The 144,179-nt window shown below is 35.8% G+C and overlaps 3 protein-coding genes across 3 annotated transcripts; all 3 read right to left on the minus strand.

Annotated features, from left to right (window-relative positions):
- Window positions 1–19,718: 19,718 nt before the first annotated feature.
- On the minus strand, window positions 19,719–21,156 carry LOC129241335 (pancreatic lipase-related protein 2-like). Its single transcript, XM_054877594.1, has 2 exons — window positions 20,904–21,156; window positions 19,719–20,786 (listed from the first exon to the last, which is right to left on the minus strand). The coding sequence occupies exons 1-2, from the start codon at window positions 21,097–21,099 to the stop codon at window positions 19,843–19,845; spliced, it is 1,140 nt and encodes a 379-aa protein (XP_054733569.1). The 5' UTR covers window positions 21,100–21,156; the 3' UTR covers window positions 19,719–19,842.
- Window positions 21,157–32,419: 11,263 nt separating this feature from the next.
- Window positions 32,420–45,414, minus strand: LOC129241838 (L-lactate dehydrogenase). The gene is made up of 3 exons (XM_054878363.1): window positions 45,230–45,414; window positions 33,046–33,884; window positions 32,420–32,969 (listed from the first exon to the last, which is right to left on the minus strand). Exons 2-3 carry the CDS (start codon window positions 33,877–33,879, stop codon window positions 32,805–32,807), a joined length of 999 nt encoding a protein of 332 aa, XP_054734338.1. The 5' UTR covers window positions 33,880–33,884; window positions 45,230–45,414; the 3' UTR covers window positions 32,420–32,804.
- A 21,837-nt stretch (window positions 45,415–67,251) lies between these two features.
- On the minus strand, window positions 67,252–91,578 carry LOC129241965 (L-lactate dehydrogenase-like). Its single transcript, XM_054878513.1, has 4 exons — window positions 91,381–91,578; window positions 87,194–87,306; window positions 67,660–68,503; window positions 67,252–67,595 (listed from the first exon to the last, which is right to left on the minus strand). The coding sequence occupies exons 1-4, from the start codon at window positions 91,576–91,578 to the stop codon at window positions 67,404–67,406; spliced, it is 1,347 nt and encodes a 448-aa protein (XP_054734488.1). The 3' UTR covers window positions 67,252–67,403.
- Between the last annotated feature and the right edge of the window lie 52,601 nt (window positions 91,579–144,179).

Raw genomic sequence — 144,179 nt, forward strand, 5'->3', positions numbered from 1 at the left:
GGCCACCGTAGCCCAATGGCTTGGTGCGTGACTACCATTCGGAATTCACAGAGAGAACGTAGGTTAGAACCTCAGTGAAAACACCAAAATGAAGAAAAACATTTTTCTAATAGCAGTCGCCCCTCGGCAGGCAATGGCAAACCTCCGAGTGTATTTCTGCCATGAAAAAGCTCCTCTTAACAAATATCTGTCGTTCGGAGTCGGCTTGAAACTGTAGGTCCCTCCATTTGTGGAACAACATCAACACGCACACCACAAATACAGGGTGGCTGATGAAAGCCGCTACCAAAAAAAAAATTGAATAACTTTTTTTCTTTTTAATTTATCTGTTCCATTTTTGTTTTAATTTGCAGATTGATCTTTAAAATTTATTAAAATGGGTAACTGGGACACGCAAACAAGAATTTGGATAGTCCGCCGCTATCACGCACTGGAGTCCGTAGTTTTGGTACAGAGAGAGTACAGGCGGATGTTTGGCGGCGATCCCCCGAGCAGATGGACCATAATGAGACTGGTGAATAATTTTGCTGAGCAAGGAACAGTCGCAAGAAGGCCTTATCATCGAAACCCACCAGTTCGGACGGAGGAAACGATCGCTGCTGTAGCTGCAGCTATACAAAGCAATCCAAGGGTTTCAACAAGAAGCTTATCTGCTCAACTTGGTGTCAGCCGACAGTCTTTGCAAACAATAATACACAAAGATTTAGACTTATTTCCCTACAAAATTCAAATGGTTAACAAACTGAATGCAGCAGACTTGCCGATTCGCTTGGAATTTTGCCAGAAGATCCTGCAAATGGTGGAAGAAGACCAAAACATATTAAACTGCCTTTTCATGTCTGATGAGGCCCATTTCGATTTAAACGGCAATATGAACAAACAAAATTGTCGAATATGGAGTACTTCTAACCCACAGATACTCCACGAGACGGAGTTGCATCCTCTTCGCGTGACAGTGTGGTGTGCGGTTTCTTCACGCTGTATTGTCGGGCCTTATTTTTTTGAAGAAAATGGTCACACTGTTACGGTTACTGGAGACCGTTATTTGAAAATGCTGAAAGAATTTTTCTATCCAGAACTACGCCGAAAGAGAATTCCTTTCAACTCTGTGTGGTTTCAACAAGATGGGGCAACGTCTCACATAGCCCAGACTGTTATGACAGAGTTGCGACGAAAATTTCCCAATAAACTGATTTCAAGAAACTCCGAATTTCGTTGGCCCCCCCAGGTCGCCTGACCTTACTGCACCTGACTTTTTCTTGTGGGGTTTATGTAAACAAGAAGTTTATAAAACAAAGCCAACAAATTTGGATGAACTAAAACAATCCATTCGGGCAACAATTGCGGCTATTCCTGTCGCAACTCTCAAAGCAGCAATGAACAACTTTTTACTAAGATGCCGCACTTGTGTCAACGAGCATGGGGGGCATTTAAATTCAATTATTTTTAAAACTAGTTAAGCTACATTTAATAAAATAATAAAATTTAATGACCTTCAACTTGAAAAAAAAAATAAATGAATTCCATACACTAAAAAAAAGTTATTTGAGTTTCTTAATGTATCAAAATTCATCAGCCACCCTGTAGGAGGACCAAACACCCAAAAAGGGTGTACGCTCCTCATATAATATAAATTATATTATATAACACATATATCATACAGACCAAAAGACACATTTGATGGCGTTCTGATTCGCCATAGTACTGGCAATAAACAAACTCTAATTCGAAATTTCGACTTATATATTTCCACACTCATGGGAGGAGGTGAATGTGAATCGATCATTTGAATATAAGGGAAATGATGTGTATATTTTACTATAGTCTCGAACTAGTTAAATTGAGAGAGTTTTCTCCTTTTTATTGCAGGGTAATAAGCTCCGCACATGCGTAAAATGCATGAAAAAATATCCTTTTGACTGTAAGTACCTAACAGTTGGATAAAAGACAAGTTCGATTGACAAGCCCTGCCAGTCAACTACTTTACTGTGCTTATAAAGCATTTGTTTGTGTGCATGTATATTCGTATACTTAAGTACCTATATGCTTTTGACATATGAACAACTAAAGCTTTTTGTTCGAGTTTCGTCTCATTCTTTAACGTGCCTTCTTTTAACGCGGATGCATAGACCTAAAATATTTAAACTTGTTTCTGGCAAACTCGTATGTGTTGAGTATCCAACCAGTTTGTTTTTTTTTTTGCTTGCTTTAAGTAATTAAACTCGAACGACGCGGATAGACAAACGTTTGTTGTTGTATGCCCTCAAGAGAATTACCTTTTCTTTTTTTGTGGGGACAGACTAGCAAATACAGCACTCAGAGTGGTCCACCGTCTCATCGTCCTCTTCACAAACTGGACAGAGTGCACTGTTTGAGATGCCTACCTTTTCCATGCGCTTCGCTCATAGAAAGTGGCCCGTCAACAGTCCAATCAGCCTCCTATAGACCCCTCTGCTTAGTGACGGGAGGAACTGCAACAGTCGGTCGGACATGACAGATAACATCAGTTTTGTCCATCTGTAGCCTCCCTTAGCCTGCCAAGCTCGCTTGTGGGTTAGAGTAACCCGTTTGCTAACCGTAGTTTTGATGGCTGCAGAAGGGAGTGGCAGGATGGGCTCCGGGCCAAGAAAGTTGACCTCAGAGCCAATTCTGACTAAAGAGTCAGAGATCTCACTCACGTGTCCCGGGACAAAAGTTAGCATCAGGCTATTATGTCTACCGACAGAAGAGGATTAGCTGGTATTACCCTAATGTATTCAGCTGTACGGAGTTATCCTACTTATTATTATACTAAATGAAACATTATTATTATTATCACTAATTTATCTTTATTGGTATTTTTATACTCTATTTTACACTTATTCTTAATTCTATTACAATTTTAATTGAAATATTTTTATTTCGTACAGATTGGACTGTGTAATTTACAAGTTTTTAATAAGGCCTACGGAAGTTCTTCTGAATATACTCGTATTTATATAAAGGTGCCATAGTTTCAGTGCCGGAGTTATCATGGCCTCTTTCAGTGAATTTGGAAGCACACCTCTCGTAATTGACTTATTTACCATGACCAACAGTGTGTGGCCTATTTTGTTCCTGTTATCTGTTAACATACTTTTGCTTATTCCTAAAAAATTTGGTTTATTTTTCACGAATTTGCATATACTATGGAGCTCTCCTAATGTAATCTCTCTAAATTTAAATACGCCTTTTATCTCTCAAATGTAGTTTGCATATTGGACATACTTAATTGTCATATTCATTTCTTGTACGCTTTGTATAAAATGTTAATTAAATTTATTTGCGGAAACACTGTGCGAAACAAACCAACTCATTTTATTATACAGCAAACATTTAATGTGCACCAATGTGTAATGTGTAACCAATTAAAAAGGCCATAAATTTAGTTTGGAAAATTACTTTTACCCAATTCAAAGTAAAACATGTGTAAAAATAATACAAAATTAAAAATCAATTTACTTTTGCTCTATATGACCACACTTTGCCTTGACTATGGCCTTGAAACGGCCCAGAAGCGAATCGCAAGCCCAAAGAGAATAATCCATCGGATTCGCGTCTAATGAATTTAAAACGTCCATAGTCTGCCACCGAAATGTTTGTCTGTCCACGGCTTCAAAGCAACCTCCAGAATGCTTTCCCGATAATATTTCGCATTTACCTTGACGCCAGGCTCGATGAAAACGATTGGAGAGCGCCCATCTACGGCCCAAACCATTACCTGTGGCGGATGCTGTCAATGACTGCTGGTGGCCAATCGTATGAATGGTCGGTCAAATAAACCCTATCGTTTTGAGAGTTTACGAATTGCTCAATTTGAAAAATTTTCTCGTCAGAAAATACAATGTTCGAAAATTGAATACTTTTGGCCAAGCGAAGCAACTCCTTCGCTCTCAAGTCTGACTTGTTGCTGCTTTTGTGTGAGATCATGCGATTTTTGGATCTTGTAAGGCTTGACTATGAGATCATATTTCAGTATGTAACGGATACTACGGTCAGTTCTACTATATTTTCAGTTCTTTCGCTATTTGATTGGCACTTCGTCGTGGATGTCGCTCAAGTTGCTTCTTCACTTTTTAAACCATTTCACGTGATATTGAAGTCTTGTGATGACCACCTCCACCACCGCTACCAGTATCATTGTAACGAGTATTGGTGCGATGAACAAAAACTTTATTTACTTTAAGGTGCTCGAGCTCACGACCAATCGCTGGTCGTTATTTTCCAGCCAAATATAATGCAATCACACTATTACGTTTGAAATCTATTACTGATTTTCTTTTTTCATGTTTACTCTCGGCAAAATGCTTCCGCGCGCTTGTAAACAATACTCTGGACTGTCATTTAGCCAACTAACAGACAGCTGATGTCCGTGCATCAGCTGCGCGAGCGGTCTGAAGTTGTTTACACTTCGAGTGCCGAAACCTCTGTAAAGAGTACTAAACGTTTTTGATTAAATTATTGGGAAATAAGACGGGAATGTTGAGATCATCTCAACATTCTATCAATTTCTATTTGTTTCTTACTGAAATGTAACTCGCCCGTTAAGCAACTGTCGCTGCTAACGAATCTTTATTCATTTTAGGTAAAGCCTGTATTAATGCAGCATACTCAGTTTTTCATTTTCTTATCAATTAAATTTTTTATAGGATTTTAAACCGAACTTATCCATTACTTTATTTCATAAGAGAAAAGTTCAATTTTTCGTATAGCAAAGAACGAAATAGCAAAAAGAACGAAGTTGTATTACTACCTTTGCGATATAAATTCAAAATTCTTACTGCATGTAACGTTTTCTTTCCATACTGATGTCATGACTTTTGTGTTTTAACTTACCTATATTATTTTATATGTATTCGTAGCAAATATTATATTTTTTTTATTGACGTTTGTGCCAATACCAGTCAGGTTTCTATGTAATGAAATTATATTTGAGCAGCTACAAACATTGATAAGTAGATTGAATAGATTCCGGGAAAACCATAATTCCGAAACAGTATGTGTAGCGGCCCTTTGTTTCAACAATAGTATTCGTTTTGCCATTTTCATGGCAAGCGAAACGCAAATATGCAGAAGATTCGGAAAATCTAGCTTGCATATCTATGGAATTTATTATTATTGGTATTAATTGCTAATGTCTATAGATCCATTTATGTACTACAGTGAATATTATTCAGCTTATTTTTTCACTTTTAAAGGTAAATAAAGACTGGAAACCTCAATAAGTTTTTTTTTAAATACCAGCCATTTTGACTGGGTTTCGGAGAAATAGGTATGTATATTTAAAAAGCTGGTAAATCAAAAAAAATTTATTAGCTGGATATATCCTCTTTAATAGTAGAAAGTAGAAGCATATAAAATCATATTTTGAAAACGTTGTGCTTTGAAACTTTAAAGAACATTAAAAACTAAATTCATGAGAAATGAAAACTGAGTATACAGCATTACTGTACAAAATCTATAGATTGTACATGTGCAATTTTTCCTGGATAATTTTTACGATCGCATGGTGTAATTCATAAGGACATACATTTTTTTATAAGGCCGTTAACGTCCATTTTGTTTCTAAAGTAAAAATATCTATTTTAAAGTTCGTAACATAAGTGGGGCACTTAAAACCACAAAACGTGAAGACATAACCTGAGCTTCAGATCCTGAGAGCATTTTTAACAATGAAAGATCTGAACAAAATCTATCCTACATATTCCACATACATCACTTATTTCAACCTTGTCGGCAGACCGGTGTCTTTTTACAAAGTCCATCCCTCAGCCTTTGCTTCGGTTATTAACCAGCATATAGGCTACGGATTGGCTCGAAACCGAACGATTTCGCAAAGAAATGGCTAAAAAACAAGAAACTACACACTATACGAAAACTGCAAAGTGCGACCAAACAGATTCGGCCGGGAATATGTCGCATTACTTTTACGCAAGTAGAGTTGAAATATTTAACCGAAGCTGAGCAGTTTGCCTTATTTTACAAAACAATTCAGACCAAATAGGAGGTCCACATATGAACTTGAAAAAGAGGGAACATATCTACATAGGTACTCGAATGAAGGTATGCAGAAAGGTAAGGTCGAAAACATGGCGAAACATGTTTCAGAAGTTGTCTAAATGGTGAGGGGTAAGAATCAATTTCTCATACCTCTGCAGTTGTGACGTGCTGCGCAAAAGCAAGCTTTGCCATGTAGGAGCACCATCTTTAGCCCCTGTAATCATGGCATCCATAATTTTTTAGTTTTCTATTACTGGAGGACTTCCGATTTTTCTACACGAAAACTGTTTCAATTGCATTTAATATAGAAAATTTCAGAAAGGTTTGACATTCATTAACTGAAAAACTAAGCGGCATATAGAAAATATATGTTAATATTGACGTATACATATACATATGTACATATATGTATGTGCATATATTATATCTATACTAATATTATAAAGAGGAAAACTTTGTTTGTTTGTAATGAATAGGCTCAAAAACTACTGGACCGATTTTAAAAATTCTTTCACCATTCGAAAGCTACATCATCCACGAGTAACATGGATTATATTTTATTTTGAAAATAAGGTTCGAGATATAGGTCAAAACGTGGACCCGGGTAACCTTCGGATGTGTATGTACAATATGGGTGTCAAATGGAAGCTGTTGGTGAATGCTTTAGTCCAGAGTATTTTTCATGCCGCTCCGTGACTAGGGTCTCGAGATAGAGACCAAAACGTGGACCCTAGAATGTGTTTGTACAATATGGATATCAAATTAAAGCTGTTGGTGAATGCCTTAGTACAGAGTATTTTTCATGCCGCTCCGTGACTGGGGTCTCGAGATATAGGTCAAAACGTGGACCCGGGTAACCTTTGGTTGTGTATGTACAATATGGGTATCAAATGAAAGCTGTTGATAAGTGCTTTAATACGGGGTAATTTTCATACCTATTGATGACTAGGGTCTCGAAATATATGCCAAAACGTGGACCCGCCGTGTCTTTGCACCGAATTAAACCAAACTTATGCACATTGTTAAGTAAGTATTGAAAATGGGTTTCGTAAAGTTTGGTTGTAATTCGGAGCACTGGCAACGGGTACAGCGTTCTTTTGAACCAGCCATAATGTCGCTTACTTTTTTAACGCTTGGGGCGGAGTTGAACTGTCAAATTGACAGTGTGAGTTACAATGTGTCAATATTTCTTTCTGATTTGGATGCCATAAGGAAAAAACGTAAGTGCAACATGTAAAAATTGTTTGTGAATTTTTTTGGAGTGGATTTTGGAACAGTGAATAATTTCTTACGAAATTTGAGAATTTAATGTGAAATCCGAATGAAATTATGTGTTCGTGGAAAAAAAATTTTTTTTCGTTTTTTTTTTGAAAAATATAAATGGATAATGGTTAAAAAAGCTCCAATGCTTAATAAAACATATAAATTGAAACGAAAAATTCATGGATGATCAGGAAAAAAGACGATTGTTTCTTAGTTATTCATATGCGTTGATTTGAAATTTAAAAACAATCTTCTTTTTTCCTGATTTTCAATTTATATTTTATATTTACTCAAAAACAAATAGAAAAACAAAAAATATTGTTTATGCCAAAGCGCTTGAATACAGAATAAAGAAATAAATAATATGAAAATTTATATATTTTCTGTTCTAAACCATATCTATTCCATTTTAGTGTGCCCAGCGAAGGGGGCCGGGTTTGCTAGTATATATATATAAGAGTTCATCATAAAAGAGTAGTACATACAAACGTGAACTATCTTTGGCTGAAGTTTAACATCAGAGCGATCTCACCTGTTACAGCGCTTATCGAATTGCTCTCGGATGAGAAGTTGATTAGACGCCTGTTTTCAATACGCAATGTTCAAATACACAGAATAAAAAATATATCTCTGATATAATAAACTTGCATTCACGCGCACACTCTCGTCTGCATATAAGTTCTCACATACCCTGCAAGACATTACTGAGCATTTTAGACACAGAGGCGTTTGTGATGCCAACAAAGAGTAGAGTTTTTTTATCAGCAGTGACTACATTTCAAGCATTAAAAACCATGAGTTGTTTTCAGGTGTGCAACAATAATTTTTTTTTCTCTCATATACTTAAATATAAAATACGTAAATATTTATAGGGTTTCTCACAATTATTTGGGGGGAAACTCAAAAATAGAAATACGGACTTCATATTCAAAATTATGTTATTCCAAAGATTTCATTCCATGTGAACTCTATAAAAATATTTTTCTAAGTCATCACTATAGCGAGACAAATAATGTAAATGCATTCAAAAATGTTGCCGCTGAAATTGCGAATGTTGAATATGGTGCCGATACTGTAATAGCTAATTTGTGCAATCTTGGTTTCGTCGATTCCGTTCAGGAGTTTTTGATGTTCAAAAAAATGTCGATAATATAGAAAATGCCAATGAAATCACGGAAATTATCGAAGTTGACCGGCATCTTATTAGTTGTAGCGTCGCGCAGGAGCTAAAGATTGACCATAAAACATTTTTAAGCCATTTGCGCAAAAATAATGGATTTCTGGAAGCACTAAGGATAGACTTTGAAAGCTGCTTTAGAAGTGAAGATTAAATACAGGTTGATTCAGTAAATGTTGGTGCTGTGTCTAAAAAATTGTGTCTAGTTTTTCTGAAAACTAAAAGGTTCATATAGAGAACACCATGCGAAAACACACAAAAAGGACATTATTGTTTTAGTTAATAATGTCGTTGTTGTGTGTTTTTGCATGGTGTTCTCTATAGGAACCTTTTAGTTTTCAGCACGTCATCGTTTAAGTATGCACCACATACTGAACTCTGTGGATACCGAACGCACATTTTCTATGGCATTTTTTTTAATATTTTATACATCGCAATAATAACATAAATTGAATTTAGATGTGCGTTATGTTATTATATCGAGTGTTTGTTATATGTGTTTGATTGGTATGAACCCCAAAACCCGCGAAAATACTCAGTTTTACCCCGAGGCTAGAACAAAAATGAGTAGTTTGCTAAGCACTTTTTAAGTAATGATAATGGTAAATTAAGCTGTCTTGCAAGGTATGTACATTTACAATATTTGTTGCATTTAAATCACTCTAAAGGTATTTTGGTACTCATACATATGTACATACCTGAATGCAGTTAAATGTGTGGTGTATGCATGTATGCATGTAAGTATGAATTTGTATCATTCAGCTCTTTGCTACTTCATTATTCCGATGATTTTTGAACAATACCAAAGCACATAAAAAAGGCAAGCATATGTGCCAACATACTGAGATCGCTTACATTCAAAGCTTTTCAAGCGTGTAATATACAATACTCAAAAGTATTAAAAGTATTGGCAAGAGCGCAGAAAAACAATACAATGTTTAACAAACAGAGAGTACGCAGAGTTGATAAATATTTAGAAATGTGGCTTAAACCTGTGTATGCACCCATACATGAATATAGATACTTGAATATCTTGCACACAATCCCATATGTATGTGGTAAATAGCCTGTCGGAAAAACTAACTGAAGAAAAGATTAGCTGGTCAATAACTGATGTGTTGCGCCGCCAAAGGATTTGGAATGCAGACTAATAAGCATGTCTATTTCTAAAAGCCAAAAATTTCAAGCTGTCAAAATTAAAAAGAGTTTAAATGTAGGGTTTTTTAATAAGAGGTGTTATTTTGATATTCAAAGAAAAATGCTATTTTTTAATATAGGTGATAGGATGTTTATTTCATTATAAAGAGGAATGTGTGCTGTTAATAATGGAAAATAACTCAGGCAAATGACCACCACGACCACTCTTTCAAGACAATATCCTTTTCATGAAGTTTTCCATAACCGAATTGCAAAGTGGCTGCCCTATGTCCTCGATAGCCTCACGAATTCCATCTTTGAGGTCTTGAATCGACACTGGACTATTGGTGTTGACCTTCTCTTTCTGGCCGCAAAGAAAAAAGTCACAATTGTGATCACCTCTTCTTTTTTTTGTTTTTTTTTATCGTTCTAAAGTATAGACTTTTAAAAATATATTGTCAAATTGTTTGAAAGTTATTCCCAGTATTTTCGATTCTACAGCCGTTTTAGCAAGTAGAGTCAGATTCGTCACGGGACCACTCTCAAAACTTTAAACTCAATTATCTCAAAACTACTTTTTCAGCCTGGTGTTGTCAAAAAAAAATATATACACTCAACGAAGTCTTCCGAAATTTGAATATGTTGGCTAGAACCATATTATTATTTCAATTATTTCGTATTTTTTTGATTAAAAAACTAAAAAAAAATCTCGATTTTTAGTGTCAAATTCAAAACCGCGCCATTTTGTCAATTTTTTTTTTATTCTAGTACGGACATAGCTACAGTCATACTGATAAATATATATATATAATTCTTTTGGTTTTTGTGTTTCAGATAAATAGAAGAACCAAAATAGACAACATCGTCCAGGTCCAATTTTTCGCGAGGTCAACTTCAGCGCCATTTTTTAAATTATTAAAATTAAAAAAAAAATTTTGTTCTCAATTTTTATGTGTAAAAGAAGTTGAATAAAAAGCTTAAAAAATGTAAATATCGTTTTTCATTTTTTTTATTAAAAAAAAAATAATCTGAAAATACCCTAAATTTTCTCGCTTTAGACCACCGGGACCCCTTAAGATATGGTAGCCAAGAGTAATAACACACGAGGAGCTCTGGAGAATTACACGACAAAAAAGCATCAACAAAGAAATTAAGAACTGAAAATATTAATGCAATCTGCGAAAGTCTTGCCATAAAATACCGCATGCCGCCTTGACTTGGAACCTGCAAAGAACGAGAAGAGGCAGGCCAATGACGACTTGGCAAATGACTACTCGCAATAATACTGGAATATCTTTAATGAACTGAGGCCTATGCCCAGAAATAGAAATGTTTGGAAAACGTTTGTTGAATCCTTAAGCGCCTAAAGGAGTACGGAATAAATAATAATAATAATTTACTAAAGGCAAAGAGTCAACAAAATATTCCTTAAACTAGTTAAGTATGTAGTATTGTCTTTCCATTATTTTCTGTCTATAAGATAGCACGACATAAGATATTTAAATTAAAAATTTTATTTGCTAGAGCTTTTCCGATTACATCCCAATACTGCTTGTAGCAGTGTACCAACTCATATTCAAGACGTAATCCACCTAAGGCTATAAAATGATACTATTACCAAGAGAATAGCGTAAAAACTCCTTCTTGCTAGTTTCTCGACTACCTCGTTTTATCTCTCAATGATGGGGTAACCAACATAGAATTACTATGTTTTTTCTCACCAGAAGTTCTGATAGCTTCTCTACTAGCCTGGGTGTGAAAATCCGATTACATTAAGCCCTGATCGATGCTTGGCTATTAAAAAAGTTTACAATAAATGTGTCTTTCGAACCTTTTGCACCGTATACAGAGCTTGGTAACAGATCCATAATACCTGCGCCCATAATTTACACCATTTTCAATTGATCTATGTACCAATGAACATATCTATTGTACATTCTCTATTTCTCGAACCTTTTCAGATTGGAATTTTTTAACAAAGCAAACTTTTTATTCATTAAATCAAAAATATGTCACATTTCTTTCCGTGTAGGGATTATCCCCATTTCGCTTTAGATAATACGAATTTTCCATATATCGTTTCAATATTTTGTTTACTACGCGTGGTTCACGGGGTTGTTGCCCCATGTCACTAAATTCAAAAATCAGGTTTCAACGAGTTTGAATGGGAGAAGTAAGGATGTTTAAGATTGTGGTAAGATTTCATTCATCATCAGAAAGTTTGATATATAAAACTGAATATTTGCCTCCGATAAAGCGCGCGCCCGCGAATGTTCAAGAGCTTCTTTGAACCCGTGTAATTTCTCTGGAATCAATATATTTAAAAACAAGCCCTGTCTTTGGCGCTATTTAGTTCAAGGGCCATTAAACAGTCAGTGGAGCAGTAGTCCAAAAACAATAAGAGCAATGTACACAAGGCCGGGTCGATTTGTGGGAAGGCAAAAAAATCGCCCATTGCTCTGTGAAAATCATATTCTAGGGATCAAAATAAGAAACTTTGCCGAAGGAACCATACCTCTAAAACGAATTCTGATGTCCCCCAATTTGGGTCGAACTTTTTAGTTTCTTTTCTCATGTAAAGGCCAAAAAATGGTGATATTCTGAAATGATTGTATGGGGAACCCCCCAGGGGAGTTGCAGGGGGTGTGCCACTGGCATGGGTGGATCGGCCATCCAAAGTTAGTGGGGAGCACTCTAAATGGGTAAAAGTGGGATTTTTCGTTCGACCCAAATCGGGGGACATCAGAATTCGTTTTAGAGGTATGGTTCCTTGGGCAAAGTTTCTTATTTCGATCCATAGAATACGATTTTCACAGAGCAATGAGCGATTTTTAAATCGACCCGCCCTAATGTACACCCATAGTCAAAAGTATTTACACAAAATTATTCACAATGTTTACTTTGTTTGTTTTGTTAAACACAACTGTATTTAAAAAGGTTGTTCTCGTTGAAATATTTAGAGTATGCAAAGATAGCTAGTGCAAATTCAAAGACAACAACGGTACATTTCACATTAAAGCAAGCACTCGAGTTAATGCGAAATTTCAGCTTTGTGTAAATACTTTTGACTGTGGCTGTATTTTGTTTTGTCTTCGGTCCATATAATGTCAAAATCTATCAAAAAGATTGACAATTCAGCGTAACTTAAATAAAATTTGACAATTTAGAGACCAAATAAATAGAAAAAAATTCAAATTGCAACCCAACTGCTGGCGGTTTGATGCCCCTTGGATTTGGTTTGTATTCAGAATATATCTGTGGCTTTTTACAAAGAAAAATAAAAGCGTATTACGCATTAGAATATTTTTTTTTCTTTAATTGCATGCCTTGAAGTTTTAAGGTATTTCAAGAAATATCTTTGAGATTAGCTTGCTGAAACTTCGTGAAAGCAATTCAAAAGCATTTTTGTGATATTATGTGGAATTGGAAAACATCTGCTAATTAAATTAAATTATCCAAATTATATAAAAATTAAACAATCGTTATTAATAGAAATCTGATTCACTTATTCAGATTTTTCCAGTAGGGTACCTACATACCAGATGTATACGGTTGGCAAGTGCTGGTTGCTCTCCAAGCAACGATAGTTGGTCAGTGCGTAACATAGGAGATGGTGTAATGCAAGAAATGTTATAGCCGTCGAAACAATTTTTGTTCATGTGCACGATTTTTTTTTGTTTTTTTTTTTTGTTACTTGCGACATTAACTCATATGCAAGTATTATATTATGTATGTATGTATGTATATGTACGAACTTGAATATTCCACTGAAGAATGCTCTACGCGCTACTTTATAAAACCTCTTATTTTTTTGAATTTTCAAGCAAGCTATGCAGTTTTTGTTAAAATTACTATTATATTATAATATAAATTCATAAGTTTATTAGTTATTCAACTAAACTATTTGTTGCGATTGTTGTCAAAACACACACATATACATACGTAGCATGCAATTTGCAATGGCGTAAAAATTTTCGCGAAAAATAACTGTTTCACGACAGCAGCTGTAACAAAATACGTTTCTTTGCATACCAATTTCAGGTTTTTGTTTTCGTTGAACCAATTTCTAAAGCAAAAGCAGACATTTGTGCACTGAATATTTAGAACTTGCTTTATTCTTATGATCACATCAATTTTTCACTTAACATTTCATTCCAGTTTTACTCTTTACTTCTTTTACTCCTATATTTGAATTTCTTTTTTTTTTTTAATTTTATTATTTTATTTATATGTATTTACATATATACACATACATGTGCATGTATACGTTTTTTAACGCGCGTTTTATGCTTGCGTACGCGAAAGTTTCACTATTCGCCACAACTCGATCGCTTGCCAGCCGCGCTAAAACTGCGCTCCAACTTGCCGAGAGAAGCACTCTTAACATCCAAGTATTGTACTCGCATAAAAACTTCGCTTACCACCTGCCAGCAATGCTTTAAAAAAAATTAAATCTACTCACTGAGCTACCTATCTTGGCTTACAATACGACTACGAATGTGCCCAACGACCCAAGAGAACAAAATCCCATTTGGTGAGTGAATGCATTCGGCCAAACTGTGTGTGCTAGCCAACTGGTTATTCACCGACTGCATACGTGTACATAAATGTGTGCGCCGATTCTATGTGTGCGTGTGCGATCAGCTGTGCTAGCCAACGATTATAAATTTCGTATAGCGTAGCCTAATTTCAGGCGTACACCTTACAAACAGTGAAACCTGTTTAATGTTTCTATAGTCAAATTTTAATTCGCAGACAAACATGACAAGGGAAGTAATTTCCTCAAATGGTTTTAGTGTTCAGTGTGAACATCCGAAAGTTAATTTGCGAGAAAGTACTTTAAAATTTCGGAAAGTAAACTGGCTGAAATGATCAAAAAGGCAATTGCTAATTTCGATCCGTACAGAACTTTATATACATATACACATATACGAATTACAATTACGTAGAATATATATATTTTTATCTGATACAGGTAACTGAATTAGAAAAGGATACATATTTTATTTCTAATCTCAATTATTTTTTATAGTCTCCATATAATCACCATTAACTTCAATACATTTGGTATCAAAATTGCGTTCCTGCAGCTCCTTAAGTTCAGTATTAACCTATTTATCATCTCTTCATTGCCACCGAGATCATAATTTTTGTTGCTTGCAGGTGGCCTTGCTCTTTTCGGGCTCCATACCATGGATTTCTGTTTGGTTTCCGGGTAATACTTAAAAATCCAAGCTTCGTCACCTGCAACTATCCTACTAAAGTTGTTAGACTCTACATTTTCGAATTTTCTTAAAAAATATTGAGGAAAGCTAGAGAGCAATTGAGAAGCTAGGGCTTTTTGACTCTCTTTTAAAATTCGGATTTCTCAGATTTCTTTCTGTATTGCAAATCATTGTGCAAAATCGCGATAATGCAATAACACTGAAGCCCAAATTACTGCATATGATTTCCTGTTTCATTTATGAATCTTTGCCAATTTTTGCATCACCAGAGCCACATTTATCTCGTCAGTCGACGATTTTGGCCGTCCTTCTCAAGGCTCGTTCTCTACAGAAAAATGTCCAGACTGGGATCTTTGGTACCATTTAAAAACAGTTTTAAGAGATGGAGTGTCCGTTTTATATGTAGTTTTGAACTCATTGAAAATTTCCACAGGCTTGAGTTGGCGTCGAAAGCCGTAAAGGTAATGAATTTTCTGCTGCGTCGCTGGCGGAATTTCTATTGACATTGCATCAATTATTTTACCTTTTCTCGTATCCATTTTAACCGATTTTTCTGAAATTTTCAACCCATTTGTACATTTATATATATATATATATATAAATATCAACTATGCCTCTTCGCCAACGGACACGGTTTTGAGTTATATATACCAGTTCGTCCCATGTAACCCCAAGATACATACTATAGTTCATTTCAGCTGCTTTTGAGTGTCTGAAGGTGGCAACTGGCCTACCCCTCTTCGGCCAGCTTTTTGGAACGGGTTCTAATGCAGGGCCTACCTAGATATTGACCCATTTACTTGAGTTCTTTGAAATCTTTGATTTATAAACGACTTAAATCAGTCATTTCCTTCAATGCCATCTGTGCATACTAATTATATATATGTGTGTAAAAGGTGATCGATTTCGAGATATCAGATTTTTAATTGAAATAAAACAACGACAATTCAAATTGATTAGGCAATCTTTATCATTTTAATGTAGAACCATTCATGACATTTATTTTTTAAAGATAATCTGTTTGAAATGTTGGCCGGAACTGCGCCGTTATTCGGACACCGTAAATACCAATTGTGAATGGCTCGGTGGAGGACTTCGGACATACGAATAACGTAAGTAATGTTGTCTTCTAAGGCCTCAATCGAAGTTTGTTTATCCACAAAGCATTTAGACTTTATATACTTTTTCTTCAAAATCACGAGTGATGTTTAGAGCAAAAACTAATGTTTTCCATATACATAATTCTGTAGCTGTCCTTTTACTACACTTTCTAGCAGTTTTTTGTCAATTTTAATCCATTTATCGCTTTGAAATCCTCTTATTTTATTGCATTTTGTATTTTTTTCCGACCGGTGTTTTTTTCAATTGATGATTTTAACGATGTTGAAAATTTGTCAGATAGAATTATTCGCAAGAGCGAATTATTAATTATGTTTGTGATTGCATAACCCAGTAAGTGCTAATATATATTTGGACTTATTTTACCACAGACGGCTTTATTTTTTAATTATATGCTAACACATACGGATGAAAGATGCTTCTGAAATAGGTATACAAATATACGAGCTATAGTGAGCAAGAAATTGGTTCGTTTAAATGCCGTGGAGGTCATGAGCAGTGTGGCTCAGTCACATGCACCCAATTCGATTAAGAATCTTTGCGTAGATGTCAAAGGCGCTGGAGGCAAAGAAAAGCGTGAAAGGTTATTATCAGCGAAAAGTTTTGATGTTTGACGTACTGAATGCATCGTAGGTGCGTAGTGGTACTCACCAATAAGGACCATTCAACAAAATATTAGTACATATTTTTGTGCTATACAAGGTGGCGCATGAATCACCCTAACGAAAGATTTGCAAATGGCATCGTACGTCTATCATATTTGAAACTTTATTTTTGAGGTTTGGAGTCCGGCACTCGATGTGTAAACAATTAAAAAGGCCATAAATTTAGTTTGGAAAATTATTGTTACTCAATTCAAAGTAATGAATTTCTGAAAACACTACAAACTTAAGAATCAATTTACTTTTGCTCGATTGACTAACTTATGCCTTGACTATGACCTTGAGATGGTCCAGAAACGAATCGAAATCCGCCCGAAAGTGACTTGCAGGTATTTTGGCGCACTCGCGGACAATAGCTTTTTTCAGCGCTTTGAGACTGATGAATCTTTTAGTTCCGACTTTGCTCTACAAAATGACTCAAAGAGAATAATCCATCGGATTCGCATCTAGTTCATTTGAGAGCCATTGTGTGGACGTTATGGAGTTCGGAACGTTTTTTTTAGGCATTCCTGGTCCACTCGAGCTTTTGTGAGACGGTGCCGAGTTCTGTTGAAACGTCCATAGTCTACCACTGAAATGTTTGTCTGCCCACGGCTTCGAAGCAACCTCCAGAATATTTTCTCGACAATATTTCGCATTTACCTTGACGCCAGGCTCGATGAAAACGATTGGAGAGCGCCCATTTGTGGTTACAGCGACTCAAACCATTACCTGTGAAGGATGCTGCCAATGACTGCTGGTGGCCAATCGATGACTCAAATTCTCGTATGCATGGTCGGTCAAATAAACCCTATCGTTTTGGGAGTTTACGAATTCCTCAATTTGAAAATTTTTCTCGTCAAAAAATACAATGTTCGAAAATTGAATACTTTCGGCCAAGCGAAGCAACTCCTTCGCTCTCAAGTCTGACTTGTTGCTGCTTCTGTGTGAGATCATGCGATTTTTGGATCTTGTAAAGCTTGACTATGAGATCATATTTCAGTATACGGCGGATGCTACGGTCAAATATTTTCAGTTCTTTCGCTATTTGATTGGCACTTCGTCGTGGATGTCGCTCAAGTTGCTTCTTCACTTTTTGAACCATTTCAGGTGACGTTGCAGTCTTTTGATGACCACCTCCATGACGTTTCGCGATGCTACTAGTATAATTGTAAGGGGTAATGGTGCGATAAACAAAAACTTTATTTACTTTAAGATGCTCGAGCTCAAGAACAATCGCTGGTCGTTATTTCCCAGCCAAATATAATGCAATCACACTATTACGTTTGAAATCTATTACTGATTTTCTTTTTTCGCGTTTACTCTCGGAAAAGTGCTTCCGCATGCGTGTAAACAATACTCTGGACTATCATTTAGCCAACTAGCAGACAGCCGATACTCGTGCATCAGCTGCGATAGGGGTCTGAAGTTGATTACACTTCGAGTGCAGGACCCTGTTGCTGCTGCCATTTTTAATCAAAATCAAAATATTTCTTTGCACACTTGTTTACTTTGATACAAAATGGACTACTGTATTTTTCGTTGGTAACTGTGTTAGTTATAAACTTTATATGACTTTGCTATTTTCTCAAACCGCGACTTTCCAAATCCATGATCACGATTACTCAAAAACTAGTCAAGGAACCTTTTTGTAAATCGGTATGTATCGGTATCTGCAACACGTAAAAGTCTAGTCTAAAGTATTCAATCCTTGACATTTTTTTTTTAATTTTCTTTTAACCCAAAACGGCTGTTTTATTTACTGAAAGTTAAAATCTTTGATTTCGACTAGCTGCCAGTTTATTAGAAAAGGTTTACCACTTTTAAATCCCTCGAGTAAAGCCAAGATTATGTTCTAATGCAACCGGATCTGTTTGATTCTTGCGATTCAAAAGACTCGGCTCAGCGCAAATTCTTCTATAAAACAATACTTTAGATATGCTTATTTAAAAAAAAAAAAATTCATAAAATTATATATTCAGTCTACGTACTTTTAGACAATACCAATATTTATATGTAATTACTGGGTTGCCCATATTCGACGGACCCATGTGTTTTTTTTAAATCAAAGAAAAAAAAATTTTTTTTTATGCTGACGATAATAATCGTTTTATTTGGTTCAAGCAGATTTGTTGACATCACTTTTTGAATATGATATCTCTCAAATGGCCGCATTGAGCCTGTACGGCGTATTGTGCCCGTTTTGCAGCATTTTCCATAGTTTTAGCTAACATGTTGTCACGGATGTTGTTCTTGAGCTCTTCTATGGTCTTTGGCTTATTAATATAAACCTTTGATTTTAAATATCCCCAGAAGAAGAAGTTAGGTGGCGTTAAATCGGACGAACGAGGTGGCCGGTCAAAATCGCCATTTTTCGACATCAAACGACGAGAAAACAATTTCTTCAAAAAATCGATTGTGGTGCGAGCTGTGTGTGGTGGAGCGCCGTCTAGTGGAAACCAGAACTGCCTTATACGCTTTCGACGAATAAGTAGTTATCATATCGCGATAACGCCTTTCTTCTTCTTCTGACTTCTTTTGTTGAATGTAAATTTCAACCATTTGGGAGCGCTCGCGTGGCGTGTACTGTTCCATGGTAAAAATCTGCTTGGACTGATGCTTCCAACGCGGTATGTCATTAAGCGACCTGACGTCTCTGTCAAAAGATACAGGATTGCCAGATGGTCCGTCGAATATGGGCAACCCTGTATATATTATATGAACAAATGGACGGAACGTCACTTTTGGGCGGCCTTCGAATGGCAAATGATTTTATGGTTTATGAGGAGCTTTTTTAGGATAGAAATGCACTCGAAGGTTTTCATTGTATGCCGAAGGACGACCTCTATTCGAAAAAACTTTTTTTATCGTTTTATGCTTAGTTCCCGCGGTTTCGGGTAAGAGTCATGCACGAACATATTTGTGGTTTTGATAAACAAAAAGTTCTAAAACAGGGTATATGTTATCGCGCCACAATTAGACTTAACATAACGACCCTCAAGGACATAAAAACGCACAAGTGCTAACAGGTTAAAAAAGTATAGCATCAGTTAAATCTTCCATAAGCTCCTATTCAGTGGACACACATACAGAAACATTATTAAAAAAATAGAAATAAGATATAACATAACCAGCGAATTTCGTTTGCCATTGTTTTTTAATTACTTAGGAACAATTTACTTAAGCTCTAACTTTTACTTATTCTAAAGTCTTATGTTCTCACTTATGTAATAATTTATGGTCCTCATCACCAAGGCATATGCTACACTAAATTTGTTGCGCTTCTGGAGACCATGCTTCGCTCATACTTTACGCCATATTCCATGAATGTGAAAGGTGGATTTGCTTGTGTTAAACAAAAGTACACACCACTGGCCTTAGCAGGGTACTTCAAACCAATCGCCACTGAATCACTGAAATCGCATTGCCGCCTACGGAAATTTGACCAACTATCGCACTTCACTGCCGGTATCATAACACCCTCGATCAGCGCCTCCATAAATAATACAAACGCGTACATATGACTGCAAGTCTTCGTGCTACAGCCTGGTTGTAATTTACGACGCGAAAAGAAACCAATGCCATTCGGATAGATATCGATGGTACCGCGTCGTTCGCGCACGCCAAACACATCACCCTCGCCGTGTATGACTACGACGCGAGTACTGACATTGGCATGCACGTAAATGTCCGACGGTCGACACATCAGCGCCGGATCAATGGCTACTAATTGTCCCATACGCGTTGTCGCTTGGCTAGCGTAGATGCGCGCCGCCAATGCTGCAATGTTAGCGCCCACTGAATGACCCGCCAAGGTGATGTCCTCTGAGGCGATGCCGTGCTGGGTCAGCACGTTGAGTATTTTCGCCACAAAATGAGCCTGCACAACAACGTGATGCCGTACCGTATTATACAGTTGTAGCACGTCTTTGGCGAAATCCACAAGCACAATATTCAGATCGCGACGTGTCGCCTGCAGTAGCTTTAGGTGCGCTTGCACGCTGAAATAGCTATCGAGCGTGTAGAAAGCATTCACGTAGATGAGCGTTTTACGCTTGGGATTGATATCGAAATCGCTTATTTCAGAAATTGCTTTGATGGGCAGTCGAATGCTTTGATTAGTCAGCGTCATCACGTGTATACTGGCATCGCAGGGATTTATGCCACTGTGAAGGAACATAACAGACTCGTCAACGGGTGCTTCACCTAAGTACAGAGTTTGGAAAAACAATGAGAAATATCTGTATATACATATGTGCACGCAAGTACGCACGAATACATCTATTCAAATACTTATACAAAGGCAATTCTTGCACTACTCACAGAATGACTTCCAGCCCAGCTCCAGCGTTTCCTGAAGCAATTGAAGATTTTGCTGTTGTATCGATTCAATACTTGGGTATTGCTGCACTCTATTGGTTTCCTGGAGCACACCATCATCGCTCAAGTTAGCGTGCGTGAAATACAAAAATTCGCTAAGTAACCATAAACAAAGCACATAAATTGGTTTTTGTTGCATTTTATTAAAATTTAATTTTAAAAATTCTACGTCTCAGCAAATCAACCGTCGCCCACCTGTCTGCGTTGTATAGTAAATATGGTCCACACTTTTATGCTATTTATGCGAAATGCATTGAAATGAGCGCAGAGCTTACCAGTAGCTCTAATCGCGGTTTTTCATCGCACCGTTGCTGTTGATTTTCTGGTCGTAGCACGTTTTGGACGTTGTGCGATCGGAAGTGTAGATGCGAACGGTTTAGTGTACAAAGCTGCTGAGTGGAGTAGTTGATTACACTGGTTTACAGACAAAAAAAACCAAGAAGCAAACAATCCGCTACTATGTAAAATCGGGCGCTGAGCCTGAAAATCCCCACAACTCTTTCTTTCCATCATGCAGTTTTTGAGTTATCGCCAAATAACGGTTTGGGATAAATAAAAGCAGATAGGTCATAAAAATGTCTAGTATCTGGAAAAACTGTCAAGCGATTAAAACATATACTTGTATTGCTTTGTATATCAAATTGAAGGTAATGAAATTTGCTATCACTCGTTTTTGCTTTATTTTTCATTAAAGTTAAAGATATTTACAAATATTAAAAAATAAAAAATATTTTGGCAAAAATATGAAAATTCTTGATTAATATTTTTAGAAATTATGCAGTTGTGTCTGGATATAGTGAGCCCCTGATATAGTGAACACTGGATTTTTTTATATGGAGTACTCTAAATAATGCACAAAATTTTAAAAGCAATAAAAAAATATGCAAAATAGTCTGCAATGAGTGCGAATATTCCATGAATTGTACTTTAGCTGCTATTATTTCACGTTACCGTTTTGTCCTGTGCAAACCATTCGGGCTGAAAGTGTGCAGTTTTGCGTACATTTAAAGGTTTCTAAATGCTGATTAATTGATAGTGTCATCATGGCTTCGAAGAAATTTCTTTCCTTAAAAGAAAAACCTGAAATCGTTGAAAAAATCGGAAAAGTGTTAGTGTTTCACCTTGGGTAAAAATATAATATTTGGGATAGCTAAACCAACAATTTGGGAAGAAAACAAAAAAAGTCGTAAGAGTTGTCTCTCATCACATAATTTTTGCATCCAAGAGGAAGATTCTTCGAAAATGCAAGTACTTGTCTAGTGAACAAATAAAACAAGTTTTTGAACAAAGTATTTTCGCCCTGATATAATGAACAAGCTGAGTACTGTGAACAAGCCTTGCAATAATTTGCTAATTATATCCAGACTCGGCTGTATAAGAAAGCGATTTTCGGCAAATTAATCGGCAAGGATATGGGGATGAGGGAATGAAGAGCGAATATTGTTGGTTTCTCATGAGAGAAAGAGAAAGAAGCAAAAAAAATTAATAAATAACCGATTTTCGATTTAAAAGCTTACATTCACTTTTATTTTTGATCAGTGCTTTAATAACAAAGAAAATAAGTGTAACTAATTTTGATATTCCTTCAATGAAAAGCTACTTCTGAAAAGAACTTAATCCGATAATTCAGCAAAGAAAACTCTTTCCAACATACCGCAAACATCACCCCACTATATGTGTACAAATTCGCTAGAGAAGCACTCAAAAAAAGGAATACTCTACTGCAGGCTTTTCAGATATTACGCAAGCCTTTGATAAGGTATGGCACGAAGGCGTGCTATACAAGCTTAAAATGAGCCTGCCGCATAATTCTATATGCTTCTAAAATCGTGTCTGAATAGTAGACATTTAAACGATGAAACTATCAATCCCCACGAAATTACATTATATAATTATTGGTCGACACACCCAGTTTTAGAAACTCCAGTTTTCGGTACTGCCATGAGTAGAGATCGGTTTTTATGAATTTGTACTTTCCTACATTTATCCAATAACTCAACTGCTTATTCAACGGAAGACAGGTTAATAAAAGTGCAAGAAATTATAGATTATTTTAGCAAGCAATTTAAAAGTGTATACAAACCAGGACAGAATTTATCACTCGATGAAGGGAGGGGAAGATTTCGATTCCGCACTTGCAATCCAGATAAAATTGTAAAATATGGCATTCTCAATAGACTGATTTGCAAATCGAAAACCGGTTATATTTGCAGTTTTATTTTATATTGTGGAAAGAGCGTTAGTTTGGAAAACGCCATTTTGGAACTTTTGAATCCATACTTGAACAAATGGCATCATATATACACAGATAATTTCTACAACAGTGTTAAGTTAGCTTCTACATTATTATTACATAAGGTAAGAGTTTTTGGGACAATAAGATCAAATCGGGGAGTATCGAATGTTTTAAGAAATATAAAATTGCGACATGGAGAGGCACGTTACAAGCGAAGAGGTGAAATTATGATACAAGTATGAAACAGTAAAACAAGCGCAATATTCAAATCATCTCTACTATTCATAATGCTGACATGATCGATTCTAATAAAATCGACCGAAATACGCAACTTTTTATCAAGAAACCACACTAAATCATTGATTACAATCAATGGTGTCGATCTTGCCGATCAATATCTTGCCTATAATCCCATCTTCAGAAAAACTCTCAAATGGACTAAAAAGGGGTTTTTCTATCTTCTTCACTGCGCCTTATTTAATTCATTCCGTATTTATCAAATACTGAATTCGCAATCAAAAATTAGATTTCACGATTTCATGCTGAGTTTAGCGGAAATTTAGATAGAAGAAAGCCCTGGTATATCACATTCTTATACAAAAGAAGCAACCAATGCGCCCTAAACTTCTACACGAACGCCCCGTTTTGACTCAACAAAAAGGTTATCAGGAAATATAAATATAAGACTGTTGAAAAAAGACGTCGTGCATGTTATTCGCACACAATTCGTCGAGATACGTCATATCTGTGTAAGAGCTATAAAGTTTCCCTACATATTGAAAAATGTGGAGACATATGGCAAGGCTAGAGAATAGAAGATGGCTAGAGGGAGAGCAATCGAGGAAGCGATTGGTGAAGCAGCTTTCATTTTCTTTGTAACTGAATTTTCGATTATTTTAACAGATTAATTTAACCATAAATATATAAGAATAAATATTTAACAAGTTTGTATGTAATAAATGGGGTTAAAAAAAAATTTTCCTTCTTGAAATTTTCAAGCAAATTTTTAGTTCCACTGAAGTACGATCAATGCAAAAATTAAACATTTTATTCTCATGTGAATAACTTTTATATTTAATTGAGGGCTTTTTCATTTTTATTATTTTTGTTTTTATTTACATGTTTTTTTAAGATATGGTAGTTTTAAGCAATTAGTAAAAATAAAATTGTCCGAAAATCGTCTACTTATACATACACATTTGTATATTTCCTAAAACATAAATTGAAAATTTCATATTTTTGCAAAACCCAAAAAAAAACGACTTTAATTTTTTAACCTTGTAAATATCTTGAAAACTTTTATTTTATACGAAAAATTAGGATGAACGAAATATAAACACTTAAGTTACTTTTGTTTTGATATATAACTTATTTTCAGCGCATAACGTATTCTCGAGATTTTAGACATATTTGAGATCAAATTTTTTTTCGTTAATCAAAAACCCATATTTGGCGATATCTCGAAAGCTATCTCTGCCGAAAAAAATTAAGTGATTGTCGTACGGCGTGACTGACTTTACATACGTTTTATTCTTGGGTAAAATTTTTTTAAATTTGTAGACCGGTGTTATCTTTACATACATACATGTATGCCGATATTTATGATTTTCGTACGCAGCCCGTGTATGCGTGCATACGCTTTGCCACATTTGATACATCGTTGTTTGTTGTTTTTCATCAGCCGTTGTTTTGCATAAACGCTGTAGACACGTTTCTTTAAGTACCTGAAGGTATAGCATTTCTTAGTCAGTTGCCATCGAAATATCAGAAAGCATTTCAATTTTTTTGTTGTACCATTATAGGTAAAAATGCATTTCGTTCTAATAAAGTGACAAGGCCGTACGTGCCAACTTCATCAATTCAAGCCAGTTTCCATGCATCTCTGATGCATTCAAACGATATATACCTAAGTAATTTCCAACCTGACTACAATTGGTAAGAAATATGAAAGTATACTGGCCAAAGTTCGTATAAAGGCAAAAAAGTCCAATTCTGGTCTACTTGGCACACAAAACCTCAAAAGTTCCCCACATAAAAAAAAATTGTGTCCAATTAATTCCAGCAGGTTTTTCGTGCGGTGAAGCTTCCTATCCGAATTTTGCAAGAATTAAGTATCAGGCTTCCTGCTTCATGTCTTTAAGCATTCATCATTCATTGGTGGTTGGGTGTGCTTTATGCCATGGTATCATAATCGGAGTTTATTTCTTTCCTCATAAGGAAGAAGTTATCGTTGCAGTCAATGGTCTATGGCACAGAGCGGTATTACTAACTTTCTGCTGTTGGGCAGTACTCTCTGAGAGCAGGAGTGAGAGCCGAGTGGCGAATCTTCTGGCTGCCTGTTGTGAGTGCAGATTTTCGATGTTGAGCATTCTTTGTGTAGGTAGATGTACGTTTTTTGCTGCACAGAGGCGTGTGCGCAGTTTGGCTGCAACAAGGTAATGAACTGAGTCAATGTCGGGTCCTCGAATCGTACGTACATCTAAAATACTGGAAGCGAGTCTTCCATCTATCACAGCATGATCGATCTGGTTTCGCGTTTTCCAATCAGGAGACAGCCAGGTAGCTTGATGAATCTTTTTATGCTAGAATCTGGTGCTGCAGACTACCATGTTTCGGGTCCCGGCGAAGTCGATCAGCCTCTTTCCGTTACCGCATGTTTCGTTGTGCAGTGAATTGTGAATTTTCCGACTGTCGGACCCAAAATTTCCTCCTTGCCTATCGTGACGGGGGCAGCACTCATAGGTAAGATCCAAGCGCTCATTGAAGGAATCATTGGTCGCATCGTCCTTCTCTTCCGTCTGGGCGTGGGCGCAAATGAGCGAGATGTTAAAAAATCGCGCTTTAATGCGGATTATTGCGAGACGCTCGTCCACCGGAGTGAACGAGAGTACTTAGCGAGAAGCCTCTCCCCCACAACAAATCCGACACCGAATTTGCACTCCTTGACATGGCAGCTGTTGTAGACGTCGCAAGGTCCTATGGTTTTCTTGCCTTGCCCCGTCCATCGCATCTCTTTAATGGCTGTGATGTCAACCTCTGCTCTATTAGCAAAAACTGTTTCTTAATTTTGGTGTTTCACCGAGATTCGAACCTACCTGTTCTCCGAATTCTGAATCGTAATAATTCCCCTTATTAAAGTATTATAATTTCATATATATAACGGACTTAACTTGTAACAAAATTTATGGCAGGTACATACATATGTATATAAAATTGCATACTTAAATATAATTTAACTGCCGCTGTCACTCATCGTCTTAAACGGTCTGCCAACTACTCAACAACTACTCACGTTTTGCACCAATCAGAAAAAGTATCTCCCATAACCAAATACCTTCTACACTGTTAAGAACTACTTCCTCAGAAAATATATCAAATATATCACAAATAGCAATCAATCAAGATTGAAAAAATTGATTTGGTGTTTTCTTCTCTTACGTAGTTATTATATTTTTACCATAGTCCTAATTAATTCATTTTCCAGTCTCACTTTTACATGTAAGACCCCCCCCTTTTATTCCATACAAATATACTCGTATTCATACTTTCATCAGCAGAAGCTTTTAGTCATACAAAATTGGGCGAAAATAGAATTTGATAAAAGCTAACGGTCGCTGGTGTGTGTCTTTGCTGCCATAATTTGTGATACATTTTTGATGGAATAAAAAGTTTTGAATTTCGCGAGTAACGGTTAGATATGTAGGAATTTATGCTTTTTTACATATACAAAATTTTTACTAACCAAAAACCTTTGAAATTCGTATTTAATGCTTTCGGGCGTTTATTAACCTTTTATTAATAATTAAGTATTACTGAATGCAGGAAATTGTAAATTTAATTTCTCGCCATTTCTATTAAATAATTTAGTTTTCTGTAGTGTGCCCAATGGTTGGCATTTCGACCTAGAAGATAATTTGTGTCCCACTACATGTTTTAGAAGTAGTTAATACTAGTCTTCTTGATTAGCACTACTACCATTAAATGTATTACAACAGGTTCTTTTAACCCAGATGTTCCGTGCCTCAGGTTGGGAATTGCGGAGGAATTTTTTTGCAAGAGGATTATTCTTTATTTCATTCCGATCGACTTGATCTCGTTGAAAGATGTAGAGTTTTGTCTTTGCCGAGGCAATACAGTTGCCCAAGATATGCTCTATGGTTTCATCATCCTCCAGATAGAGTTGACACTTTTTCTCATTCCCAATTTGTGAGAGATGGTAATTTAAGTGATTGTGACATGCCAGGAAACCTACTATTTTCCTCATGTCTAATTTACGTATGTATGTACGTAGGCGATTGCCTATTTTAGGTGAAACGTATTATAAGCCTTTTCGCTTGACGAAGTTCTTTAGGGACTTCCCAATTCTTTGCGGTATCTCCCAACTGTTTTCTCTGCATTTCACGTTTGTCCAGTTGATGCCACAGTAGCGTTCTGGAACGTGAAAATCTGCTGCCAACCGTGCCCTAGCGAGTTCATCAGCAATTTCATTTCCCTTAATTCCCGAGTTAACCGTAACCCGTCAAAGTACAGTTTTATTAGTTTATTAAGGTTGCTACGGCAATCGTACCGTACTTTCAGTTCGACAGAATGTGAAGCTAGTGCTTTTAATGCATCAGTTTGCATTCAAAGTTATTTATGCAACAACACTTTTTGACTTTTTCGCATTTTTGGATTTTTATTTTAAACCATTGTAATTGGTGTTTTAATATATTTTTAGCCAAACAAGTATACTTACACAATTTTAAGTCATCAAAATATACAGTCAAATCGACTTAAGATACTGAAAATTATATTACAAAAAAAGTTTACCTTTCGCTAGTAACCTTCCGGCTGTTCTCCTAATTTGAACCAATTTGAAATAAGTCAAAATATTCAATATACAGGGTGGGCTAAATAAGACCTACTAATGTTAAACACAAATAACTTTTTTAATAATCATTTATTTTGGTTAATTGTTTTTATACATTGAATATATTTTATGGAAATTATGTATGAAATATTACATCAGACAAATGTCCACCATTTTTCTCGATACAAAAATTGGCTCTTTTTAACGCCTTTTCCATTACACCACACAATGTTTCTGGTTGAAGGTTCAGTATTTCGTCTCGAATATTTCGCTTCAGCTGTGTAATAGTCTCTGGTTTATTAAGATACACTTTTTCTTTTAAATATTCCCATAAAAAGAAGTCGGGCGCAGTCAAATCTGGCGAACGAGGTGACCAAGGGAAATCTGAATTTTTGCAAATCAGACGTTCGCCAAAAATTTCACGCAGCAGGTCCATAGTTTGCCTAGCAGTATGTTCTGTAAGAAGCTCCTGAAATCGATTCCGGCGTTTCATCCTCATTTTCGAAGAAATATGGACCGGTAACTCTAGTGGCCATAACACCGCACCAAACAGTTCATTTAGATGGGTGCAACTGATGTTGGTGTGTTGCCCTTGGATTTTCAGAGCCCCACAATCTACAGTTTTGTTTGTTGACATAACCATTTAAATGGAAATGCGCTTCATCCGACATCAAACATTATTTACGCTGCGTTAAAACAATTGATCGTTGACAAGAATAGAAAAACTCGATAATTTTAACGCGTTGTGTTGTACTGTAGGGTTCCATAATAAATTTCCAACAATTCAATTATAACCCATAAAAAGAGAAAAATAAATATGTCAAAAAATAAAAAAGTTATTTGTGCTTAACATTAGTAGGTCTTATTTGGCCCACCCTGTACTATTTCTACTTTACTTTTGAATATTCAAATACACGATTTTTGGTGTGACTGATGACCTTACACCCTTAAAATAATTTGCGTCTCGAACCTATTTGACATTTATTGCATGCGACTTGATGTACTTCTACAAATGAGGGGAGTTACAATAGACATTATGCAGAGAAAAAATTATCTCGTAATCTTTACATTTAAATTTGTATAAAGGGTGATCGCTTTAGCGCTATCGGGTTTTAAATTGAAATAAAACAACGAAAATTCAAATTGATTGTGGGCCGCAACTGCGTCGTAATTCGGTCATCCATAAACACCAATTTGGAATGACTCGCTGGAGGACTTCACTCGGTATGGCAATTTTGCCTAGTGACGTATCCAATAAACCAAAAATGGGCCTCATCACTGAACGGTTATGTATGCCGTAACACTTTTCACAGTGCGTCGATTTTCGTAATATATAATTTTCTTAAGTATTTCCATTAAAATGTCAATGAATACTGAAAAAGTTATATATTTAGTTTGATAGTAGTCACGCGAAAATATGTCAAAAAACTTTATTGGAATATGTACTTCCAATGGGACCACCCTTTATTTTCTTTCATTGGGATTAAGTACTACATATCTCTCGCATATAATCCTCAAATTAACCGGACGAGGAAGAAGAGTTCACTAGCCAAATGCAAAGCTTATTAATCCGAATTCTGGAGGAGCTGTAGAAATAAGAAAGGTACAGAATGCCATATTTTGAACTGAACAAATAATATATTAGAAAATTATGAGTAGCGTTTGATTAGTTCCCTAAAACATCTCAACAAAACCACAGATTGCAAGTCCTGAACTTATAAATAAACTAGCAAACCCGGCCCCCTTCGCTGGGCACACTAAAATAGAATAGATATGGTTTAGAACAGAAAATATATGATTTTCATATTATTAATTCTTTATTCTTTATTCAAGCGCTTTGGCATAAACAATATTTTTTGTTTTTCTATTTGTTTTTGAGTAAATATATCCAAATCAGAAAGAAATATTGACACATTGTAACTCACACTGTCAATTTGACAGTTCAGCTCCGCCCCAAGCGTTAAAAAAGTAAGCGACATTATGGCTGGTTCAAAAGAACGCTGTACCCGTTGCCAGTGCTCCGAATTACAACCAAACTTTACGAAACCCATTTTCAATACTTACTTAACAATGTGTGTAAGTTTGGTTTAATTCGGTGCAAAGACACGGCGGGTCCACGTTTTGGCATATATTTCGAGACCCTAGTCATCAATAGGTATGAAAATTACCCCGTATTAAAGCACTTATCAACAGCTTTCATTTGATATCCATATTGTACAAACACATTCTAGGGTCCACGTTTTGGTCTCTATCTCGAGACCCTAGTCACGGAGCGGATGGAAATACTCTGAACTAAAGCATTCACCAACAGCTTCCATTTGATATCCATATTGTACATAGACATCCGAAGGTTACCCGGGTCCACGTTTTGACCTACATCTCGAGACCCTATCTACCAATAGGTATCCAAACTATACGGGAACCATCTTCAATACCTCCTTAACTATGTGTGTAAGTTTGGTTTAATTCGGTTCAAAGACACGGCGGGTCCACGTTTTGGCATATATTTCGAGACCCTAGTCATCAATAGGTATGAAAATTACCCCGTATTAAAGCACTTATCAACAGCTTGCATTTGATATCCATATTGTACAAACACATTCTAGGGTCCACGTTTTGGTCTCTATCTCGAGACCCTAGTCACGGAGCGGATGGAAATACTCTGAACTAAAGCATTCACCAACAGCTTCCATTTGATATCCATATTGTACATAGACATCCGAAGGTTACCCGGGTCCACGTTTTGACCTACATCTCGAGACCCTATCTACCAATAGGTATCCAAACTATACGGGAACCATCTTCAATACCTCCTTAACTATGTGTGTAAGTTTGGTTTAATTCGGTGCAAAGACACGGCGGGTCCACGTTTTGGCATATATTTCTAGACATAGTCATCAATAGGTATGAAAATTACCCCGTATTAAAGCACTTATCAACAGTTTTCATTTGATACCCATATTGTACATACACAATCAAAGGTTACCCGGGTCCACGTTTTGACCTATATCTCGAGACCCCAGTCACGGAGTGGCATGAAAAATACTCTGTACTAAAGCATTCACCAACAGCTTCAATTTGATATCCATATTGTACAAACACATTCTAGGGTCCACGTTTTGGTCTCTATCTCGAGACCCTAGTCACGGAGCGGCATGAAAAATACTCTGGACTAAAGCATTCACCAACAGCTTCCATTTGATACCCATATTGTACATACACATCCGAAGGTTACCCGGGTCCATGTTTTGACCTCTATCCCGAGCCCTATTTCCAAAATAAAATCTAATCCATGTTACTCGTGGGTGATGTAGCTTTCGAATGGTGAAAGAATTTTTAAAATCGGTCCAGTAGTTTTTGAGCCTATTCATTACAACGAAACAAACAAAGTTTTCCTCTTTATAATATTAGTATAGATATGTCTAAGTGCAGTGCAGGCCCAACTGCGATGGTTTCCTCAAAAATAAAACCTACATAGGATAATCCCAGATGAGTGCAACTTTCAACACTCTTTATCAGTAAGTAAGTAACGAATATGGAGCTAAGGGTTCTAAGTCTCCTTCCGATGGAATGTCTTATCGGGGTTTGGAGATTTGGTAACGTATTGACGGCAAGCCCTTCACATCCGATTCAAGCCCCGCACTGACGGACGGTGTATAGAGGCTTTCGAGCTTCCGCCTCTCAAGAAAAAATACAAATGCAAAAAACAACAAAAGCAAGCACTAACATCAATAAAAACAAGTATTTACTGTATTTTCCTGAGTATTTGCTCCATATATTCTAATATCGTGCATTGGATAATGTATTACAGGGTGCAAATTTTGATAATATATATTTGTAAGTACATTTTTAACTAGTTTCATAATATTATGCCTATTTTTATTTTTCGGTTGAAAAAAGGTTAAAATTTTTACTACATTTTAGAAGGAATGGCAATGTATTTCGCTGATATCTTACTGCTGTGTGTTTTCGGCATTGAACATATTTTAAACCCTTTATTACCTAAACATTTAAATACTAGATATCAATTTTATTTTATTATTATTTTTTTTTTTCAAAAATTTTTACTAACAAGCGCAGTGTGCAAGCGATCATTTGCTTTTGCATATCATTGCCTGGCTTGACGGACGAGTGTCGCCACTGCTTCCGGTCTGCTGCTTTGCGCATTTGCGATGACCCTTTCCAAAAATTATGCTAATGAGGTAGCTGCGGTTGATTCATAGTATTCAATATTTTACAACGTCAACAATTGCAAATATTTTTTTGTACACATTAAATTTTTTTTTGTTCTTTGTATGTACTTAGGCTAAAAAAAGAATATTCAATCCTTTCTTAAAAAAAAATCAAGAACGGAAATGAAAAAACTCAGATCGATTTCAATTTGATTAAACTAAAAAGTACTATTTTATTTGTATGTTTTCGCATTTTGGGACAAGGAACATTGAAATAAAAACAATTAAAATTAAACACATAAATTAATGATGTACAAAGCGTATGTAGTATGTATGTATGTATGTATAAGTTAAAGCAATTCAGATTGAATTTGGCTAGAAATAAGTAATAGCCCCGAGATTTTCTTATTACACATTAATTAAATAAATACTTTTGTAAGTTCTTTCAGCGTAAAAGCTTAATTTACAAATATTCTACTCTGTCATTTCTTCTTCTTCTTGTTTTCCTCTTTCCCTTCTAACTCTCATATGTATGTATGTATGTATATCCACAGTTTGCTCTGAATTCTTCTTCTTGCAATAACGACTTAGAACTTAATGCCAGCCTGCACTTGATCCATAATATTGGCCGATTTCTGCAATTGCTCTATTTCCATAGGTGTGAGTATCTGCTTGACGATCGAGGTGATGCCGTTGGCATTCAAAACGCATGGCAACGACAAAAACACATCCTTGTCAATACCGTGTTGGCCCTGGTTTGAGAAAATAAAATTCGTTTTAATTTTAATAAACAAAAATATAAGGCAAATTTCCAATCGATCAACTCACCTGCACCGAAGTTGAGACAGCAACGACGTTACTTGAGTTGCCCAAAATAGCCGAAGCTAGCGCAGCTGAACTCAAGCCGATGGCCCATGAGGTGTAACCCTTCAACTTGATTACTTCGTAGGCCGAATCGACGACCTTCTTGTGTACTTCTTCCCAATTTTCCGGATCTTCGGTGGTGCCAATGGTGGGATTCAACTCACGCAAACGTACACCGGCAACATTCACACCTGACCATACAGGCACAGAGCTATCACCGTGCTCACCGATGATCCAGCCGTGGCAAGAGGTGGGCGCTACATTTAAACGTTGTGACATCAAAAAGCGGAAACGTGATGAATCCAAATTGGTGCCACTGCCAATGACACGATTCTTTGGTAGACCGGATAATTTCCAGGCAACATAAGTCATAATATCCACAGGATTGGATACCATCAACAAAATGGTGTCGGGTGAGTGTTTCACCAAATTGGGAATGATATGCTTCAGAATATCAGTGTTGCGTTGCACCAACGACAAACGTGATTCGCCTTCCTTTTGGCGTACACCGGCTGTCACAATGCATAGACGTGAGCCGGCAGTCGCTGAATATTCGGAGCTCGCAGTAATTTTCGGGTTATTGAGGAAATTCGAGCCATGCTGCAGGTCCATCAATTCACCTTGCAACTTGTCCTTGCACACATCGACAAGGCAAACTTCGTTGGAGATACCCTGAGCGAGAATACTGAATGCACAGGCCATGCCAACTTGGCCAATACCGACAACGGATACTTTGTTTCCTCCCGAGGGCAAAGTTTCGGCAACATGAGCCATGAGATTCTCTGAGATGCTGGCCATTTTCGCTGTAAGTAAGAGAAATTATAATCAAATTAATTAGTTTCCTAATATTTATTCATGGTAAGAGTTTCATGCAAATAAAAGCTTCTGAGCTCAAATAAATAAGACAAATAGAGGATTTTTATTCATTATGCGAATATTTGCTATAGCAGAAATGCGTTATTTTATCGACAGGTGACCGCTATTAGAAAAAAACTTTTTCTATTGTACAATTTGTATGAAATTTTAGATAAATGGTAAGCCGACCTACAAAGAGTGTGTGAAATTGGATAAATGAGGAAGAGCAACATTCCGTTCAGGGCCAAATGAGAATAACGGTCGACAAAATTTCATTTCATTTCGTTACAGAAAGCCTTTCAAACGAGTATTCGTACCACAATGGTATGGACCACGTCAATTGACGTCGGCTGACGATCTATTCGTCTAATTTTTTTATAGAAACACATTGTGACACCAAATCGACTATTCCAATCGACAACTTGATCGAGAATAGTTGCAAAAACGGGCTACTGGTATCTTAATCTAAAAGTGAGCTTAGATCATTGCCTCAAAATTAGATTAAGAATCTGTTCGCATGAGTGCAAAAAATCAAGTTTGTCCCCTATTGGTTAAAAAATCATGAAATAAAATAGTTTTGAATTTTCTTTTTATGGGAGCTGAGAGGGTGTTTTTAACCCGGCTTTATAAACAAGTATTCTTTCTTTTCTCTGTAGCGACGAGTAAAGTTTGGAAGCGATGAAAGAATGAAAATAGTGGCATACCCTCTTAGTATCGGTGCCAGCACCAATTTATATGCGGTGTAAAAAATTATCATTTAAACACTCCGGGTGGATTCGACAAGCACATTCGGCACATGCAAAAGACGTGTGATGCAATTTAATGTATCCACACACAATTGACTCTGACTAACTGCTCATGTGACTTGCGTGAATGACATTGTCGGATGGCGTCTGCTGTAGATTAGGGTTGCCAGATGTGTTTGATGCTAAAGTGACATTCTTTGGATTTATATTGTTGTAAATTTAGTTTATATTCCTTAAACTTTTATGATGTAGAGGAAAAACTGCGTCTCGCCTTGGTTTACCTAATTAATGAACCAAATTATGAGGTCACCTTCACACAAAATACTGCTGATTAGGTTAGGTTGTAATTGTTGCCCAGAAAGTGGGCCCACTTGGACGAATACCATAAGTTTATGGTAGTTCATTCTTTGTGATACCATTGCAGGGAGAAATGATGTGAAAAAAAAACCGATAGGACGAAAGGAGAGGGGGAATACTGCTGATTATTAAAGAAATAAACTGTATCGTACTTTAAAAGTTTGTAGATGCATTTTAAATAGTGATATTTTGCATTCTTTGCGTTTTTTTAAGTGGCTGCATTGTTTTCTCGATATACTTGTAAAATTCATGGCCTACCGGAAAAGAGAATAACTAAAAATAATTAATAGTGGGTGTTAAGTGTGATGCTATCATTCATAGTCTGAAAGTGAGGATGGGTTTGCAGTATTGCAAATATTTTTTCACTTGCATCTAGTTTTTGTATCAATGCATGCATTGTAAAACTTTTTAATTAGGCAATTAATGCATCGGCTTGTCGAAAGACTCAGAGAGTTTTTAAGATAAAATAAGAGAAAAATGGTTGTGTCTGCTGAAAAACCAATTCCCCACATAATAATAAAAAATGCTAATGAAAATCAAAATTCATATGAAATTGCAACTAAATACTTCCCATTTGAAATATAGCGGCATATTTTTATTAAAAGTATTTTTGTCACAATTAAATTTTATAACCTGAATTCGTTTCTTAGTTAGACCAGTACAATAGTATAAAACTGACACACGTGCCGACAAATGCGTCAAGTCTGGTAACTCCAATAGTGAGAAGGCATCCCACGCGCCACATGCACGTGCAAATCAGCAAAAACAAAAAAAACTGACCTACATATTTACCACAAAAATAGTTTTACTCTCCACATTTCAACATATACTTGTACAAATCTTCTTTCTAGAACATAGCAAGTTAGCCCCTAGGAGTATTGTTGTATGGTATGTTCAATTTATTTGTTTTTTCCTGTTCTTTTTTTTTGTTTTTTATTAAAACTTATTTAAAAATAACTAACGAACTATAAATCATCAAAAAAAAAAAAACCTATTAGGAAATATCTTATTAATTCTACATTTACTTATACTAAGCTATAGTATGTCATGCGCCACAACACTAACGCCCGTTTAAGTTAACCTTCATGAAGGTCAGTTTAATAATGCATGTGCACGCATTATTAGAGAAATCGCCAAAAATTTTCAGTATGTATGTATATAATACAGAAACACATTATGAAAACAACAATAGATGTTTAAGCAATTTTCTCCTCCATAAGCTCAACGAAGAGGAATTTTAATGATACGGCATTAATGATGAAGCGCTGGCGGGACGAAGATGAGTTCGAACAAGTGTGTTCTAACTAAAATAAAAGTACAATTGCTGCGCTGTCTAGTTTTAATTGGTGGATACTACTGCATGCATGCCACACATGAAGTATAAATTAATTTATAAAAAAATTTATAATTTCCAGATACATATGAAACGAATGTGCAAAATATCTAATTTACTTTCATATGGATTTTTTTTTCATTATATTAGAAAGTCACTAATATATGGCTGTGATAAAAATTGTTTAGAAAGTTACAAATTTTAGTAGCGATTCGCTTCATCAAACGTAACTCAGGTATAGAGTAATACAAATATTTAGTACTAAGAATGAATGTAAATGACGTTTACAGTGCGTTCTCTTCTTCTCTTCGTTTTGTGTCGTTACAGTGTCGTTACAGTACCTCATCCAAGTCCAGTTCCCTTAGTAGACCTAAGATATAGCCGGGTTCGGCGAAATTTCTACACCTTCTACTCCCTGTGGCATAACATTCGTGAAGAAGTTATGTTAGTTTTCGAGAATTGGGCGCTAAAACGACGGGAATCAGTGGACCATATCCCAAGTCTATTCAGACGGCTACGTAATCTGCAGTGACCTATGGGATGGCCAGTGAACATTCTTAGTACGTCCTTAGAGAGGGTTATGAGATAACTGAATCTCTCTTCTGATTATAACTTCTTCTTGCATCTTGTAGTCTTAGCTCATCGCTTCTAAGGTCAATCTTGATGGTGGTTTTTCCCCTAGCAAAGAAGGGTTCAGGTTCTAACGAGGCCACATCCTATCTAGCTAATGTATCCGCTACTTCGTTATACTCTTGTGTGCTGGGACCCTTATGAGCTGGATCTTATTGTGCATTTCTAGCAAATTCAATTTCTCGATGTACTCAAGAACTAATAAGGACTTAATCTCAAAGGATGACAACGCCTTGAGTGCCATCTAACTGTTGCTCAGAATCGTTATACGCTCATTCTGAGCGTTTTCGTCAAAGTTGATCACTGCACATTGATCTCTGCATTGTCTAAATGGCATACACTCCCGTTCATCGGTACAGGGTAATAGGTTTTAGGACCTTTACTATCTCTTAACCCATTTGCATTACCGCTCGAAATGCGCGATGTACTCAAAATACCTTGCGTCGGCAAGACTTTTACTGTTTATTCGAATGAAAAAAGAATGTTACAGGATTACCAAAATTATTTATTTTCATCAAACTTTTACAAAAAAAGTAATTTATTCTCCGTTCTTGATGATAAAACATAGTTTTTGTTCGTGGAATATTTTGTCGAAGGATGCAAAAGGGTTAAACACACACTCTGCCAAAGCGACAGTGAATGACTTATGCTCACGTCTATTATGGATACGAAATGCAGACAAGCTCAACAGAGTGCGGCATGGCTTTTCGAAAATGAGCAAAAATCCGAAATATTACATGAAAGTGACTTATATTGAAAGTGACTTTTCGATTGCCCTTATTGCAGAGCAATCCATTTTCCTTTCAGAGGTACAAGCAAGAGATTAGAAATACTACTTAGTTATGATCAGGGCAACGAAAAATATGTTGGAACTTGTATACATATATATATAGCCGAATGGGTCGGTCGCTCCTTGTCAGACATTTTTATCACCTCAGAGTGTATTTCTGCCATGAAAAAGCTCCTCATAAACCACAAAACTATCTTGAGTTCGGAGTTGGCTTAACACGTAGATCCCTCCATTTGTGGAGGGACCTCCATTTTTCGCACACCACAAATAGGAGATGGTATATATGAAAGCATATTTTAGGTTAACCTGGCTTTGGGCTTTTGGTGCGATTGTATATACTGTAAGAATTGTAAAGGAAATATTAATCGATTTTAGGTGGCAATAGTTTTTGTGAAATTAATTTAGCGAAATCTCATGGAATGTAATTGTCTAAGCAACGTATCCAACGGGTGTGACCCATTTTAGCTTTTCGATGTTTTTATAAATAAAATTTCTACCTCGGGTAAGGCATTTTGAGTCGATTGATGCTATATATATGCAAGATTTTGGAAACTGATGGCCGTACTTCAAACTGCCAAGTTTTTTGTTCAATCAATTTAAATTGAATGCTGCACTCTGTCCATCAAATGTGATATCTTATAAGTAATTCAAATTATCTCAGCTGTGAAAATTAGTTACAATCAGGTGATAGATAGCACATGACTTGTTTTGTGCACTGATACTTTGACATTCTGGAGCTGAAGGAGGCTATATACTCGTACAATATTAATTAATTCAAAGCACTTATGAAATATTATGAAGATAGGAAAAAATATTTTTTTGTTTTTTTAATTTTGAAAGTGATGTCGTTCATTTTGAAGAAAAATTTAAAGAAAAACTCCTTTCGTATGTAAATACAGATATAAGAGTCCTATAAAAATTTGATTACTCATGATTTGGAGAGCCTACAAATTTATCAAAGTTTAATCTCGACGTTTAAAAGCGCAGAGGACGGGCCGGTTTTAAAATATCTAGCGTCACTTCCTGCTCGCTCGCTATTTTGGAATTTAGAATTCACGTGTTTAAATTCCTGTAGCAATACACATTCTGGCAAGAGGAATGTTATGATAAGATTATTATTATTATTGTGGTAAATACATATGTATATACATGCAAATAAATGTACTCTCATATCTGCCGAGTATTACCAAATTATTAAATAAATTTGCTACTTATTCATTGTTTTAATCATAAATATGTATGGGAGTATGTGTTTTTATTAATTTTTGTTTAATTTTTTGTTTACTTTTCTGCTGCATTTCGCAAAGTTCCTTATCTTATCACTGATATTTGTGTACTTGAATAATCTAATCTTAGTATTTGTTATGTTAGTAGCAAAAAAAAGAGTATTAGAATCTATGATTAGTTGATACAAAGTTCGAGTGGACAGTTAAAGTGAGCGGTGAATGCAAAAAAATGCAAGCTGTTTTTTCTGGAACTCTTTGAAGTACGGTTTCAGCGCAAAGCTTATATATATATATATATAATTAGCGCGTACACCCTTTTTGGGTGTTTGGCCGAGCTGCTCCTCCTATTTGTGGTGTTCGTCTTGATGTTGTTCCACAAATGGAGGGACCTACAGTTTCAAGCCGACTTCGAACGGCAGATATTTTTATGAAGAGCTTTTTCATGGCAGAAATACAATCGGAGGCTTGCCATTGCCTGCCGAAGGGCGGCCGCTATTAGAAAAATGTTTTTCCTAATTTTGGTGTTTTACCGCCGCCAGCTGCTGCTGATTTTTGTTATACCCGCGCGATTTCAAGGGTATTATCTGCGAAAGATACAGATATACATACATACATGTAAATTTCTCAGAATCATGAGAGGAGGCGATTAAAGACATGTCTGTCTGTTCGTTCGCCTCTCCATCCTGTTCGTCCGACATTGCGCACGGTTACTCAAATGAAGCAAAATTACTCATAAAAATTACTCATAAAAATAACGAACCCAAAAACCTAAATATGATGCAAGTAAAATTTTAAAGAATATGGAGTGCCACGCCCACTTTTTGATAAAACATGCATCTCGAAAATTACTCAGTAAACCTTGCCCAAACTGGTAGATGTATTCCTTTCCACCTCGGAAAGGCTCATATTGTTAAATCTGTTTTAGATTAACAGATCCCCTCTCTATCAATTCGCTTTAATGGCACTTATTCAACTTAATTATATTTAATTGCAATATATAAATTTATTAGAATTATTATCGCTAATGGTAATGGTGAAATTTCCGCAATAAATTATTTGTTTTTGGAAAACATAACAACGAAATGCGCCCGGTAAATGGCCGCTACTATGGAACATTTTACGATCTTATTTACGTTTTATGCACTCAGTCATATGTATGTATGTGTGCATGTAACTAAAATATGAATATATGTATGCATATGTATATTTCACTTCTGCCTAAATACACTTACATACATACATACAAATATTTCTTGCATGTGTACCCCTAATAACTACCCATACAAAACATATTTATTTACAAACAGGAGACCAAGGCGTTGTAACCAAAAAAGTTATGTCCTTCAGTGGATATTTTCAAAGTCAAAAACAGACCGAATACACAACTGAAAACGGGCGCGCATAGAATAAATGGAAAAGAGGGAAGTATTTGTATTTTGCATCAGCTATATTAAGGCGCCATCAGACGTGGCAAAAAAGTGCTTTCAGCAAGTCTCGCAAATTGTAGAGTTTCGAAAAGTATATACTTGTAATTGCAGGAGCAATATAACTTACCGCCGTGACCGAATAGTTGGTGCGTGACTAACATTCGGAAATGCGTAGGATCGAATCTCGTTCACGAAACCCCAAAACGATAAAGTTTTTTCTAATAGCGTTTGCTCCTCGGCAGGAAATGGCAAACTCCGAGCGCTTTTCTGCGATGAAAAAGCTCCTCATAGAAAACTAATTGCGGTTTGGAGTTGGCTTAGAACTGTAGATCCCGCCATTTGCGGAACAACATCAAGACGCACGCCACAAATAGCAGGAGGAGCTCGGCCAATTATATATACATATATATATTAACTTACTGAATATTGATCTAGCTGTTGATCTCAATGAAGAAGATTGCGATACAATAAATAGGAAGAAATGTTTCGGTTGGTTTGAGTAGATCAACTTTGAATTTGGGAAAATGATTTTATATAGGCAAATGAAAAATTTGAGATACTTTAAAAATTGTCTGAAGTGTATTCTTATGGGCAAATGAATGTTTTTGTTTTGATAAGGTTCAAATGCGTTACACGCCCATTTTTCTTCGAGTATTTTATTAAATTTTATTATCTTGAAATAAATCTGGCCCATTATAGATATATTCAATCTAAAATTTGTATAAATCATATAAGAAATATACAATAAGTAAAGTAATTAAATATTTAATTACAGAAAAATAATAGTTTTCACACTTAATTCACCGAGGTGAACCCAAAATTTTTTATATGACTTCATTTCGCTAACAATGTCGCACAACAACAGCACTTTCCAGGGAAAAAAATACTTATCAGCTTAAAGTAAATAGTTTTTCAATTTGATTTATTTTCTTTATTTAAACAAGTTGCTTTTTTGAAATTAATGCCTTAAAGTTTAAAATAAACTTCTAACCTTTAGTTGCTCAGATGAGAAAGTAAACAGTTTTGATAGCGCAATGAATAAATGCAAAGCCTTTGCCTTGTCTGGGCGCACCTTTATTGTGCTGGAACATTCAGAATACATACACCACAGCTACTTGTGCTATTAGGGATGCACTTAATGCATAAGATAAGACAAATGCATAAAAGATTACTCACGTAATGATAATTTGGTAACAGGTAAGAAAAGTGAGTCAGATATATGTAAACAAATTTAAGTAGGATTAACATTTTATTTATTCTTGTATCAATTAATATATAAAAATAATATGGTTATCTCAAATAAACTAAGTATAATGCATTAAAAGTTAGTTACGGCTTTTTCTCATAAGAAATTAGTAGGAATATTATGAAATATATTTTCGACTAGTGAGCAAGAACATTTAAACATGATATAGTTTTTGCACTCGCTCATTTTCCGACTTGATGATTTTGACGAGCTTTTAGTTAATATTTTCTGCAGAGAATGAACGACCACATTCGATTTAGTCAACATTATTTATTAATATATTTTTGAAACTATTCAATACAAGTGTTTTAATGTTTAAATGTTTTTATTTTAGGTAGTATGACTTTAAGGTTTTTATGTATCGATATAAGTAGATGGTACCACTTTAAAATGTATGCCAAAATTTACATATATGTATTTAGATAAAAAGCTTTCATTTTACTTGTTTGCATAAGATATTGTAGGCCTGAGTCTGGCGTGATAAGTCAAAGATTGAAAGGTCGAAAGCAAAGGTGCCGAAGCCAATATGACGGCAAATATGATTGATAAACACGCTACAAAAAATAGCTTTCATCAATCTTATTACCCGTAATACGGAAACCAAAAAGCCACAAATAGTGAACACATATTTTATTTATACAAAAACAACATATTCAGCGTAATTTTACACACCGAGGAAGCTGAAAATATGCACCTTTAATGGTATACACCTTAAGGGCGCCCCTAATAGTGTATACCGATATGCACATACATATATAAAGTATAAGGTATATATGTATGTACATATGTAGCATGTCACAACCAAGTTAGCAGGAGGCCTACCATCTCATCTACTACACTTTGCTTTCGTTGCTCTCATCTACAATTAAATCAGCTGTTTGCTCTGCACACACGTCGGTGTTGGTGACAACCTTTCGTCTGCGCATGACTTCAATGAAAGTGCAAGTGAATTGGACGCTCAGGCCAAGGGATTTCGGTGAGAGTGCTAGGTAAATTTCAATGTACATGCATATGTATATACTTATGTAATTTGGCAGCAAATTGCAAACAAATAAAATAAAAGAAAGATTTGTAAAAAAATCTCAATGTGAATGTTGAATGCAGCGTCTAAAGGTGAATGCACTTTCGGGCAGATGCAACAACCGATATTTGCTTTTTGCTTTTGAGGGGAAGCCGAACTTGTAAATTGATGCTATCAGCTGCTGACAGTTCATTGACAGTATAGGATATGAAGAAATAATAAATAAAAACTGCTTTGATCTGTAAAACTGAAATGTGACTACAAGCCGTTATTATACGAGACTGGTCTTGTATCAATCTCAACAACTTTTTGCGTGTTCGAATATTAGGTGCTCCGGGATATTTGTGTTACAATAAACTACATGAATTCTTCAACGACATAAAATATTTGTTACCAAGCTGCAAGTTAATCGATTGCCTTTGAGTGTTTACAATATTTCAGAGGACAGTTGGGAAACTTTCGAGACTTTTTGCGGTCTTGCACAAGGCATTACGTTTATAGAAATTTTCGTAAATCCAATTAGATTTCAGCTCTTTTTAGTGCTTATGAAACGGACGTTAATCATCTAGAAGGACCTTTAAAACCTGAGATAAATGCCTAAAGAGAGAAAGCGGGCGTTTAACTTTTGTGATAAGCAACCAACGCAGAAAACATTAAGTATAATGTTCAATATATAACTTGTGTGCGATATAATTTGAAATGACTCAATGTAATTTTACTTTGACAGAAGAAACGCTACTCATCGTAAGGCAAAATGAAAACTAAGCGTTAGATACGTGACTAGTTACTACAGATCGCAAAACGGGTACTCTAGCATTGAAAACACCTGTTAATCTTAGATCCTCTTTTTACGGTAATAATCAAACCTCTATCCTCTTAGGTCTGAAGAGAATAAAAATGTCACACAATCTTCAGAATAGAATAAAACTCAAGCGACTGCTGTGAAATCATTCAAAGAAATCCATCCCACCCAGGGAATTGTTACTGTTACATCATCAAAAATATTCCGCACACATTTTTTGGTAACAGTCAGTGAACGGATAGAAATCCGTGTCATTCCAGTAACGTGAACTCGATTTCCACAACCTCTCTTTTAACAACATTAAACGTGTTTTTAGATCTTTCAACAATTGTTCTTTCATTATTGTTGTTGCAGCAGCTTAGTACATTTCACATATATTTTTGTGCGAATACTACTGAAGTGACAATTATTCTTGGTATGAGTGCAATATAAAAAACTGTAAAGGGGCGAGTTTGTAGATTCCCAATCTGATTCCGATCAAATGAAGTTTTTTCTGATAGTGATAGACAAATCTCGGAGTGTTTCGTTGCCACAAAAAGTATAGTAAAGTTATAAAAAATTAGTAAACGTTTTAAGGCGGCATAAAGCTTTAAGTCCCTGCATTTTTGGGGCAGCTTCAAAACGAATACAATAAATTGGAGGAGAAGCTCGGCTAATCGACCTAACAGAGGATACTAATTTTTTATATGTAGATATATTAATTTACTACATACCTACATTTGTGCATTTATTTATAAAATAGAATAACATTTGTGCCCTTTGTGAAAAACAAACCATCAGGAAAAATTCTAAACGCTAATTTTAGACATTCTTCATATTTTATATCGAAATGAATATTTAGGCCGTCAGACTCAATTTGTATCTGTATACATACTAATACTCATATTTATACTGGTATGCGTGGATATGATTTGAAAGGTGACATTGACAAATCCAAAATTCCCTTAGAACAGAAAGAAAGAATTTCCTCATATAAATATTACAAATAACTACATATAAATACTACATCAGGTATCTACTTGGAAAAGTATTTTGAAATAATGGAAAAAAATCGAATTTCCGGACACGCCAATGAATACGAATACATATCTATATATGAGTATATGTATGTACATGCATATGTGTATGTCTAAGAGTATATATTTAAATACATATGTATATGCAGTATGTATTACACCTTTAAATACTCTACAGTGTTTTTTCCTATTCATGATAAAAATGTTCAAATTCTTTATTTTAAAATATTGGACGTTTTCGCAAGTTTAAATGAAATCTAACTGATACTCTTAGCCAAATGGTGAAAAAATAAATTGCATACACATACATATGTATGTATGTACGTACATCTTTAAAATTACTCGATATCTAGCATTTGAACAAAATAATTGTATTTCATAAAATTTTGCATGTGTATGAGGTCACCACATTTTAGTAGGAATTACAAAAAAAAATCACGTTTTCTTTGAACCGATAGTGTAATCGAATTCACATGTCTGTATGTATGTATTCACGTATGCACATACCAAAAGAAATTTATAAATAAATAGATACAAAAGTGTAAACGTTGTCTATCCACCAGATACTAGGATTTCAGTACAATCATTAAACAATAAATTTCATTTATAATGTACGTTGAAACCGCACAATACTTTTTATTTTTATTTTTTTTTTTGTTCATTGAAAAAACTGCAGTTGAATTCATTTAATTTGCTTACTTTTTTGTTTACGTTGTTTTTTTATTTACTCAATGAAACTTTTGCAAATCAAATTGGCTCTTAGCAAGTAACGGTTTTAAACACTGACAAAATACACTTGGCGGGAAATAAAAGCGCGTTAAACGTCTGCTCACGACAACAGTGTCGTACTGTTTGACTTTGACTGGATTTCGCTTCCACACTGAACTGCTTGACGAACACAATATTCCGCTTATAAATCGCAGCGGCTTTTCCTCCTGCATTGCTATGACTCGATGGCGACCGGTATGTGATGGTGGTGACGCAAAGAGCCAACAGCAGCAGCGGCAGCAATAGCGACAGTAGTCGACTCACGCACGCTTTGTTAGTGGTTAGTAACTATTGCTGGCTTCGGGTATAGTATGTATAGGGACAGAGCGCTGCTGGGGGAGAGCATTCCATTAATGACGAAATTTTGGATAAAATGCATGAAAACACGTAGCGTCGGCCAAGTCGCCTCGCTTCGTTGTGGCAGCCTTTGCTTATTGCTTGCTGTTGGCGTTCGTTTCTGCATACATACATGCATACTATGTGTATGGCTTTTTCGGTTGGTGTGTCAGCAATGTTTATTTGTACTTGTTGTTATTTTTTGTATGCCGGCATACATACGCGTCAAGGTGACCTTTAGAGCGAGAAAAACGACGAAAGAGAGCCAGCGCTCATACTCCAGAGTTGGCAGGGGATTTTTGGTTTGTTTTTGCCATGTTTAATGTTTGTAGTTTTGTTGTTGTAATTTTTGCTTTTACATTTTCATACATTGCGTGCTTTGAAAATGCCGGGAGCAAAATTGTATACCGTATGTGGAACTTGACATGACAAAGAGCGGTGGCATACAATACGTCTAAATGAATTTATCATCACGCTTTGATTTCAAAAACCGTCTTTTACAGTGTTTTTTTCTTTTCTCGAAAAAAATGTCATCCGTTACATGTATGCATGTCGAGATGATGAAAATATTGCTATACGCTCTGTGGAAATGGTTTGTATTCATACAAGAATAGAACAAAACAAATTCAACACTTCCTCAATTCATATAAATGTTTAATATAACAAAATATACAGGATGCGTACGGTATTTTAAGACATGCATATATGCATGTGGTTATAAGTTCCAGAAACCTTTATTTTTCTCTTTGTTCTTTTTCAGCTAGGACCTGGAGGACTACAACTTAACTCAAAATATGAAGAGTCATGCAGTTATCGTCGCTATAAGTGCATACCGATTTATAAATCTCTAATTTTCTTAAGACGACGCAAAGTTGTATACAAAACGCAAAAAAAAACACGAAAAACATTCTGACACTATCCGATCTACAGGATTTATTCAACAAGTTCAAGCGCTCAGTGGCGAGAAGACTTCAAAATCAATGCGTGCCCTTGCGAAGGAACTTAATGTTTCTGAAGGTCTTATCCGTCGAGTTATTCATGAAGATCTCCGGTATAAATCCTACGTTAAGTATTTGATTCGGGCATGCTATTCACTTTTAGTAGAAGGCAGTAAATGCTGCACATTCGCCTGGTCAGAGTATATCAGTTTGAGAAAAGAAAACAACATTTTTCCGGCCTTGGTACAGGGCGGAATGAATGCCCATTATTGCGAGAAAAGAATGCGTTATTACTTATTACTAGTGGTTACTTCAGAAATCAAATGTGTGATAGTTTATTTATAAAACTGAATTATGAATATACTTGTAACCCTTGAATGGAGAATTGATACACTCCATCGTCGACAGTACGAAAAGGAGTTATCTGTATGCCGCGATGTCTGAATTTGGTATCACCGCAAAACTAATATGGCTATGCAAAATGACGTTGCTTAATACCAGCAGCGCCATCATGGTGGTCCCACTACTGAAACCTGGGAAACCCGCCAACCAAGAGAAATCTTATCGCCCGATAACTCTCCTTTCCCCAGTAGTGAAGACTCTTGAAGGCCTCCTACTCCCACTCTTTACGAAACCTCTAGCCCCAGCCCCACATCTGCATGGTTTCCGTCGAGTTAATAGCACCACCACCGCACTCACCGCCATAAACGCCCATGATAAACCGCGGGCTTAACCAAAACCGCCCCTGCGAGAGGACTGTCCCAGCAGCGTTCGACCTGAAGAAGGCTTTCGTCACAGTCAGCCATTCCACGCTCTTAAATGACACTTATCAGTCGACGCTGCCGCCAGGGCTGAAGAGGTAGTCCGGCAACTATCTGAGCGGTCGTCACTCGTCAGTGATTTTTCGTGACCATACATCTAAACAGAGAAATATTAAGCAAGCTGTTCCGCAGGGTGCTGTCCTTTCACTCTTGCTGTTCAATTTCTACATCTTGAAACTCCCCCAGCCACCAGAGGGAGTCTCCCTGGTCACATACACTGACGACTGCACGATAATGGCGTCGGGTAATGACATCGATGGCCTGTGCTCCAAAGTGAACAACTACCTCACCAACTTTTCTCGCTTTTTCACTGCGAGGAATCTCCAACTTTCCTCCACTAAGTCCACGGCGACCCTCTTTACCACCTGGACAAAGGAGATCAAACTGCCTGTCAAGATAAAAGTCGATGGCAAACCAATTCCGACGGTAAACAATCCCAAAATTTTGGGTGTAGCCCTCGACAGTTTGCTCTCCTTCTCTGCGCACACAACCGCAATTGCCACCAAAGTCGAAAATCGCAACAAGGTCCTCAAATCGCTTGCCGGCAACACTTCGGGCAAAGGGAAAGAATTGTTCCTATCGGCATTTAAGGCAATTGGTCGGCCGGTTCTAAACTTTGCTGCGCCTGACTGGTCGCCTGGAACTAGTGGCACGCAGTGGATAAAGTTCCAAATATGCCAAAACACTGTCATTCGGACAGCGGCCGCCTCACCCTTGCAGACACCTGCTTGAGCCAGAGCCGCCTCCAGGCACGTCAGGAGACACCTGCTTCACTACGCCGACGAGATCCAGGACAAAACAAACATATACCTACTGGACCAGACAGTGTTTAGACAGACATTAAACGACATTCACCGGGAGACTGCTACCACTTTCATAAGCTCTCGTCCAGTAAATGCCGTAATCGGAGCCCAGCCACCACCCATTTTAGATGAAGAGCTCCAGCTTTCCCGTGAGACCCGCACAACATTGACACAATTACTTTCTAGATATTGTAGCAGGTTAAACTCCTACTTATCCAGAATTGACGCCGACATACCAAACTCATGCCCGGCATGTGAAGGCACCCCGCACGATACTAACCACCTTTTCACATGCCCTTTAAAATCCATTCATCTAACACCCCTCTCCCTCTGGACCCAACCTGTCGAAACAGCCTGTTTCCTGGGCCTACCTTTAGATGAGCCTGACGAAGACGACCGATGATATACTCTACACTGACGAAGCTTCTCTTACTGCTACAACAACAACAACAACAACATAACAATATCCGATGAGGCGTCATTTGGAGTGTTCGAGTAAAAGATTCCTGTCGTCCGAATGGTAACAAACGCTCCGGCTCTATAAGTATTCGATGCGGTAGAGGAAGGCTTCCTCTGCGTTGGAAAGATGAGGTGGAGCAGGACTTGATTTCACTTGGTGTGTCCAACGCTATTTGTTAAACTCGGCCAAAATCGCGTGAGCGGTTATCGCGCCATTCAAGAAGAAGAATATTTGTGATCATTTTATCGTTTGTCAAATTATTCTTATCCATAAACAATAGCCAAAAGTATTTTTTTTATTAACTCTGATTATTGAAACAAAATAGGGTATTGCAGCAATCGTACAAAGTCCATTATTTAAAAAACATAAACATACTTGGTAGTAGCTCAAAAACATGCAATACAATAAGAATCAGTTAGAATATGTATTATTACTAATATATTATTGCCACGAACTTCCTTTTATAAATTTAAATTTGAGATAAAATTGTATATAGTCTTTTGAAGGTACGTAAGATTTTCCACTGATAACACACTGAGACGATTTATCTTGGAAGATTTAATTACTCGTATGTCCATTACTGAGAAGCGTCCTACGAGGAAGGATTGCCAAATTGCACGTAAATTCAGATAATTCACTGAACACTCTTGTGCCCAAGTGTTTTAATTTTATTCGATATAGATATATGTATGTTAGATACATATACGAAAATGCTCACATTGTCACAAAATGCTCATCAGAGAAGTCGATTTAGCCTGTGCGGACATCCACAAAAATTAATATATTTTAATGAAACTTGGTAGAAATAAAGGGTTTTTCAATAAGGGCGGGTAGATGTTGAAATGGAATAAAATGGCGTTTGCTGTGTGGCACGTAGCGCCGTCCTGCTGGAACCACATGTCGTCTAGGTCCATATGGTTCAATATGGGCCATAAGAAATTGGAAGGGCCACCACGTCTACCGAAAAATGGGCGCAATGCGCACAACGTTTGCATTAATGAACACTCATTTTGAAAATAAAGTTTTATCATTTGAACGTGCTGTTCAATCGTGTAACTTGCCATGATGATTTGGCATAAGCAACTGAATAATAAACAAAAGATTTGACAGATGGCTGCCACAGGGCGCCAAAATCGCCCCGCGCCAATTGAAAACCCCTTTAGTACTCCTTCGTCCAGGTAGTTTGGTATTAAAAATGTGTGAAATCTGTTAATAACCACGCACGCCTGCCATATAAATGTAATTAAAGAAAATTAAAAAAAAAAATGATATCTCTGTTACGAAGGTAGCAAAATTACTCTAATTTGGTAAAAATGATAAACCTACAAGGAGTTTCGCGAAAATAAAACAGTTTGAAAGTGGGGGTACATCGATAATGATTTAATAAAACTCACTCTAACTGCATGTATTGTTTTCCACTTCAGCTAAGTCAGACACAAATATTAACCTCACCCACTTTTTATATGCAAGACTAAATTTCCGCCCACCTCTCTCATGCTCCAAGCTGCAACTCTGTATGTCTACGAATTTATTTGATAGCAAAAACCAAGAACCCAATATTAGATCAAATTAAATTTTATTGGAAGTACGTGGGTATAAAAAATTCGGTTTGACCCTAATTTAGCTTTTTTTTTGTTTTTCGCTACTGTCTTTCGATGAAAATTATAGCGAAAACAATAAAACTTAAAGTAAATAAGGGACTATTTCGAATATCAGTTTTCAGAACCAAATCTCCAAACCTGATACGATGCGTTATACTTTCTAGAGCGAGAGAATATCGTTAATTTTTCCAGCTACTTGATTCTATATTTCCGCTTAATGATTGTTGCAGAAACTACAGTGGCGGGAAACATTGTGCAATAAATTGTATTGCTGATAACCAATTCAAAATCGATAAGAATAAGTGCATAAAAATGTATAATCGAATAAAATATCGTTTGTAAAGTTGAAATTTAATATACTGAGAAAACATGTATGCAAAAAAAGTACGGAAAAATAATTGGTTCAGTAGTTTTAACTTTCCACTTTCCATGGAATGCCCCACAAAACCATAACCCTTTATAAATGTAGCGAAAAGCTCTAACTATACCTGTTAATATAAATCATAATATTATATTTATTTCTTATCAGCGATAGTGGCACACTTATGGCCACACTTCGCTGTCTTCAGGGCAACTGTAGCTAGCTCACGATGATTTATTATTTAAAAGTATTGGTGCTTTAGTCTGATCGACGTGTTCATAGTTTTATAACCACCGGCGCTCAACTTTATACTTGTACATATTTAGTTACAAACATAATAAATTTATAATTATGCCCATATGTGTGTTCACAAATATGTATGTGTAGTTAAACGTGTGCGATCACTTACCTTTGAGCCACTCGGCTCTCGACAACTCACTGCCAATTCCGCGTATACTGTACGCGTAAATGGTGGTCAGTGAGTGACATCTTTGGAATCTTATGATTTTCAACATATTTGGTAACACTTTTGTTTTAACTTTTCTTTAGCTTCGTTTGTTTTATGTGTGATGTAGGAACTACTAATAATTCCTACTTATTCGTACTTTACCAACTATGACTGAGTTTGGCTACCGATTTTCTACGTCTACTTCAGCTGCTCACTTAGCGGCTGTCAAAAAGGTTCTGTCACCTACTTATTGCCTTTCCAAACAAATAAGTACATCATTTACTTGCATAATTTAATGTGAAGTATTTATAACCATATATAGTCTGTATGTATTTAAGTAGTTGAGTCTCTTTTATAAAAGGTTTGCAAATTTATCAATATAATTATCATCGGAAATCAATTTTCATTAGAATATGCGAATGTGTGTATATATTGATGGGCGCACCGTTAACAAATCATCTGAGGCAAGGCAGGCAATGGGTGGGGAAAATTACCAAAAATGAGTGGATTTTTCAATGGAGTACACGCTTTCAAATGATATATATATATATATATATAGTATGTGTATGTGTGTGTAGGTATATAGGTATATGCATGTGGATAGGTGACTGATTATATTGACTAATTGACCAGTGCGTGCGCGTCTCCTGATTTCAAGCTCAGTGCCGCATGAGCGAGTAGTTTTCAACGGGAAAAAGTGATCAGCATTGGTAAAAGCTTATTTCCACTTATAAACATAAACACTTACATATATGTAAATTTGAATGTTCATACACACCCAGTAAACACAATTTCAAACTTTTGAGATAATATGATTTATAATTTTGATATGATGATGATTCTGCTGAAAACGATTTTCAAATTACAAATTCTGCTTTTGAATTAATTTTTTTTTTAATAAAATTTGTAATATAAAATTAGTTTAAAAATATTGAATATAGAGTTACCTCTAGGTATGTAGATAGACAGATTCATTTAATATATTTTTCACAAAAAATCTTACAAATTCTATTTACAATATTATTTACTTCATTTAAATAAACATACGGCAATGCTTTTAAAAGTCGTCTGCCAGAAAAATTAGTTAGATATTTATTTACAAAACTATTAATCTATAAAAAAATTGTCTGTACTTTAAAGCACCAGAAATAAAATTGATTAATTTTTTCCATAGAAAATCACTTACACCATTTCGAACATGGACTATTTCGATATTACTAAGGACTTTATTTACAAAAAAAAATGCAGGAATCTTGTTTTAATATTGGCCATTTTCCAAGAAAATGTTGGATTGTTTCCTTCTAATTTAAGGGGGTATTTTAGTGTAGAGATTCGAAAAAATCGGTTTTTTTTATATTCTCAGCTTAACCTTTCAGGAATATGTCCTTAAAAGGATTTGTTAAAATTTTAATTATTTCCAGAGATGGAGCGATTTTAGTGTCGCGACTTCTAAACTGGCTCGGCTGGAATGCCACAGGGCGTTTATTGCACCCAAAACTTTCAACGCGTTTTTCTCGAAACTATATATTTCAAAATGTTTACCTTGATTTCTCAGGTTCTACTTAACCGATTTATGGATTATTATTGAGAGCCTTCTCAATATATATATCTATCGTACTTACTATTATTATAAACAAAATAAAATTTTCACTATTTTTCGAAAGTAACAAAAAGTAGTAAATAAATTTATCATTTTTTCGAGCAGCCGTAATTTGGCCAAAAAAAATTTTTTTTTGAACTTTTTTGTAGTAAGTACGATAGCAGCATTCATCAAGATTAACAATCTTTTTTATTTTTTTGTTTCAGATTATTACAACGCTTCCAATCGTGGTAGGTGCAGCGCGCTATTTTTTGTTAACCCCCCACTTCAAAAACTTATAACTTTTGGAGTTTTTCGTTTTTTAAGTTTTTACATTTTTTTGTGTTTTTAAAACATTAATAAATATCTTGTTAAAAAATGGATACTAAAAATATTTTTTATTTTTTATTTATAGCACCCGAAAAAACACCTCAAATTCATGCCTCTACACTAGAATACCCCCTTAAGTTACATAACATTAGAATCGCGACGGATCTGTACCTTTGAACCTAACCTTTGAGTACCAGGACGAATGAAGGATACGAGTAGGCAGACTTTTATGCCAAAAGAGGGGCCGAAAGTACCATTTATTGGACTAACCCCAATGTGATTTCCAATCTAAAATACTTGCATATAAGTTTATAAAAACCAACCCCATAATTACACTTTCTACTAAATGTGTCCCCAACTGCCAAATTTCTGTTTTGACTTTGTGCCGTTTTTGCATGCGGCACCATGTTGCCTTAACATTTCCTTTATAAAAATGACACCAAACAAATCGGATACAGCGGCATTCGCGCATTGAACGACACGGTAATATTACAATTTAGTTATCAAATCATGAAATAACAGTTGATGTTAAGGCAGTGTTGTAAAAAAATTCGGTAAGGCAGATATGTTTTAACAATAGAATTCGCGGCCATCACCTGACATTTCTTTTTTAACAGAGTTTTTTAACATAATTTATAGAAGGTGTATGTAGTTGTGGGGTTAATGCTTGTTGGACAATTCGATAATCATATATTTTACATATATTCTTTATATGTAGTATATAAATACATTAGACTTTAAAATTTGTCGGTATCGGCGGTAAGTCAAGCACAATTTTTCTGTTTTTTCGAAATTATGTTGATTCCGATAGACGGCCAGGAAATACATTTACATATCCATGCATAAATCAATCAAGATATGATATCAAATATTGGATATGCTGGCGTTTGCAGAGTGTCGGTCGCAATTTATAATATTCAGTAACTAATTTTTCAAATTACATACAAATAATACGAAAATATAGCTTTTTGCAAGCATACATATTGTCCAAAATTATTTGTTCGGATGTAAGATATATGAATTTGAGAAATGGAGAAATGCGAAGAGGGTTGAGTTGTGACTCATTTGTACTTGTATGTGAATCAAAGCTAAGATAACAAAACTTCGGAAAACACGTCTCTAAAACTAAAACTTCTTTATTGCTTAATGTAGCAGCAAAGGTAAATTAACGGTAATACATATATATATAATATTAAACTTACAGTCTATGTCAGAAAAAAGATGCGCGATTATTCATGAAGTATAAAAGATATATCTTTAAAATATTTTTTACATGAAAGTATGTACAAAACTATGAGTTGCAATTACCCAATAAGCCGTGTAGTCTTCATCGTTGTCGAGTATAGCCTGGCATCTTCTTCATGCTTTGAACAAGCTTTTCGGCGTTACTCGTCGACAAAGAGGACTGGCCTTCCGGCAAGATGCGTTTTCATAGTTCCCCACACATTTTCAATGGGGTTGGCGTCTAGGGACTGGGAAGGCCAATCCATTACTGTGACGCCATTTTCTTGTTATGTTGTTTCCCAATGTGTTTTTCTGACAGCAGTGGTTTTGATGATGTGGGACGGTAGGATATGTTCGCCTCCTGCAGTCGACGTTCGATGGTGTTGATACTCACCTGTATACCCTTTTCTGCAAGAATTGTGCGTGCTTGGCGTAGTCGCAAAGAAGGGCCCCGCTTATAAAGTTGGACGATTACTTTATCCTGCTTTTTTGTCGTCACTCGCTTCAAGCTGCGCTCGAAAAAGTCATCAACATTTTTGTACACCCAGCGGTATAATTCCACATCACAACAAACTTTTTTGATTTTTTAATCACTTTTGCAGCTGCGGCGTAAGATAATTTCGGCCCTTTCGAATGCTAACCCGAATTAGCACTGGCGGCGTAGCCCTTTAGTGAGACTCTTATGCAGCAAAAGCATAAGCATTTTTACCAAATTAAAAAAAAAGAAACAAATGATTTTGAGTGATGGAAATCTTTATTGTAAATCTTCAGATAGGGTGATAAATTTTGCTCGACTTTGTATATTGTGAAGCTGCAAAAATTTTCCGGTGAAACACATTTTAAAGAATATGCCTCTAAAATTAGTTGTATGTAAATTTAAAAAATTTCAAATTTCACCGAGATTTTTAACTTTTTAGTAAGCATTTTTAGAATAATGTTAGGTGTGCAGCTTTGTAGTCCATTAATTTTTTGTGCAATATTAAACCAGTTTAAAGAAGTTCAAAAGCCGCATTCATGTTTATTATTTTTTTTATTTCTCGGCAGTGTTATACTTTTTCCCCTATTTCATTCCTTTGACGCATTATCCGTGACGGAAGATGATGTTGAAGAAGTGATTGCAACTCTAAAACCCTCATCTATAACCTATGCTGATGGTGTAGCACCTGTTCTCCTTAAAAACTGCTTCTCGCTCACAAAGCCATAAATGTTAATTTTGAATAAATCGCTCACCGTTGGACTACTTCTGCAGGATTGGAAAAGAGCTCACATAACTCCAATCTTTAAAAATAGGTATAAGAATGATGTCACAAACTATAGACCTATTATGAAATTTACAATTCGCAATTTTTTCCGACTGTTGTAGGATAAAGCTGATTTTTGCTGTATCTAGTTTTACAAGCCCGAATCTGCATGGTTTTATGAGTGGAAGGTCTACGGTGTCTAGCCTTGCAATTTTTTTTTTTTTTGAGGACTGCACCGATACCTCTAAGGGCGGCTATAGCGGAGATGCTGTATACACCGACTTTTCGACGGCTTTTGATAGGGTCGCTCATAAAATTTTGCTAACTAAATTAGTTTATTTCGCATTTCATTCAACCTTCCTAACTTGGATAGCATCATATTTATCTGATAGGATTTGGTCAGTTGCACTGAAAAACACAACTTCTCGTCGTTTCCAGGTTTCCCCTGGGGTTCCTCAAGGTAGTATTCTGGGCCCACTTCTTTTTAAAATTTTTATTCATGATATAAGTTAATGTGATTACTTTTCGAAATTTCTCTTTTACGCTGATAATCTTATAATTTACTCCGCCATATCGAATGTTGAAGATTCAGTTTTGTTGAAATCTGACCTTGACAGAGTGTATGCTTGGTGTCAGAGAAAGCGTTTATATTTGAATACTGACAAATGGTTTCAAGTAGTTTTTTCAAGAAATGCTAATACTATATATTTTACTTTTCATATTTCGGGGACTAAACTGAAAACTGTAGATCAAATTACAGATCTTGGTGTATATTTCGACTCTAAACCCACATTCAGTAACGTTAAAGGCTACTTAACTTCGAATGCATACGCTTTATTAGCCTCTGTTCGGCGTAATTGTTTACATTTCTCATTTCTCTCTCAAAAAGTTGTATATAGCATAGGACCCGTTCAGAATATGCTGGTTTTATTTGGAGGCAGGACCTCCAGGTCACTCATATAAAAAGAATTGAGCGTATTCAAAAAGAATTCATAAAATTTGCTTTATAGTCGCTGTATTTTTAGAGGCATTGACTTCATACGATTCGCGATGTCAGCTTCAATTCAGTTATGATATGAATGCACAAATTGCAATTTCTGGTTCAAGTGAACTAAATATTATCAAAGATATCGACTTGGCCTTTACTGGAACGGCATTGAAAAACTTAGCCCTAAGTCATATTTAAACTCATAGATCCTATTTATTCTATTATTTAGTTAAATAAATTGAATAAATAAATAATGAAATATTTTTTTATGCGGGGAAAATGCACCAGATCAGCAGTAAAAAAAATTGTGACTTCCAACGTGATTCTTCAGCTATGTCAAATTTGAGGTTTATTATGGGGTTAGGGGTAGTCAGAATTTAAAAAAAAATTAGATTTTTCTTTTGCATTTTCTTAAAGTATAATATCTTAAAAATATTGTGTGAAAACTTGAAGTGAATCCGACAATATTCTTTCCGAGTTATCCAACAATTAGTAAAGGGCACTCGGGCTCTCCGGAGCGTTCGCAAAACTTTAGACGCAGTTTTCTCAGAACTATGTCTTTTGAACTGGTGATCACTGTAACTTAAAAACCGCTTGGCAGATTTCAATAAAATTTACTCTGCGTTTGAAAAACATAAAAACCTCAAGCCTGATCGAAGGATTTTTTTTTTCAAAAATTTAATTTTTTTTTAACAATTAATTGTCGTTTTTTTTCTCGAAAATCTGAAAAATATTTCCTGAGGCCGCCATATTGTTCATTTTGAAAAAAAGCTTCGATCAGGCACAAGATTATCTATTAATAAAACTTATTTCTCTTGATTTTATATAGATGATTCTGCAAGGACTTGTGATGATCACCGGAAGGTACTTCTGGCGAAACGCGCTCCACACATACAGCGAAAACTTTTACAATTACTATTATAATTTGTTTTGAAATTTTGCTAAAGTCAAGTCAAAACATCATGTTTTAATGTTGTGTTTTTATTTTTGTAAAATAAAGCAATTAACTAGAAAAAAATTATTGAGAATCGTCATTTTTTCTGGCGACTAAATCTTTACACCAAACTTCAATGGGCTATAAAACTGCGCACTCTATAAATACTGATTAAAAAGTTTGAAATCTCGATGAAAGTTTGTTGAATTTTTTTTAATTTTTTAGAAATAATTAAAATGAAGAATAAATGAATAGTCAACACTTAGCAGAATTTCGTGGTGCTATTAATGTTTTCGAATCTCGGTGAAACACCAACATGAAGAAAAAGTTTTTTCTAATAGCGGTCACCCGTCGGTAGGCAATGGAAAGTCTCAGAGTGTTCTTCTGCCATGAAAAAGCTCCTCATAAAAAATATCTGCCGTTCGGAGTCGGCTTCAAACTGTAGGTCCCTCCGTTTGTGGAACAAAATCAAGACGCATGCCACAAACAGGAGGAGGAGCTCGGCCAAACACCCAAATTGGTGTACGCGCCAATTATAGTACATACATATATATTAACATGGGTGCACGCGTGTATGTTAAACCGCTAAGCGTCGTAAAAAGATAGTCGATTGAAGCCAAAGAAAAATCACATGTGAATCCGAAACGGCTCCTATTTAGAATCAATTGGTCTGTAATTGAAGCTGTTATAAGCGGGCATTCAAAAGAAAGCAAATAATTGCATTGCGTACTCTTAAATGAGTTGATTATTAAGGTAAAAGCTGTTCGCTAAGATTCCAAATATTTCCTGAATTTGTACTTAAAATTTCTCGTTCATTTTTGAGTGAATGGAAATATAATTTGCGTAGCAACTTAAATCAACAATTAGATTTGCATGTATTTTTTGTTTTCCAATTTGGTGGTTTCAACGACAAAATTTCAATCAATGAATGTAAATAAACAAAGCAACAACAAAAAGCAGAGCATATGACATGCAAAGAACCAAATTGCACAAAAAATAAAACACGTCACAGCTGCTTTAGTAGCAACACTTTGTATGCATGGATTCTCCTTGGCCCGATTCATTTAATAAAAATTTACTTGACGTCTTGGAAGTGTTAGTGGATATTTACTGCAAACTTTTACCATAAACAACTTAAGTAAAGCTAAAACTTCTAATAGACAAATTTAGTTAGACAGACGGCTTTAAAAATACCAATTTGGAGGTCACAAATGTCTCCTGAGAAAAATGTTCCAAGCCCCAATATCGCCTTTCAATAAGTACCTATACATACAATCAAGATGCTGGAAAACGAGAACTTTTAAAAATATTGGGGGTCTCCAATAGGGACTAAAATTTTGTATTGAAATCAAATACAGCATAATTGTGATATCGGATCGTTCCAGGTTTGGTACGCATTTTAAATTTTAGTATGCAAATTGTTATTGTACAGATATATCTCTAGGTGTTTGAACATTCGGAGACAGTTTTTCACCACTCTTCCACACATATTTGTTGGAACGTTGGAAATTTCGCTGTTTAACGAAGTTTCGGAATAATAAATGACTAAATCGCTCTTGTACAAGTGTAAATTCCATTCGGCATTTGAATTTCATAAATCGACTAAAGATGTTTTGTCAAAAGTCCACACACTCATGTATGTATGCATGAAGATACTGTGAACTTGATGAGGCAAATATCATGTTCCGATAAATATCGTTATCAAATTTCATGCAATCAAGCACAAGTGCCACGCGTTGTTTTTTTTTTGCTAGCCGACTATGCGTAGTCATTGCCAGCAACCGCTGACGTCACAGCGGTGTTATCATGAGTAAGCGCAATGTACTATATACATATATATGTGTAAGTATGTATTGTTTTCATGACATTTACAATACTCATACTAGAACGGCTCAATGGTTTTATGTGATATTTCACCAAAGATGTTGCAATACGCAGTTCAATTATTGCAATTCTTACGTTGACTGCAGTAAAGTGCAATTGTACGCTCTCGCAAAGTTTTATATCTATTCTGAATTTCTATTGTGAAATTGATCATTTATATGATAGTTAGGCTCTGTACCATAAAATAGCCAACAACTTTTGTAAATGTAACTCTAACGGACTGGTAATGCTAAAACGAACTGAAATGCTGGTGTTGCACATTTTACGGAGCGTTATTGCCACTTTGAGGTACAATTTATTGAAAACGAGCTATGAATAAAATATGTATGAAATTTTATTTTTAGAATCTGTTATTGATACTGCAGTAATCATTTCGATTCTATATGTTTCATTTCTAAAATATTGTGAAATTAACAGCATTTTATGTAAAGAACCGAAAGGTTGCAGGAAGCGCACGATGGGCTGTAAAGATCAGCTTATTATATAGTAGACACTGCAAACACAGGAGTCGCTCTGAGAAGAAGGCGGAATTAAAGCGTCGCGTTTATTGACTACAAAAAAGCTTTTGATTTACAAAACTGGTTCTAAATGGAACTGTTTCAAAACAGATTTCAATCAAATGTGGTATATTCCAAGAGGATGCCTTAAGCCCCCTATGGTTTTGCATTGGTCTCAATCCACTTAGCAGGCTTCTCACACTTAAACAAAATGTGTTTATACTCACAACGGAAGTAAGAGAGCACACGTTCAATCATCTTCTGTTTGTTGACGACTTGAAACTGTACGCAGACAAAAAGTAAAAGCTTTATGAGCTGATAGATGCCACTCAAGCTTTTAGCGATGACGTGGGAATGGAATTTGGAACAGATAAGCACAAAATAATACACCTGATTAGAGGTCAGCTTGATGAATCCGAAGAAAACTACGCAGTAGACCAAAATATTATTACAGACAACTTGCATAGCAGCGAAGCTTATAAATATTTAGGATTTCTGCAACTTAAAGGAATGAGCCACAGTAAAGCAAAGCCTCATTAACAAATTTGAGGCACGTGTTAAAGCTGTATTAAAAACGAGTTTGAACAGTGGAAATAAATGCAAAGCAATTAATACCTAGGCCATACCTCTTTTGACTTATTCGTTTGGAGTAATAAAATGGTCTCAGAGAGACATCCTTCGGATTGAAACGCTGATACACACCACTTTTACTAAGTTCCAAAGCCATTACCCTCAAAGCGCTGTGTAAAGAATATCGCTTGCTCGAAACGCTAGTGGGAGAGGAATCATTAATATAGCGCGTCTACACTTTTCGCAAACTTTGAAGCTACGTACATATTTTGTAAGCAGCGAGTCCCATCTATTTAAAGCTCTCGCTATGGCAGATAATGGCTTTACCCCGCCCAGTTTGATGGAGCAGGATTTCCCAGTATCTGAGGGGATTAAATCCCCAGAAGAAATTATCGCAGCATGGAGGGCAAAAACAATTCACGGTGCCCATCCCCATGATCTTGTAATGGAATGGATAGGCGCACAATCATTCAATTTGTGGTTAAAAAGAGGAAAGCTATTTTCTGAAGCAGAAGGTTTCGCAATCGCTATCCAGGACCGAGTTATTCCAACAAGAAAGTTCCGAAGGTCGATACATGGCGAGGCAATAGAAGATAGGTGCCGAAGGTGCGGTATTTACGGTGAAACAATCGACCATGTAATTGCTGGATGTAGCGTACTTGCCCCCCGTGAATACATATGTCATGAAACATAACAATATAGCAAAGATCATCCACCAACAACTTGCGATAAGCACGGTCTCTTACAAGAAGAAGTCTTGTATTTTAAATATGAACCAAAGCCAATATTGGAAAATGCAAATTTTAAACTGTACTGGGGCAGATTTATTTCCACAGATCAAACCGCTGCTGCCAACAAACCTGACATCATCTTGTTCGACAAGACAAATAAACAATCGAAGTAATTGATATAGCGGTGCCCCTTAATCGCAACATCCAAAGCACATACTCCACTAAAATATCGAAGTATGCAGCTTTGACCATAGAACTTAAACGGATATAGAAAACGAGGGAAGTGAATATAATACCAATAATTACATCTTCCCCTGGATTAGTGCCTAAGCATCTAATCAAAAATTTGAAAAAGTATGACTGCCAACACCTTTTAGAAGACAAGCAGAGGTCGACCATACTGGACACATGTGCAATAATTCGTAGATTTTTAAATATTTAGACAATAGCAATCGCATGGGTCTAGAATTTGGACTATGCTCCGCCAGAGCACAATCCCTTGAAAATTTTATGCGGGATGTGTAATCTCCGGCAACAGCCTAGATGGATTAAGCTCAAATAAAATAAAAAAAAAATAATAAAAAAAATTCAAATAAAATAAAAGAAAGCAAATAGAAAAAATTAAAATTCCGAAACCTAACCTATAATAAAAATATATAAAGACAAAAAAATAGAAAATAAAGTGAAGTGAAATAGAGCAAAAAAAATTATAAAATGATGTAATTAAAAATGAATTGAAATAAAACCAAATAAAATAAGGGGAAATAAAACAAAACAAAATACTGTAAAATGAAGCAAAACAAAATAAAATGAAATAAAATAAATAATTAGTAAAATAAAACAACATAATTTACATAAAATAATGTAAAATGAAATAAAATAAAACACAATAAAAATAAATAATAATATATGAAAAACATATGAATCCAAATAAAATAAAATAAAATGAAAGAAAATAAAAAATTAAATAAAACGAGAAAGAGTAAAATAAAAATAAAAATTACCATAAAATAAAACAAAGTAAAATGAAACAAAATAATATAAAAATTCCTTAAATTATATTAATTAAAAAATAATACAAAATACAATACATTTTTGTAAGAGTGTCATAATTTAAAAATGTTTTTTTTTTATTTGGTAGTGCCCAGGTTCGTAATCATGGGCATGAAACACCAAATCACAGAAAAAGTTTTTTTTAATACAAGGATTGCCTTTTATATTTTGAAAACGAAAATTATTAGGTCCCAATGAGGACCATTAATAAGATGTTTTGAGGTCATTACACGTAGGGTTGCAAAAGGCGCAAAATGTAAAACGCATAAAAAATTATCTGCCGTTTGGCGGCAGCCTAAAATTTTATGTCCCTCTATTTATTGAAAAACATCAAAAAGCTCGCCAAAAACACTCAATAAAGGGTGTAAGCGCCAATTATATACAAAATACAGTATGTATTTATTTTAATTTTTTATGTTAATTTTCTTTTTATTTTACTCATTTTTATTTTATTTATTTTTTATTTTACTATTTTTTAATATAATTTTTTCATGAAAATTTTATTTTTATTAAAAAAAATCACTTCATTAAATTTTTGTATAATATTTTTTTGTATGGCTCCTTTTTATTTGCTTCTATTTTATTATTATTTTTTTTATTATATAATACTTTACTTTGTTTCACTTTATTTTATTCTACTTCTTATGTTAATTTTTTTATTTCATTCTTTTTAATTTTTTTTTTTGTTATTTTTTTGTTTATTTAACTCCTTTTTATTTAAATGAATTTGTTTTTTTTTTATTATATTTTATTTTGCTTCACTTTATTTAATTTTTTTATGTAAATTTTATTTTTATTAAAAAAATATTCATTTTATTTTATTTTTTTATGAACTGTTTTTTTCGCGGTTTACTCTTTTTTTTGGTTTTATTTTATTTCATCTTATACATATTTTTATTTTATTTCGTTTTATTGTATATTTTATGCAAACTTTTTCATTTTACTTCATTCTTTTTTATTTTATTTTGTTTCAATTTATTTTTTTTTTTTTATTTTATTTTGTTTTTTTTTTTTTAATTTTATTTTATTTGAGCTTAATCCATCTCGGCTATTGCCGGAGATTACACATCCCGGATAAAATTTGCAAGGGATTGTGCTCTGGTGGAGCGTAGTCCAAGTTCTACGCCCATGCGATTACTATTACTTAAATATTTAAAAATGTACGAACTATTGCACATGTGTCCAGTATGGTCGACTTCTGCATGTTTTGTAAAAGGTGTTGGCAGTCATACTTCTTCAAATTTTTGATTAGGTGCTTAGGCACTAATCCAGTGGAAGATATAATTATTGGTACTATATTAACTTTCCTCGCTTTGTACATCCGTTTAAGTTCTATGGCCAAAACTGCATACTTCGATATTTTAGTGGAGTATGTGCTTTGGATGTTGCGATTAAGGGGCACCGCTATATCGATTACTTCGATCGTTTTATTTGTCTTGTCGAACAAGATAATGTCAGGTTTGTTGGCAGCTGCTGTTTGATTTTTTTTTTTTTTTTTTTTTTTTTTTATTGCATCCCAATAAAGGAGTGATTTACATTAATTAGCGACAGCTTTGCTGCAAGCCAATAATTTATAACAGGTACAATTTTACAAACAAGAAAAACGTTTACTGTAAAAAGTTTGGGACTATATGACAAGAATTGAGTAAAGCTGCTTTCTGCATGTCGAAAATTAAATATTCTGGGAGTTGAAGAGTTTTCACGTTGTCTGCTAAGTTTTTATGCACTAGTCCGTGGGCTGAGATGATAATTGGTAGTATGTGCACCTTCCTTCCTGGCGTTTGACATCAATGCCTAAGTCAGAATATTTGGATATTTTTTCTGCATATGTTTTTTGCATGTTTCTGTTTAGAGGAACAGCAATATCAACTATATAACCAGTCGCTTGAGATTTATCAATGAGGAAAATATCTGGCCTATTGTGGCATTTGTTAAAATTGTTTGGTCGTAATATATAAGGTAGTTGGAGTCTTCTTGAACAGGTTCTTGGGTGTATCTAAAGTACGGTATTTTGCTTGGATTGAAGTTGTACATCCGCGTCAGTTTTAGATGGATTATTTTCGCGATGTCATTATGTCGCTTCAGGTACATAGAGTTTGCCAGTGTGGTGCATCCCGCTAGCACGTGGTCTAATGTCTCACTTCGACTATTGCATCTTCGACATCTGTCTGCAGCGACATTTGGATCTCGCATTATTTTATTTCATTTTGTTTTATTTCATTTTATTTTATTTTATTTTATTTTATTTTATTTTATTTTATTTTATTTTATTTTATTTTATTTTATTTTATTTTATTTTATTTTATTTTATTTTATTTTATTTTATTTTATTTTATTTTATTTTATTTTATTTTATTTTATTTTATTTTATTTTATTTTATTTTATTTTATTTTATTTCATTTTATTTTATTTTATTTTATTTTATTTTATTTTATTTTATTTTATTTTATTTTATTTTATTTTACTCTACGTTCTTTGCTTTTCTCAAGTTATTTTTCTAAATAAATTTTTTTTGCTACTTCACAAAGTGAATACCACCAATATTTATAATTTTATTTGCAGTAAGTGCATTGAAATTCACAGACACTCCGTTCAATATTGATTTAAAAATGTTTACATTTTTTCACTTCTTAATTGCAGGCACTTGTACGCATATATTATATATGCACATTCATATATACTACAAATGTAGGTATATAGAATCTACCTAAAAAGAGCATTTTACATATATTAAAATCAAACTGGTACGCTTGAATTTAAATTCTCATCTAATTATAAACAATGCCCTGTATCTGTTTGCTTTTATATAAGTAAAGTTGAATCTTTTGTGTGCAATGATGGTAATATGTTCCAATGTAAGTGTATTTGTATGCTTGCATCATCCATTTCTTGTATCTACAAATGTATTTACACTTGCTCATACATACTTATAAATATTTTACGCTTTCGCTTTTTTGTTAGTATTTTCTTACCACGCGATCGTAGTCACGTTTACATTTGCCGGTTTTGCACTACTATTCGTCTTTAAACATCTGACGCATTGCTTGCATACAGTAAAGCTCATTGAGCTGCACAGTAAAAATAATATTCAATACTTTTCACAAAATAATCGTTCGAAGTATTTAATGATTGATATCCTCCAATTCTAAATTATCTCGGAGAAAGTGAGTAATTTTACGCATTTGGGGGAAAAACATAAATCTCCTCCTCGACTCTTGAAGGTAAAATCAAATTAGCGAGCAAAATATTAATTCGCGTTTATTGCCCAATTAAGAGAACTTCAGTTCATAACCGATCTCATGATCACGCCTTTAGCTGAAAAATGCGGTCTTTCAGAGTGACGCCTAGATGCCAATTGTGAATAATTCGTATACGGTACCTTTTGTATGTCATCATTGGCATTTGTCAAGTATAAAGATATACAATTTTAAACGATACAACAACGCGTTGAAATTATTCAAATTTATTATGAAATGGTCGATTTTTAAGAACAACATACCGCCAAATTCGTGATTTTTTGGGGGAAATAATCGCCAGAATGAGTCGACAATTCAGAGGTTGGTGAAAAAATTCGAAGAAACTGGTTCTGTCGAGGATAGAAAAAGAAGTTGCAGGCCAAGAATTGGACGTTCTGTTAAGAATATTGCTGCTGTAGCGCATAGAGTTGCTGAACAACCTTAAACATCGCTATATCGACGTTCTCAACAATAGACATTCATGAATCAACTGTTTGGCGGACTTGTAACCTGCTCATGATGGTCATTTAAATGAAATAATGGTCATATAATTATTAAGAGCTGTGCTTTGAATAAAATTTTTCAAACCGGAAATAATTTAAAGTTTTACATATTTTACTTTGAAACAACATCTAGGGGCGTGTTTTGGAATATCGTCTATAATAAGTAATTTCCTTTCTATTGCTTTTCTGAACTTGCCTTTCCTCTCACATGACCCATAGTCAAGAAGAGCATTGTAAAGCGCGATAGTTAGTGAGTGGCTTAATGATTTATCTTTTGCCGTAAGAACATTATACATTTTTTAGCTCTTCAGCTAGAGCTACCCATCATGAAACAAATACTTCTGCTTGAGTGATAAATACAATACTATTATAATGACCAACCAGCTATAGACTTCCCTATAAATATATTATCATCGCTCAATCTATGCCCTCATTTAATACACTTGTATATCGTCCCTCTTATACCAGAAGCATGAATGAAAAAATTTTCCGATTTTGACCTTTGGATGTTACTCAAAAACCCAGAACATCATGCGCGCAAGGAAGCTACAAATAATTTATTATATCAGGAACCAAAGCTTCTAATTTTGCGAGAGGAATAAACTTTCGCACTTGATGTACTTACCAAAATTTTAATTTTTACTCTAGTGATAATTTTAAGGTCCAGTGTCAGCGTCAGCGTGGTAACACATCAAATTCCATCTGTAGTGTGTCTTTGGTATTCATAGGTCGTATTCATTCTTTTTGGGTTTCCTTTGGTATGTATTCCTGTTCACCCGTACATAGTGCGCTAAGAAAAGCCGAAACCTTTGTATGCATCGTTTTTTTTTTTAGCTGAATAAGAACTATCGATATCGATAACTATGGTTTGATACTTGAGAATGGCAAACTGTGTTGGCCTTTCTGTTCAGTAAAGTTAGACAAGTCATAATTAATGCCAGAACAACTCTGCCAAATTGTAGAAATTTGCTTTGAAAAAAACTAAATCTGTTCGTGAAGTTCATAAAACGAAGTGTTGAAGAGAAGGCCGAAATGTTAATTTGTCGTCCTTCTCAACTTGTTGGTCTTTTACCTTCGGCTACGTGGAAAATTGCCTCTACAATAAAGCTCTTGCAAGAGTTGACGCCAAATGATCATAGTTTTCGCCGGTTTTTTGCTGATTGGGCTCATTTAGATTTATGGGAAAAAGTAGTCGCAAATTGGACTGATGGATTGAACTATGTAATCGTACCCGGGGCGCAAAATGCCGGATGACATATTTAAAAAAAGAAATGTAATGAAGTTATTTCTGTGTTGTATTATCATTTTAAGTTCAAAGCCGATATAAGTATAATACTATATGTATTATTCTTTTGAAAAAAGTTGAACTCATTCATCCTTCGTCGACCTCTTAATAAATATAAAAATCTATACGTATGGTTTTTAACAACTTGATTTCTTTACACATTTGATAATTTTTTGTATTCAAATTAAATTTGCAAAAAACAACAGATTAGTACGACTAATAAGTAGGAACTAACACTATTGATTTTCTATAGCGTTTACTGTTGACACAAATTTTTCTTTTCATTTCTTCTTCTTGTTTTCCGCTGACTTCTCACTAATAGATTTCGTCGCCTTATCCAAAATTTCAGCAGATTTGCATAAGTTTTTTTGTTCCATCTCGCTTAGCTGTAGATTCACAAAAGATGTTATGCCATTCGCACCAATAACCACCGGCAAAGAGAGGAATACATCCTGTTCGATGCACTGATGATCCTAGAAATCAAATGAAAAATCCTTTTTCAGTCGCCTTATTAAATGAATCAACGCCTAGATTTACTTTTGCTAAAGTGGAAACAGTGGCAACTTCGTTTTTGTTATCCAAAATCATTGAAGCAACAGATGCGGCAGTAAGTCCAATGGCCCAGTTAGTGTAACCTTTGCCCGCAATCACTTCATAGGCCGCTTTGACAACTTGTTTGTGTATCTCATTCCATCCATCTGTGTCACCTTCACTGCCTATACATTTGTTAAGGTCAGAGAATCGCACACCACCCACACTAACGCCGCTCCATACCGGCACCGAGCTATCGCCATGTTCACCTATTATATAACCCTGTACGGAACTGGCTGAGACACCTAAACGTTGCGCTATGAAGTATCGAAATCGTGATGTATCCAAGTGAGTACCCGTGGCAAAGACACGCTCCACAGGCAGGCCAGACAACTTCCAAGCGGCGTAAGTCAAAACATCGCATGGATTAGTGATCATAACTATCACAGTTTTGGGCGAATATTTGACAAGTTGCGGTACTATTTGACTTAAAATATCGACATTTGTTTTCAGTAAATCCAATCGAGTTTGCCCCTCCTTTTGACGTGCGCCAGCTGTCACAATACACACAGCCGAATCTTTTGAGCTTTCATAATCCTTACTGGCAATTACTTTGGCATCCCTTAAAAACGCCGAGCCGTGTTGTATGTCTTTGGCCTCAGCATTTACTAATTTTTCATTGGCATCTATTATACACACTTCATTTGAAACATTTTGCGCCAATATGCTAATTACAGTTGCTATGCCCACTTGACCGCTGCCCACAACTGTGACTTTGCGTTTACTTTTTGTTGCAGGTTTGGCAATTTGTTCTATCAGCTTTTCTTTGACAAAATCAGTTGCATATGTCCTGAAAGAGAAAAAAGTTGATATTTGTAAAATTTATTTTTTGAATGTTCTTAAGAAAGGTGGTACGATTAATTCGTTGATAAAAGGCATGTTTTGAAGAACTTTGTTTTTCGATAGAGATAAATTTACTTTATTGAGTCAACTTCCTTATTTATCTTTTTATTATTTTTATTCTATTTATTTATTTATTAGAAATATAAATATGAATAATTGTATTACATTATGGAAGGCACTAGCAGCTGAGACTAAAGGTCTAAAGTACTAACCTATTTTTCATTTAATTATAAAAAATTATTAGAATAAAATTGAATTGTGTAGGAAATCAATAAGTAAAATTATACATAAATTATAGTCCAATTTGACATATAAAATCATAAATATTTGACATATTTTCTAGAGAAATCAAAAATCAATTTTCAAAGAAATCAAAAATTATAAATATTTGACTTATTTTCTAGAGAAATCTCCTGTAAAAAATTTAAATGTTTTCTGCCTTTAAATATGCTGTTGCTGCTCTTGTTGTACTTAGTGCAGTAGTCTACTATGTGAATAATAGGTTGGACAGTTGCAAATTGGGGCAGGCGTTCCTTTAAGTGTGGGTGAGTGATATTTGTGTGTCCTAGTCAGAGTTGGGTGAGTATTTTTATCTGCTGCAATGCCCCTCCTATATTGGTATGTAATCTATTTCTCGCTTACAGTTGAGTAATATATCGTCCCCTTAGTATAACAATAACCTATGTGCTCATAGGTTATTATTTTTTTTTGAATTTTTGGATTCTCCATCGTCGATTTTATATGTGGTCAAAATTTTGTCAAATTCTAGTTCCACAAAGTGGGTCAAAACGTCAGTCAAAAAATAATAAATATTTACACACATAACGAGATTTGAGTGAGAGCTACTTTCGACAAAAAGTTTGAAATTCATTTTCTCAAAACATCAAAAAATTTATAGGCTATTTTAATACTAAGGGGAGGATATGGTACTACCGATTATCCTGAGAATGTCGGTTTTAACGAAAGATTTGAAGCAGAATGTAGGCGTACTTGTATGCCGATACTTTTTGCTGCTTTATCGGCGTTTTCGTTGCCAAGAATTCCGCTGTAACGCGTATAACTTTTAATTTTCGCCTTTTGCTGGGACAATTTATTTCGGATGTTATCAATTAAAGGTTTTCTGCTGTTTGCGCTCGGCGATGGCTGATCCAGATGCAGATTATATATTTTCACTTAGAAGAGGATGACTACGCCTCTTCTAGCGAATTTTATGGCAATCGTCTTGGTGGTAAATATCGAGTTGTGTGGGAATAGGAGACGAGACCTAAGAATGAGACCATGAATTATTTTCTTTAGAGCCCTCAATGTAAATAAAGTTCCAGCCTTTGGCATACCAATAGTTCTTGATGTCTCAAAATAGCATTTGGGATGCGTTTTGTTAAGGGTACATGGACGAAGTTACCAGGATTGAAATCTCGATTGTAAAGTTAACATGGGTATTATGGAAATCGTAATCAATGCAAGATTCAATCTCGGTGACTACCATTCGGAATTCACAGAGAGAACGTAGGTTCGAGTCTCGATGAAACACCAAATTAAAAGAAAAACATTTTTTATTGGGTGTATGACTGAGCTCCTCCTCCTGTTTGTGGTGTGCGTCTAGATGTTTTTTCACAAATTGAGGGAACTATAGTTTTATGCCGCTTTTCATGGCAGAAATATACTCGTAGGCTTGCCATTGCCTGCCAAGGGCCGAACGATATTAGAAAAAACTTTTTTTTATCATTGTTGTGCTTCATGCACGGAGATTCGAACCTGTGCAGTTACGCATGGGATTCATGCACCAATTCATTTTTGTCCGCTTTTTAACAGTTGCCAAGCTGTTCTGCATGACAAATTTCTTGAAAACCCTTAGTACCAAATATTTTGACAATTTAATATTGAACATGTTGAACCTCATTTGCAGCGTCGCCTGTATGAGTAGAGACACGCACAGAAATCTTCATTTTCATTTTCACCGGAATCTGAAAAACCATCAGCACAAATCCACTGGTGAATATCTGTCATCCCAACAGAATTAAATGACTCAACACTGTGCACTAGATGACAGTTTTTCACCCCACTCTTTGAGAAAACGTATTCCGAAGCGATTTTTGAATTTATTCATATAACCATCGCTGGCAAAAAATTGCCTTCTCGTTACATTTTGAATGAAAATTTTTCGCTTTTTAACACGATGCTACTAAGAGGAATATGGTTTCGACGATGAGTCTTAAACATTTGTACATAGAAAGCTTGCCCCATTCTAAGAAATTCACTTTCTTTCATGGACTTACGCACTGATTTCGTTCGACGCGATTTTTTATTTTATGTATTCCTAAATTTTATTTCTTTTTATTTTTATATAGGACTATGAATAAGTTCGTGCGGTTTTACAACAGATGGCGTAACTTGATTATTATTCCATCGATCCACATTTCCAAACATTCATTGGAGAGCTACTGTCGTAAGGCACAAACGTCAGTATAAGTTTTTTATTTGAAGCGTAAACAACAATATTTTTACCACACTTGAAAATGTCGAATTTCGTGCCAAATAATGTGTTTTTGCGGGGAATTCTTCTTCATTATTTTAATATGAAGAAAAAAGCAGCCGAAAGTCATCGTATCTTGGTGGAAGTTTATGGTGAGCATGCTCTAGCTGAGCGAACGTGCCAGAAGCGGTTTGCACGCTTTAAAAGTGGTGATTTTGGCTTGGAAGACGAAGAACGCGAGGGTGCGCCGCCAAAGTTCATGGATACCGAATTGGAGGAATTGCTCGATCAAGATCCGGCTCAAACGCAAGAAGAGGTTGCAAAAACTTTGGGAGTTGATCAATCAACCATTTCCAAACGTTTAAAAGCCATGGGAATGATCCGAAAGGTAGGCCATTGGGTGCCGTATGAATTGAAGCCAAGAGACGTTGAACGCCGTTTTATGGCATGCGAACAACTGCTTCAACGGCACAAAAGAAAGGGTTTTTTGCATCGAATTGTGACTGGCGATGAAAAGTGGGTCCATTACGACAATCCAAAACGTCGGGCAACGTATGGATACCCTGGCCATGCTTCAACATCGACGTCGGCGCAGAATATTCATGGCCTGAAGGTTATGCTGTGTATCTGGTGGGACCAGCTGGGTGTTGTGTATTATGAGCTACTGAAATCGAATGAAACGATTACGGGGGATGTCTACCGACGACAATTGATGCGTTTGAGCCGAGCACTGCGAGAAAAACGGCCGCAATACGCCGATAGACACGACAAAGTTATTTTGCAACATGACAATGCTCGGCCACATGTTGCACAAGTGGTCAAAACATACTTAGAAACGCTCAAATGGGATGTCCTACCCCACCCGCCGTATAGTCCAGACCTTGCGCCATCCGATTACTATCTCTTCCGATCGATGCAACATGGCCTGGCTGACCAGCACTTCCGTAATTACGATGAAGTCAAAAAATGGATCGATTCGTGGATTGCGGCAAAACCGACCGAATTTTTCACAAAGGGAATCCGTGAATTGCCAGAAAGATGGGAAAAAGTAGTAGTAAGCGATGGACAATACTTTGAATATTAATTACGTCAATAAAGTTTCAAATTTCGAAAAAAAACCGCACGAACTTATTCATAGTCCTAAGCCGATGACTTCGGAACTCTCTATTTCGCGAAATTTTGGTATTTTAATAATATATTTTTTTGTATGTAAAAAACTGTTGCGTCTGTTTTCGGTATTAAAATTTAACAAATGTTTTTTTTTACAGGTTCTGGTGATAGCTACACTCATATAGATCCATTTTTTTCACCCCAGATACGAGAAAGAGCTATATGTGGTCTCACTTACCGCTCATACCCTTTTTATGAGCGGTCATCCTCAGCACCAGTTTTCAAATAACCATCTTTTTGTTTTTTTGTTATGAAAATATTTTTGTATGTTATTTAAATATTAAATGGTTGCTCATTTTGTCCTTCTAAATAAACAATTCTAAAACCTCCTTAAATTCAGAGGTGGTCCAGCTCCGCTCTACGTGCTTTTAATCATTGGAGGGCTTAAAATCTGTTGAATACTTTTTAGAAGCTTAGTATCCCATACAGTGACAACAATGGGTTAAGCAACACGCTTCTGCCGACATCTGCCGAATAATAAGTGTGGCTTTCAAAGCAAAGTCAACCACTATTGCTGCAACACCTACCATAAATGTTCCTAATAGCCGCTAGATGTCACCGCACACAGTTGATGTTGAGTCTAGCGCTATGCGTGTTTACATATCTATGTATTATTTTACACGTCATATCTCACTGCCACACGCCTTAAAGCAAAAATCACAACCATTAGAAATACTTATTAGAAAATTATTATCCAGAACGTTTGTTATTTTTGCGAATAAGAAACGGACTCTAACCGAAATGATTTTACTGGTTGTAAGGCGACCAAAAGTGAGGCTCAAGGCTGATTCATATGAGGTGAAGTTTCGAGTACTAGTGGAGCTGATTGGCTATTTATCTGCCGCGATTTGATGGTTTGAATGTCAAAATGATATTTTTTGTTGTTACTTTATTGTTACTATATTCGGATTTTTACATTTCGATTGAAATTTTCACATTCAAACCGCCAAATTGCAAAAACCAAATATATACATACATACATACATACACATAAATCTTGGTTTTTCTCCAGCTACTTCACCTTTTATGAATTCGCCATCTTGAACCCATTTAGCCTTCAGTGCCAAGAATGACAGAATATAAAATGGCGCCTTGCGAGTTCGTTGTGACGTCATTATTTCAGACAAAAAGAAGAGGAAGAGTAAGCGAAAGCAATGGAAACTGCCGAACATAAGAAATTAACATACAAACTCACACGCACTTTCTTCGCATGGCGTCATCGGCAAAAAAAAGTGGATAAACCGCATTTTTTATTAGTTTGATTAATTTAAATTGCAATTTTTCAAATCACAATATTAAAAAGCCATTTACTGAATATTTATAAACCAGTAACTTCTCTTTCTTTTGGGTGTTAATCCTCAGCGCTGATGCCATTCGGTTGTCAAAATCGCGAAAAATAAAGTAGCGATTTTCGCAAGGCACCACCTTCTGTATTCTGTATATTGTGGACAAATCTATAAAAGGTGGTGTTATTAAAACAGATAATTTCTTCATTCTCATTTCTCCATTCGTCTGAATTTTTCAGAAAGCATCCAACACCGAGTGTTTGCAAGCAACGGGAATGTGTCGGCAGATCCAAGCGAATAGCAGACCTACATATGTAAATATGTATACGGAAACACACACGCTATCGAAATTAGTGGACGTTAGTATTGCATTGAGTATAGATTGCATCGACGAAAGTAGTACAGACGGCTAATCTGGTGCGAACCATACGTGAGAGTTCAAAATGGAGTAGGAGATTACCGCTAAGCTCATCCAACCCAAGAGAATGAGATGTTCTGCACGAGGAAGCCTTGGAGTTCAGGTTATTTATTTAAAAATCTGAATTTTGTAGATCAAAGATCGTAAAGGTCGTCCACTTCGATGGTTCAGGTATCGAAAGGATTCATTAACAAGCCGTTATTAAATTTTTTGAGTAACGTGAAGATTTTAGAGACTATCTTTCACAACCTTAATGCGTTAGAAATAGCGCTTGGCAAAAATAAATAACAGCGGTTGATAAACGAAAACTGTGAAGTGGAACTTTGCGAAGGCGTAAAACGATTATTTTATAAATGCCGAATTCACTTCAGGACGCGAAGTCTTAATAAACGTCTAAATATTAGGAAAGCAAAGCAAATCAGAAGATGATTTGGAGTATAATAAGTTCCTCAAAATCCACATTTGCTTCAAGCATCTGGTTATGGTTCCACAAATATGCAAGAGTGGACGAACACTTACGATTTGTGCATCAGTTACCACCAATGCCAATCGAAGTATACTCGTATGCAAACGCGAGCGCATTAAGGACTGCAGCCAAAACGAAATTCGTTAAGGGAACAGATACCTGTAAACGGCCATATTTTCCCTGAATTTCATTAAAATTATTTCAAATGAAGAAGTCAATATATTTTTTTCAAAATTGGCATACAGTTTATTTATACATTAGAATAATATAATTTTTTTTTATTTTAATCATTTAAAATGCGGATGTACATTCAATTCTGCCAGGAAGGTCGCAGCGGGGCTTCTCAGTCGGCGGGCATTGTAGCATCGGCGTCAGTGACCTGAATACAAAAAAAAAACAAAAATTTTTTGGTTTATTAATGTCATAATTTCCATATGAATTAAATAAAAATAAAAAAAACAAATCGCGGAATAAAATGCTTTAAACAAAATTAATTTTGGGGCGAAAAAATATATTTGCTTCGAAAAAATAATTTTCGAAATTGTATTGTAAATTCACATAGAAAGTAGTATCATGAAAAAGATGTGTCACAATTACAGGGAGATAGGTCAATAACTTTTCGAGTTATCGTGTACGCCAATTCGAGAAATATAGTTTCGAAAAAAACGCCTCTAAAGTTTGAATACGTAACTATACCTCTCCCAGCGCTCGAACGCAAAGAATAGAGTCGTCGCGGTTGACGATTTATAATATAAGAAATACTTACATTTACGTTGTACAATTTTTTTGACATATTCTTAAAGGATTATATTAACATTTTAGGGGAAAAATTTTTTTTTTCGAAATTTTACAGGTATCTGTCCCCTTAAAGTCTGAGGTAGGTAGATATCCATTTTCCATATCCGTTTTTTTTCACGCAGCTATGCAGACTTTTCTCGAATTTATCTGTTTAGTGTAATCTCAGATACGCTGTTGTTGTTGTAACATACATTGTTTAAAACTACTCCAAATTAGTGGTTTCACAATGGTTCTCCAAGCCTAAAAGCGGGGCCCCTCTACACCTTTATGGCGTGTGGCAGTCACCGAAACCTAACGTAACATACATTGTAACATAACAGCATGAGCACAAAAGACCTCATGTACCTCCGCCTCCAGTAAATATAACATAACAGCAAAAAAATCAATTGTTTTAAATGGTGCTGAAGTGACAGTCTTTGGCCGAGTAGACCCCAAATGTCGTGGGAACAATCCCAGATGCGTCTACCCCGATGGCTATAGCCGTGCACGTCACTAGTCCGCTTCCGCTGTAATCTCCTGCTTTAAATTTGCCTATTCTGATCGACTTCAAAAACCAGTCGCATTGTTAGGCTCATATGTTTCCCTACTTGAAACGATTATTGAACACTCGCGCAACGAACCAAATGGACGTGGGGCAAACATCACTATACCAGTTGTAATCAACGCACCTATAGAAGGATAGAGAACGAATTAATTTCCTTTTTCAGTTACAATTATGTATTATATGTAGTAACTGAAAAAGGAAATTAATTCGTATGTATATTTTAATTTCAATGCAATGGTCATACGTGTAATATATTCTATATTAGAGTAATTTAATTTTTCATTCATTAAATATGAATTAAAATTGTTTTGTGCCACTAATTTGTTTTGTTTAGATTGCGGTATAAATTAAAATAAAATAAGTGAATGTATGCACAGTGGCAGTGTATGTGAAGACGATTGGGTAAATATGTAAATACAATTTTTGTATGTATTTTTTTAATATTTCTTTATAAGTTTATAAGTTCTTTAAATTTAAGATTAATACTAAAATAAATTGGCGGCCACCGTAACCGAGTGGGTTGGTGCATGGCTACCATTCGGAATTCAGAGACAACGTAAGTTCGAACCTCGGTGCAACACCAAAAAGAAGAAAAAGTTTTTCTAATAGCGGTTGCCCCTCGGCAGGCAATGGCAAATCTCCGGGTGTATTTCTGCCATGAAAAAGCTCCTCATAAAAATATCTGCCGTTCGGAGTCGGCTTGAAACTGTAGGTCCCTCCATTTGTGGAACAACATCAAGACGCACACCACAAATAGGAGGAGGAGCTCGGCCAAACACCCAAAAAGGGTGTACGCGCCAATTATATATACATACATATATAATTGCAAAGAAGATGAGCTTCCAAGGAAAGGTTCACCACTAAAAATTCAACCAAATAATGTAATAGCCCCGGTGGAGGTAATCATCTATTTGCCAAATAAGTAGGCAAACTTGGAACCTACTGAATCTTAGGGGACAGAACATGAGAAACAAGTTAGGGGTACAAACAGGACGTTGTTTAATTGGAAGGTATTGAAATAAACTGGGGGCACCACATAATGACTTTTGTTGAAGCTGTTAAGATATTGACGAAGGAGGAGGAAACAGGGGAACACCTCCTGTGCACAGACGTAATCGTGTGATTTCATTATATTTGGTTGGAAAATCACAACTAGCTATTGTTCATGAGCTCGAGCATCTTAAAGTAAATAAAGTTTTTGTTTATCGCACCATAACTCGTTACAATGATGCTGGTAGCATCGCGAAACGCCATGGAGGTAGTCATCACAAGACTTCAATGTCACGTGAAATGGTTCAATAAGTGAAGAAGCGACTTGAGCGAAATACCCTACGAAGTGCCAATCAAATGGCGAAAGAAATGAAAATATCTGACGGCGGATGCCACGCCTCGTACTGAAAAATTATCTCAAAGTCAAGCCTTACAAGATCCAAAGGGCGCATGATCTCACACCAAAGCAGCAACAAGTCAGACTTGAGAGAGCGAGAGAACTTCGACTAACACGTCACTTGGGAGATTCAGCCGAATTCTGCACTCAATTCACACACTCGTCCAATCAGTCGTTGTTCAATAGCAACGAAACAACATGAGCGAAGACTGTGTGTTAATTTTTTGTCGTATATCAATAACACAATCTTATCGCCAGCCGACTTCTGCACGATCAGTTCACAATGCCATGCAATGCCGAAGAGTCATTGGTTGATTTTTTTCGTATATCACCGCCACCAGACTCTTCACATGAAGCGTTGATTTATTCAGCAATACCACGCTGGAGAGTATACATAAGTGAATTTGACAGAATCAGCTGATTTGCTTATGTAATAAGGTGTGTTCTGGTAAAAATTGTCCAACAATTTGCCAGTAACTTAATTTCCGGAAATTCGCTCTCAAAGAGAAAAATATGGAACAAAGTGTATAAACGAAAAAATAGTAATAATTTACACGGGGAAAATCACAAAAAGTAAACATTTTTTCAGTTCTGCTACCTCTTGTTCATTAAAACAAAAAAAAAAGAAACTAAGCAAATAATTTGCAAAATAATTTTGTCCACAATAATTTGTTCCCTTTTAGCATACCTGTCAGATGAAAAACATTCCATTAGCAACTATATTGTTGTATGTATGCATGTATGTATAAATTATAAAGGGTGGTTAAATTTCAAGGGCCGATGTTGAATGTGAACCACACCTACCATAAACGTCAACGACACCGTTGGACTTCTTTCTTTGGGGTTATTTGAAAGAAAAGGTGTACATCGATAAGCCAGCAACAATTCAAGAGCTAAAGGATGAGATAATCGGCACATTAACGGCATAGAATCTCAATTATGCCTCAGCGTCATCGAAAATTCGGACCATCGGATGGCGGTGTGCCACCGAGGCCGCGGCGGCCATTTGGCCGATATTTTGTTCCATGAGTAATTGAACCATACCAGTCTTTCATAATAAAGAGATATGACAATAAATTCCTAAAAAAATTGTATTTTATTCAAAATCAACACCGGCCCTTGAAACTTAACCTCCCTTTATATTGCCAAATTGGTTAATAACCAAGTAGTACGAGCATAAAACACAAAAGGCACTTTTCATGCTTTTAAGTTGTGTTTCGGAAAGCTGTGACTGTGGTTCAAAGGAAACTTTATAACTTTTATCTAAAATATATTTACATTCTAAATTTTAGTCACCATTTTTATTTAATTTTGAACTTTGACTTAAAATTTTTGCTTTCATGTTTATTTTTACTTTGCGATCAGCAGTTTTTTTCACTTGCAAATTCTTACATACAATAAAAATTTATCCACTAAATACTTGCAACTTCCATCGAATTGAAATGTAATTTTGCTCTCTCATTTTCCCCTACTTCGCAAGTTTTTTGGATATGTGAACACAAAAACCTGATATTTTTGTAACAACTTATTTGTAGTTATTGTTTTATTGTAGTATTGTTTTTATTTCTTATTGCTATTCACGAGCGAAATTCCTCCACAAAGCTGTTATCTTTCTTGTTTATTCAATTGTTACGCTACAGCCAAAAGTACTCTCTCGCATGTCGCAATCTAGAATCTATCCGACATCAAGTAGCAATATCTATTATATCAATATACCCTATGACCAGAAAGTTCCGGGAATGTTTAAATAAAACAAAACAGAGTTAAATTTCAGGCAAATTTATTTTATCTCCTTCAAAATATGACCCGTCTGAAGCAATACACAAGCGCCAACGTTTAACCCAGTTATCCATGCATCCCTGGTAGGCCGACGAAGGGATGGCCTTCAGCTCGTTCGTCGCATTCTCTTTGATCTCCTCTATCGACTGAAATCTCCTTCCACGAAGTGGTAACTTTAACTTGGGAAACAAAAAGAAGTCGCACGGGCTCATCTCAGGTGAATGCGGTGATTGCATGATGGTATTTACTTGGTGTTTGCTCAAATAATCCAGCACTATTTGGGCTCGGTGCGATGGCGCGTTATCATCATGCAAAATCCAAGAACTGTTTGCCCACATTTCCGGCCGTCCAGGCAGACACTAATGATCGGATGGCGCTAAAAAGTGACAAATGTGTGTCTTACAGTCCCATCAACATAAGAAAAAAATATGGACCGGTTCCTACGTGCGCAGTTCGTTTAAATTAAACCTTTCCGGTACTTTTTGATCATAGGGTATATGTTATATGTATGCATGTATGTATGTCTTATTATATTTTATATTATATGTATGTATTTTCTTTTCACTTTGCTTAAATTTAACTATACAACTTTTTCATTAGATTCCTTGTTTTTGATGCATAACATAATAGAGACGCTTTCTTAAATATCTGCACTCCAAAAAATAAAAACAACAATATAACATTCACTCGGCCGCTCACTGGCTGCTTCCTGGCAACATCAAACAGAAGCGTCGATTAATGCTAATTTGCATAAACATTCATTCAACATTTTTCAACCAACAACCGCTGATTATACGGCGCTGAATGATTTGGCTGTTATTGTGGATTTATTAATCATGTTGGTGTTGTTGTTGTAAAAAGCACCAACCTTTTACGATTTTGAAATATTTATGTACATCTTTGCCTTTAGTTCGACGACTGCATTGTGGATTTGGCTGATGTTGTTGTTGGTTTTATTGTTACAGCAGCGTATTCATCTGCAAGTCGTTTGCATTTTGTTGCTGTTATTTAGGCAGTTGCTTTTATGCATCTAATTTTGGATGATCACTTAAAAGGGTTCTTTCACGGCATCAGCAGCGCAGATCCTTAACATAAAACGCCACTACAATAACAACAACGTTGTCGTTGTGCTTCAGTGGTAACAACGACGAATAATCGACAATAAAATGAAATTTTGCCAAAATAAAGTTGTTGTTAGAGTTTTGTGTAGTTGTTGCTCTTGTTGTTACAACAGTAGGGCTTGCTGATGGCACTGCCGCACTGCTACTGCTGGAAGTAACGCGTAAGCTGGGATTTTGTAGATTGCCTTTTGAAGCATCGCTTCTTTTGTCTCAACACTGTTTTGGGTGTTTCATGCACGTTTTTTGTTGTTGTCTTTTAGTTTTATCGATTATAAATGCATCAAACAATGGATGACTTAGCCCAGCAGCGCTGCAACTTAACAACTTAATAATCCGCTAAATCTGCTAGAAACTAAATGCATTGCACGAAGAGACGGCTAGCTAAGATATTTCAAAGGCTTCCTTTTTTGGGCGAATCATGCTTACAAGATTTCGGACAAAAATATTAAGGAAACGTGAGTTTCAAAACCGGCACTTAGAACAAGCCATTGGCGGGTTAAATATGTGTTGTACATTGCAAGAGGGGAAGGGTGAATTTGGGAGGGAAATTGAGAGTGGATTTGTGGTAAACTAATTCATGGAAGAGCTCTTCTAAAAGAAAGGAAATTTTTAATAGAAAAATATGATGGTCCTTTAAAATTGACTTAATATATATTTACTGAAAGCAGATTCGGTGTGTGACACTCGACGCGCACATGAAAGAATTTGGAGTGGTGAGGTAATGAATATCGGTCACTTGTTAATTTTACGCATAGAAAAGTAAGCCTAAGTATTTTTTCCATGAAAAAAACTTTTCATGAAACCTCCCATTGTTCAGAGTCGGCATAAAGCTGTAGGTCGCCCCATTTGTAGGTCAACCTAATAAATAAAAGTTGTTGGATAAGAAGCGCCAAGTATATATACTTTGTTTCATAATTTTTTGTCTTCTGAAGCTCAGGAGGTTTTGATGTCGAATGATTTTCACTATCAGTGATTGCCATTTGAAAACTTCCTCTTAGATCATTCCACTTAGAGCATAGTCCACTTAGTGCTATTGAGAAACCAAAAAAACTACTACTACACTACTATTTCAGATCCCTTCCTCCCCTCCTGTCGAATCCAATAAATTCTTTCGACGATATGGTAGCTCTGTAGCGCGTTTAACTAACACATTTTAACGATATTCGCGTTGTTATATTTCCTTAACCAAAATTTTAACGATTTTGCTATTCGGTAACCCATTTCACAACGATAATCGATGAAACAAAATCAGCTGTTTGCTTAACCTGTCGATTATCGCAAACTAAGCGACAACAATTTTGGAGGGGTTAAATTAAACGAGAAAACGAAAATTAGTAGTTTGAATTAAAGCTATAAAATTATATTAACAAAAGTTGATTAAAACAACGCGAATATGTATTTGGAGTATTTGGCCTTTGACTTATCACGTGGAGAGGAGTTAGTGAACACTCCTCAGTGGATCGACGTTTGCTCCGAGATACGGGCAATCCTGCCCACTTGGCTGCATTGAAGTTCCATTAACTATTCCAGTTAACTCTAGACTTGACTTAGGACCTATGTAATTGATCAGGTTGACAGTCAACTCAGAGGTTTTAGAATAACACCGATTAGTGTCTGACTCTATCTACTTTTTCTCATCTCTACTGCTACTACAGAAATTATTGTCTGGGGCCATATCATAAATGGACCAATGTTTTTTATTAAATATTTTTGAAACTATTCGTCCACATTTTGTTCACAACTATTTAAGCCACTATACCCCATTATTGCAATTACATGTCAAGGTGCAGCCCATATTAGAAAAAACATGCATCCAGTAGTTGTGAATTTTCATGTATATATAAGGCACAAGCATTTAACGTGTGCGTAATGGAGTTTAGATTGGCCAAATAGGTCACTTGGCAAACTTATATACAATTGTTGCTGGTTTGTTGGCATAACACTGGTCTTTGACGGCAGTTCAAAGATAATAATCCAACGGCGTCAAATCGCAGCTCCGAGGCGGCCAAACAAAATCAGAATTTCGGCTGATAATGCGATCTTCGAAGACAGTGCGCAAAAGATTGATCCTAGCATTCGCTGTGTGGCAAGTAGCGCCATCTTGTTGGAACCAAATGCCACCAATATCCTCCTCTTCAATTTCTCGGAGCAAAAATTTGTTCAACATGGCCCGGTAACGCTCTCCATTGACGGTTAAGGCCACTCCTCGCTCATTTTCGAAGAAAAATGGACCAATGATGCCTCTCGACCAAAATCCGCACCAAACAGTGACTCGTTGTGAATGCATCGGCTTTTCTTCGAGTGCGTGCGGGTTTTCTGAGCCCCAAATGCGGAAATTTTGCTTGTTAACATACCTTGTTAACATATCCTAAAAGATGATTTTTCGGTAAAAGTCTTCATCTTCTTGAAGTACACATTCGTACGCATTCTGCTACATTACCATGATTTTCAAAGTAATGTCGCAATATTTCCCAGCGTTCTTTGAGCGTATACACAACCATTTTCGTTCAGCGGAAGAATAAAACTAATTTTCTGTCAAATCAGATGACAGTTAAGTGTTACCATTCTTCAAATAATACCTAGTTCAAATCCGTAACGATAGATGGCGGGCCCTGTACAAAGTAAATATAATTGCCGCATTTGCCCCTTTTTCGGATGTTTAGTCGAGCTCCTCCTCCAGTTTGTGTTGTTCGTCTTGATGTGTTTTCGCAAATGGAAGAACCTCAGACGACTCTGAACGGCATACGGCTACGACACTTTAGCAGGTGATTCGATGATTGAAAAGATGAAGTAATATTTTAAAGTCTTTTCCTTGCCTTCAACTGACAACTCGTATCGTCCACTAAAAAAACGAAAAAAAAAGCTTGAAGCAAAAAAGAAAAAATACAAATGGGAGGGGCGCATAGTGTATTTTTAATTACAGACTGTTTTTTAGAAACTGAAGGTATAACTCAAATATCTGCAGAATACTTAAAAGTCTTACCTTCAATAATATATGTATGTAGGTATTGGCTAATTTATGATACAATTTTATTGATCAACTCACAATTTCATTTTATTTTACCTATATACTAGCATGAACTTTGCTGCTTTGTAGAGGACATTTCCATACAAAGTCGAGTTTTCTTTCACTCGAATTTCCACTCTCACAAGTCTTATTTAGGTTATAAATAAATATTTTTTTGAAGTCCGTCTGAGAAAAAATGGTAAAATAACCCTAATATTTTTTTGAAGCCAATCTGATAAAAGGTAATATGTCCCATATCTTGTTGGGAGTGAATTATTTTCACAAAATGTGCAAATAAATTTTCGGTACTGTAGACCTTTGGGTGAATTATTTACGACAGCGTGTAATATATTCAAATGATCTTCAAGTGAATGAAAGCTGGAATAATAATCTCACTCTTCTTTCAATTTGTTTAGTTGGTGATTTTCTTGTTGCACCTGCATTTCTATCTGAGAAGGAGTCTAGATTTTATTGCGCACACACTCTTGGCTATGTCTGCCACATTTTTGCTCTCTTGTGGTTATTAAATAACCAGGATTACACATGCAAAATATTTTAATATGATTTAATACAAATTTACTTATTATCACTTCAGTATAGAGTATTGGGTTATTTGAAATAATGCTGGAAAGGTTCTTCTGTCAGCTCCTGCAGAACACATGCCTTTTCTTTCTTACGATGTTAACAAAATCTATCTGCTTAAAGATAGAGACCACTTGTCATAAAATCTGGTCGAATAAGGAGATTTGGTCTAAAACTGAGCTGCTGCACTTGGGCTAAAAACGTCTTGGTAGACAAATCATGGCACGCCGCTTCACAATTCGATTCGTTTTTTACTTATTCGTCTCAGTGTCGGTTGTACTCGTATAATTGAATTTAGGAACACATCAACTTTTTCCATCCAAGAACTCGAATGCGAGCAAAGGTATACCGATTGGCTGATACTTGCCGGCGTTTGTCACATGCATACATACCTACTTTTTCTATAGCAGTTTAGGTCTCGTTATTTAATAGCCTCACGCCGTTTTCTCTGAATTTATTTGTCCGAATGGGTCCATTAAAGCGCTTTCTTGCTTAGAGCCTGATAAAAGCTCTTTAATCCCACCACAGATTCTATAATTCTGTATTAAAATATTTAATTTCGTAGTGTTTTCGATTACAACACACAAATGCAATGAAATTATTTTCGGTATTATGTGTAATGTATATACGCACTGAGCTCACTGATACTCGCATATGTGAATGTAATATGCAAAGGGTGTTATTTTTCCGTGAAATATTACAAATGTAATTAGTAACTAGTAATTATTTCGGCCATAGCAGCACGCGAGAGCAGCTGAGGTACGACAACCTGTAGCATTATTTTCGACTACTTTGGTTTCTCGCTGTTGGCATACAAGGCTGCACAATTTGTTTGTCAAAAAAACAAACTTTCTTCAGCACTATAAATCAATGGATATAAATCCTCGGATATGTCCACACACTTTCCGAAATAAGAAATTAGATATTCATTGTTTTTCCGGCTTTATGCCAATGACCTATAAGCCGCGCCAAAAACAAACTTAAGCACTGGTTTTTGCGTACAAACATGAATCTATGAATTTACATCAACCTGAATACTGGGTTATTGTTGACTTGAGTAAATTTCGATAAATGTTTGATGGGAGAAATCCAATCGAATGAAATCGATCAAGCTGGTTGAGGAGTGATATGTTACGGTACGAAGGCAATACATTCGTTGTCGAGTTGGCAATAGGAGTACTGAAAAGTATCAATTGGACTGAAACGATCATGTTATCATAGTTGATTAATTTGAGATAATAACTGCAGAGTGAATAAACTTCGATCAGAATAAGTACATAAGAATAAGTATAATAATAGGTGAACAGGGCGACATAAATAGACGAATGTTTTGGTTATACATCGTTTGGTTATCAGTCGGTAGATGAAGCTTAAATTCGGATGATGATGGGTGCTGGTTACTAGACACTCAATTCGAATGAGTTTGCATATTGCTGACTTTCTCTTGCGGATGACCCGTCTACTTAGAGTATTACGGAACCATTGTGACGGGCTTATTATGGTATAACGAGCAATAAGTGTAAGGAACTTACGAATAACAGGGCACAATTCCCAGCAATTTGTTGCAGTTCGAAGAAAATTACTCGTGTATGGCGAAGTGCGGGCACAAATCCTAAGTAATTAAAAAATTTTTAAATCACCTTTAATAGCATTGAAAACAAACGGGTCGATCTTCGACTTTTGATAGACTTCAAGTTGATCAATAGCACACGTGATGTGCAAAAAGGGGATGGGATCAGAAAACGAAAATTTTCATTTACCTAGGATTTGTTGCTAGTGTATGGCGCCTTTTGTGGATTTTCAAAATTTTTTACTCACCGTTGTCGAGGTAAGAGTAAGCGGAAAAATGACAAGTGTTAATAAAAAAATTTTGCAAGAACGTAGAGTGTTTCAAAAATGAGCCATCATTAGGCAAATAAAAAGTGAATTATTCAAAATATGTTTTTTCTTTTTTCGTTTTTTTTTCTTAATACACATGAAAATAACTACAAGAGCAATAGCGTCATCCGCTTTTTTGTTTCGCATGTTAACAGTACGACGTTCGCAACGAATTGGAATTTGTGTACAAAAAAATAAAAAATTTAAATAAATTTCTAAAAGAATTTTTAAAACACTCTGTACGTGAATCTATATACTTATACATTTGGAAGCCTTCAGCTAAATGTACGCGTACATATACCATAGTACGAAGCTCTCTGCCTGGAAACAATACCATATGCAGTTACATGTGTATGTATGTATGTCATTTTCTGTATTGCCAGTTCATTTGCATGTGCATTAGCAACAAATATTTTACAAGCCACACAAAATACTAGATAATGCCAACAAAAAGCAAATATAGCATTTACTTATGATTCAAAACCTCAATTTCAATTTATAGCAGACAGAAAAAACGGAACTGCGAAAAAAGATTTATTTGACATTTTCCGGCAAATCATTTGTGAATTTTCATTTCATTCTAGTTTTGCATACAATCGTAGTATTCATCGATTTATTGCACAGTGCAATAGCAAAAAAAAAAGAGAATAGAAAATTTGCAAGCTTGCCAGTAACAATGTACAGCATCTGGTCAGTGAATAATGGCCGATGCTAAAAATTGAAAAACTTCAACTTTAACTGTTGATAAGACACTTAATTCCTTGGATTAGAAAGAAAAACTTATTTATATAAATAATTCTTAATAAATAATTCGCGAGTAAACACAAATGGAGGGACCTACAGTTTCAAGCCGACTCCGAACGGCAGATATTTTTATGAGGAGCTTTTTCATGGCAGAAATACACTCGGAGGTTTGCCATTCCCTGCCCAGGGGCGACCGCTATTACAAAAATGTTTTTCTTAATTTTAGTTTCACCGAGATTCGAACCAACATTCTCTCTGTGAATTCCGAATGGTAGCCACGCACCAACCCATTCAACTACGGCGGACGGTGGTTTAAGATGCATGCTTTATCATAATTTTACTTGTGTCGAATTTACGGTTTTAGGTTTATCATTTGCACCAAATGTGAGTCATTTTTATAACTTTTTTGAAAACTACCGTTATGTGACAGGTTGGTTGTCGTTATTGACCGATTTCGCCCATTTTCAAAACGAAACTACCTTGCAAAAGAAACGCTTTCATTGAAGATATTAATTTTTGTTCAGGTATTACTCCAGCTATTCTCGGCGCCTCCACTCTACCCAAGCGAAAGAGATTCACTAAAAATTGTCAATAGTACTTTTATTTATGAAAAAACTTATTTGACACTCACTTATCACACCTATTGGCAGAGCACATTTTTTTCTCCGCAAAGAAAATTTACTTTCTTGTATACTAATCAGTCACTTTGAGCGAGGGTTGCAATTTATATTTCTGAACACGAATGAACTTCGGTGTTTGAGAAAGCATATTTTTTTTTGATTTCAGAATATTCTCAATGATGATCAATATACTTTTTATACTTTACTTATCTGAACTAATTTTTAAAACACTTGTCCTGTCGCATTTTTAAGGTATTTTTTTTTTTAATTATGGTGAACCAAACGCGAACACGCCGTTTTTACTACAATCGTCATACTAATGCCCGCATATGCCTCAATCTCACTATCTAAATTACATACTTACATCTTACTGAATTGAGAGAAAGAGTTCAATAGCACATAAAATTCTTTCTTAGAATCTGAGAAATCCAGGAAGTTACTATTGGAGATCTTATTAAAATCACGATGATAGGCGCACTACGAGTATAATTCGAATGGAACTTATTTAAATAGAAAGGAAGAGCATTACGAAAAATTCTGGGAGGTGTAAAAAATAAATACTTTGAAGCAGATGTGGTCAGGCAATCAATGTCACCTTTAATAGTATTGAAAACAATCGAGAGAGCATGAGTCGATCTTCTACTTTAGAAAGACTTCAAGTTGATCAATAGCAAGCAAGGATGTGATCAGAAAATGCCCTTTACTGGTGGTGTTCTATCGATCTTGCCACCTTGTTGGTGAAACAAGCCTTTCCTCTTCTCTCACCGCTTTTTTATTTATTTCGGCATCAGCGACGCATCTGTCGTAAACTCGTTTAATCTCGCTCGCGAGTATATCCGCGGGTATCAAGCCAGCTTCGACAAACGCTACATCATCCTATATGGTTCTGTCCGCAACATGCCCTTAGGGCACTTAGACTAACCTTCGATTGTTTTCCTTCAGTTTCGCCCCATTTGCCCTGACTGGGGCTGCATGCAGGAGCAGTAGCTACGTTCGCCAGTAATTTTCGCATAGTTGACATTGGCCACGGATGCTCGCCGTTTTCTCTACCGCGTAGTCAATATGGGCCTTAAAATTTAGTCGGCAGTCGATCATAACTCCTTGGTATTTCAGTGCTGATTGAGAACGTATCGTTTGCTCTCCCACTTTGAATCTCATATCCTCTACTTTATTGCGGCTTGTTATCATAACCGCTTCAGTATCCAGTAGGCAAATCCGCCTCTATGAGGACGGATCATCGACTGCTCCTTTACCTTTTAGTAACAACGAAAGTCGTTGCAATTTTCACGATTTAGTCAAACACCTTCGTTTAAGCATTTTTGCAGTAGAGTAACAAATATTTCTGGACGCAAGCGGATAGCTGCCTTACGGGCTGCAATTGTTATGCCATCCGGGTCTGGTGTTTTTCAATCGCCGATTTTTTTGCACGCTTCCATTATCTCTGATGCAGATGCGACTGGGATTTGCTGGGTGTTTACGAATTCCGCAGCTTCTAATCTCTCGACCCTCCGTATCTGGGGAAATAGTGGCACTACAACTCGGTTGAGTATGATTGGATATTCGACTGATGGGGCTCGATGCCACACCAGATTCTTTAAGACTATTTTGTATGCGGTAGCCCATGGGTTTATATCCGCATTGTTGCACGGCTGCTTAAAGATCTCTATTTTACTCTTATAATTCAATGACCAGAGCCTGTACATGCACCACATCCAAACATATACTAGGTATGTATGTATGAATGCAAATTTGTGTGCAAACTGCACCCGCAAATTTTTAATATAAATACATGCTCACATACACATTTGTATTCAGGCAGAATTATTGTTGCATGCCACCGAAATTTTGTTGCCTTTTTGTTGCAACAATGTGTGTCTAATATGTTGCAAGTACTTCACATTTGCATCCATGCATGCGTATATGTATGCACATACCTTCAAATACTTTCGGAAAAGCATGCATACATGCACTCTATGCCCACACATGCATAAGTATGTACGTACGTGTATTTATGTACATAGTCCTACTCTCCATGTGCACGTACGAGCCTTCTTGCTGCAATTCCGTTGTATGTTAATTTCCTATTGAATTTTCAATTAATTGCTGGCCGTTTGCGTTTTCCATCGCAGTTGTATCGCACAAATCACTAGCATCCAATCATGCTACACCAGCAGCAATGCAACAATTGCAACTAAAACAACTACAAATCACTCGCCTTGCCATAGAAACAACCAACTGTCGAGGATTAATTTATGGCAACCATGCAATGATGGTGCTTTAGCTCTGGTGTCACAGCACGAATCATGCAGAAAGTGAATGTTAAGTACTTACATACATACATACATACGTACAAGAGTATTTGCAATATTTTGTTTGTTTGTTTACGTTTTGCTGTAAAATTGCCATATGTTCATGTTGAGTCATGGCATTAGAATTTAGGTAAGAAAGATTCTGGAGCATACAGTTTGTCAAGGAAGCGTTTTGACATCTACTAATTCAGCGAAATTCAGACAAATTGCTTAAGGGAATATGTAGTTAGTTTTCTTTTAGGCTTTGATTTTATTTTTCCAATGTAAAATTCATAAGTCAATAGTAGGAGTCAAAGTTATTCTATTTAAAAATAATACTAAAAAAAAAAAAACAAATAAAAAGCAAAAACAATGCGCATTTCAAACACAGCTGTCAGGAAAGCATTTTTACATTTTCAGTTAATAGCCGTAAGTTATTTTTTTTTTAATGAAACGCGAATCAGTACTTTGTATGTCGACCCCGAGCATCTATAACAACTTGCAATTTGCTTCTCCTAAAATTTATCAATTTTTTAACATTACAGCCCTGGTGTATCTTATCACATTCCCTAAAATAACGTTTTTGAGTTTTGCTCGACCTTTGGAGTGTCTTTGGCAACTTTATTCTTTATGCCCATAAATTTTATATTGGATTCACATCCGCGTTTTGACATTTTGACTATATCAGCTTTATGTTTCGGATCTTTGTACTGATAGAATTACAACTGAAGTTCGTTGTCAACAATGAAGTCAAATTTTTTTGCACCATCTGTCAAATGACATTGCATAATACTCAAATATTTTCGGGCATCCAACTTATCTTCTATAAGTCTAAATAACTCATTCTCTTGCTCTAACAAATGGACTGAAAAGTCCCGAGCCTAACACATAGATGACACCAGTTTTATTGCATTCACGTCTTTTTCAGTTAAACAGACAGTTGCTAAAATTGCGTGATATTTTATTCATTAGTTCGTGAGTTATTGTGCTAAGAGTGACGCTACTTTTTTTGTTTTCAAAACAAAGGATCAAAAAGAACTTCGTGCTTTAATTTTTCACCACTTCTTAATGGAAAAAATACCGTTCAAGCAAAGCAATGGCTTGAAAAGCGTTATGTGGACTCAGCCACGTCAGAAACAACAACAGAAGGATTGTTTGCTGACTTCAAACGTGGTCGTAAAGACACCGATGATGCACACCGCAGTGGACGTCCGAATGAGGCGGTTACAACAGAAAACAAAAAAATTAAAAAAAAAGTTTTGAGTGATCGAAAAGTGAAGTTGCGTGAGTTAGCTGAATATCATCGCAGAATATCACATCATCTCGGTAGCTATCTGGTTGAGTTAGGTACATTCCAGCAAAGATAACCGTTTTTCCACATGCTGTGCAGAGAACAAAGACTTCTTTCGAGCAAATCATGAAGTATTTTGTGCTTTTGCAAAACTTGGCGGACAGATTCATGAGAAACTTCGACCCCACAATTATCTCTAAGCTCACTAGTAGGATTTCTTTTCGAAATACAAGAGGGGCTTGTGGCTACTTTTCTCATCAAAATATATGCGGCGCGGTCAGATATTTTGCGTGGTCTTCCACTTGCAGATTTTGGCTACAGCATATTTTAATTTTTTTGCACGATTTATTTTAGTATAAATACTTTGTTAGGTTAAATAAAATAATTCTGATACCTTTTGCATACTTTTCCTATTGTAGAATTATAATAGACCGACTGAGTAACCTCTGTTTTCTTCGCATTTTTGCGTTCGCTATAATATACGTAAGATTTGATATTTTGATCAACAAATCACTCTTACGGTAACTTTTTGGCTGATTAATGACTAATGAGTGTGGAACAACTCCGTGAAATAACGGTATATCAAATCATCTTAGCAAACGATGTCGAAAATGGTTATGTAAAAACACTTTCTTGTCCGCCGAAAGAAATATTTTTTTATATTAGGTTGGGGAATAAGTTCGCAGAATTTTTACCAAAGACTTTTATTTAAACAAAAAACAATAATTATATTAATAAGCTAATAAATTTTATATTCGCCATTGCTGTTTACAACATCTTCGTACATTTCGATCACTTTGTTGATGCAGTTCCGCCAAAAATCGTCTGGTCTAGTATCAAAGAAGTTGTTGAACTAGTTTTTAAGGACCTCTTTGTTATCGAAGATAACGCCCTTCATATGGTTTGACAGGAAGCGGAAAAGATGATAATCGGTCGATGCAAGGTCCGGAGAACACGGCGGATTCTAAGTACCTTCCATTCGAGCTCTTGGAGAGCGGCTTTGACGATCTGTGAAAAACGTGAGCTGGCGTTGTCGTGAAGGAGTATGATTTGACCATGTCGATCGGGTCTTTTCAGTAGAATAGTCTCATTCACGTGATGTAGCTGGGCAATGTACAGTTCCTTGTTGAGCGTGGCATTGTTTTGATGCATATGCTTGTGCACCACCATTTCCGTCTCAGTCCCACCAAACACATACCTTAGTCTTGTTTGGATGAAGCTCCGGCTTGACTCTCGACTTTGGCGTATCTCCTGAAGCCACCCACTCCTTTCTTTGCTTCATATTGATGCATAGACACCATTTCTCATCTCACATGACGATTCGGTGTGCGGTTTATGACCGCGTGTTTCTCGATGGCTGGCGAGATGCTGAGAAGCAATTTGAAGGCGACTTTCTTTGTTTTTTGAGCTTGCGAGGCATCCAGGCTTCCAATTTTTTGATAAATCCCATTGAGTGAAGGTGATTGAGAATCGTTTTATGATCGCAGTTCATTATTTCGGCCAATTCACGACTGCTTTGGTGACCGTCCTCCTTCAAAAGTAATGTGAGACGTTCTTCATCGAATTCAGAACGCCTTCCACTGCGGGCCGTTGTCGAAAATGTTGATCTTTGCCTCCAGGGTTTTCTATTTCTATGCCTCAAAACTAATAAAATCTAATCTAAATAACTCAAAAATACAATTATCATAGTTTCGTAGAATAGAAAGAGTTCTTTCTTTGCTAAACAGAAAACAAATCGTTGTAAAATAAAAGAAAATATATAAACGCTATGAACTTATTCCCCGATCCAATAATTTGATTATACTGGTAACTACGTAAATCAATGAAATAATTTTGAAAAATTCTGCAAATTCAATATGAAGCGACAATTTTAGTAATAAAAGTGCAGATATCTTGAATATTTTATGATGTGAAACAATTTTCTTGACCAACTGTATATATCTGTGTAAGAATATTCGTATGTACTTTGCTTTAAAGGTATGGACCCTTTTCTAGAAACAGTCGTGATTGACCTTAATTATTATTTGAAATATTTGGTGCTATGAATAATTGTCCATAGATTGCAAGTTTGTGTGATATGACGAGGTATAATTGGTATTCAGTGCAATTGGCAATGAAGTAAGAAGAATTTTGCGTATGCGAGCTCATAAATTTGGAATTGTATGTTCATCATTCATTTGAGAATTTAATAATTGCTATTTTCTAATCTACATAGTGTTTATAGTGCGATATACAATTATATTCACTTTGAGGTGACTGAGCTCACGAACAATGGCTGGTTGTGATTTTCCAGCGAAATATAACGCAATCACACTATTACGTTTGAATTCCATCACAGAAAAAAAAGTTCAACAAAACTAAGACGCAAATGCTTTTGATGGCTTATAAACAATATATGGAACTGCCATTAGAACAATTTTGACGTTGATGTCATGGGCTGTTTTACAGATATAAGCAGTGTGAAGTTGGTAACACTTCATATAGTTCACCCTGTATTTTCTAATTTATTAATTTATAAACATGATCGTGTTATTCCCCAACCTAATACTTGGCACATCACGCTAATCACATCAATAAAAATCATAATATACAAAGTGGTTCAAAGTGAATTATCCAATTTTTACTAATAAAACACATTATTTTGGGTGATGGAAACCTTTATTTTGACCTTTACGCGCTCCATTGCTGGCCTTTACGTAAGCTGCAGCTGTGTAGTTTGCAAGTGGCGAATACAATTGCAAAAATTATAAATTTTCCGATAGGGTTACGTCTTGTTTAAACGAAGATGTAAGAGGACAATTTTTCTTTTGTCGTGGAATTTATATACAGGGTTGGCCATATTAAACTGACCCATTGAGTAACCCTATAACTTTTTACTGTAATTTGAAATCTAAGGTTTACGTCAACAAGCCAAAGACACTAGGCGCACTTAAGGCCAATATCCGATGGGAAATAGCCGCCATATCGGCCGAGATGCTGGCCAAAACTATTGAAAACGCCGAAAAACGGGCACATTACGCTATACGAGCTAAGGGCGACCACTTGCGCGATATCATATTCAAAAAGTGATGTAAACGAATCTCCTTGAACTAAATTAAATGTTTTTCACAATGAAACACAAAAAAATGTTTCTTTTTCCATATTTTTTTAATAATCACATGGGTCAGTTTAATATGGCCAACTCTGTATATACTAGCTTTAACCCGCGGCCCCGCTCGCGTAGGAGTAGTTTTGAGGGATTTAGGATATATATATAAAAGAATTACAAACAATAATTTCATAGAAAATATTTTTTTATTAATAACCATAATATTATATCACAATACCCGGCATCCGTTGGTATGCCTCGTTGAATAAAATCAAAACAACCAATCAGAAAAATATCAAGCAAAATTATTTTTATTATTTTCTATCTCAAACCGTTTCTTAACTATGCATTTGGGTCATAGTTGAACAGCTTATGCGGATTATGAAGTCTAGAGGTGCTATAAATAGTGGGAAATAGGAAAAACTAAGGTTTTTTATATTAAATTTAAGCAAATATTCGATTATTAGTGACGAATGAGAGTGGTGGCGCGACCTGGGTGCTGTGGGAAGGGAGTTCCATCATAAAAACATGCCTATAGCCTTCATTGGGTGAAAATATGAGTGTATAGAAATGTTTACGTCATTTGGTGTTGTCGTTTCGTAGTAATGCGTGGACAACGTACAGACATTCACCTTTATAGTATAGAGATATAACTCCACACCATTATGATAAATCCAAGAAGTATAACAAGGAAACAAGCAATATAGAAATGCGTTTCATTAATTTTATTTATTTATTATATATATCACACTTTTCTTTTTGGTGGTCTGACATGTAGCTAAAAAGTACCGGAAGGGAAATCTTCGTAATGACCTCATGCGCTAGAGAATCTGATCTGAACCTTTCCAAGATATTTATGCCAATTTGTGAGCTAATATACACACCCACCTAGCAAGCAAAGTATACTAGAAAAATTGTCGAAATCGGTAGTCTGTGAGATACACACATATGAACGTATACGGTATCTCTCATACCACTGATTGATAAGATATCAGCAAAATGCGGACTACACCTCGCAGAACACAGGTCAACGTATTTCTTTTTCTTTATTTTCTTACTAGTTAACTAATTGGGATGACGTCTGCCAAACGTCGCCCTCCTGATGAAGCTTATAGAACAGTAGAGTCGGATAGAGTTTAGGAGAGTTAAGTTAAGTTTAAATTGTTTCAATAATTGCATCCTTACAACTATTCCGAGTGTTGCAATATTAATTGAAGAAGCAGATGAGTTTTGTTTGATTTTTTTTTATGATGAAAATGATGAAAATTTTTCTAAAAACTTATTACCTGATATGCTTGGCTTTGTTTTATTTTATTTTTTCAACGATGAAAAGGCGAATTTCTTTTAAATAAGTTGGTATCACTTTATTGTCAAAAGTAGGCTCAGAATCTTTTGTAAATAATAAAGTTAGTAAACACTTATTCCCTGAGATAACATCTGAAAATGGGCTATGACTATGTAATTTGGCAAGCACCACAAAGGATCAAATTGATTAAGTCCTCATACGTAGCCGAAGAAAACTCAATATATTGAACATACGATGTCCTCGATGCCCAAACTGCGACAGTGACCACATCTTAATAAGAGCGTATTTTGGGCAAAACCCTTCTAATACTCTCACAAAATCAAGGTAAAGTAGAAAGAAAGTAAAAATAGATTTTCGAAGAGAAATGGTCAAAAAAATATATAAAACTGAAGTTTTAAAAAGTATAGAACAGGAATATGTAGAAAATATTAAAAGGCGTTAAACAACAGCCGCATCAACCACAATAATAAGTGCAGTAAAAATTCTCTATCAATAAGCAAGCAAGGAAAAATTTGTGGGATTAAAAAACGCCCGCTCAGCTGAAGAAAATTTCATCGAGGAAAGAAGTGCTACAAAAATCTGCTAAAGGAAGAAAGGGGAAGCAACGAAGTAAATTGTCTTCTAAAAATCAAAGGTTCGACTCTCTATTATATCTTAATTTACATAATCACATTTCGAGTACATTAATTTTATTATGCAAATAAGAAAGTATTGATACTGCGTCTTCTAATTCTCTTACACCGTACTGATTTTCCTATTTGTAAATAAATTGTTTAACTAGAAAAATTACAATAACACATTTTTTTTAGATTTGTCTTGTGATTTTCTTATCATTTGATTCAGTAAATTATGAGCTTTGTTGCAACTAACTAAAGCAAATCTGATAGCTCGGTCAAGCTTATGGTCAGCTACTTTTCAAGAAGAACTCAAAACGTAATCCGCCTCGTTTTGGAGCTTTGAACTATCTTCCAGTCTCGCCTTGACAGTAGAAGCGTCGCGATTCTTACAGTGGTAATTACAGTCGGAAGTGTCCAGTTCAACAGTCCGAAAAGCTTAGAAATAGCGGTTATGATGCCACCGTGAGCCTGGCTGGTACATATTTTTTACTATTTTCTTAAAATATTCAATCTTATTGCCTCAGTGCTGGTTGGGTAGTTGGTTAAAGTGTTAATTCATTCAGAATCCAACTAGCACTTCCGCACCATTTTCTTGCCACATCCTCGTTACCAACTAGTTTAACAGTTATTTACAGCATATGTGGTTTAAAAACCTTATTAGGTTGTTGACATCTAAGCCACACAGTTGTTCGAGGTTCTCGAACTGCGGTTTGCTCAGGGTTAACATTCTGTTCTTCCATAGGGCAGGACATTTACAGAGGAAATAGAAGATTGTTTCCTTTTTCTCCGGCTGTTTGCAACTGTAACAGTATGTGTTGTGAGGGATGCCCATTTTGGCTGCTTGTTCTTTGATAGACCAAACGCCAGTTATGACTGCCGTTAGTCTTCAGGCGCCCCGTCGTTTCATGTTTATGAATGTTGACGATTGCTCGAGGTTGTAGGTGGGCCATAACGCCCTGCTAATTTTGCATGTTGTCTGATATTTCCGTCTACAGTCCGCGATTCGAAGGTATTTTAGTAAAAAAATTTTATTCTTTATGGTTTTCACTCAAGCTGGTGAGGCTATTCCTACTTTATTCCACCAATTTAGAGGTTGTTGTAGCCGAATCCCGTGCCTGGATTGCAGCTTGGCTGTGCGAAAGAACAGCGATATTGCTTATATTATATTATAAAAGAGAAATCTGTGATTAGTAGTGTACAATCTTCCCCATTTGCCAGCACTTCCGCCTGTAGGACACTGCTGATATTAGGGAGACCCACAGATTTTTCAATTCTAAGCCCACGAGTATACCAGCTCCAATATCACAATACATTTAACTTCCATCTGTATAGACTGTAGTGTCGAAGTTGTTTAGTGAGAATTTCTTATATCATTCCTCTTTAGATGGAAAGAAAGTGGCAAACTTCCTATTAAATGTTTCCATCGGGATGATGTAGTCAGTCCTTTTCGAGGTTAACTGAGTTTGTTGCAATAATAGACTTGCATGACCATAAGATTTTTCTTTCATGTTGCTACCGACATCATATTTTGTCTGTAAATCTACTGGAAAGAGGCTTAGTATCGCATATAGTGCTTTCTATGGAGTGGTTGACATTGTACCGTATATGAAAACATACATATGTGAGCCTTTGAACTTTCTCAGCCTTTTTAAGGTTCACACAGCGAACTCTGAGCAGGTACACAAACTTCTACGGAGGCCGCTTGAGCGATCTTCTGAGGTTGACAAAATCTCAGCTCTCGTAATTCGAGTATGTTCTCACAGGACACTATCCGCGAGGTGTGCATGCTGTGAGATTTAGAATTTCCTCAAGCCATTTTTGTATGGAGGACGAGATGGAATCATCTCAGCACCATCTCCTTAGCTGCCCTGCTCTCGCGAGACTAAGACTTAGGCATCTTGGCAGTTACTTCTTTACTACACCTGCTTATATATTGACATTACAAAACCGATGAACTTCATCAGCAGCATAAAGCGGCTACATCAACCGCAACACAGACATCGTTCATAGACCACACACACTAAGCCCATCCTCCTAGTTTCTAATAGCGGTCGCTCCTAGGCAGGCAACGGCAAACCTCCGAGTGTATTTCTGCCACGGAAAGCTCCTCATAAAAGAATATCTGAAGTTCGGAGTCGGAGCCCCCCCATTTGTGAAACAACATCAAGACGCATGCCCCAAATAGGAGGAGGAGCTCGGCCAAACACCCAAGAAGGGTGTACGCACCAATTATATATATAATATATGTATATATAACCTAAGGTTCACACCCTTGTCAAAGACGCCCCACCATACATACTGAAAAATTAAAAAAGAAAAAAATACTCACATTTATTCCCCGAATTTCTGTTAAATCTAAAAATAATTAATAAGTAAAAAATTCAAATGACTTCAATTTCCGATAAATTTATGTTTTTAAATGTAAAAATGGTTTTTATGTATGCATGCGTTTTTAGTAAGTTCTTAAAAATCGCGTAAACTTATTGCTTTTCATCCACGCCCATTCGGAAACATATATAAAAAAATATGCTCTACACTTACGTAACTATGCACATATATTTACACATTTGCGGGCTAATAAAAATAAATATAACCATAATTCTGTGATAATTCTCGAATTTGCATAATTATCACCATATTAAAGAATCGATTGCATTTTATTGTCAAAATAAAAAAATTAAATACTGCAATTGATTTTTTTTATTTGTGAAAAAACGAACATCAAAATGAGCATTTAAAATAATAACAATGAATGAGTAAAATGAAGTTTTATGTTGCAATAACAATTGTTAATGCTGCGGGTGCAGTTGTTGCTGTTGTAAAATGCCAAACAGCTATGCTATTTTTCAAGTCGCTGCCGATGCTGGCTGTGACTACAGTTGCTTATTTGTTGTTGGCGACTTGAAAAAATCACAGCAAGCATTTTTTAGTTCCCGATCTTCAGCTTAAGCAGCAGCAGCAGCAGCAGCAACAGCAGTTTGACTTTTGTCGTTGTCGTGACCAATTAGTCGATGGTGAATGCAAACGCACACTTGTTGCCGTTCTCTGCGACTGCAGGCGGTCGAAAATTTGCCAAAGCCACGGGCAAACAAAGCAGCGGTCGCCACCGCAACAAAGGCGTGCCACAGTGGCTGCTGCCAACAGCTATAACAACTGCAATGACGACTTTGCTGTAGCAATCACATTACTGCCAAAAGCAATTGAATTAGGCGTCACATAAATCTTGTGTATTGCAAACTTGTTGTTGCTGTTTTTGCCAAACAAATGGTTTGCCAAATAAGAATACAGTGTACTATATGTATGTGCATGTTTATATGTATATGTCGGTAGGTTTGTTATAAAAATCATTATGTTTGCCACTCAAAGCCGCACATTCAATGCTTGTCATAATTATTATGGCACCGCCAAGTTGTTGTATGCGACTGCAACAAAAATAATATTAGGTTTATAGAAACAAAAGCGACAGCTCATATAGACCATGCAGGCAAAAGGAGACCTAGTGATATTTTGATCAAAATAAAATATTTCGTATGAAACAGCCTAGAATTAGAGAAATTAAGTTAACTCAGATTAAGTACTGAGAATATTTGTTATTGGGTGAGTAAATCCAAAGTAATCCAAAAAGCAGACTATCAGAAGTTACTACCATCGATAGTGATTGGCCCAGCTTTACTTTGGACTCCACTATTGTAAATTACCGTGGTTAAACGTTTTCTACAATTTATCAATTGTTTTTGCTTTAACTCTAAAGAAAAAAAGAACGTTCCAAAGACATGACAAACAAAGGGATTGTTTTTGTGTCCTTCCAATTTAATACAATGGTTTACACGGCCGAAAAGCTTAACGATTGAAGCCGGGATCCCTTCATGATTTCTAAAACCGCAACGTAAGTAAATAGTGACATATGTAATAGTTAATGTCAGGCATAGAGATCATGCCTTTGGCGATATCAACGCTGCCCCTGTTTTGTATGAAATTCATGATTTTTGGGACCAACTTTGCAGCAAAACGGCGCAAACCCAAATAATCAACTACAGTGAACGGATCGCCAAGCAATGTTCAAGTCCTCTGCCAACTCTCTAATAGTTAATTTGGCGTTATCGATCAACTTTTCTTTCATTTTATTGATATTTTTATCAATTTTCGATGTCGATGGCCTGCTACTTCGTTCCTCATGGGCTCACGTTCTCCTCTGAAGTGTTCACTCGTAAGCAGCAGCCAACACTTTTAAGGCAGGCCCGTGAGCAGGGGGGTAGATCATTATAAAAAATTACATAAAACACCTGCTTTCATATAAATCTTTCTTAGGCGAAAACCCTTGAGAGTAACAGAAAGAACTAAGTATTTAGACCTTGTTCCTGATTAGAAGCTAAATTGGCGGCTCACAGTTGCAGAAGGAGTACGCAAAGCAATGACGGCGTTGTACTCCTGCGGAGAGCTAATTGGAGAAAAAATGGCTGTTTGAACCGGTATTCTTACCGCTCCACATAGGAATATTTTCATTATCTACGCGGCCAAAAGTCAATATAACAAACTTAAAGAAATGATACGACATTCGACTATCTGAGGCAGGGGACATTCCAACGAACAATAGGCCGCCGTCCCCACCCCTATCCCGTTACGCGTTACCTGGCAACCTTAGTCGGTACTTGATCATCGAACAGGCAGCTTGTGTCAGTTATCGGCGATTTTTAGAAAACGTTACCATTGGGAGCTAAACTGCAGTTTCCTGTGTTAACCTGGTTAAAAAAAGCAATGGATTCGAATACTTCAGGTATGTAGCAATCCAAATGTAATTTAAATAATAGAATTTGATTCTGTTTAATATATTTTTAGTTATCGAGAAATAATGTCTAAAATTAGTTGATTTTTTTAAAGAATTTTATCTTCAAAGATGTATTTGTTTAAGTATCGGGGTAGATCCGGCTTTTTTCGACATTCATGTTAAAAATATACATTCTTAAGTATCAAATGATAATTGAATTAGCCGCGGAATAGCGCGGATACACTAATGCCGAGAACATTTATCTTGTAAAGTCAAAATTATTGAAATATTAATTTATGTTTAAAATTTATTTTAGGTTCAGCGGGTACCTCTGGAGTGAGAATAGTGACTCGTAAATCACTCTTCGATAAGATGAAGAATGAAAATTTACGTAATTTTGAAGAAAAGTTGGGTTTTTTAAGAGACCACCTTTTCACTCAAGACGACCTTTCTGAAAGTCAGTTAAATGAACTGAAACACAATTTTGCGCATCTTAAATCAGAACTGAAGCAAAGGTGGATTAAAGCGCACAAAAAAGAAGAGGTTTTCTTAAAAAACAACCATCTTTGGCTGGAAGGTACTTTCGAAATTCCAGTCACAACTACAAATCGTCAAGGTCGCCCTCGCAAATCATTTGGTGAATCTAGCGAAAGGAGCAAAAGGAGGAAAACCGAAGATATTCGCTCCATTGTAGAAGATGGTGTTTTAATTCACGCAGCACAAGTTGAATTAAGAAAATCTGGAAAACGTGATGCTTCCCGCGTACTCCAAGATATAACAAGCTCCCCGACTCGTGCAACGAAGTACAAAAAAGCTTTCGATACCTCTAAGTGTGGAGTATCATCGCGTCTAACCCCTATGGAAGCTTTAAAAATGTTTATAGATGCAGATTTAACACGAGGACAATATGAAATCATAAGAAAGACAAACAAGAAGTTTTTTCCCTGTTATAGCTTAATTCAAGAAGCCAAAAAGAAATGTTATCCTCCTCCAGAAACGACCACGGTAACGAGTACCTGCGCGGAAACCCAACTGCAACCATTAATTGATATTACTGTCAAGCGTTTATCAGAATTCTTAGAAGAAGTCTTATTGAGAATAAACAAACAAGAGCGGAACACTTTGAAATTGTTATGTAAATGGGGCTGCGACGGATCCCAACAAGCCCAATACAAACAAAAACTAGACGATGAGATTGACTCTGATGCAAATATTTTTCAAAGCTGCTTTGTACCTGTGCGATTAATTTGCGGCACGGACAAACAAAAGGTGTTATGGGAAAATCCAACACCTTCATCTGCCCAATTTTGTCGTCCAATAAGATTTCGCTTCGTAAAAGAGACAACTGATATTACAAACGAAGAGATCAATTATGTTAAAAATTCCATTGGTAATTTGGTTGCGACTGAAGTGGATATTGACGGAGAAAAGTTTTTAGTGTATTCCCAATTTGTAATGACAATGGTCGATGGAAAGGTATGCAACGCAGCTACTGGCACAACATCCACAAGTCGTTGCTACATTTGTGGGAAAGTTTCCAAAGAATTCAACAATTTACAAGACAAAAGGAGAATTTCAAAGGATGCTACTGAATTCGGTCTTTCCATTTTACATGCGAGAATACGATTTTTTGAAAGCATTCTACATCTATCGTATAAATTGCCCGTGAAGAAGTACCGGCAGAGAAAATCAGCGTAAGAAAAAGAAATGGAGTTGAATAAGAAAGTCGAAATACAGACCAGGTTTCGCAATGAAACTGGCTTATTGGTTGACATGCCGAAAGCAAACTTCGGAAACACAAATGACGGCAACACCAGCAGGAGATTTCTTGAAGATCCAAAACTATCCTCAGATATTACAGGAATAGATTACGAGTTAATATATAGATTAAAAATGATTTTGGAAACGATTTCGAGCGGATACGATATAAATTTAGAAAAATATGAAAAATATGCAGAAGAAACTGCTTGCTTATACGTGCAACTTTACCCGTGGCACCCAATGACACCCACACTTCACAAAGTACTTGTGCACGGATCAGACATAATAAAAAATGCATTGTTACCCATAGGGCAACTATCTGAAGAAGCAGCAGAAGCGCGCAATAAGCATTTTAGGTCATACAGACAGGATTACTCAAGAAAATTTTCTAGAGAGTCCTGTAACAGAGACATTTTCAATAGGCTTCTTTTAAGCTCAGATCCCTATTTTAGTGCCTCAAGGGTAATAAAGAAAAATAAGAAGTCTTCTTTTCTTCCTGAAACATTGGATATGCTTGTATCTGCATCACCAAACCCAGCAGACACACTTCAATCCGAAAGTCACGATGAGATTAATTTATGTATTGATTGATTGAATAATTAGTAAAATTGTAAACATGTTTTTTTTTCCTTTTTTTTATGGAAGTTGAAAGAAAATACATTATTTATACCGTTCACATTACGCTTGTATTATTCCCATCCTTAGCAACTCAAAACCCCAAACAAATGTTTTTGGCCAGCTAGATTAACTAAATACCCCTATGTGCGCTCTACACAGCGATAGAGCCAATTCTCTACTACTATAGTATTGTTGTATGGTGGAATGCCCTGGAGAAGGGTGTGAACTTGTTTGGCAAGGTTCAAGGTTCGCATCTGTTTTCATAACCGGTGCAATGTCAACCATTATATGGAGAATATTATATGAAATCTACAGCCAAAATAGATCGCTAACAGTGCGGCAATAAGGTTGAATACCTTAAGTAAGTGGTCAAACATGGGCTACGGTAAGATCCTAATTGGCTTACCGGACTGGACCGGTGGATTTCCGCTTACAGTTGCCATTATAATGCTCACAACTCTTCTACCCTCAAACGAAGAGCGGGAATGGGATGACGTAAGACTGGGTGGGCCCATTTATGTATATACAGATGGCTAAAAGCTCAAGGGTATGATGGGCGGAGGTGTAAATTCAGAATATCTAGAGATCTCCTTCAGTTTTTGGCTTTCCAACACAGTAGTCTCTTTCAGGCCGAGCTGATGGCAATAATAATAGTCTTGACAATGGTACAGTGTGTTGTGATACCTGGTGCTGATAACTACATTTTCACTTATAGCCAGGTGGGGATAAATACTTGCACAAAGCAAGAGTAGCCATGCAATGTCGCACATCAAAGGTAACATGGGTTCCTGGCCATAGCGCTAAATCAGTGAATAAATCTATGAAGTTCTACGGTCGTCTTGCGATACAGTATATTAATTAACGGCAGGACTATTTTTCTAGCTAGTGCTGTAGGTGTTTGCAGGCAAACTGACGATACCGGACATAGAAACTTACCTTTCTATGGTATGGACCGGGACATGGCGGGTGGAGGAGTACTGATATAACAAGTGTGCCCTTCTCATAAAATGACCTAAATAGTGGATGTTGGCAGATGTTACATTCGAAGTATTGCACAAGACCTGATGTTATGCTACGAAGCAAAAGTTATGTAGTAAAAGTGTAGTTAAAATTTAAGGAAATTAAAAAAAAGAATTAAAATAAAAATAAATTTAAATGTATTAAAAATGCTTTCTGCTGCAAGATCGTTTCTGTGTCCTGCGGGGTTTGCAAATTCTTTAGTGAGTGTATGTGCTTTTGCAGTACAATAAACGCTAATGACTTCAAAGTTGGTTAAATTTGTTATTGCGAGTATATATGTACATATGTACTTATATTCGATATACGAAATTTGCACCATTTGCAACATGAATGTATGATTCAATTCCATTAGCCGAAGCATGTAAGCATATCTACTCGTTTTTGTGTATGTGTTACTCGTATGGATATGTGGTATGCGTTACATTCATGTGCACATATGTACATACATACCTACATTCACACGTACTAATTATGTAAACCATGCGGGCATTGGGTTTGTAGCACATTAACCTTCACAGAGTCAAGCTGTGTGCACTGCGTCCTAAACAAAGCTACAGAATATCTATGATATGTGCATATTTTTATGCTGCTTAGAGTTATGTATAAATGTCAAGTTGTAGGTGAGTATACTTACGAGTATCATTCGTTTATAGTTTTTATTCGCTCTTTTGTGGATGTCTCTTATCTTGGAAATGAATGAGCTCATACATTTTCTTGATCTTTTATGAGACTTTGAGTTAATGATGTTGCAAATGAAATTCGCTTTTGCTATACTTAGCATAATTATAATTTACTGCTATTGCATACATGTATATATGTGAATGAATATGTATAAAAACATGGACGAGGTATGTTAAAAAAATAAGGTGAATTTTAATTTTTCCGAAAAAATATTTATTTATTCACCAAGTTCTATTTTACCTCCTTCAAAATAGTCCCTCTCAGATATAATACACTTGTGCCAGCGTTTTTTCCAATCCGCGAAGCAGTTCTGATATAATATCGTCGCAAAACGCCGTCCTTTCATGAGTCTCTTCAATCTTGGTAACAGCAGAAAGTCGCAGGGGTCCAAATCTGGTGAATACGGTGGCTGAGGCAAGTAAAGATGAGTGAGCAGGTGCATTATCATGACGCGAAAGCCATGCATTTTTTTCCACAATTCCGAGCGTTTTTTTGGTTTTACTTCACGAAAACGGCGCATAACTTCAAGGTAATACTCTTTATTTACCGTACGATCTTGTGGTAAGAACTCTTAATGCACTACGCCATGGTAATGGAAGAAAACATAGAGCAAAACCTTGACATTTGATCGAACTTGGCGTGCTTTTTTTGGTCTTGGCTCTCCTCGACCCTTCCATTGGAACGATTGGGCTTTGGTTTCGATGCCATAACTATATACCCATATATATGTATGTATATATTGCCACCCAATTATTAAGTTATTACCCTTTTAAGCAAATCTGAGTCATCGTTGTCGTCATTCAACAAATAATGAGCGATGTTCATGCGCCTTAGTTTTTGGTCAAAGTTCCGCACTTTTGGAACGAACTTCGCTGCAACAAGCGTCATGCCCCAAATTTCTAAAATTCCAAAAAGATTGCATGGCATGAGCCAACCGATATACCGACCTCCTCAGCAACTTCTCTAATTGTGATTCGACTATTCTCCATAACAATTTTATTCACTTTTTCAACAGTTTCATCGGTTGTTGATGCGCTGGGGCGTCAACATTTCAATAGTTTTTAAGCACTTAATTCCATTTTTTACACAAAATTTTATGCAACTTCTTTGGCCCATTTTTTTCGATAGCAGAAAATCGCAAACACACGCAAAACACTTGTCTTATTTATGCTTCTCACGAATAAACTAAACATGCTATATGGCTGAAACCGTGAATATATCTTCGAAACGAGTGTACCAACATAAAAAAAAAATAATAATCGAAAGTCGAATGTAGGTAGCCCGGGAAATTTGAAAATTCACCTTATTTTTTGAACACACCTAGTATATAAGTGGATTGGATTCATAACCGGGAATATGAATTGATGATTTCGATTAGGTTTATTAATTGGGTAGATTTACTCTAAATAAAGGGTGCTTCATTTAGAGGTATCGCCTTTAAATTGAAATAAAACAACGAAATTCGAATTGATTAGGCAACCTGAAAAACTTTAGTAATTAGCTGCATGGCAAGTAGTGCCTTCTTGTTTGAACCAAATATTGTGGAGATCACGGGCCTCAATTTCCGGCACCAAAGAGTTGTTTATCATAGCGCGAGAGCGTTCGCCATTCACTGTTACATTGGCGCGAGCCTCGTCTTTGAAGAAATATTGGACGAAGTTTCTTCTAGCTATAGGCCGCATCAATCGTTTGTTTTCAATTGATGTAATGACTGCTCGAATAGCTTCGGCTTGCTTATCATTTTGCTTATTGACGTGTCTATTAAGCCAACAATCGGTCTCATCGCTGAACAAAACTCAAGTCCCGAAATGCGGTTCTTCGGCGAATTTTTCAAGTGCCCGAAGACTGAAATTATGACGCGTTGGAAGAAGTAGTATCATCAGATAGGTTAAGTTGTTGAGACCGACGGCTAAGCAAAACTCTCATTTACAGCCGCAATATTCTCTATCTCTATGTCTGTACGTAGTCTAATCGGTCGTGTATCATACAATAAAGCTATTCTCAATTTTGCCGAATGGTGCGTTCCGTAAGACAGTTTTGTGCAGCATAAGTTGGCCTGAGCGCGTGATGAACACTTTTCGCAGAACGTCGTTTTTCGAAATACATTTGAATGGTTTGTAGACATTGTTGAGGCGTAGGTCTTTCCTTGATGAAATTTCAATTAAAACTGAAAAAACAAATTATGTCTGTGTCAGAAGAAAAGAACCGGTAACTTCAAGATATATTTCGCTCTACTTTTTGCTGCGAAATAGTCCCACTTAAAGGCTACGACGCTAGTGCTAACTCAGGTTAGTCTCGTTCGAAACTTTCCCGTAAACGCAACCAAATAAAAATGAGCGAGCTGTATTTTTATGCACACATTCGAAAGGGTCGAAATTATCATACGCCGCGGCTACAAAAGTGACTAAAAAACCAAACAAGTTTGTTATGATGTGGAATCAGCGGTATAAGGTGTACAAAAATGTTGATGACTTTTCCAAGCGCGGTTTGAAGCGCGTGACGACAAAGAAGCAGGATAAAGTGATCGTCCAACCTTTTAAACGGACCCTTCTTTGTGACTACGCCAAGCACAATCAGTTCTTGTTAAAAAAGGAATAGATGTGAGTATCAACACCATCGAACGTCGACTGAAGGAGGCGAACATATCCTACCGTCCCACATCATCAAAACCACTGCTCTCAGAAAAACACATTGAGAGACAACAAAACAAGAAAATGGCGTCACAGTATTGAACTTATACTTCATGAATAATCGCGGTTCCATTTTTCTGACATAGACTGTAATTTGACAATAGTCAGGTGTAATCTCTCAAAAAACCCTATTGTAAAAAGTAACTCCAATCTGATCACCCTTTACAAGTTAAGCAGCATCAGATCTTTTATATTAAAGGCTTTTGGCAAAGTGTGCTTTTATAAAAGATCTTACAATACCAGGGTTCTAAATCTTGTTATGTTACTATGCGCAGCTATGTTATTAAATCTTGGACTTTCATGCAGAATAGACAAAAAGAAATGGCAGCTAGTTTTTCTAAGCAGCTTTTTGGCAGAAATATTTTCGGAGGGGAAACAATATTTTTTTTCATTTAAAGTTTAAAGCTCATAGTGGGCTTCGAAGCCAAGACTAGCCCAATGCTAGTTACTCACAAGCCCGTGCGGCTACGGTACTAAAATATGAAATTTCTATCTCTTCAGTAAATGGGTAAGTAAAGTTTGCTCCCACAGCTAGGTGACTTCACTTAGGCATATAATGGAAATATCAGTGAATGAAAAATGAGAGAGAGAAAAGGATAATTCCAAGATGCTCGAAAGATGACGCTTAGGAATTTTGGATCTAAAAAGCATATACTCAAAACTCATAAACAAAAAAAAAACGCATACATATATACAAAAACTCAAATCTGATAGCTACACAAGTGTAGGTCAGAAATATTTCGGCTCAGAAGTTGGCGGGATGATTCTACTTCCATTAAAAAGTCTCCAGTAAACACTCTCATCACTATTCGTTAGCTACAGGACGGCGGAGAGAAAGCCATATTACCCATAAATAGCCTTGTTGAAATTATTAAAGGGTATGCACGGGGACTTCCAAATTCTGTATGGAAAAAGCACCTCAAGGGCTCTTTGCTTTCCCAGATTTTCCAACTCATCAACCAAATACTGTAGTAATCCGTAAGTCTAAAATAAAGCTTAGTGGTGAGTTACTCACGGATGGCTCCTCAAACAACAATTATTAATAATAAATTCTATACGAACTTTCAATATTCCAGGATATACATTTTTTGTCTCATGGTTTTGTAAATGAATTTAACCATTCACCAATCTTTGATTCTCAATTTGGCTTAGGTGGATTCTTATCAAACGAACAGCTAATGATTCTCAGCAGCCATCACATCAGGCATCCTAAGCATCTACATATATATGTACATATGTATGAATAGTTTTAAACTGCAATTTGCTTATGAGAAATCAATTACATATTCCATATATGCATCATTAGTACATTTTTAAATGCTATAAGAGAGAACATAAACGAAATGTAAGTTCACTCTCAACTGCTCAAGCTGGCTCCATAAATACCAGAAGTGGCAAAAGAGCAGAAAGAAGAAATGCTACAGGACAAACTTTTTGGTATGCTACCCATAACACATAAAAAGTTAAAGAACTCAACCCGAAAAAAAACGAGAAGAATGCGCAAAAATATGTCAGTAGTTAATGAAATTTAATTAAATTGACTTTTGAAGTCGAACGGAGAAGAACTTTGGTAGAATTGCTAAGTACACAGAAACCCCACAATTCATGCTTGACTGATACCAATATCAGAGATCCATACAAATTCATGTTCATACAGGTATGTATGTACATATGTCTGTTTTTCAGTGGCTTTGACTGGACGTTGTCATGAGCCATAATAATATTCGCAGCACAGCATTTTGCTTGTTTCGATGTTGTTGTTTGTTTTTTGTTTCGCTGCGCATTTGGTGTGGTGTTGTGACATTCCATCATTTCCAGCAGCATACCAACGATGGTCGTGCGATGGGCTGATGTCTACTGCAGCAATGACCCTCCAGCATACTTTACAGCGTAGAGTCTCCAACAAAGTGTACAGCTGTTGCATGCAGCTGGTGGCAACACACGAAAAGCCAACAGAAATACTTAAACACTGTTAAGAGGCAACGAAGAAAGAGTATTGAGTGGAAGTGTAGTTTGAAAGCAGATAATAGTCTATGTGCGGAATTTCGAGTCAAATCAACCGAGAAATTTTCAAACAAATTGGTTGAGAAAAAAGTAACTTGGACAATAAATATTCAAACCTCGTGCAGTGACCAAAATGTACAAAAACCAGAATTACATTAGCAATAGACAGAATGGAAAAAAGTGGCAATTGGTTGGAAAAAGTGCAGCTGAAGGTGGTTTGAGGGATGGGTAGAGTGGCCTTGGTTGCGAAAAATGCGGGTATTTTCGGTGGTTACGTATGACACAAACCGTTATTAAATATTTGTTGCTAGCGGTCAGCGCAGTTGCCATGTGATTAAAATAAATTAAAGAAAAAAAGGAGGACAAAGATACCAAAAAACTTGATATCATATCAGTAGTACTGAAAAATTATTAATTAAATAAATTTCTAGCTTTGTTTGAATGAAACTTATTTTAATAGGTATTTAAGAAAACCTAACATAAAGCAGAATTTATAAAGAAATTACCAAGTTTAGAACTTTTTCCGCCAGATGTCTTTAAGGTTTTCTTTTTTGACTGAAAACGACGTGGTTTTCTGGTCTTGGCTCATTCGGAGCTCTCCATTCTCTCGCCTGACGTCGGGGTTGCCTATCGTACTCATACACCTATCACGGTGCTCTAGAAGGGGGCTTAAATAAAAATGAGTTGGCACTTCGAAATTCCTTTTGATTATGATTCTTGGGTTAGTAGGGAATGTTTTAATATAGAATTTAAAATCAGTTCACGTGGCCGATTTTAAATAATTTGAGTTTGAAATTAGAAATAGCGCTATTATTACTATATTATATTTTATTCAATACTTTTTCGAAATCTCAAAACTGTTTTGAAAACTGGGATCGAAAGCCCTCGTTGTCTTCTATTTTATGCAATTTATTTGAAAAGAATCCGATCATAAATGGCAAAGTTATTCGCATTTGAATGTCCACCACAAGCGCACATTGTTCATTGTATAGGACGTATAGGATTTGTACTGGTGGACGACCCTTGCGGCATCACATTCCAATGCGAAATTATAACGGTAAACATCAAAATAATTACATATATTTCACGAATCTAACTGCGCAACAACTTTTACACAGGAGCCTATAGTCACTAAAATAAAATGCGCAGTAGAGCAAGAACAGAGAATAATTATGTTCATTATTTGTAAAAATTAATTAGATTAGGTAAGTCAATTTTTCGAAATTTTAAACTTTAACTATTGACGCAAAGTGTTTATTTAATCTATTACATTATTATTATTATTCATTTTTAAATAGCAATCATTAGACATGCAGTCACAAGGTAAATCTTCCAAAAATCATGAACAAAATCGTCATAGTATGTGTTTGATTTGCAAAAGGAAGCCGCAGAAACAGTATTTTAAAACTACAGGCGCAATTGGAGCTCAAATCAAACTACTATTTCCTGATTTTAATGAAAAGGATTCAAGGCTTCCTGATGTGGTTAGTTGTGCTTGTAGGCACAAAATTATAAGAGCTAGTGCAAATCCAAGTTTGAAAGGTTCCCTTCAAATGCCAGATTACTCAAAATACCATTTTAAAATAAAAACCCGTACATCAGTGTCAGAAAAAGAATGTGAGTGTACTTTGTGCAACGAAATTAGATCAAGACAAGGAAATTTGGATGCCGTAAATGCTAAAAAAAAATCTAAATCTTTAAAGACTACTACTACTAATAGTAGGCGCTGCTCAAAGTGTCTTACTTTAATTGCTAAAGGTGTTAGTCATAAATGTTATGCAACTTCAACGTTGACAAATATTCATGAATGCGTCCAATCGCCAAAGCAAGCCGAACAATTATTATCTGGACTGTTAAAAAAGAACATACTTAAAGACAAATTAAATGTCAAAGAAGGAAGCACAACCATTCCAGCATCCCTATCGCAGCAGCATGGTAAACCCTTAGATTTACTCATTAATGCAAATCCGAAAAAAGTAGTACGTCAGATATCATCTAATGATTTATGTGAGTTACAAACAGATCTAAATTTATCGAATCGTCAGGTAAAGAATGTTTCTAAATTCATAAGAAAAAAAACGAGTACAAGAGATATTATTGAACCTTATGCTCAAGAAAAATTTGTTTTTACGTCCCACAACTTGGATGATTTTTTTGAAGTGCAGTCATTTGATTTTGAAACAACAAAAAAAGACGTAATGACAAAAGCTACAAACTTTGCTGTTGTTTGTGTTGACTTGATGCTCTTTGTAAGGCACATTATTGATAAACGGGAAATTTTTGATTTTCACTTAAATTTTGGTCTCGACGGTGGCGGAGGTTCCCTGAAATTCACCTTGTCTATACAATCAAGTCAAGAAAATGATGATTTAAACCAGAAAACTAAAAAAACAGTGAAAAATGGAAGGATACTGGAGTGAAAAAAATATTTATCATTGCTCTTGCCCCAGATACCCAAGAAAATTACAATAATGTTAAACTTCTGTGGTCAAAATTGGAAATAAATAAATGTTTGATTGAATATCCTGGAACAGTAACGACGGACTTGAAACTTGCAAATATTATTACGGGTTTGACAAGTAACGCAAGTTTTTGCCCATGCATTTGGTGTGACGTCACAAAATCTGATTTAAGTTCCTGTGGTACTTTAAGGACAACTGCAAGCTGCCTGTCTAATTACAATAATTGGTGTCATCAAGGAAGTGTGAAAAATAAAGTGAAGGATTTCAAAAATTGCATACATCCACCTTTGTTTTGCTCAGATAAGGATCAATTAATTTTGGATGTGATCCCTCCTCCTGAACTGCATCTATTGTTAGGATGTGTTAACACTCTTTACAGTAGCATGCTTAAACTACATCCTAATATTGCAGAAAAGTGGGCGCAGGAATGTCATGTTCAAAAAAGTTGTACAAATGGTGGCAATTTTTCGTTTGAAGGGAATGCTTGTAAGATCTTACTTAATAATGTTGACAAACTTCAACGGTTATGCGAAGTTAATTTTGGTGGTCTATCAGGTTGCATTGCGTACGTAGATACTTTTAGAAAGTTTAAAACAGTTGTTGACGATTGTTTTTCTTTTAAATTACGGCCAAAGCTTCAACAACATGTTACCGAATTTCAGAAAAGTTATGAACTTTTAGGAATTTCGGTAACACCAAAAGTTCACACAATTTATAACCACGTTCCACAGTTTTGCTCAAATTTTCAGAAAGGTCTAGGATTTTTTGCAGAACAAGCCACAGAATCGGTACATCACGATTTCAACGAAAAGTGGAAAAACTTTAAGGTAGCAAAAATTAATGAAAATTACTTTGCAAAACTACTTCGCGCTGTACGTAGCTACAATAGTACACATATATAGCTTTGTGAGCAGTATATTATATGTATTAGTTTTAATTTATATTTAATAAAATTAGTTTAATAAAATATTTCATGAACATTATTTTGTTTCTTTATGATTACATTTATGCATTAAATCAATTCCAATACGCATTAAAAGCAAGCAATTTGAAGCAATGAACAATGTGCGCTTGTGGTGGACATTCAAATGCGAATAACTTTGCCATTTATGATCGGATTCTTTTCAAATAAATTGCATAAAATAGAAGACAACGAGGGCTTTCGATCCCAGTTTTCAAAACAGTTTTGAGATTTCGAAAAAGTATTGAATAAAATATAATATAGTAATAATAGCGCTATTTCTAATTTCAAACTCAAATTATTTAAAATCGGCCACGTGAACTGATTTTAAATTCTATATTAAAACATTCCCTACTAACCCAAGAATCATAATCAAAAGGAATTTCGAAGTGCCAACTCATTTTTATTTAAGCCCCCTTCTAGAGCACCGTGCTATGTCTCGTCTCCAGTAATGGTGCATTTGATGAATATTGGGTCGAATTCAGCTTTGGAAATCATATCTTTGGCGATATTAACGGTCCATCTTTTGCATGAAGTTCAAGTCCTTTGAAACTCAAATAATTAACTGCAATGTCCTAAACAGATTCATAAGCAATGTTAAAATCTCTCAGCTCTTTGATAACCAATTTGTGGTTATTGATCAACTTTTCTTTCACTCTATTTATGTTTTCACCAACGATCGTCGTTCTCGATGGACTCGCGATGTCTTCGGATGCGTTCATGTCATTTTTAACCGGTAGGTGAATTTGTCAAGACGGCGTCACTTTTAAAAATGTTCAGTAATGGCGACAAAATTTTTATACGAATGTTAATCACAGATGTAGCAACCTAACAAAAACAAACAGAACTCAAATTAGTTGACTTGGAGCGCCACATGGTGGTTGTTCCGGGAACTTTTTGATCAAGGTGGTATTTTCAAGAAAATACAGCTCAACACTCAGCGATACTTACCAAAAGTCAACATGCAATATATTTTTCTCGAGCACTCCAAGAGGATCTTGACATCGTTCAATTTTGGAATCAAACAAACATACGAAATGAGAGTTATAGTTTGTAATATCAAGCAGATCAACGGAAATTTGTTCTTAAGTATAAAAATAGCCGTAGTTCTTAGCCGATAATATTTTTTTGCCGGATCTAAATGAGGTGAGAGCAATACGTTATGAAGTTTGAGCGAGTTGTATTAATTATTTTTTTTCATAAAAACCTGGATTTGTGGAACAATATATTAATCGTAAAAATATTTAAAAAAATGGATTTTAAAGCTGAAGACTAGTACTTTGCGATGCCGTTGTGGAAAATTAAAAAAAAACTTTACCTTGCCCAAAAATAAATAAAAAAAATGGCCAAAATCTGCATTTTTTGACTTTTTAACCTCAAATTGCCAAAAATCCTGACGTGCTGGAGCATTTTCAAGGTCATATTCGTTTTCAGCATAAAAAAACCTTAAAACCTTAGTTAAAATTATCGAAAAAGTTTTTTGGTTGTTGGCCTGTGTAATAGATACTCTCAGTTTTTCGCAAAAAATAAGTGAAAAACTCTTTATTTGGAGGAGCTGCCCCCCTTAAACCTTTTAGCCATTTAGCGTTCCACTATACCTACTTGATTTTTGTATGATTTTAGAAATCGCCTTTGAACTATTATGATCTTGTCAGCATTGGGTTTCTCAATCGCTTTAGGTTTGTATAAAATAATAACAACAACTGTTGCCGAATTCGCAATCAACACTTCATTTTGATTGTTTTCTCACTTTGCTATTGCTACAGCCCTCTTCCTCTTCGCTTTTTGCTTCACTTGTAACACCGCGTGTTCGAGTTTTTCGTTATTGTAATACTATTTGCTACATCATGCGGTGGAAGAGCAAACAGCTTCAACAGTTTCCTCAACACTTTCTCTGCAATTGTATTTATTGTTTTTTTTTTCAGCATACCACAGTGATTGTATGTTTAATTTTTGCACCAGCCAAACAAACAGCGCATGTGTTTGTTGCTGCAACGAGGTAACACAAACACTGCTGCCACCTTCCACAGGGCCATCATCAATGCAACATCGATTATTTGAAATGTGCTTGGCAGAACGTATGCGCATATCTTATGGATGCACCAACTTCTAAGTAAGTACATGCGAGTATTTGTTTACTTTGGCTGTGAGGAGGCATGGCGGGTATGCAATTGCAGAGCACCAATGTGTGTAATAGCACAATGATGCTAACGGCGATGGCAGCAACACTTTGAACGGCTTTGTTGCATTTATGCATGAGTGTAGCAAAAGCATGTTTTTAGCCATCGATGGGAATAGCGCAAAACAGCAACAAAATCAGCACCAGCATTTCTAGCAGTAGCTCCTTATGCGTTTGTGCATACCCTGCAGGGATATTCATTGGTTACAAACTGGGTTCTTCTAGTCGAATTCTTGTTCATTCGCGGATGGTGAAAGCATGCGAGGTTAATGGAAATTAAATCTTTAAAATCTTTTCAATAGTTTCGGAAGAAAATAACACTAAATTAATATTAATTTGCAATAGGGCTACAACATTTTTTCATTTCTCCTATTCACATACAAATATTTATATTTTTAATTAAAGAACAAACCTTTATGTAAGTAAATCACAAATTCCAATAGAGTATTAGAGTCTAAAGAATCTAATGCTTTATCCAGATATGCAGAAATTCCGACAATTAAGGCTTTAATTGAGCTTAAATCTCCATACAAAAACTCAATTAATTAAAATTTAATTGCACATAAATTAAGTAAAACTTTTCGTGCATTCGTATGAAGATTGTTCAAAGGGATGAGCAAATTATGTTCCATGGGAAAACGAAATGTCATAAAAAAACGAAAATAGTAAGAATGCAAAGTTAAGGTTTAGTGAATTAAAAAGAAGAAATAACACCAAATTCCTTTAAAATTATACAAGGAGTAGCACAAAAACAAAAAAAGGAATAGGCTGGGGCTTAATGTGAATAGTGTGATTGTTTTATTCGATTAGCCAACAAACAAATGGTCAAATAAACGCAATAATTCAGTTGGCCTCTTTAAATTTTCATCTAAAGCGCAGTTTTCCCCCATTTGCCTATTTTCACAAACAAAATCAAAATATTTTCGGATATCATATGCTAACTGAGATAGCCGAATTCAGTGTATCGATAACTCAGTTAAATATTTAATTACTTCAATTAAGGCGCATGTCTAAACACAGTATAAGATTTACAACAAAAATGTGTAATAAAGTTGTTAAAGTGAAAAATGTATAAATTTGTGGTTTTATGTTCCCTTGTTTATGAAAATAAATATAAAATTTTACACCCTAAAAACCGTAAATACTCAGTTTTTCTTCAAGCTCTGTTTGGAACTTTTAATATATAAGCAAACATTCATCCAACTGCCAAACCGACAAATTAATGAAAATTATACCGAAATGTAGCTGCTCCAGAGTTATGAGAGCTACTGCCCCTCTGGCTCACAACTGCGAGCTTGCCAGGAGCGGGCCGACTGAATTGGACTTGGAGAGCTCATGCTCAGTCATTGGAATCTCCCTGACTGCTGTCAAAGGTGAATGGCACAACTTAATTCTCAGCAAAGCACAGAAGAGATGGAGCTCCATTTCTGCATGAGCTAAATATTTCGAAAACCCTTTGACTTTAGTACAATAGACGCAGCATCCAGAAACTCCTTGGGACTCTACGCCATTCAATTATCAAACTAATAGCTGTAGTTACCGGTCATTGGATGATCGGTACACACACAAAAAAGCTAAGTTTACCGTTTAGGCAGTGCGTCCATTACATCAACAGCTGTGGCTGGTTGTAGACATTTGCCAGCTAGACCTCCAGCTGATATCATAATGATATCAAAGCGACGCTTAAGTGCTTTGTGAAGATTGCCAGACTGGTACTTTAACCATTTCACTTACCCTGCATACTTTATAAGAAGGTTATTGTGTGCCCGCATGTAAGCCCCAAATTGGAATGTAGAAAATTGAGTGTGCAAGTGTACGCTGAACTGAGCGAAGTTCCAAATGTTACTACCTTCTGAAAAAAATCGAAAAACATCTCTTGTGACTCATATATCGTTTAAATAGCTATAAAAATATCCTCTCAAAGGTCTATAAGCCCGTCTAAATAAACTCCAATTAAGATTTGCAAGCTGATGCTAACAAAGTTTGTTCGAGTTGCAGAACTCAATCGCTCAGGCAGACCTCGACAACCTCTAGCACCGAAAGCGTTTTATGCGGTTCTTACAGATGGAGGCGAAGAGAGAGGATGGCCTGCTTTGTGTTAGAAATATTGAGTGGAGAAAGGCTTGGCTTTCCTTGGCGAAACTACTGGCGTGCTATGTTTTCTCACTATTTGCCAGTTTTCCTGCAGGTAAGGATGACCATTAAGGGTGCCCTTATTTTTACAAAAATTTCGATATATTTTCCTTTTTATCAGAAATGTTTGCACTTCATAGAAGTGAAAGTGCCTTAAAAAGGAAAAGCGATCCATTATTATTGAAATCCAGCTTTTCAACTATTAATATTACTTCTCTAAGAACAAATAATTAGAATTTTTTTTATTAAGTCGGATTTTGTCTATGAAATACCCAACATAAAATAGAAGGAAACAAATTTTTTCTAATAGCGGTCGCTCTTCGGCAGGCAATGGCAAACCTCCGAGTGTATTTCTGCCATGGAAAAGCTCCTTCTAAAAACCATTTGCCGTTTGGAGACGGCTGAAAACTGTAAGTCCCTTCATATGTGGAACAACATCAAGACTCACACCACAAATAGAAGTAGGAGCTCGGATAAGCACCTAACAGATGTATACGCGCCAATTAATTATTTTTTTTAACTTGAAGCCGCAGTTGCTATCCTTCTTCGCCGTTTTATGCCAATATTTGTTAAATTTTATGACTGGTTTGGTAGTAACATTCACAGCTCATAAATCTTGGCAGTGTACGTTTTTAATTTTTCATCAAAATTAGGACACCCGTAATGAGCACATTTCCAATACTAAGTCAGCCATGCGAAAGAGTTTGAATTTTTCTGCGTCGTTTGTGCGATTTATTTATTCTACACACTCGCGCAAAGTTTTTATATACATTTTTTAATTTGTTTGCCACCTGTAGTGTGTACTTGCAAACATATAAATAGTATTGAACATACAGTGGCGGACATGAAAATTCGGACTTGAAGCGCGTTTTCAATTTAAAAGTTTTATACATAAATAAAAGTAATAAATATCAGCTCGTTTAATTCGTAACGAATTTTTGAATTGTGAAGTGAGCCGAAAAAAAATTCCAAGAACAAAATTACAATGCAAAATTAGTTCAAAACATTGCTCCAGCGAAGCGCTGGCTCACGTACTTGTACATTAAGTTCGTTTGCAAATCGATTGAAGTGGCATTAGTAGGCAGATATACGACATTTTTCACAGGTTCCCTGTTCATACATTTTTGCAAATAGCTCAAAAGTAATAGAATACTGAAGTACTGAATTACTGAGCATAGTTTCAGCTATTAATGGAAAAATATTCAAAAATAAAAATATTGTTTTCCAAAAAATTTTGATAAAAAAAAAAGTTATTGTTCAAATAAATTTTGTTTATATGCACGAGTATATTTTATCCGAAAAATTCAGTTTTTGAATGCTAAAAAGTACCGAAGATATTTCACTTTAAAAAACTCTACGCCAAAACTTTCAACATTGAATAGTTCTCAATTTATTATTTTTTTTTAAATATGCTTCTAGCTTACAAGCTTAAATATTATACTCAAGCCTTGCCGTTCGTGCTAAACATCGGCAACATATTCAACAGTGACTGAAACAAGATTGCGCTCATCAAAGAGTTATATAGTGTTGCCAAATTTCTGCTCTTCGCAATCAATTTTTGTATCTAAAATGAGAAAATTTTTCGGTGTTTGTTTCTTATTTTAATTTGAAGCTACCAAAATTGTAAATTAAAAAATTGTATAATTAAAATAAGAACGGCTAAAAAAGGTTAAAAAATGCCACTCTGAGAAGATTTTAGTGCTTTGTAAATTTGTGGATTCTTATAATGCATACATACTTATATGATTTTTTTGCTTTGCAGTGAGTGAGCTGTCTCTTACATTTCGTTTGTATAGCAGATTGAATAAGGGCCTAATAAAACTATTTCTCACTTTAACTTTTGCCTGTTCTTATGCACCTACAAAAAACCAAGTTTCCGAGATATGCTCGGAGTATCGCTGGGCAGAGTGACATCCGACTGATTTAGGCATTATAAAGGCGAGTTTGGGGCTTAGTTTGCCTCGATGGCTTAAAGAATTATATTAGCTAACAATCGGAATAATCGACCAAAACATCTCGGACTGGCTCCTGGTCAGCGAATGGTTATCTTTCTCCGTGCCTGACAACGCATTCACGGACGCGCGAAACATTAGTTAGTAGTCGGAGAAAATATCACGGATTCGTTTGTGGCCTTTTATCAACTTTATTTGCATATGCAACCAATTTTTATTAAATGTTGGCTGGTGAAACCTAAAAGATATCAATTATTGTAATTATTGGATACACGGCCTTTTGCGCTTTTTTCCCCTTTTAAAAAGAGGAAATAAAATGACTGCTTTTATTTAAGAATAGTAATTAAACAAAAAACGTTAATTTTAATTAATTTTACCTTCCACGTATACCCAACCATTAGCTCAGTATGTACAAATAGTTTTATATAAAAAGTCAGTCGACTCGAAACAATCCAAAAACATCTCTATGGTTGATACAGACCAATTGAGTACAGACCAATTGAGTTTTGGTTTTTCGATAGAACAATGAGTTGTATGAGCTTCGCGATGAGACAGACATAGATAATAGGAATAAAGCTTCAGTCGCTTCGTTGGATAGGTCACGTCCTCAGAATAGATACAAACGCTCCGACTGCCTTGGAAAGATTAGGTGGAGACAGACTTGGCTTCAATTGATGTGTCCAACTGGCGCTGGTTAGCACGAGAAATAAACAACTGGCGCGCTTTGTTAAACCTGGCCAAAATCGGTTAACAGTTATCGCGCCAATGAAGAAGAAGAGAGGAAGAAACTCTGTCTGGGAATGGGTATTTCCAATAAAATATCATAGTCAGAGTCCTCGAAAAATTCGAAAACACAAGTATACGTGTGGTTCAAATAGTTTACAGTGAAAAGTACAGTAATTGACGATTTACCGCCTTTATGATTGACAAAAAATCTAGGAAGTTAAAAAAAATTGTGCTTCAAAATTATTGGGCGAGCATCAAGGACGTCGCAGCCAAGCTTGCTTGGATTCGAGGAAAACGTTAGGCACTGTTTTTGGGGCGCGAGCCAAATTGTCATTTAAATGAATCAATAATCACAGGAATGGACGTTCAAAGTGAGCCAAATCGCAAAAAATCACGACAACATGGGCCCAAAATCATCAAACTTTCTTTGCCGTGATGCGATGGATCTTCGTCCAAGACCCATAGTAAATTAATTCTGCTTATATGTATGAGTGTTTAAAGAGAAATGCTCGGCGCAAGAGGTCGCAATTATAGAGAAACTACCTATTAGTGCTGTCTTCACCAGTGAAATGCGCCGTCTAATAAATTCTTTTCCCAACACTCGGTTTTACGCTCGGGATTCCCCGGATTTTGGTGAAAGCAGTATTTTCAAAAAACTATGGATAATGCTTATGCCTGCTTTTAACCGCCTCATACACCTCACCTTTTATTTAACTATTTGACCACTGATACGATCCGTGCGATTTTTTCCTGTTGTAATGATTTAAATTAGCGTTTTTTGACAATTCGCGGAATCGTTTTGGGACAATAGATGTAATAAAGAAGAGTTTGCAGAAGTGTATTCTAAAATCGGTCAATGAAAAATGTTTTGAAGATTGTAAGAAAAGTTGGTAAGCATATGCACGTATGTGTATTGGTTAACACAAACATTACTTTGGAGGTCATACATGTAATATTAATAATTAACTAAATAATAAGAATATAATAACAATAAAAAAATTGTTTTATTTATCAACTTTGGGAACCTTTTGAACAGAAGTACTCCAAATAAAATTAACACATTTCTATCCACAACTAAAAATATACTCTACTGTAAGTTGCATTCAGAGCATCTCTTTAAATAATTAGTTTTTCATATAAATCATATTATATTGTAATATAATAGTAAAAAATAAGATAAAGTTATGAAGCAAAAATTTAAATCATCATAGCATTCAGATTTCAATGCCTGTAACTGTACTTGTCAGGAATTTCTAAGCTTTTTTTCGTCGCTAAAAGTAGGCACACCTAGGCCGGTAAACACGAAATATTCAAGTACAGTATAGGTGTGTATATGTACACATATACATATCTGAATAAATCAATTTGTATGAATTAGAAGTATTTATAAAATTTGTTTGCAAATTTCTGTGTCTTGTGTTTGGTAAATTGCTCGAATGCATTTATCTGCCTTGAAAATTGAAACGTTTATTCCACAATATAAATGTATGTAGAGTATGTGCATAGATAAATATGCAATAAATCAATAGTTATATGTGTGTATGTAGATTTATTACCAAGAAAATGCGTAGTTTTGAACTGCGAGTAGAACGCTGAAGTTCACTGAGGTTCTGTGGGTTCAATTCAAGCAGCGTATTTTGATGCTATTCTACCAAAATCAGTACTCATTAAAAAGTACCTTAATTCAGGTATACTCGTACATTGACCGGCGTTGTCACATAGTTTAAACGATTATTTATTTATTTACTTAATCTACGTTTTTTTATTTCACATTATATCTAGTTTAACAGTGAATAGATTTAATTAAAATTTAGGTCCATTGGCATTAAAATCTATCCGGTTCGCTTAATTATTACATAGGCGCAATTGAACTCTTTCAATTTTTATAAATCTTATGCGACAAATAGTGCGGATTCCACACTGGATAACAATAATAAATTATTGAGCTAAAAGTAACTTTTATGTACAGGGATCCTCAAATTTGTTCTGATGGATCTCAACATAGACCTCGGCTGCCCTACACAGCATACCGCGGATCGGATAAACGAGGGGGTTCAATAACTACCCATGTTAGAAATTGAGTGAAGTGAATTTGTAAAAAAAATGTGTTTTTTTTCAACATAGTCGCCTTTTAGAAAGATACACTTCTCCCAACGCCCCGGTCATTTTTAACCCCTTTAAAAAAATAGGATTTGTCGAACTCTCCAAAATACGCCTCTGCTTCGGCGATGACTTTTTCGTTTGACCAAAATTTTTTTCCGCGAACCATTTCTTCATGTTAGCGACAAGAAAATGGCGCAGGGAGTCAGGTCGGGGAAAGCGTCGCCTTTGACCTTTCTGACCGATGGGATCTTTGCGTTCTTTGGAGCGGAAGTCAATTGCTTTAGTTATTGTTTAGTTTGTGGTGTATAATGATGAATCCAGGTTTCATAAACGGTGACAACTCGACGCAAAAATTCCGGTGGACCTCGCTTAAATTGCTCCAAACACTGCTTCGAAGTTAATAGCCGCATATGGTTGTTGTCCACGGTGAGCAAACGCGGTACCAATCGGGTCGGCGATTTTTTGATCGCCAACTTATCATGTAAAATATAAATTGCCGTTCCGGTCGACACACCTATGGCCTCTGTTACTTCGTTCACTTTCGTTCGTCGATCAGCGATAATCATTTCGTGTTCGTGGACCTTTTGAATGATTTCCTTGATACCCACGTGCGCCGTGCGTCCTGGTCGCTCCTCATCAAAAAACGAATGTTTGCCCCCGTTTAAATTCGTTGAACCAATATATAACAGTGGTAATAGATGGTGAAGCGTCCCCATAGACAGCATCCAACTTTGCTTTTATCTCCTCGCATTTTTTCTCATCCAAAAACAAAAAGCGAATTACTCTTATTCCATCTTAGCAAAAATCACGAAATACCTCTTACTCGAATAGCTGCCAAATCCAAACTAACCCACCAATCAGTCTGAAATTAGTATTGCCTTCGTGGGATAGCTGGAAGCATACGATACACCAACTTCCCTCAGGAACCCCGTCAGTCATCAAACACGGTTACTTATTGAACCGCCCTCCTAGATGTCAACTGCAAGCTAAAAAAGCAAGGCCCGTATTTGGGTGAATGTATACAATATAGGCGGGTTCACAAACCTCCAGGTGATCTAAACTGCGAATATTCAGCACATGTGTGAAGTCAGTACTTTTGTTCGGAAGTGAAACATGGCTGGTCTCCAACACCACCACACAGAGGCTATAATCTTTTGTCAACAAATGCCTCCGTTTCACCTGTAGAATATTCTGACCAATTATCATAAGTAACGATGCGCTGTGGAGATCAACGAATGAGGAGCCCATCCCTCGGCAAATCAAACGGAGAAAGTGGAGATGGATGGGTCATACGCTTAGAACACCATACATTAACGAGAATGGCTACTGACTGGAACCGGCAAGAGAGCAGACGTCGGTGTCGGCGTAAGAATACTTGTAGAATGTCGATGTTGCGCCAGCCAGCAGATACCGACAACACATGCGACGACACAAAAACAACAGCTCAGAACCGTGTACGATGGAAAAGTCTTGTCGAGGCTCTATGCTTCCGAGCGGAGGGAACAAGGAGAAATAAATACGATATATAACTTTAGTCAGTGATTTTGTGTTGCCAAAGGACGGCGCCACATGTACAATACTGCTCACAAAACCAGGGATTTTTTTTGACTGTGTGCGAGCGTGATTGTGTGAATGGGCGTAAGCGTCTTGAATTTGCACAGAGGCCAACTCTCGCACATTCTCTCTTTCGAGTGCCATTAACATTTGATTTGGTGTGAAAGCGGTGCTCAATTTTGTGCGTACGACATACATATACATAGATAAATGTACATACATATATACATGGGCTATGCGCGTTTGAATGCATAGAAATGGAGTTTAGATGCAGTGCGGCTGATTACGAGACTGAAATATGCACCACTTAACCATTCAAAGGCGGAATCCACCCAATGCAGTTGCAAAAGCCGAATCGCATCAAGACTTGAGCCCGAAAAGAAACAGAATTGTGGAAAACAAATGCATACCTTATTGCGTTTGCAAGTGTACTTAGGCTGGCAGCAACTACTGCTTGGTTGTTGATTGTTTATAATTGCGGTAACGACAACAGCAATAGCAGGAGCAGGAGCAGGAACAGTAACAGCATCAACTTCAGCAATCAAATGGGAATCTGCTGCAAATACCAGCAGCAAATAAAATTTTCTAGCCGCCGCTTGTACGCGGGAAGTGGAATGCACCTAGGACAACATGTCGTCCACACACGACGACGACGACGACAACATCAACAACAACGATAACAAGTAACAGTGTTGATGCTGATGGAGTTGCGGCTGCTGTTTTTGTTGGTTTTTTTGAAATACAGCTTTAACAGCGGCGGCAGCAAAGTTTAGTATTACCAATCAGTTAGTTGACCATCTTTTGCAACCGTGTCTTGCACTTATGTACTCATATATGCATGCATATTTCTATGGCTGTGTGTGTGGGCATGGCCATGCCAGACCAATGATTCCGGTCAAGCCATCAAACATCACCACCAGCATCGCGCGAGCGAGTAAACAAGCAGCAAACCAAGCAACCTACCGGTATGATCAGTGATAATCGCGCAACTGCAATGGTTTTTAAATTCTATAAATTTGTTTTGTAGTGATTATAGCTGGATGATTTGGCCACCACAAAAGCACTGATACGCTAAGTAGACGCTTCGGACAAATGGTGTGTGGAGGTAAGGGAATTGTTTTGTGCCTTGGCGCAGATGTTGTGTGTAAAATATATGTAGTTTTTTTTAGTTTTCTATTCTCTTGTTATTGTAAAAGTTATTGCATATTAAATTTTATATATTGCTGATCTAATCAAAATCGCATACGAAAGTATAATGATTATACAAGGTGGCACGAAATGAATCACGCTATTGGAAGATTTATACTTTTTGCAAGTGCCGTATAACGGCAATCATATTTGACACTTGCGAGGTAGACAGCTGCTGCATAAAGTATAAAAAGATAAGCAATGAAGTACGTAAAATTTGTTTTTTTTATTTATTTAGTAAAAAGGTTATCCGAAAAAAAAAAAATGGATGATTAATTTTGCGCCACCTTGTATATAATATGTTTGCATTATATGTAGTATATGAATGGGTACGAATAATGTGTGTGTAGGTATTGATTTGTGTAGATGTCTTGCAATACAATAAGTATTTACTTATTCCGCGGCAGGTGCGCAAATATTCAAGATTTGAATTTAAATACAATACAACTCAGGAAGTGAATTTTTTTGGCGAAAAAAGGAGTTCTCGGGGCTTAGTAAGATACTGTTGATAAAAACAAACAATTTAAAGAAAAGAAAATAATATCCACTAATCCTTGGACTACGTCCGCGTGTTTTCCAAAATTACCAATCCCTATCGGAAAATACCTCGAAAGTAATAATTTGATAAAACTATAAAGATTTAAAATGGGAATTATTAGAGAAAATGAAATAATTGAAAAGGTGAGAATGGAGTAAATCTATTAAAATGGGTTACAGATTTTTAGGTGAAGTTTTGTAATGATTTATAGTATGTAATGAGATATGAGCTTTCACTACGGGAATCACAGAAATTGAAAAGAAATTGTAATTTATAAACCACAGAATATGTAAATACCTAAAAAATTAGAAATCGAATGATTTAAAGCCAGTACTAGATAATTTACATAAATACAAAAAAAAAATCCTCATTACTGACAACTCCTTTAACCGGACAACTTCAATAACCGAAGAATATTCGTGCACATAGATTATTCACAATTTTTTCCATACAAATATTACCCCAATAACCGGACGCTCTAATAATCAAACGCGGACACTGTTTCAAACCATTACAAAGTGATCAAAAAACCTCAGAAACAGACAAAATTGAAAAAATTCACAAGCAAGAAAGAAAAATGTAAGCTGAGGAACGAAATATTCTTTTTTTTAATTTGCTTTCTTTTATTATTCCCAAAAAATAGTACACCTGTTTGAGAATAAGTACAATAATATGTTTTACAGATATTTGAAAAGATATGTGATACTGGAAGGTAAGTAGAAAGATCATTTAGGAATATGTAATTATAAAAAATCCATTCTTTTTGGGTAACATTTTTGCTCAAATGGTTTAAAATTGTTTTAAGTTCAAACTTCGGCTCTTGGGCGATGCTACGATTACTAACATACCGGTCAATTTTGATTATTTCTGGGATTTTATCGATATTTTCGATATTTTCGCTTATAAGCACTAGAAAGCCCATAAGCAAATTTTACTATTCAATACCCAATTAAATTTATGCGTGAGATTAATAATATTGAGCAGAAATCTTGGGTTGGGGAATAAGTTCATAGCGCTTTTATATTTTCTTTTATTTTACAAAGATATGTTTGCTGTTTGGCAAAGGATACGTATTCATTCGATATAATTCTTTCTGCTCTACAAAACTATGATTATTGTATTTTTGAGTTTTTTATTAGTTCTGAGGCTTAGAAATGGAATATCCAGGATTCTCAATCATCTTCACTCAATCGGACTTAAAAAAAAATTGGGTGCCTTACGAGGCCAACGAAACAAACAAAGAAAGTCGCCTTCAAATCGCTCACGATGTTAGTCTTGTGAGAGCTTTGAGTTTTTTTGATTTTGAGTTTTGACAATTCTTTTCAACATACCTTTTAAATATTCAATTCCTGGTCTTGGTCTTCTTGGTAGACTGTGAATATAAACTATATTTACTCAACAATGTATGTTTATATTTCTCCTACTTCTTCAACCATTTGTTAAGTTGCCCATATTTGCTTATTTAGACAGATCACCGTCTAGTTATTTTCATCGCATTGACTGCAGCCTACTCGTGAAATTCTCAACCTTTCCGCAAGCAAGTAGTCTAGTACATACATACATATCTATAAATATTTGGCGTTGGTTTTACTCTTTCACTCCAAACAAAAAAACATCTAATAAAGTACTTTAGCGATTTGCAAATTGCACAGCTGTGTGGGTTGGGATCCTTTTCTATAAATTTGCATTTCTTTGCAGTTGTCTAATTTTCCTGTACCCTACACCACTTACATGCGAACAACTCAGCTTGTCTTTTATTAAATAGTTCATTGAATTGTTCCTGAAATTTATGGAGGTAATCATTTTTTTTGGAAAGGGAGTCAACCATAAGCATACTTACATACATATATAGTAAATGTTTTCGAATACAAATTTTCATATAATTTATTATTGATTCATGTAACTTATAGCTGATATTTTGCAGGCAGAACTTCAGTGAAAATAGAGAGATGAAAATAGAGAGACTTTTCGAGCTTCATTCAGAGATTGCAGATACATATAGCCACGATCGTGCGTCTCCACAAATGGAGGGGACTGCAGTTTTAAGCCGACTCCGAGCGACAGATATTTTTTATGAGAAGTTTTTCATGGCAGGCTTGCGAATGTCTCCCGAGGGGTGACCGCTATTAGAAAACACTTTCTTTATTTTGATCTTTCACCGAGATTCGAACCTACATACGTTCCCTCCGAATTCCGAACGGTAGTCACACACCAACCCATTCGGCTACGGCGGCCGCCAATATCTAACTGTGGTCATTCTAGTATATAGTATATGGCGAAGCGTCCCCATAGACAGCATCCAACATTGTTTTTATCTCCTCGCATTTCCCCACCCAAAAACAAAAAGCGAATTTCCGAAGGATACTGATTTTTTTCCATCCTAGCGAAAACTACTCGAATAGCTGCCAAATCCAAACTAAGCTACCAATCAGTCTAAAATTTATTTCACCGTCGTTTGATAGATGGCAGCACACGTTGCGAACACCAACTTCCCTCCGGAACGCGCTCTGTCAACAAACACGGTTACTTATTGGATCGCCCTCGTTAGTACATAAATCACATTGTTTTCACTGATTTTTAAATTGACATTTTTTTAAATTAGTTCATCTTTCTAATTAATGTTCAATTATAGGAAGAAAACAGAACATTTTTTATGGCTTTCCTTAGTTTTAAAAATCATATCACAAAGAGTTTGAAGATTTGAACGAGTTCCTGTATTTGAGCTGTTGCTATCGACTATTCAGATGGACCTTTATGCTCTGCGGGAAAGTTCTTCAGCTAATTGAAACAAACAATTTTACTTGAAGAGCCCATTTTGGAGACCCTGACATTTTACTATATTTTCTGGCTTCATACAATATTGTTGGGGTTGTTTGGCATGTACTGCGTGAATCGGCATCTCGGTTTGGTAGGGAATAATTGTTCTTCGATGGTGATGTTTTGTCCCGGTGAGTATCAATTCTACCCATTTGCAATCGTAAACTTCGTTCATTTCCTTCATCGAAGCGGATAAATTGTTAGATGTGCGTAAACCCATTTCTGCGTGCATTTCAAATGTCTATATCTACAACAAGTATTACAATTACATTTTAAGGGAATTTCGACCAGTCGGTATATATTTCATATGCATAGCAAAAATATGGAAGTAGGAAGTCGAAATATTCTAGAATATTATTAAACACATGAAATTAGAAAAAATCATAATATATTATATTTTGTATTATCAAAAAGTATAAAATAAAGTTTATAGAGAAAACCTTGCGAACAATAGATACAACCGGTTATTTTGACCGGTCGGTAGTTCTAGTGTTTAACTATTAACAATTTCAATAAAAATACATTTCTTCTGTGCAAATTTACGAATGATTTACTTAAAAGCAGTAATTGCTAAATCCAGATAATTTATTGTGTTTAAATGGCCAAAGATTTGAGAAAATTCAGTACGCTATTGCCCAGTCGGATTGACTGGTGTTTTTAATGCTCCCTACTATCATTTTTTATTTGTCATATTATTATTGTTGTTACATCTTTCCGTTGTAATAGTGAAATGCACACAACCGTCAGGGCTAAACGAATTCTTCTAACCTGTTGAACTTCAATTTCAATACCAGTCAGTTAACTTGGCCACACCGTGGTCGTCAGAGCGTTCATGACAAGATCTTAGCGGACAAGATCGCTGCGAAAGTTATGTACATATATGTATTTGTATATTTGTATATATACGATTATTTGTGCATTAAACTTGCAATGGAATCTCAGTGCATAGGGTGTGGCAACGGTGCAAAAGTGAGTGCAGAGAGGTTTTTGGCGCTGAGGAAATCTTATAACAACAGACACAAATAAGATAGAATGAAGAAAGCATCAAGCAGTTGGCCATTTGGTCGACGGTTGACTGCGGCAAAAAGTGGGTGATCATGATAAGTAACGGGGATAGTGTCTCCTCCCACACTACCATCACAACAAAAACTTGAAGAATCATATTAGTAAAAATATGCAATCGCCGTTCCTGCTATGGGTGTGTTGCACTCCAGCTTGCATGCGGATGTATGTCGGTACATATAGATACGTGTGTACGTAATAATGCACATGTATGTGTGTGAAATAACGCGCTCCATTGCGCGCATTCATATTTTCATTTGATTACATTTGCGGGCCAACTAACGCCATTTACCGTCTGCATAACTGTAAATGATGCATTAAGGCGCGTTGTGGCGCAGCGATTGTCGCATAAAGAAAATATTTTTGAAATATGTTCATATTGTATTTACGAACCTCTTGTGTCCAGAGCCAAACACATTTTTTTCAAGTGTCTGAAAATCTTTTGTACGCCCAACTCGGCATTAGGATTTATTATAGATTTACGTGGATTTTGTCTGAGACTTGGATTTAGATTTGGTTATATGTGATTCAATAAAATTTAAATGCCACAAGTCGCAAATTTGCCACATTGCGAAGAGATAAAGATCTTAAAAATGAGCGCTCACATACCTATGCCAAGCAATGGAAACGTTGGGTATGTGTGTGTGTGCATGAAGTGTACAATAAGGATATGCAAATATCGCGCACGCAACTTTACTCAAACCCTTCTTCCTCTGCCCACCACGCTCCATATGCTTGCACATCGCTCATCTACATATGCGCATACCTACAAGACCATTCAAGCGCAGTCCGCGTCCATCCGGAATGACCACAAAAGTGATTTATGCGCTGCTGTGTCACTATGGCCGTTCAACGCCACACATGCCACACAAGCCAATAACAATAAAACATCATCTAATCTTAACGATGACACAAATACCAAGATGTGAATTTCATCAATTACATTGTGTCATAATTGCCAACAATGCTCGTAACGACAAAAAAAAACACAGCAACAACATCAACAACAGCATCCGCAGCAGCAATAATGTGCACATACTGTACATAAAATACAAAAATGACCCACCACAATGACCATCATTTGAGTGAGCAGTGAAGGAACTAACAATACGAGCATGGCAACGTCTTATAGAACGTGGCCGAATGAAACCTACGCACGGCGCGCATGCGTTTTGCGATAACAGACAAGCTTTGCTTGTGGCAGCATTATCTTGAGGTATTGTTTGGTCCTGGTGCTGCGTCCAGTTTGCTTTGCCTACGAGCAACAGAGGCTGATTGAGTGAAGGAGTGTTGTTGTCATTGAAGTGATTCGCGTTGCGTTGAATTATACTTCGAGTTAAAGTTGTAATATTGGTAATATTGTAAATATGATGTAAGAATTGATAAAAAAATTGTTTTCCTGGGTTGTTGTTCTCGACAGCACACACTTAAATTTGTAACGACATGAGACACTGGAAAAACGTATGGCAAAGCGGATGTTTAAAAGAACAACATTAAGATCTACGCTCTCAGCATATGTTCTGTAATTCTCAAAATGCTTATACAGGGTGGGCCAAATAAGACCTAAAACCAAATGGGCCAAAAACCACTAATGTTAAGGACAAATAACTTTTTTATTTTTTGACATATTTATTTTTCTCTTTTTGTAGGTTATAATTGAATTGTTGGAAATTTATTATGGAACCCTACAGTACAACACAACGCGTTAAAATTATCGAGTTTTTCTATTCTTGTCAACGATCAATTGTTTTAACCCAGCGTAAATATCGACATATGTCGGATGAAGCGCATTTCCATTTAAATGGTTATGTCAACAAACAAAACTTTAGATTGTGGGGCTCTGAAAATCCAAGTGCAACACACCAACATCAGTTACTCCCATCTAAATGTACTGTTTGGTGCGGTGTTATGGCCACTAGAGTTATCGGTCCATATTTATTCGAAAATCAGGATGAAATGCCCGAATCGATTTCAGGAACTTTTTACAGAACATTGATTGAAAGCTTTTTGCGGCCAATGGCGGAGCAGTATCCTAATTTGTGGTTTTAACAGTATCTCAATTTGTGGTTTCAACTGCGCATACTGCTAGGCAAACTATGGACCTGCTGCGTAACATTAATAGGTCTTATTTAGCTCACCCTGTACAAATGTTTCCTCTAACAACTATTACTTCTCACTCCTGTTATAAGTTTTCATATTCTTATTTCAAGCTCAGTGTAAACCTCTTCTTATTAAATATACTTATAATATTACTTATTTAAAAGGTAGTTTTGTAATTGAAAAAAAAAAAAAAAATAGTAGTAATAATTCATGGTTTTTTGTTATTATTCATTCTTATATGTTGCTACTTGAGAAAAATTCAAGGCAGAAAAAGTGTCCATACAGTGTCCTGGTATAAACTTAAATTAGTACCTAAAATAAATTAAAAAAAAATAATTGGCGCGTACACTTCTGTTAGGTGTTTGGCCGAGCTCCTCCTCCTATTTGTGGTGTGCGTCTTGATGTTGTTCCACAAATGGAGGGACCTACAGTTTCAAGCCGACTCTGAACGGCAGATATTTTTATGAGGAGCCTTTTCATGGCAGAAATACACTCGGAGGTTTGCCATTGCCTGCCGAGGGGCGACCGCTATTAAAAAATGTTTTTATTAATTTTGCTTTCACCGAGATTCGAACCAACGACCTCTCTGTGAATTCCGAATGGTAATCACGCACCAACCCATTCAAGTTCTTAGGTGAATATTATTTCTCATCAACTGTTATCAGATTCATATGCCAAATTTGTGTTATTTTTGGTTATGTTCTGCTTTATGTCAATTTTGCATCGACAATGGCACATGGTAAGCCTACTAGCCAACTGAAAATATTTAGTCTTGCTATAAATTCTGTGACAAACTTTACAATGCATACGGCGAGAAAAAATTTGCAGAAAAAAGTTTCGTTATTTTTGCTTTTGTTCGTATGCATTGAATAGGTCGAGCCAAGGAGCACCAAGAGATTGCATTGCAGTGATTGTATTACAAAAGTGCGGTAAAAGTCCACGTGAAATTCACGAATTGCTGAAAAAACTTAATGTTTTGAGAATGTTTGTTTACCGCACGATCAATCGTTTTTTCCAAAGTGTCTGAAGTGACAGAAAAAGAAGCGGTCGTTGGCGCGTGGTGCAACCTTAAAAGCCGTTCGAGAAAGAATTCGCAGAAATCCCCTTAGATGGTAGAAAATTATGTCCAGTGAAATGAATGTATCGACCAGATCCATGTCAAGGCTAATTAGAGATGATCTCCACATGAAAGCTTTCCGTCGCTCTACTGGTCATCTTTTGGCAACGCGCTTGAAGAAAATTATACTCGACAGATGCAAGCAGTTTCTTCGTTGGTACGCGGTCAACAACCATGAAAATATTCTATTCACACATGAGAAAATGCTCACTGTTGAAGAAGTTTTCAATCAGCAAAACGACAAAGACGCAATGCTAAAACTCTATTACTGCTAAAATTTCTAAAGACGTAAAAAATGTTGTTCCAAGCGTTCAGAGTGGCCACCATCCAGCCTCCGTAGTGGTTTGGCGTGGCGTGTCTTGTAAAGGCGATACATCTCTTCATTACTGCGAAAAAGTGGTTAAAACCGGGGCAAAAGTGTACCAGGAGGATGTTTTAGAAGGGGCATGGTGAAGCAGTTGGGCAGCACTCTCTTTAATAGAGAACGTTGGATCTTCCAGCAGGATTCCACCTCAACCCATTAGACAAAATCTACCCAGCAGTGGCTAATAAATAATATTCTTGGGTTCACAGTCGCAGAAGATTGACTGTCTGGAAGTTCAGATCCATTGCACTACAATTTGTGGTGAAAATTGGAGAACAGAGCCATGGAGACCTCGCAGAAATTTGGACAGCCTCAAATAATCTCTGGTTCAAACAGCGGCGTCAATATCCATGGAAACCGCGCGTGCTGCAATAGCTGAGTGGTCTAAGCATTTAAAGGCTTGTGTAAAAACAATAAGTGACCATTTGGAATGGAATTTCAATTTTTTTTTAATATTTACATGAATAAATAATAATAACTTCATTGAAAAAAGTCTTATAATTTCATATCTATAACGGATTTAACTTGTAACAGAACTTATGGCAGTACAAAGTAGATACACACTTTTAGCAAACAGTATGGCTGACTTGCAAACATTATTGGATAAAGTCACCAATAGCGGTCAACAATTCGGACTAAGTATAAACATAAACGAAAAAACAATTTAATACATGCCAGCGTGAAACCTACAGTCACTCCTTTGCACTAACGATAATTGACGAACCGATAGAAGAAGTTTCAAGCTACAAACACCTTGGTTCTTGGGGCAATGAAAACTGGGACGCATCAGCTGAAATAAGGACAAGATTAGAAACGGCAAGATCCACCTTCCGCAAATTTAAGAAAATCTTCAGCTGTTATTATTTTTACATCAAACACAAAATTCGTTTTATAAAGTGCCACGTTTGGTCTGTACTTGCGCTTACATAGGTATATACGATGTGGAATGTTGGACACTGAAAGCTGCTGGCATGAACAGACTTGAGGCTTGAAAGAATTTTAATAATTCCCTGGACGGAGCGTGTCTCTAATATGGAAGATTTACGTCGTACTATTAAACGTGATCGTGTTCGCCTGCAGACAATAAAGCGTCGCAAAGCGGTGTGCTTTGGGCACATATTCTTAATATCATCTTCTACAGTTAATATCAGAGAGTAAAATTGAAGGAAAACGATGTGTTGTCAGTGGTTGCGTAACATCAGGAACTGAACGGAAAATCGCAACATTTTTGTATGAACACTAACATTCGAAATCGAATAAGCAAATAAAGAATAAGTGAAATATTTAATGAGTTCAGTACGAGAACAGAATGGATTTTTACTGAGGCTTCATAAGTTAAGTGAATTTAAGTGAGGCTTCAAATGGTAATCAGGCTTGTTCTACATTTCGATTACGCAATGGAACAAATGGAACGTGAAAACGTTATGATAATACATTTACCAAAGTTCAGCGCTAATTCATTGTAATTATACCGCTAAATAATATAGTTGATATCATTCGGCAGATTTACGCATGTTTTTTTAATACATTTTCTAGGAAAATGAGCACACTATTTACCTGAAGACCTGCTTCACAAAACAAATAATTAAATATTTTTTATACAGGTCTCGAGTCCCCATTAAAATTTTTTCCCTCCAAAGACAAAGCCATGTATTATTCCCTTTAAACAGTTTTTTTTCAAGTGTAGCCAAAGACATGTCTCGTCTAAACCACTCATTCGGCTAAACCCAAATAAAAAAAATACCAGTCTAACGGTTAGACGCGATAGAAGTGAAACCTTCCGTAAAACAAACTGAGAGAGAATGAGACGAAAGCAGCATTAGGGGCGGGATAATTATAGGTTCATTATAATATTGCTATAAAGTTCATATTTTGTTTTCTTCATTTTATTATTATTCATCCTCAATGTTTTCAATTTCAACAAATGATACGAGTGGCTTATGATAGCTAAAATATGATACAAATGCTTTGGTTTCGATGTTGTCAACATATCTTTGAAATACCGCGTCAAATGTTGTTTTTGATCGTGTTGGTGATTCAGTGCGATTGCTACACATTTTTAAATTGAATGTTGTATTGAGAAAGTCAATTGAAGGAACCGCTGTGTCCAATGCAAAATTTACGTTAAAATCGCCACTTAAAATCATTGGAACTTTATCGTAATCTTTCCTAAGTATCCGCGATACTTCTGGTGTATACTTTATTAAATTTTCGTGAATGAATTCCGTGATGCTAATATATTTATTAATTTTTTTTTCTGTCGATATTCACGACACTTTTCTGCATTATTTTTCGGCATAATTGCGGTAAATATTTAAAAATGAAAATATTTACGAATATAAAAATACACACGCGGTTGCTATTATGAGCGTCCCCAGCAAAACCTGCGTGACCGAAACTCTAACACAATTACATTTTTTTGAATGTTACAAACACATATGCACGCAGGTTTTGCTGGGGCGTGACCGAAACTCTAACACAATTACACATATGCACTCGTATTTGTTTGAAAATCGACTTTGTTTTTGGTTCTCCGTCACCTTTGGAAAATGTGTAAACAGTAAGCAAACTTTATTCAAATATTTTCCCTCATTTTTGCATCAGTAAAATTAAACAAACGCCGTAGCCGAATGGGTTGGTGCGTGACTACTATTCAGAATTCACAGAGAGAACGTCAGTTTGAATCTCGGTGAAAACACCAAAATTAAGGAAAACTATTTTTCTAATAGCGCTCACCCCTCAGCAGGCAATGGCAAAACACCGAGTGTATTTCTGCCATGAAAAAAAGCTCCTCATAAACATATCATAAAATAAAATAAAATAACTGTATAAAAAAAAAATTTTTCTTGTGATTCGAACCAAGGATTTTGGATCGGAAGCTCACAATGCTAGTCGCTCGGCTACCGCGCCATGCTGTCGGTGCTGGCCTAAAAGTTATTTAGTTCGTCGCTACGTTTATATCAACATATAATATAACGCTTCGTAACTAAATAACTTTTAGGCCAGCACCGACAGCATGGCGCGGTAGCCGAGCGACTAGCAATGTGAGCTTCCGATCCAAAATCCGTGGTTCGAATCACAAGAAAAAATAAAAGTTATTTAGTTCGTCGCTACGTTTATATCAACATATAATGTAATGCTTCGTAGCCAAGAGGTCGCTTTTTCGTTTCACTTTTCCTCAAATCACTCCCAACGATTCTAAAGAAGTTTTCACTTCAAAAATGGCCTAAAGTGCATCAAGCTCATTGGAAGATGTGTGGCTATTCATACACTGATGACCCTAATAAGGAAGTACATAACTAGATTTGTATGGCGCACCGAAACACTACTTAGTTCTGCATACCACCACACACAAAACCAAGGCAAAAGTGATGCAGATCTGAAAATTTCAGTAAGTGAATTTTATGAACTTACAAATACGCGTACAGTAAAATGTGTTTAATATTTATATTTATTTATTGCACATTCAATATAAATGCGCTAAGTTTTCTGTAATTGCAAGAAAATATGTTTTTAATAGCATATTCGATATAGATTTAACATATTATATAACTTAGTAGTAATCGTTTCAAGCAATTTTATAGTCTATATTTTAGTCAGATAAATTTTTTTTTAACCGCGCCGCTTGCTCCCTTTTCAGTGAGCACAATGAAACACATTAAACTGGATTACTTGGCACCCCACAAAATACGGCGAATATATATTTTTACTAATAATCATCTACTTTGCGTAAATTAAGGTATGATACACTATGTGCAAGGTGGCGCCAAATTAATCACCGTACCGGAATTTTTGCGAATGGCATCGTACGTCAATCATATCTGACACCTGTGAAATAGACGGGCCAAAATAAAAATTTGCATCGCACAACATTATATTTTCTTATATATTAAAAAAAATAATCAGAAACAAATTTTGTTGATTAGTTTTGCGTCTGTAAGTTTTCAAAAAGATAACCTAAAAATACTTTCCAAATAAAAGTACCTGTCAAAAATAATAAAAATAAAAAATATTAAAAATACTACCTGGCAAAAAATAAATTCAAAGTTGAAATAAAATATTAAGTTTTCAATGAAAGATAAGAATTTTTTAACCCAAAGTAAAAACTACTACAGTCTAATAAGTGGTTTTATCAAACATCCACTAATAGTCATTCACCATTTGCCGTTCGGGGTCGGATTAAAACTGTAAAGCGAGCGCCACTCATTTATTATGAGTTGCTTCCGTATGCTTCAGATCTCTACTGTCTATTGTGAACAATTGGACCATTTAAAGCTAGCGTTTGACCAGAATTGGCCAACAGAAGACGTGTTAACCCTGCAGTAGTCGCGCGGTCTACATATGTAATCCACCATTGTTAAATTTTAAATTTCTTGAAAATCGTGCATCGATTTCATCGGGGATTTTTGCTACTTGTAACTAACAAATAGAGAGTCACTCTCAGTGTTCCGCTGTTAATGGTCGCGTACAGTTGTGTCGCTAGAGGTTCGTGAAATTCATGGTCTACATATGTATGTATGCCACGCGACCGATTATGTAAGTATTTTAAATTAGGTTTTATGCTGATAGCTAGTTATACTTTGTAAAGAAAAGTGGACTTTTGGCATACTTTTTCATTTTAAAATTGTGTGGAACTTTTCTGATAATATTGTATTTACATATATATGCTACTCGTACATATAAATTTCTTTCTTCTGAAAGTTTTTGCACTTGTAGATGTTCATTACCCATACAGAAGTAATGTTGCCCGTAGAATAGCTAGAGGCAATCCAATATGCTCCTCAAAATTTGGATTCTACTCTCCATACACTCTGGTTTCTTATGTACCAAAAGCCAACAAAGTGCTAATAGCCATGTCTACAATGCACAACAATACAGCGATTGATTCTGACACCGGAGATCAACGAAAACCGGAAATAATAACATATTATAATCGCACTAAAAATGACGTTGATCTGGTTGACAAAATGTGTTCTCTTTATGACGCGTCTAGGAATTCGAGAAGGTGGCCGCTGACTAAGTTCTATAATCTTGTAAACCTCAGTGCTCTCAACGCATTATGCATTTACACTTCAAACAGTAACTATGAATCTGCCAAAAGGCGTGATTTTCTCATAGACTTAGCCTTGTCTTGGATGAAACTACTGGGTCACCAAAGATTAACACTTACCACGCTACCTAGAACACTGACATTTAAAATAAAAGACTTCCTGGATCTTCCACAAGTTATAACTCAACAAGGTCCAACGCAGAATAACTAAGTCGGTCGTTGCCACGATTGTGGAAGGGCCCGTAATAAAAGCACCCGTAAAGTTTGTAACGCTTGCAATAAACGCATTTGTCCTGATCATTCCAAGACTGTATGTTTGTCATATTTCGAAAACAATTAAAACATGTCAATTATCTTCTGGTTATTTTATATATATTTTATACTTTTGTGAAGTATCTTAATTTTTTGTTAAAAAATGAAGTTTTGGTTTTTATTTATTTTATGTAAGAACAGAAAGTTTATATATGTTATTTTTGATTAATATTAATAAATTAAATAATAACAAGAATATTTAAAACAAAAGCAATGGAAGGATTTAATATTTATCTTTTGTTTTTTTAATTTTAAAATGGATTACATATCGCTCATTTACTTCAACAGTGTCATAACTCAAAAAACAAGATTTTTTAGTTAAATACGAAAAAATGTGCTCAATATCATGGTTAATATTGTATAAAAAAGTCTTTGTGATTAGTAGAAAATTGAGCGCGTGATATGAAAATGTGCCGTTATTCCACTTGTTGTGACGCGTTATTTTTTTATAACGGCATCGACACATTTCAGTTTAACTTCAGTCGTCGTCGCGTAAAGATTATTAGTTTTCCGAAAAAACGATATATTTTGAATTACAGCGATTTATGTGAAAAGGTAGTTATATTTTTCGTGTTGCTAATTTTCATGTAAACTATATTATTTCGCGTTGTGACTGTACTTCTGAAAAATGTTAGTTCCTCATAATTTCCGCAATACAATATGTGACGTTGTTGTTGAAAACAAATTAATTGCGTAATTAGATATTTTGTTTTGTGACGTTTATTTCGTGAAAAAATGGGCTCTGTAGAAATAGCGATCTTGTTTTAATACAAAAAATGTCATTATTTACGAAAATTGTATCCGCTATAATGTAAAACACCTTTTAATAACGCAAAATGATACGCTATTGCTGATAATAAATGACGAATTTCGACTTTTTTTAGCTTACATGGAAATGTCGTTATCCAAAAATAATTGCGCATTTTCTTCATCATCGTTGTCAGAAGATAGTGACAATTCCTTATTCCGATAATTGTGCTGGACAACAGAAAAACAAGTTCATGGTTGCCTTGTACGCCGTTCGCTACTTGGGTATAAAGTCCATCACCCACAAGCACCAACGAAGGTGACTCAGCACATTCCCTTATTGAGAGAGCAACTAAACGAATCCTTAAAAGTGGTCCAGTATACACCACTGACTCATTCATTACTATAATTCGATCAGCAAAGAAAACAGGCCACCCATTCTTAGTGCAAGAAATGTCTTATTGAGACTTCTTTGACATCAAATTACTCTCTAATGACATGGGTCCATTGAATATGGGAGAAATTAAACTCTCTGAAGTGAAAATCTTGAAAGTTCAACGAGAGTCACCCAACTCTGTGCTTTTCAAAACCTCATTTAATTTATTTATGTTTTAGTTAAAAAACTTCGAAAATAAAATGTCTAAATGTAAAAATATTGTATTTTATTTCTCAACAATAATGACACATTTACTTTATGACGGAGAAATTTCTATATTTTTTCAGAAAGAATGACATATAATAATTCAAAGCAGAAAAGTTTTTGTTCAAGAAAAAGTAGCAAATCGCTCATTTCGGTCGAATTTTCTTCTATAATGTATACTACATATGACATATCACTAGTTTTCATAGAAAATCTGCGACTTTAGCTTTTATTTAACCCAGAAAAGAAAGCTGAAATCTATAAATTACTCTCCTGAATAATTTTGTTTTTTGAGTTATGACACTATTGAAGTAAATGAGCGATATGTAGACCGCGCGACCAATTACGTCAGTTTCAGGGGCGCAACTACTGTAGGGTTAAGTTCCATCAGCACAACGCAAGGCCACACATGTCTGTGGAGACTCGCCAAAAACTCTGGGTGCTTCGTTGGAAAGTTTTAATGCATCCACCATATAGGGCGGCCCTGGAACCAAGCGATTACAACCTTTCAAACCTGCAAAACTTTCTGAGTAATAAGAACCAAGGACCAAGACTTCTCTGATAGAGGCATTATGAAGCTACTTTTAAAATGGCAACAAATTATACAACAAAACGTTGCATATTTAACACAAATCGAACAATTCGAAACATCTTAAATACAGTTTTGAATTTTACGCAAAAATAATACATTTCTTTTTCCCCAAACTACTATTTCAAATGTAAACAAAATTATTATTGGTTATTTTAATTAAGATAAAATCTCAAAAATGAAACTTTTGAGTGACTTCTCCATATAATAAAACGCGCTTTATGTACCCATGCAAATATTTTCTCCTACAAAAATTGCACATAATATAGTTTACATGCAAATGAATTTCTAAGTAACTGTACACATTTACGCTCTTATGAGTACTTCATCTTCAACTCAGCAAGTCACTTTTGGATGTTTGTAATTGCTTTTGTGTTGCTACGACTTTTCGTTCATTCACTTAGAGGCAAGGAACTCTTCCGGATATTCGCTCTTGTATAAAATTGAATTAAGTAGAGTCTAAATGGTTTTTGACGGCCGCCAAAAGGCAAGTGCGCTGTGTGTGGTATAACGACTGTTAGTTCGAAGGTTGCGGAATCTATCTTTCTGTATACTCGTACATACATATGTACATCAAGCTTTTAAACGTGAATATTCAAGTTTGCTAACAGTCGTTTTTTTTCAAACACATACCTTTCACTTCGTAGTAGGCAATGACAAAACTCTGAGTGAATTTTTGCTTTGGAAAAGCTTCACATAAAACTATCAATTTGGAGGAGAAGCTCGGCCAGTGTCTGTCAAAATAATGTGCCACACACTATTCGCTTGCAAGGCTATAAAATCGTTTTATTCGCAAAAGTTTCCACTAAGTGAACGAGAGCGAGTCATTTATCAGCAGCGGGCTGAAGTGTAGAATACACAGTTTGTAACTGCTGAAATTCAATTTGACTAAGTGTTCAGTTCTTTCCCCATTTCATTCACTGACGGACCAGCTGACTGTCTGAATAGCCAAATTACTGCTGTGCAACAACAACAGTCACGTTTTACTATTAGTAAATTTACCAATCTAGTTGGCGGATAGGCTATGAACTTGGCCTAACAAAATGGGGTTTCGCATTGTGTTCCCACAAATCACTCTGCTCTAACGGCCTTTCAACTGTTGCAAATATTTTGGTACTCGTAATAGTCGAATGGCTATATGATAGCAGTTGGTGTACTGTTTTTGTGTGATTAATTTTCCAAAACAAAAACAAAAAAAGAAACAAATTCCACAATTTACAAGTCTAACGAAGTGACAGGTGATTGTTTGGCGTGACATGAAAAGTGTTGAACTCAAAGCTTTTGGTCTATTCTTATCTTCAAGCAAGTACGAGTACGAGTCTCAGTGCACTAGCTGACATTTTGGAGTCTTAATAAATTAGCCAAAAGTAGATGAATTCCGGCAACTGTTCTTGAGAGGACAGTTAGAGAGGGAATGTTTGCTGGCAAAAGGCTTTTGATACAGGAAATTAACCGTAATTTATGTTGACCGACTGCCAAGTCATGCTTTGGTGGGTTGTGATGGAAATGATGGTGGTCGAAATGTCAGTAAAATATACATACATATGTATGTATATACCTACGTGGCATTTATTCATGGCTTGCCCGGTGCTTTAGTAGTTAGCAAGGAAGTAGAGAAATGGATATAGTTAAAATTTAGTTAAAATATTGAAGTTGAATTTGATTATATTTATTAAGATATTAAGGAGAATGCAATGATAAAGCAGCATAATGATAAAAAAGTTTTAAAAATGGGCATTTGAAGTGTAAAGAAATTCAGCCAAGGAAATAGTTAAATTAGCAATAAAATTATATCGGGTGTTTTTTTGTTTTTGGTTTGACAACTGACTATAGTAAACTATGTTGTCAATTCAGTTCTGTAAGATTTTTCAAATCAACATGAATCGTTTAACGGCGAAACAGCGCGTCCAAATTGTGGAAATTTACTTAAAGAAAAGAAAGTTCATAGAGCACTGGTGGCATCAACGGGTCTTATTTCTTTCGAAATGAAGAAGGAGCTGTCGTTACGATGACTGACGAACGCTAACGAGCCATGCCGACTGATTTTTTGTTTCTAAAAATTAGTCAGCAAACATCGAGGATATTTGGTTCCAATAACAGTCCGCTTAGCAACTGTTTTATTGCAATATTCCAGCCACCATTGGCGCTGGCGTATGGCGTAAAATTATCAATCATTGGACTAATAGAATCGACCGTGTAACTTGTAGATGCAGTGGACATATCTTCTGCTCAAATATGAACGAGACGGTATCAATAAAACAGTCCGCGGATGACATATGGCAAAAATAAATTTTTTGTTTTTTGGTAGGACTGTTATAAGCTTACATGGCAAATTTCAGCGTGATATATCACATAGTTTGTTTTCTGTGCTACTGTAAACAAGTCAAGCTTATAGATACCGTCTCGTTCATATTTAAGCAGAAGGTATGCCAAATATCATATTCAAAAAAATTTTTGTAATACATTTATCTACCGGAAAATAAAATCCAACAATATTTCGGCTCTGTATAATCGTTTCAAGTTCTCAAGCTCTTTAAAAAACACCCGATAGTTCAACTTTTCTCCGATGAAATAAATTATATTCAATGAATATTATACAAAATCCATGTTCGTAGTAGCGAAAAGAGATTTTTTTTTATAATTGGATGTGATCTTTCGGTTGATATGCTTATTAATGTCATAGAGTAAGTATAAGTATTTAAAAGATTTTTTTTAATTTACTTCACAAAATTAAAATTGATGAAAAAAGTAAAACTCAATCATGTATGTATATATACAATTTTTCCTGTTTAACTGGAAAAGTTGGTTTTTGTCGCACGGTGTAATCATTAACATTAGACTTACCGGTCGCAAGTCTATCATTGCGTTATCACAAAAATTAAATTCCTTAATATGTGTATACCTAATGCATAGTACTAAGTTCGCGTTTCACGTGAAATGACTGTCAAAATCCCTATAAATTGCATTACCTGGATATATCCATGAAATTTCGTATTTATCTCACGGAAAAGTAGTAATCAGTTCACGCTTGAAACACCGAACAATATGCCAGCAACATTTTTCACACCTATTTCAAATGCACTTGAAGTGAAGAGCTTGAGTTCGAACAGTCCGAAAACATGGTATTTCTAAGCGACACGTCAAAAGAGTGTAAGTAAATCTTCTTCATATTTTTTTGAATCAATTTACATATATACATACATAGGTATTAATTTGTTTAAAAACAATTGTCGTATAAAAATTTGCTAATTGCTTCTGGAGTAATGCTCATAAATTTGACGTTTCTTCTCATTTGACAATCAATGTCGCCGGCAACATTTCAGGGCTAGCGAAATTTCACGAAATGAAATGATGAAAAGCTTTAATTTCTGACCAAAATGAATGAATCGTCAGCTTAAATCCTTGCAGAAGAGAGCCTTTCTTTGTAAAAACCAGATTCTAGATCATGGAAAGGGTCCTGCGAAAACTGAATTTACAACCCATTCGGGTGAGAGAAGCTGTTTTTATTTTGCTTCAAACGGGTGGAAAATTAGTTAAGAGATTTACCATAAGCCTAGAAAAGCTTAACGCCATAGTTATTTTGTGAATAGAGGCAGAGTAAGATTTCCTATAGTTTATGATTTTGTTTACTGAAAATCGTGCAAAAAAATATTGGCAGAGTTCGTCCTTCAATTTGTGCCCCTTGATATTAATACGAAAATGGAGGGACCTTCAGTTTTATACCTCCTTCAAACGCCGGATATTTTTTTATTCTCGAGCTTTAAAAAATAAAACTTACATAGGCATCAGTGGGATTGTTACTAGCAGCCGCATTCCAATATTCATTATCGGTAAAATTCTAAAAATCTCTAAAATTCCTGAAAGCTAAAAATTAATCGGTCGTTGAGCGGTTTTGCTTAAATGCGATTCCTTTTTTTGCAAAAAAATTATAAGGTAATTTCTAATAGCGTGGTTGAAGAGAAATGTCAAATTTGCTAACATTTAATATATTTTAAATGGAAAAGAAATGGAATTAGAATCTGCCTTTCAGGTATTTTTTCTTATTAAAATAATTCAATTTCTTGGCTCACATTCAAGTGTTATGTGGTAGCTAAATTTTAAGGGCCGATGTTGAATGTTAACCACACCTAAATGTCCAGTTCTTTTCTGCATTTCATTTGACATTTTTCAATTTCAGACTAATTTAATTTGAATCAATTGAGCAACGCGTTAAAGTTATTCAGGCTTATTATGAAAACGGGCGTTCAAATCAAAATGCATATCGCGCACTTCATCTTCAGTGATGAGGCACATTTCACCTCAGTGGATTCGTCAATAAGCAGAATTCCCGCATTTGGGCGAATGATAATCCAAGAGTGATTGCTGAAAAACCATTGCACCCACAAAGAGAGACTGTTTGGTGCGGTTTATGGGCCGGCGGCATCATTGGGCCGTATTTTCTCCAAAATGAGGCCGATCAGGCAATTACTGTGAATAGTGTTCGCTATCGTGAGATGATAACGAACTTCTTATGGCGCAAATTGGAAGATATGGATGTGGACGATATGTAGTTTCAACAGGACGGTGCCACTTGTCACACAGCTAACGAAACAATGGCTCTTTTGCGCGACAAATTTGATGGCCGAAT

This window comes from Anastrepha obliqua, chromosome 3, assembly GCF_027943255.1.
Source record: "Anastrepha obliqua isolate idAnaObli1 chromosome 3, idAnaObli1_1.0, whole genome shotgun sequence".
Classification (NCBI taxonomy): Eukaryota; Metazoa; Arthropoda; class Insecta; order Diptera; family Tephritidae; genus Anastrepha; species Anastrepha obliqua.

Bases quoted from the DNA above. Each gene is read 5' to 3' on its own strand.
- LOC129241335 (XM_054877594.1), bottom strand. From the start codon at position 21,099: ATGCAACAAAAACCAATTTATGTGCTTTGTTTATGGTTACTTAGCGAA. The intron at 20,787-20,903 runs GTGAGTAGTGCA...CTCTGTACTTAG, and splicing joins GCTGGGCTGGAAGTCATTCT to GTGAAGCACCCGTTGACGAG.
- LOC129241838 (XM_054878363.1), bottom strand. From the start codon at position 33,879: ATGGCCAGCATCTCAGAGAATCTCATGGCTCATGTTGCCGAAACTTTG. The intron at 32,970-33,045 runs GTGAGTTGATCG...TTCTCAAACCAG, and splicing joins CTGTCTCAACTTCGGTGCAG to GGCCAACACGGTATTGACAA.
- LOC129241965 (XM_054878513.1), bottom strand. From the start codon at position 91,578: ATGGTGGTGCACAAGCATATGCATCAAAACAATGCCACGCTCAACAAG. The intron at 87,307-91,380 runs GTACTTAGAATC...TTATACTCGTAG, and splicing joins TCCAAGAGCTCGAATGGAAG to TGCGCCTATCATCGTGATTT. The intron at 68,504-87,193 runs GTAAGTATGTAA...TTTCTCTTTCAG, and splicing joins TTCTCTCAATTCAGTAAGAT to GACATATGCAACTGATTTTG.